The following is a 141584-nucleotide window of genomic DNA, read 5'->3' on the forward strand; positions in this document are numbered from 1 at the left end:
CATGGATTCCTGTGCCTGAAATAAACAATGCAATTATTTTGGGGGATTTAGGTTTTGAGTTTGAAAGCCTCTTTTTATGCAAAAAAAAAAAAAAATCTCATGGATGCTTTTATGAAGGCAAGCAATGGGAACAGAAGTTTCCCATCAGTAGGATGTCGGCATCTCCAGTAGGACTGTACAGTCTCACGCTGTCTTGGGGAAGAGGCTGTTTTGGAAGCCAGGACCACTGTCCGGTCCCCCGCAGCCAGGCTCTCCCGCAGCTCTCCTGAGAATCGACTCTACTGGCTCTGTTTCACATCCCCAGCCCAGAGACAATCACAGGCCACAGTCTTGCAGCTGCCATCTCTAGCCTCCTTGGAGCTTAATTTCCTGAGAATTAAGTCAGAACACACACAAGATAATTAAAAGAAGTTCTCTCATCCTTCTTTTCCCACCCCAAGGGACATTTTAGAGTATATACTATTTACCAGCTGCAAAACAGTCTGTTGTTCAATAGAGACACTTGCTTCCACTTTAAATAACTCAGCAGATGTTACTGCCTTTTTGCCGTAGTCTCTGTGATTTTCCTACAGCCAGCCTGCTATGGACAGTGCCAGGGGGATCCCTTTTTTGCATTCAAGCCTCTCAGGCTGCCTGCGAGCTCTCAGTACAGGATAAGCTTGGGCGAGCTCACGTCGTACTGTGCTAACAGCTGGTCTGACAGTGGCTGGTCTGGTTTTTGGACGGCTGAGAGATGTGTCACAGACTGGGAGAGAAGGGGCAGCTCTGATGCTGTGAAGGTTTGTGCCACTGCTTTGTCAGCTGAGAAATAATACTAAGAGGTTTCAGCAGAGTACCTGGCTAAATCAGAGGCGAGTTTTGTTGCAGGGAGAGCATGGTGGGCTTGCTTGTTTGATGCAGGTACCTGGAGATGTGCAGGACTCCAGTCAGACTGGGGCTGAATTTTTCTCCTCCTTCTGACTCAGAGGGATAGCTCTCCTGGAGGTGTGAAAGATTAACTTCTCTTGCATCCTGAAACTAGTCTGCTGCTCGGACCAGTGCTCGCCTCCTCAACCCCAGCTTTAATGAACAACAAGCATATTAAGGCTTTCACTTACAGAACTGCCATAACAAGCAGGGCAGCCTCTTCCACTTTTCTTTAGAAGTGGGTTATTCACCCCATCTCTCAGCTCACTCAAGCTCAGTGCAACCTCAGAGCTTCTCATTAGCTAAGGACGCCACCTGAAAAAATAGGAAGGGCACAGGCAGACAAGGGCTTTTCACTTCTCAACAAACACTACCGGCCACCATAAACCGCTGCCAAGGCATTTCTTGCCTGCTTCTGCGCAGTTTGCTTACACCTGGAAAGAGCATTAACTGCTTTAGTTAAGATAAGCAGAACTTCTGTGTGTCCATCCCCATATGTCCATGGCATAACAACAACTGGAAAATAACCATGGATGCGCTTAGTTGCGTAGGAGATGTTAGCAGTGTGGCCACAAGCACTTTTTGAGGCACAGATTACACATACTGGTCTATTGTCATAAATGGTGCAAACTGGTATTAAGATTCAGGGGAAAGCACAGGAAAATTATTCTTGGATGGTTCTTGTACTAGGGGCTTCTGTTCTCCTTTACCCTCCTATCTTCAGTGTCTCTTCTCAGACTCCCTCCATCTTGACCTTTCACAAAAGCATCACTTCTATCATCGCTTTCTTCTACAATACCTTTCTCCAGTCCCCACAGGTCTCTCTGGCTCACCTCTACCTTTCTCCTCTTTTCATTCCTCCATTTACAAGAGGAGGCAGAAAGGAGCTACAATTTGGACATACTTCAAAGGTATAATTTTCAGTTGTGCAAGTTTCGACACCGCGATCATCTCCCCAGCACAGACTGCCGGCAATCTGAGCTCCAGCCTTTGGTCAGACTTCAGCAAGCTTGGTTACTGAAAGGAAGATAGTCCAGTGACTTAGGAAGCCTAGGATCAGTTTTGGGACACAAAATCCCTTTGTGACTCCGGATAACTCATGCACCTCTACGTGATCTTGACTCATTCCTTTAAACCTTCAGCACTTCATATATAAAGCAAGGATAAGGATGATCTTTACTTCCGAGTGATGCACCTTCAGCACGGCAACAGCTCTGGCCCGGATGAAGTGTTTTCTGTGTGAACGACGTTAAATTCCCCCAGGATTGATTACAAATCCCTCCCTTTTTTTTTTCCTGCGGCAATGCCAAGATGGATTTCTCCAAGAGAAGTTCAACATAACGAGACACTGAGCTTTGCTTTCGGACACGGGTCATGCCTGGTCGGGTTATGCAAAATCGGCGCTTCAGCTTGACTGCTTCGCTAATAACTACAGCACTCGGATAAGAAAATATTTACACTGTCTCCACGTGCTTCACTGCCTGCAACTGAAGCATGAAAGAAGCCACCGACACGCCCCAGCACACGCATGAAATTGCTTCGTTCGCCTTTCTCCATTTTAATCTCTGTTTTCTCAGCGGTTGGGTCTTCCGTGGCCAAACAACCTCGAGCCCGCCCAGGCCCCGCGCTCCGCCTGACGAACTCCCCTCAGCGGCCGTTTGCCGCCAAACCGCCCGCGCCGCGCGCACGGACTCTGCCCCGTTGCCATGCTTGATGACGCCCCTCTCTCCATTTTTCTCATTGGCTGCTCCGCCCATGACGGCATTTCCAAGTGCGCCTCTCCGTGATTGGTTTGCGGGAGAGCGCGGCGCGGGGTTTGATTGGCGGCCGGGGAAAAGAGGGGAGCGGGATTGGTTGGGGGGGCGCGGTGCATTGTGGGGCGGCGGCGGGCGCGCGTGTAGCGGGAGGGGCTGATGGCGGCCATCGGTGTTCACCTGGGTGCTACCTGTGCCTGCGCCGCCGTCTACAAGGTGAGGGGCGGGGGGGCCGGGGCGGTCCGGAGGCGGCGCGGCCGCTCGGGAGTCCTTGCCGGGAGGAGGGGGCGGGCCGGCCGCCCACATCTCTGCTCCCTCAGGGCGCTGCGGGGTCACGGGGCGCGGGGTGTCCTGAGGGCGGCTCACGGGTGGTGCCTCTGTCCGCAGGATGGCCGCGCCGACGTGGTCGCCAACGACGCCGGGGACAGGGTCACGCCTGCGGTCGTCGCTTTCTCGGAAAGCGAGGAGGTGAGGCTTCCCTTCCCTGGTGGTGCTTTGGGGAGGAGGGGAGCTCTGCCTGCTGCTCACTTCTTTTTTTTCTTTATTTTTCATTCAGGTTGTTGGCTTAGCTGCAAAGCAAAGTAGAATAAGAAATATTTCAAACACCGTAGTGAAAGTAAAGCAGATCCTTGGGCGAAGGTAAGAGAACAGTGTACAAGGGAAGGCGAGAAGTTCAGTTCTCCCCGATAAAGCTGGTCAGCGAAACGTAGTCTCAGCACCAATGTTGAAGGCATTTTAATCTAGTGTGATAGTAGTCAGGTTAACCTGGCATTGACAGGAGGGTATGTCAGATCTTAAAAATTCATTATATTATGAATTTCTTATTCTATATTTCATTCCAGCAGTAAAGAGATGCATAGTATTTTATATCTGAATTTGTCTGTGAAATCGAATTGTGAAATTTATTAACAAGTTTGTTTATTAACAAGCATATATGCTTTTGAGATACACTTAAGTTTCTTAACTAAAACGTCTTGTTGTTACCTGGATGTTTTCCTGCGGCTAAAATCCACCGTGGTTTTAGTTGCATGAAACTCTGTATTGTCTTCTATTACAGTCGTGAAACACATTGATGTAATGCCTGTTGTGATTCTTCGGTCAGTGGAGCTGTGATGATTTGTGCCGGCAGTTACAGTGGTACTAGAACTAAACTTGCTGGTTTAGGTCTAACATCAGAGATGTGACAAAACTTTTCAGTGATAACCTCGCTGTGTGTTACAGCCCTTTCCTTGAAAGGAGTTGACAAGATCATGTCTGTTCTGATGTATTTCTCAGCACTTCTCAGATGCCTAACTTTACATAGTTAGTAGAGGATTAAGGATAATCAGCTGATTGCTGTCACGTTATTTCAGTCAATGCAACAAAAGTGCCACTAAAATCTTTTATAATGATTACTGGGGATAGCAGGTTAAAACAATGTGTTGGGTTTGTTTTCCCTTTTCACTAACTGGTAGGTTTTTTTTCTATCATTAGTTTGGGGAAAAGGGATTGAAAGATACCAGCAGTCAGAATTGTTGGTTTTTCTTCTCCTGATAAATGTATCCGTAGAATGGAAACAGAAATTTTGGTTGAAGTATGTTGTAGACCTTATATTGTAGGGAACATCAGCAAGATGAATTTGTGCAATTACCATTGAGCATACCATTTATTTTGTTACTTTGAATTTGTCTGGACAGCTCTGGTGATCCACAGGCAGAGAAATACATTGCAGAAAGCAAATGTTCAGTGAGTATGATCTAGTTTTGTTTTTCTCAGAATAACTTGTATCATTTTATACACTATATATATATACATTGTACACATATATACAAATTGTTTGTGCCACACCATGTTTGTGTTCTATACTGATCAACTCTCATTATATGAGGTCCATTTGCTGCTGTGTAGAATGTTTCTCTTTTTATAAAGTAGAGGACTTCACCGTGTTCTGAGGTCTGCCATCGTAATATAGTCCAACAGAAAAATTATATATATCTCTTGGCCATTCTCAAAAGGGATGATTTTTAATATATTTGGATAATAGCGTTGTGATGTTTCTTAGCACTGGTGGAAGATGCTCAGGTTACAGCATCTTGTGATAAAAATGCTTAACCACTTGATTTAATCTCAGTATTTAATTTGAATAATACTGTGCTTGTTACTAGAAAACTTTCTGCAAAACAAGAGCAAAATTATCCTGGAAAATACATTCCTAAAGAAGAAACGAGTTTTTTTCTGGTTTTTGACTGTTCTCATTGACAGGCTTATGTAGATAGCTGTTATTTTTTCTTATGGAATGTAAGCAGGCAAGTACTTTTGTTCTAAACGTTGCTTTTGTACTAGGGAAAACTTCTTAATAGAAAAGGAAAGTCTGGAGTCTTTAAGTCCATATGAATGTCACTGTCATGTCTGTTGGATAATAGAAGGTTTTCTGTGATCTTTGATAAGCATCTTGGAAGCATTTATTCTCTTGTAACTAACTCAGAAAGTATTTACACAGTCCAATGGTTTTTACTTTGAACAGAAACTAAATTAAACTTTACTTTTTCTTAATGACCAAATTACATATCTAACAAAGGTATGTTGGTTTTGCTTACAGATAATTGAGAAGAATGGAAAACTTCAATATGAAATAGATAATAAATTTATTAACCCAGAAGATGTGGCAAAACTAATCTTCAGTAAAATGAAAGGTATACATTATAACATATTTTAGTTTTTTAAGCTGTCCTCATATTTTTAAGGTGTGGTATATTGGTTTTTTTGCTTGTAATCAACATGTTCTCCCTATGTTTATAAACAGAAACTGCTCAGTCTGCATTGGGTTCAGATGTAAATGACGTTGTTATCACTGTACCATTTGATTTTGGAGAGAATCAGAAAAATGCCCTTGGGTAAGAGGATTAAGATTTTTCTGTTATTTAATATGCCTAAAGCAGACGGGCTGGCAGATCAGCAATGGGAATTCTCCTGCTGGACTTCAGCTTGCGACTGTCAGTCAAGACATTGGGATGCTATTTGAATTGGGAAAATGTGAAAGTAGGAGATAAAAATCCTGACTGTAGAAACCTTGCATGGAATTCACTGTTGTAACCAAAATGAAATTCTGAATCAACTGAAGTGAGAGGGAATTTTGATATCATCAAGGATAGAATGTCATTTCAGATGTGTTATTTCTAGCGGATCTTCAGTGTCCGCTTTGAAATGCAAATAGTTTCTCAGCCCTCTTCCATTTTCCCATTTCCCAACCCTTCATACAACAATACTCGCCAAACCAAATGGCATTACATGACTTCACTGAGGACTATTTATCAGAGAGCAGGCACGGAATACACACCAGTATTCTACTTGGAAGTTCTTCTTGGAAGTTAGCTGTAAAAGTTCTTCCATATGAAGACATAAATAGACTTAAAGCTGTGCATAACTAGCAACATCTATTTTTACTTTCTGGTATGTAGAAGCCCTTATGTTGAACTGTCATGAAATACTTAAAGCACACTAAGTTGCTCATAAGATATTAGTGAGCTGGGTATTTGCAGTATGTATAATGAAACATTCTATTGCTTTGGCATACAAGTTTCAAAATAACTTCAAAGTGGAGGAAATCACTTGTAGGGCAGTCCCAGGGTTACTGAAGTTTCAAGAAAACACGTAAAGAAAATGTTAGGAGTGAGGTGCGGTAACTTGATTTGGAAGTAAAAGCAATTTTCCTAGCATGGTATCTGTTGAAGTAATGTACCAAGAACTTTTAACACCACACCTGAAGATAAGTTAGCAAGTTTGATTGAGGGTGGGGTTTTTCGTCTTGTAGTTGAGTTGTAGTTTTGTAGTCTTGTAGTTTGCTGTTTTTTATGGGATATGTGGACTGATACATCAATGTTTTCTTGGACAATAAGCACACAGCAGATCCAGCTGCCTGAAGAACACAGTAGCAACTGAACTTCTTGATACCTTTCTTTTCGAGTCACTTTGCTTTGTTAATACCATGCTGTAACCAAGCTCTGAGTTGGTGACATATGTTGTTCAGATGAAACTTAATAGCGTGCGTGACTATAGTGAAATCATTAAAGTAAAATGAAATGCTGTTATGCCTTATCACAGGGAAGCAGCTGCAGCTGCTGGATTTAATGTTATGAGATTAATTCATGAGCCGTCTGCAGCTCTCCTGGCCTATGGAATTGGCCAAGATTCACCCACTGGGAAAAGGTAAAATCCTAATATTTTACTTCTTAAATTTAAGCTGCTGTACTTAAATCCTGAGAAATCTTAAATGAGGGAATGCTGTGTTGCCTTAGCAGTCAATACAAAATTAATGATTTGAGGCTTGTTCTTCTTTTTTCTCTCAATAAAGCCAATAACAATTTAGAAGTTGTAAATCCGTAGTGTTTTAAATCCCTTTGTTCTGGTTTTTATATTTTTAGAATTGTCTTTAAAGATTTGTCCCCAGATTCTGTCTTGCTCTTTAATGAGCTGATTGGCTTGAAGAAAAATGCATCCCTTCGTAAACAGATTTTGGCATAGCTGGTTTTTAATTGTGGGAGATGGAGTCATTTTACGTATGGTAGAAGAGCTAAGGCTGGTTCAGAAGGTGCAGTGGGTTTCCCTTATGAATATTCAAATAACTCACAAGATTTTCAAAATAGCAGAGACTGCTGTCAGTGCAAACAGGTGTCGTGTCTTTTTTCTTCTTGGTTGATATTTTTTACCCTTCTCATATAATTCTTGCGTATAATCTTGAATGTAATGTTCAGTTCTCAGTGGTGTTGTAGGAGAAACGTTGGCTACTCTCACTGTATAGACTAATTTTGTTCTTTAGGGAACATTGCCAAGTAGTCATTGGTACCAAGATGCATTAAATACAAACACCCCAAATCAAACGCTCTTGACAAAACTGATTAAAACCTGCAATACATTATACGGTGATCATCTTTTTAGAAAATGTGTCAAAGTAAATATAATTTTAGATAGCTTATTAATACTATCTTCTTTTTTTTTTCTTTTTTTTTTCTTTTTTTTTTTTTTTTTAAACCATGGCAGCAATGTGTTGGTTTATAAACTTGGTGGAACATCGCTTTCTATCACAGTCATAGAAGTGAACAGTGGAATATATCGTGTGCTTGCCACAAACACAGACGACAGCATTGGTGGAGTTTGCTTCACAGAAGCTCTAGCACAACACTTAGCTTCTGAATTTCAGAGGTAGGTTTTGAATTCCAAGCATGTTGCTGTTAGGACAGGAACTTCGTTATCTGATGCTTGCTTTCAAAAAAAAAAAATCATATTAGGTTGTCAGATCTAGCAGTCTGCGAGTGAAGTGGCTCAAATAAAGATATTAAAGGAACAGTCAGTTGTTGGGGGCCAAGGGGGAAGGCTGGGAAATACTTGGTTTTGGGTAGATGTTGCCTGAAGTCACCGTTGAACTCTAAGGGCTCAGCTATGAACTGTTCTGTGTTTTGAGTGATGTACGTGACTACACGCTGCTTACATCCTTTCAGTCACAAGGTTCTGGGGTGGCAGGGAATTCACCTGTGCGGGGTTTGTTTGGTTTTTTTTGTTGGCATGAAGGAGCGTGGCGGGCTTGGGTCATCAGCCTGAAGTCTGTATGGCATGTCACCCTGTGATGAGCAAAACCGAACAAATGCATTACCATCAGCTCTGGCGATCTTGAGGTGGTCAGTTGCGTACTGTCACAGGAGGAGACTTTTTGGATGAAACATACTTATTCTGTTGACATGTCTAATGTTCAGTGTTCTGTTTCTTCTTAATCTGTGGTTAAAGTTAGTTAACTTGCAGGCCTTTTCTTGCTGTTCCTTGCAGTCACTTACAGGATTTGTTCAGCTGAGAAACTGTTCAGAAGGACTTAAATCTCTATGATAAACACTAATGCCTGAGTTCAGGGTGCCTCTACACAGTGTTCCTCAGTTGAAATTGAAATAGACACTTCTATTGTTTACGAGCTTTCAATAGTGGCATTGTAGATAGTACTAAAATGTCTACAGGAAAAAAGTTCAGTAGCTTTAACCTATTTTTCCTTTCAGAAAGTTAGCGTTATCACTCAAGTGCCTGCCTTTCTAAACTGATATCTCTTCTTTGTTTTTTAAATGTAGGTCTTGTAAACATGATATTAGAGAAAATCCCAGAGCCATGATGAAGTTAATGAACAGCGCTGATATTGCAAAGCACTCATTATCAACCCTGGGAAGTGCAAACTGTTTTGTAGATTCATTGTATGATGGATTGGATTTTGATTGTAATGTGTCCAGGTAAAACAAATCTTGAAGCGATTGCTTTTATATAAAACTATGCTTGAAATATTTCTAGGTGGTATTTAGGATGTTCAATAAGCTTTGAGATTTTTTTTTTTTTTTGTGGCATTAATTTTAGAAATGGAAGTAAGACAGAAGACCAACTTGCTTGCTTTCAGCTTTGTTTCATATTGATGGTTCTGTTATGATGCGATCTGTAGTAGTTAGGGTAGTAACACTAACAATGTTGCCCTAATGGTTAGAAAATAAAGTGTGAAAAGGCACAAGGAGACCCCATCTTTGGAGTCTGGTTGTTGATGAAAGGGGAATAGATACTGTAATTACTCAAGGTGGGAGAGGGTTTCTCCCATTATTGTTTTTGTTGTTGGTTTTTCCTTAAAGAAAAGAAGACTTTTGGACTCTTTCATCTAAATGAGCTCCAGAATTATAGGAGTCATGGAAGTCTTGATGTTGCCTCTATTTAACAGCTGGAGTAGAAAGATATTTTCTGTCTTTTTGTTCATACTGCTGTGTCCTACTCTAAGTCTTTTCTCTCTTGGAATGATCTCTTATTGAGATCTTTAGCTAACTTTGATTGCTCTTCAGTCAGCAGCAGCTTTAGAAATGGACTTTTTAATTCCAGAACTGTGCATCCACTGCTGCAGCAGTTGGATCTGGTAAAATAAGGCACGGTATGTTTGCAAGTGTGAGAAGCAATGCTGTATAACTTGTTTGGCTCAATTTTGGATAAGGATGTTAGTCCTGTGGACCAGTGTTGCAGAATTTGACTTGCTGTATTTGTACAGAGGAAAACTTCTTCTTCAGGCTTGAAGGAGTCCGAAGCAAGCACAAGTTTGTTTTTCAATTTGCTTGAGTACCTACTCCCTGCGTGCAAATCGGGACACAGCTTGACTTGCCTCTGAAAATTCAAGAGGCACACTTCAGTCTTTGTGTCTCCATTTTAAAGATGATGAAGCAGTTCCAGGATTTTTGCTTCTTTTTTTCACATATGAGTCAAGACAACAATACTGTTTTTTCTCTAGAGTACACTGAAGAAGAGTGAATGTGCATTCCATGTAGGTGTTAATGATGGAATCAATAGCACAGATATTTTCACAACCAAACAAAAATAATTTCATTACGATTAATAATTGGGAAAGAAGATTTAAAAAAATAAAATCCCTTAGTAACGAGGTATAGCTAAAGAATCAAAGTATATTCTGAAAATGATTGTTCTTCCATTTCAGGTGTTTGTCTCTCATAGATGAGATGACACTTCTTGAATTTTTTTTTTCTTTTCCTTCTAGGGCCAGGTTTGAACTTATCTGTTCTTCACTTTTTAGTAAATGTGTAGAAGCAATTAAAAAGCTCTTGCAGCAAGTTGGATTTACAGCAGATGATATCAATAAGGTAATAATAGAAATCATTTGTCTGTAGTATGCTTTATACCACAAGAAGAATATTTATGGGGCCTATTTTCCTTGCAGGCTGAGATTGTTTCATGATGTGTTTAAGCATTTTTGGCTCGGATCCAACAAAGTATGTAGACTCAAGGTTTTTAGAACTCTTGTCTTTGCTTTGATTTCAGTTACTTGAAGTTAAGTGTAAGAATCAGAGTGTGTCAGAGCCAGAGTCACCGATGTGTTTTTACTGCTGCATATTGAGTAAATGCTAGAGGATTTGTCTCCATTTGGTGTGTTTGTGTGACTCTTGGTAGAGCTGAGGAGTCCCTTCTTTAAGTTTAGTGCATAGACTTTTTCTGCTTCACTGAGCTTTGGATAGAGTTTGCTGACACTTCTGAAGAAAGCCCGAGTTTCGACTTTTTTTGTCTTATGAGTTGAACAAATCACTTGGTGTCTACTTGATGCCTGTGTTCTTCCTTGTTAGCTTAAAAAACTTAGGAACATGTTAGATGCCAAACCATAGAGTGTTTTAATGCCAAAGATGGTGAATAAAGTAAGAAACATTACTAGTTTCATTCCAATGTCTTTTTTACTTTGATATCAGAGAGTAACTTTATCTCAACCCCTGTGCACCTGTGTGTGGCAAATAGTGCTGCATTTATTGCTGGTGGAACTGGCACATAACTTCTGCAGCAAAAGTTAGCTGGCACTTCTAATGATACTTGATGCTATTTCAGATTCTTCATTAGTGTTTGCTGTGTCACATCTGAGTTTCACTGGTGGGATAATGAAGTATCCTAGGCCATTGTTCAGGGAACGTCTTTTGTTTTTTGGTGGCAGTATTTTTTAAGTGGCCCAATGTACTGTCCTCTCAGGCCTTAAGGCATTTTTGGGGGATGGCAGGGGCACTTCAAATGTAAAAATAAATGAACCTAATTTACAACTCTTAAGTTATGTTTTACATGAAGAAAAGTCGTAATTATCTTTGTTTCCAGATGTGGTTGATCTCAACAAAGTTACTGTAGTAAGAGAAGGGTTTTAAGGGTTTTTTCTTGAGTAAGTGACAGCTGGTTGTCAATGACATCCCTCAGGATTTGATGCTGGGGCTAATACTATTTAATGTCCCTATTAATAACACGGATGATGGGGTAGCATGTGCTCTCAGCAAGTTTGCAGACAGTACCAAAATGAGGGGAGCAATCAATACCACTGTAGGTCAAGGCTGCTATTCAGAGGGGTTCAAAAAGGTGAGAGAAATTTATATAATACAATAGCATATTTCAGTTGGAAGGGACCTACAGTGATGATCTAGTCCAACGGAGAAGAACATCACGAAGATCAACAAAGGCAAATGTAAAGTCTGGGATGGAATAATCCTGTGCAGCAGGACAGGCTAGTGGTTGCTAGAAAGCAGCTTTGCAGGAAGAGACGTGGGGTTCTAATAGACAGTAAGTTTACTCGCAGTCAGCAGCGTGCCCCTGCAGCAAAGAAGGCCGATTGCATGCTGGGCTGTAATAGCAAGGGTGTAGCCGGGGGTGTAGGATAGCGTTTGTTTCCCTCCTTGGCACCTGGACAGAGTGCCCAGATACAATCTCATCATTTTTGGGCTTCACGGGGGATGAAAGGCACTGACCTACTGGAGCCACTCTGGGTTTGCTCACCTGTAAGAAGAGAAGGCTCAGGGGAGACTAGTGCTGCCTACAGTTACCTTATAGGAAGGCATACACGAGACAAAACCTGACTTACTCCTTCCTATAGGTGCATGATGGAAGGGTGAGCAGCACAAGTTACAACATGGGGAAATTTTAGATGCCAAGAAAAGAATTTGTAGTGTGAGGGTGATCAAACACTGAAACAAAGGCCCACAGAGTCTGTGGGATCTATCTCCATGGAGATAAGGTCCTGAGCAGCCTGTTAAAACTGGACCTGTTCTGGACAGGAGGTTGGACTAGGTGACCTCTGGAGGTTCCTTCCAACCTGACGTTATTTTGTGATGAATTCCTCAATTTTTGAAATGTTACTTCATCTAGCTGATGCTTACTGTAAGAAACGCTTATTCAGGATACCATTTCAAACTTGCAAGCTATTTCCTTGAATTTCAAATACAAAAGTAACAGAAGTCAAGCAAAGACGGCATCAATTTTTATTTCAACAACTACAGATGATAAAATATCCCAGAGCAATTTGCATTTCTGTATTGCAGGTTGTGACCTGTCTGTTTTATCTGTCAGAAGAAAGATTTGAAATCATTAAGACATGTTTTCCAGGTGGTTCTGTGTGGTGGGTCTGCTCGAATCCCAAAGCTACAGCAGCTGATCAAAGACATTTTCCCAACTGTGGAATTACTGAATTCAATTCCTCCAGATGAAGTTATTCCCATTGGTGCAGCCATAGAGGCAGGAATTCTGCTGGGGAAAGAGAATCCTTTGTTAGAAGAAGAAGCACTCTTTATTGAGTGTTCCGCCAAAGATATTCTTCTTAAGGTAGGGCTAAAATTATTTAACTTAGAAAATTTTACTGCAATGAATATACAGCACTACTTATGCATGATTGATGTTAGAGAAACAGTATTGTTTTATTACTAGTTCTACAGATTGGCTGAAGATCAGCAGTAAGTGGTAACAGGTTTATTGACAAAAAAATTGACAGGAAAAACTGCTTGATTTTAAGGGGCGATAGATTGTGTCTTTGCTATGTTGTAATAGCTGGACTTTTTCATTTATTTATAGGAATGTCTTTTTTTTTTTTTTTTTTTTAACTTGCTGTGATGGTAAATGTGGCAGAAAGAATGAATCTCAGATTTCTTTTCTCATGGAGCACTGTTGTAACACTTCCAGCTCACTAAAGTACTTGGAGAAAGGCATGAACTTTTTTTTTTCTTTTTCAAGGGAGTAGACGAGTCAGGGGCTGACAAATTCACAGTGCTATTTCCATCAGGGACACCATTACCAGCTCGAAGGCAGCACACTCTGCATGCTCCTGGAAACACTTCTTCTGTATGCCTTGAACTATATGAGTCATTGGGGAAAAGTGCCATGAATGAAGAAAATAAATTTGCACAGGTGAGCGTGTACACATTCATATGCACTTTTAATATCAACCACTTGGAAATCAAATGGATCTGAAAAAAAAAAAAATTAAAACCAAAACCAATCCCACCCCTACCAAAACTTCTTGTTACAAGATTAGAATTATGTGCATCTCTTTGGAAATGGTCTTTAAGCATTCTTCTGTAAATGTGTTACAAAGTGTTGAAGCACTTCTTAAAGAAATTGAAGTTTGCCTTTTGAATTTCTAAATGGCTGGCTGGGTTTGATATTTGGCACTACTGTAGTAACCTGACCTGGGATGAGAGATCATAACCAGTCATTCCAATAACACACAGATCCCCAACATTTTAGAAATAAAACTGCTGGAGGTAATGATGTAGCTAGTGTATGTACTGTTGATTACTTTTTGATCTTCCTAGATCAGACAAGATCTTGGTATTAAATACCACATTTGATTTTTCACAGTGGTAGGATGATGTGATTAAATCCTCACCTGATGTAAAGATATTACTTAGGAGTCAACCTACTGAGAGAACACAGCTTGTTTGAAACAGTGATGATGTGCTTACCTTGGCTTTGGTGCACTTAAAGCATCAGGGAGGGGGCAGATGTGGCCAAAATGGATGGAATACTTGAGAAAATTGTTATTCCACCTTGGTCCTGCTCAAAGATCTTTAAAGACATAGGGAAAGGATGTTACCTAATAGTTACAGAACTGATCCTAAGTAAAGGAACATGCTCAGCTCTTACTGTAGTCTGTGGGAGTTGTAGGTACTCCAGCGATCTTAGTGATAGACCCTGAAACAAAACCACTGTAACAGTGGTGCAAATAGCTAAAAATGCATAGATTTGCACTACAGGTGAATGAAGTCCACTAGGGCATGCTTTGGTGTTGAATTCTTAGTATGAGATGCTAAACAGAACGAATTGCACACCTTAGCTATTGTGTCACTTCCATTAAACTGCTGTGCAAGGATTTAGAGAACTTAAACATCTTTTTTTTTTTTAAATAGATTGTACTCCAGGATTTAGATAAAAAGGAGGATGGCCTACATGATATACTAACTGTACTCACTATGAAAAGGTACCCAAAGTATTTATTGTTCTGCTGTTTAACTTGCTATGTCATACATCTGACAAGCAGTCTTTTCTCCTGTTACACAATATTTAATTTTGTGTTGAGAAATTTCAGCATTTTATTTCTGACGGGGCTGTGTCCTAGCAGGGGTAAATTCGGTAGGAATGTGGTTTTTATGCAGTACCTTCTGTGTTTTCGTTGTTTGATTCCTAAAGAAATAAAACTTAGCGCAGTTGTATAGATGATTTTTAGCAACTTTTGAGCTGTTGATCAGTTTAAGCGTGCTTGAGAGCAGTCGGGATCTCAAATTTCCTGTAGAAGGGGTCAGGGAATTCTGCTGAATGCCCACACTCTTAGGAAAAACTCAAGTAGAATCTGTCTTTATTAGTTGCTAAGGAATCCATGAAGGACTTCTCACATGCAGCATTTGTGATGAAAACCTGTGGCTCTATCCTTTCAGAGACAGGCTTGTTAAGCATGAGAAACAATGCCACAGGAAATCAGGCTTTGTAAATACATTTTACAGAATTGCCTGTTTATTATGGTGAAAATATGAAGTATCTTATGGCGGGGTGGGGAATGGGATGACATGATATTGAAGAAATTTCTCTTTCTTAGGTCTTAATAGGAGTGCTTGGGCTCATTTAAAATAGTCTATAAAGATGTCGGAAGGTGGAATTCTAAGTAGTCAAAGTATGTTTGTCTTCTGAGGACTGTCCTGAAGTTCATGTTGCTTTTCTAAATAATATGAAAGTTGTCTAGATGTTGCTGAAAAACGAAATCCCTACTTGCTATTTGGGTTCACAATACTTCATTTTCTTATGTTAACTATCGGGTGTATTAATGCTCTATTAATAGACTTCACCTAAAATACCTTGTTAGTCATACAGAGATTTGCACTTAGAATTGATAAGAAAAACACCTTAGGGGTTATATATGCAACTGTGTAGTGCAGAAAATCTGCATTATTTTAAAGGGTAATCTTTAGATGAAAAAGAGTAGGGAAAGTTCACTAGAACACATCTATTTCTATCTAAATATTACGTGTGACTGTTATATGTCTAGATGAAGTAGAATTCAATACTGTGTCTTATTCTTGGATTTTGAAAATTAAGGTTTTCCTCCTTGAAGGAGATCCTTGGTATTTAAAGACGACTACTACTTTTTAAAAGTCAAGTTCTCGTGCTTTGAGAAGATGTGCTTATCTGTTGGTTGCTGTTACTCAGAATTCTCAAGATAAATATTTTGAATAATATTACTGCGTATTCTGTTTACAAACCTGTACTAAATAAACTTAGTTACAATATTTAATCATGTTCCTGAATCTCTTCCACCATATGTAGGGAAGATACATGCTTTAACAGAGAGCAAGAAGTACGTATCTAAATACTCAATGAACTAAAGTTAATTGCATAAATCAATTTCATCTATGTTGAAGCATGGTCTTGCCTGGATATTTTGATGCTAATCTTTCTTCATTCTGTCTGCATGAAGACTATTGTTTATCCTCTCTGGAACATGCATTAACATACCAAGTGTTGTGTTGAGATAGTCATAAACATACCTTTCTCTTTTATCTAGGGACGGGTCCTTGCATGTTACCTGCACAGATCAAGATACCGGGAAGTGTGAAATCATCACTGTTGAAGTGGCGTCATAGTCTCTTTTGAAAGGCAACATTTTTCTAAGTTGATTTTTGTCTCTTGTTGGCTTTTCTGCCAAAGGGGTGACTCTCTCTGAGATGTCTTTAATGATTCTTAGAGGACTGTAATAAACTGAAATAAAACATCAATTTGCCACCAAGTCTGTTTGGAGTGGAAAGTGTGGTGAAAACATTAATCAAGACATGCAGACAGCAGAGCATTGAATTACCAGCACCTGATTTAAAAAATGGAAAGGGCGAATCCTCATGCCTGTGGTTCAGCAACAAGAATATTACATAGTCTAAAGATTTTTCCTTGGACTAATCAGGTCGTGGACCCATTCAGCCGGTGTATCTGTGGCTTTGACGGCACAGCATTGAACCAGCAAGAGCTAGACTGGTGAAAATCCACTTTCTAGTAACTGTACCAAATTGTACTGAAACCCTGTGGTCCTGATGTTGCCTGAAAGCGTGGAGGTGATGCCCATTTGCGCTGGCCTCTTGAACGGGATTTTTTTTTTTCTGGTGTTACTGTAAGATGGTTTTGTGGTGTTACCTGAAAAATGTGTGTTAAGGGTTATATGTGCTTATTTATGTGTTAATAAAATACGTTTTTTATGCAGATCCTGGCATCCTCTGTTCTGTGTGGCACTGTTCTAATCTGTATGTCATCATATATTTGTTAGTATATAAGCTGGCAGCGTTTTTTATTTTAGGTAGGGCAGTAAAAAGAAGACAGAGCAGGCAAGTGTAGTTACAGGATTTAATGTGCAGCTGAGGGGCGACAGTTCAGCCCTGAAGGCCAGATGTTATCTTGTAAAACATTCAAAGTAACACAATAGCCTCAAAACCGGAGACGGAAAGTAGAGCAAGGGATGCTGTCTGGATTTGAAGAGACCTGTGTCAAATTACCTGTTTTTCTACAGGCTTCCCACATTGTCTTGTTTGCAGAACATGTATTTCTCTATTCTTCCTACCTCACAAAAGCAATGGATACTGCGCAGCATAGATATAAATATCACTGCATTCCAAGCAAGTCACCGTGTTGTGCGGTGGCTTACCAGCCTAGACGTGGGGTTTGAACTCGTGAGGCTTCCTTCAGCGGACGAGGTGCTGCGGGGCTTCTGCCCCCCCATCCCTGGGTCTTTGGTCTCTGGAAAATAAGGAAATAGTTGACCCGTTCCTGCGTGAAAACTTCTAAAAGGGGCCTTGGAAAACCCAAAGTCTGGGTCTGTGGGGGCGGCGGAGTCCCACAGCCCGTACAAATACCAGGCTGGAGCGCTAGCCAGCGGCCAGACATCCTTAGGGACGTTTTGTGCGCAAGTCCCAGCGGCTGGGTCATGGGGCCCGGGGCTACCCTGGACGCGGCGCTATCAGGCGACGCCTGCTCGGGGGAGCGCGCTGCGCTGAGAGCCTGACTGGCTTTTAGGAGCGTCCGAACCGCTTCTCGCTGCTGCTCGCGTTACGGCGCTGTAGCCGGCAGCGCTGCCCCGCCCCAGGCGCCTCGGCCGGTGCTGCGAAAGAACAAAGAGACGCCGCTCTGAGTTTCGCCTCGCGTCTCTCCGGCCCTTCTCACAGCTCCTCCGCGGCCCTGCTCCGGCTGGGGAGCCCCTGCTCCCCGAGCGGCCGAGGCGGCCCCTCCGCAGCCGCCGTTGCCGCCAAAACCCTTCGCGTGCGCGCGGGGGCGGAGCCGCGTGCGCGCGCCGGCGCCGCGCTCTCCCCTCCGCCCCCTTCCGGAGGGGGGCGGAGCCGCGCGGGCCTCGACCCGCGTCTGGCGCCTGCGGCCGCGAGCGCGGCCCCCCCCAAGATGGAGGGCTGGCGAGGAGGTGAGGTAGGGGCGGCGGCGGTGACTCGGGCCGTGGCAGGGGCGGGGGCCGCCCGGAGCGCCGCGCTCGGGCTCTCCCTCCCTTCTGCTTGCGCCGCGTAGGCCGAGAGGGAGGGCGCGGGGAGGCCTCCCGTCCGCGCTCGGCGGTAGGGGAGCCGCTGCCGGGCCCCCTCGCCCGACTCCGCTCGGACCGCTGCCGCCCCCCGCCGCCGATCTCCGCCCCCCCCCGGCCGCGGCGGGGGGCGCTGCCCGCTCCCTCGGGGGCGCTCTGCCGGCCGCCCGGGAGAGGCTGTGGGGAGGAGGCGCCTGAGGTGAACACGGAGGGGGGCAGGGAGAGGCGCTCGGGGCCCGGGGCGGCGGCGGGAAAGGCGTCCGCCGCCCCCTCCCCGCCTTCCCCGGCTTCTGGCGGTGCGCCCCGGAGGCGAGCTCCTCGGGGGCGGCCCTTCCCCGGCAGGGACCGGGAGCCGGGGCGGGGGGCCGAGGCAGGAGAGCCGCGGGAGGAGGGGCGCAGCCCTCGCCGCATCGCAGCGCGCGGCTCCCGCTCGGACTCGGTCCCACCCCCGTCCCCGCCGCGGCGGCGTGTCCCGGGCGCTGGCGGGAGCCGGCACTCTTGCCGTGCCGCTCCGCGGAGCGTCGCGTCCCTTTAACTCCGCCTGGCTGACGAGGCACCCGCGATCCTTCTGGAAGAGCGCCGTGGATCTTTCTTTCCTCGTCCAGTCACCATGGCTGCATCGCAAGTGCTCGATTCCGCTTGACTAACTACAGATACTTGGCGGTCTTACTAAAGAATGGAGGTTTCCTTGTCGCCGTAGGTCAGTTACGGGATGCTGTAATTGTAGGAAAATGATTCGGTTCTTAGTGCAGCTTTCACCTGTGGAAGTCCCTGCCCTCCAAAATGCTTGTTGGTGTTTATAAACGTACGTACTGTACAGAATAAAGGTGCAGGGAGGGAGTCATTGACGTGTTTCACGTTACCCGTTAGAGAAGGGTTGAGTCTGATTCCGTGAGACACTGTGGTTGTACAAGAGACTCGTGGACTGCTATCACAAATGATAATGTGGGGACTTTGGGATAAGGCGTAATGATTTCAATTTAGCCGAGACATTAAATAGGATTCTTTACCAATTTTCTTATTGTAGCTTGGTATGTGCCATGTCTAGCTTCACTTGAGACCCTCCAAGAATTATGTAGGAAGGAAAATCTCAGATGTAAATCCATTGGAATCACCAACAGGAATCTAAAGAGTTATGAGGTGGAATATTTGTGTGACTACAAGGTAGAAGAGGTAAGAGAAACACAGACCAATTTGATCACTCTTTCAGCTGAAATTTGGAAGCGAGCCAAAGGTAGTTTTGCTGATAATATAAAGTAGCAGGCTGTGAGGACAAAGCTCTTGCTGACGTTGAATGAAGTATCTTTTAAACTTCAAACTGTAAACAGAAAGCGGTATAACGACTGCTTTCGGTATGCTGAAGGAAGGTCTTTTTCTGAAATTACAGAGATGTTAGAATATGAAATGTTTCGCCTTTGCGTATCTAGAAGTTAAGCAAAATGCTGATGCTTTTAGGTTGTAGCTTGGTATGTATTATGCTTCTCCTTTATTTGCAGGTAACAGTCTATATTTCTCTCTTGACTGCTGTAGTGTGTTTGATGAAGAGTTAGGGCCACGTGCTGCAACTGGATTCCTACGGCTTGATCGTGCCAGTGAAATTCAGTCTCAGGATTTGGCCTTGTTACAGTTATTTGGCCTTTTTAAAATAAGTACAAAATGTATGCTTCTTGATAATAAATACAATGTTATGTGTTTTGAATGGATGACTCCTTTGGGAGGATAGTTGATATGACAAATAGTGGTTTTTAGAGATTTTTTCAGTAATTTAGAATTTTTTTTTTTGTTTCGTATGTGATACGACTACATTCTGCTTGTGCATATGAGTCTGCAGCTAGTTAGTATAACTTACTTAACGGCCTTAACAAACTAGCCTCCTCCAGGTATAACGTTAGCGATCAGAGTTCATCCCAGCTGTTTATTTCTTTGCCCCTAGAGATGATATGTAAAGTATCCAAAATTGTGCTATACATTAATTTGCAAACAGAAAACTTGATTTTTTCTCTTTCTCCCCAATTCTAATTGTTATGGGGACATCAAGACCTTCTGCACTGTATGCTGTTTCTTAACTCCAGAGCTCTTTTGTGTTTGTCTGTGTACTCTCTGATGCTGGATTTCAGCAAAATGAAATGTGGCTAAATCTGTATCTGTTTCTGTATTTCAAGGGCACAGAATACTATCTTGTGAAATGGAAAGGATGGCCAGAATCTTCAAATACTTGGGAACCTCAGAAAAATCTGAAATGCCCATTGCTTCTTCAAAACTTTCTTAGTGACAAGAATGAATACTTGTCTCGGGTGAGAGAAGGCAAAGCACTGAAAGTGAGAAACCATGTTAAAGCTTTGAAACCTGCGGTTGCAGATTACATTGTAAAGAAGGCTAAGCAAAGAATAGCTCTGCAGAGATGGAAAGAAGAACTCAACAGGAAAAAGAATCATAAAGCAATGATTCTGGTAGAAAACACTGTGGATCTTGAAGGCCCTCCTTTAGACTTCTACTACATTAATGAGTATAAACCTGCTCCGGGAATAAATGTAATAAATGGAATAACGACTGGCTGTGAATGCACTGACTGCCCCGCTGAGAAGTGCTGTCCAAAGGAGGCTGGATTTATTTTGGCTTACAATAAACGGAAGAAGTTGAAAATCCAGCCCGGCTTGCCCATCTATGAATGCAATTCGTTTTGTAGGTGTGGGCCTGACTGCCCCAATAGGATAGTACAGAAGGGTACTCCGTATTCTCTTTGCATCTTCAGAACTAACAATGGCCGTGGTTGGGGAGTAAAAACCCTCCAGAAAATTAAAACCAACAGTTTTGTGATGGAGTATGTTGGAGAGGTATGTATTTATCTCATATAGATGAATTATTTACACTAAGGGAAATGTTGGAGAAAATCTTGATGAGCTTTCTCTCAGTTTTAACATTTCTTGAGTTCTACTATATAATAGATAAGTCTGCTTTTGAGTAGAGGAATACGATAGGCATTCTAGATGACAGAAAAAATATATTGTCCAGAATGTCCTGTATTCCAGAGCAATTGTAAAAGGTTGAATGTAAAGAGAATACTTATCCTGTGTGTCGCTAAACAGTTATTTTAGATATATGCCCTAATAGTATTTCTAAAGACAAGTTGTCCTTTTCTTTCACGGCAGTCGTATTCTTCATTCTTTCCCGATCATCTTTATTATTGTAGTTTTTGCTGTCCCCAGGCACAGTTGTTACTGAACTCCCCACCCAGTCTGTCAGTCCCTTTTCTGTTTTGTCTGAACTTTTAAGGTAGTATTTCCAAACATATTTATTACTTTTGATTAACATCAAGAATAAGGCTTGCAGTGTGGACGTTATCTGTTTACTCAATCTCATACTATTTCAAACAGAACTCTCATGTTATAAAATACAGACCTTGAGTTACTCTTGAGATTTTGTGTTGCCTGGTGTTTATCTGGTTCAGCCTCTGCTCTGCTTCAGGGCTCTTCACATCAGTAGCTCCTGACGGCCTCTCTGATCCAGTCTGTTGTGTATTTCTGCCACAAATCTACCTTGCTACTAAGTTGGCTCAAAATAATTCCTTCTGTCCCTTTGTACAAATGTTTATGGTCTTGTCTTGTATTTCCTCCATCCTTCCTGCCCCAAATCTTCCAACTTCTCATGTTCATACCTTTCAATCTTCTAGCTACATACCTTTCTTGTAAGTGTACAAGAGGTCAGTCACTCAAAATATCTCTGTTGAGGGTTTGATGCAGAAAGATGATGATGTAATTTGTTGCTTAAAGGAAAGAGTGTGTATTTGCCCTTTCACCTGAATTTACTTATTCCCTACTGCTGAATAAGTTCTCAAACCTGATCTGTCAGAAAGATTTTGAGAGGGTTTTATTGTCCAATTCCACCACATTTCATATCTGTCTTGCTGCCAAATTGTGATTGCTGAGTCTGCACAACAGAATAGATTTAACAGGCTGCAGATGAAGTTGTTTAAGCTGTTGGTTCTGTCAAAAGTGACTGTAGTTCTTCTCTTCCTTTGGGGAGTTTCTGGATTTCTACCTTGTGCTGATACATGCTAACCTAATTGCATAGATTCAGCTTTGTGAAAAGCTGTCATGAGTAGGATCTCTCATTGCAGTCAAAGAAGAGATGCTTCTAGGGAGGGGAGGAGATGAGTACTGGACTGTAAGTGTGACTGGGTTGTAAAGACTGATACCTGTTGATCTGTGCAAAGGGAGAAGGTTGAAACTTTATTTTACGTGAAGTAAACAAGGCTTTCTGAGTCTAATGAAAAAATTGTGTGTATAGAAACTTCAAGTATAAACAATTGATTGTATCTGTTATCATCAAAACTCTTTAACACAAGGTGCTGGTATTTTTTTTCCTGAGACAAGATAGTGCTGTGCGTCAGCTCTAGACAAATTGCATCCAGAGAAGCCTCAGTCACTAACTAACTAGTTTAGCTGTATGTATGTATTCTTTATTCATTAGAGATGGAATGCTATTTCAACATCAAAAAGCGAATGTGGTGTTTTTTACTAAGTAAAGGTTTTTTTCTAATTTGATTGTGATTTTTGTTTTAATTTAGTAATAGTTAATAATATGATGCAGGTTTCTTTTTTTCTCTTTTTTTAGGTGATTACAAGTGAGGAAGCAGAGAGACGAGGCCAGCTCTATGACAACCAGGGAAATACATACTTGTTTGATTTGGACTATGACTCAGATGAGTTTACAGTAGATGCAGCTCGATATGGAAATGTGTCCCACTTTGTGAATCACAGTGTAAGACCTTGTTTTGTATACTAAGAATTTGGAGAATTATCCTAATTGTGCCAGAAATATCTTTTCCTGCTGTAAATATTTTCTTACCATATTCACAGTTTTTCTGGAGCAGTTTGTTTCATGCCAGCATAGTCCAGTCAGTTAGATGACATAGTACATAGAACGGAATATTTAGCCTTACTCGGAGTAGGACTGCCTACGAAAATCTAGGAATGAGATGCTGCCTGAAGTGGGCATCTGGTAGGACTGGGTTGTCACTGAATCTGCTGGTTCTAGACAACCAAAATACAGTTGGTTTGGGTGTGGCTTTTTCCAAGTAACTAAAAGACCTAACACATGAGAAGTACTTAATAAAGTTAGTGAAGAGTCAAAGACAATAGGAATTGATGCAGTATTTTGTAGCAGGGCAGGATGGGGGTTTGTGTCGAATGTCATTCTTCAAACATTGGTAGGGGAAAAAATGAAAACTCCTATGCTTTCTTTGGTATTTCTCCCCTGTAGATACCTTTTTCCCTCCTCATATAAAATCTAAACTTGCCAGAGAACTCAAAAGTAAATTTTAAACAGGAAATTTTTGTAGTGTTTTGTTTTCTGTTCAACTGAAGTACCTAAAGCAAGAAGGCTGAACTGCATCTGTAAAGGAATTATGTATCATTCCTGAACTAAAAATTATTATTTCTTACTGATGTAATGTTTGTGAGGTATGCAGTCAGTGTTCTACAAATACAGTAAATGCATGTCTTCAGATTTGTGAGCTGATGGCGTTTGTATTTCATGCAGGCTTGCGAGGGGGGATGAAGAAGAGTTTTAGATACAGCCAATTGCTCTTCACTTTCGGAAATGGGAGTGAAGTATTCTCACTCTTCCGTGTAAAGTTAAATGTCTAACTTCACTTCTGATTCTTTAACATGGGATATATTTTACTGTTAAAGAGCAAAAAAGTGTGCAGACTTTAACAAACTGCCTCAGTCACTACTGACTTCTGACGCTTAATCCAAAAAAAATGATAGAGTGGTTTCTAGTTCCTGCTTAGTGTCCTTGACCCTCCCCCTGCCAGCCAGCCCACAGCAGATAATTCAGAAGCCAAGCAGGTTAGCAATTGAAAATAGAAATTTATTCGTAATATGAAAATATTATTTCTAGCCTGGAAGCAGTGCTTAAACCTAAATACAGAATAGCGAGTGTGTGTGGCTTGAAACGCTAGGTTGTTTTTCTTATCTTTCCTTTCAATTTTAATTCTTTTTGTGGGTTTTGGAGGTAAATCTTAACCTCTGAAGGTAGTTTTGATTGCTTTGTCATCGTTTTTGTTGTCATCTTTTGAAGGTACCATTTTTTTTTAAATAGGCTGTTGCATATTAGTGTAGTCCACGTACTGTGTAAAGGTTACCTTCTTGAAAGGACTCAACTCTAAGCTAGGAGTGTTCTCCTTTAACGCTATTTCAAGAAGGTAATTTGTTGATTTCAGAAGATAACTTAATTTCGGACTTCTGTCACTGAGAGAAGAAGCAGTTCTTCCTTTCCTGTGACCTTTGTTTACTTAAACACTTCAGTGAAACTTACTGTGCATTTTTCTTGACAGAAACTATGTTAATTTTTGCCTTACAGTGTGATCCAAATCTTCAAGTCTTCAATGTGTTTATTGATAACCTCGACTTGCGTCTTCCTCGAATAGCGCTGTTTTCTACACGAACCATCAAGGCCGGAGAAGAGCTAACCTTTGACTATCAGATGAAAGGTCTGCGGATTTTACAGCTGTGCTTGCGGGAGGTTTGGGGCACTGGTGGGTTTTGTTGCAGCCTGACTGATGTTAGCACTTCAGGTCAGGCACTGCATCTCCCTAACGCAGCTCTGTGGATTCCAGAACAGACGTCGCTCATTGACGTGTAGCGCAGACAGAGCGCGCCCAGAAGCTTTTGTGTGCACCTCTAGTGCGTTACCTCCTTCAGCGCTCCTAGCTCACAGCAAGGGCTTGTGGTTGGAGCACTGGCAAGGCAAATTATTTTGAAGATTTGTCACAAGAACGCTCAAAAGAATGGTCAGGATACCATTTAGAAAAGCTTTCCTTTATTCAAAGGCATTTACATGGCATTTCAGGTAAACTACTCTCTACGTAATCTGCTAGTGATAAAGGCCGTTGTAACAGCTGAGTGGTCTAAAGCACCATAGGTTTGTCTTTGGATTCTGGTGTCTAGACCTCAGTTGTGGATGTAGGTCCTACGGTGCAGATGTTTAGGAAGGAGGAAGAAGGATGGACCAAAGTTTACTATTGTTCTGTTGGGTTGGATACATTGATCATTATGCAGAGACTTCAGGAAACAAAGTTCCTAGTGAGATGCTATCAGCTCTTTGAAAAGTAAGACAGACATTTTGTACAGTGAGAACAATCATTCACTGGAACAACCTCTCCAGGGACGTGGTAGAGTCCCCATCACTGGAGGTTTTCAAGATGCGGTGGGACAGGGTGCTAGATAATCTTGTCCAGGCTCCCTTTCCCACAAAAGGTTGTACCGGATGATCCTTTGAGGTCCCTTCCAACTTGGGCCGTTCGATGATTCTTTGATAATTGATCTTCCATTCAGTGTTCAAGGCCAGGTTGTGCGGGGCTTTGAGCAAGCTGATCTAGCGAAAGACGTCCCTGCCCACATTGGGGGTTGGACGAGGTGGTCTTTAAAGGTCCCTTCCAACCCAAACCATTCTGTGACTTCATTTTTTTTCCAGTACAATAAAAAAATTCTTATTTGCTGGCAGGGGTGTTGTGTGTGTCAAACTTTGCATGCAAACCTTTTATCCACAACAGCGATGTATTGTTGGCCCACTGTAGTTTTCAGAGAAGCATCCCTATCCTCCAGAGCTGTACCTCATTCTTGTAGAAGTTCTCTTTTAAGTGCTGACAAATTGATCGTATTTAAATCCTTAAACCGCCTCTTTTTGTGGTGTCCGTGACACTAACGTTCAAGGCAGGCTGCAGTCTCGGCTGACCAGTACGGATGCAGACCTGAGGGTACGAGGCTCAAGTGTGCTGAGCTTTGGATCCTGACACGTATGCTAGGTGTTGTATACGTAGTTGTAACCTGGGTGTCGGTGGAATTTGAGTGTAGCTTCACACACGGTTCTTTTAAGAACTGGGGTGTTAGAAGGCTTTTTGAAGCCATTTGAATACCTAGCACAGTTTCAGTCTGTCTTTTAAAACTTGCTTATTTGTGTTTATGTCACAGGTTCAATAGATCTGACTTCAGACTCTGCTGATGGTCTTAGCCCATCCAGAAAGAGGATCAGAACTGTCTGTAAATGCGGAGCTGTGTGTTGCAGAGGTTATCTCAACTGAGTTCGGGTATCCAAAGTCACAAATACTTTGTCCTCTTTTAAATGTGTTTTAAGAAGACTCTTCTTGCACACATCTATTCAAGTATTCTTGCATCTGATGTAAATAAAGAGTGAAAACAAGGCATTACATTGGTAATTGAAATGGCATTGGCCAAAGAGAGAGATGTAATGTTTCAGGCAAATACAAAACTGATAACGGGGATTAAAAATTGATTTTTCTAGAACTGTTATTTAGGAAGCGGTAAAATGTATGCTAAGAAAACTCTTTAAAATGTACCTTTGTTTGAATATTTGAGTGTGAGCTTACAGCCGTAGGCCTTTTAGGAACTGATTTCAAGTGGGATGAAGTGATGTTACGTATTTTCTATACCTTGAAAAGTCTGGAGGCATTTGATTTGAATCCTAAATCATAGCTGGCAGTTCTTTTGCTTTTTTGTTGTATAAAGAAAAACTTCAAGAGATTAGCAATAACGTTTATGGCACCGGGGTGAAGGATTAAGGACAGCCATCAGACTGTGTCTAAATGAAGGTCCACAGGAATGCAAATTGTAGAATGTCTATTGAACTCCACGCAAGTAAAGCAATTGGTTTTGGCAGATTCCAGATGTGAGATCAAGGTCTCTAACGTTTTTAGCTGATGTTATGTTATTTAGAAGTTTTACAAATAGATTTTTTTTTTCAATTGTTATGTTCTGATTTTTAGTTAGGATGCTATAGGAGGTCTGCAGTTCTACAGAGAATTTGTAAATACCGGATTATCGGTAGTAACGTACACTGTTTGTTTTCATTGCAGAAATTTGGCAGTCATTGCTGAAACAAACTACTGGCTACAGTTTGGAAATAGATAACAAAAGAATAGGGAGAGCAGCCCATTGTCTAACAAAGCTGATGCATTACAGAGATATGCTCAGTTATCTGTTAGGTGCAAAATACCCTGGGAATTGATTTGTATTCACAACTGGTTTTGATTAAGTTTTTACATACTGTGACTTTTTTTTAATCTAGTGACAGACTTTTAAGATACTAGGCCTGTTTTTTCTTGTTGCAAAAATGTTAACTTCAGTGAAATTAGACTAGGGGTGAGTTTACCCATTCGCTGTAGACATTTGTAAGATGTTCTCGAATGTAAAGGCTCAGAAACGTACTGTTCTTCAGCTGCTAGTCTTCTGTTTGTTTTTTTTTTCCTGATCACCTTAAAGTTGTCTCGATCTGTTCGTAATGTATGCTAAGTTTTGCTTGGCTTCAAAAACACTGAAGAGCAGTTGAGGTAGGTTATGAGTGGAGTTACAGCCAAGGTCCACCTCCAGGGATGATTTAAGTGCTTTATTCTCATGGATTAAAAGCTTGTAAAACTTGCATATTGCTTACAAATCATGTAAATGTTGATAGGGTCAGGCCGAATAATGTTGCTCCATAACTGGATGCTCCATAAATGGATGCTAGCTATGTATCATAGGTCAGCTAGTTACCTTTATAAGGTGCCCAGCTGTTGGCTCAGGTGAATGAAGTCGAGTACCCAGCATATAACCGTTTACTTAATTTGTTAGAAAATGCCTTAAATTTCATATTAATTACTAGCACTCCAAAAAGAGTCTTTCAAAGGATAATACAGGTTGTTTGTTCATTAAGAAGCACAGTTGCATTTGCACTGAAGATCCAGCTCTTCGGCAGAAAGTGAAATTTTATATGCTATTAGCCAAAATCGGTTTCACAGTTGGGGTGACGAGTGTGGGCCATTGAAAGTGCTGTGTAAGTTTTGTAATCTGCAATACAAAGAGATACACATCGAAATAGAGACTTTATATTGTTTAATGAATAGGAGAAAGTTTGCTTAGATATAAAAGTACATTACCAGGCACACCTGTATCCACACACTTGGATAAATGCTGAATCTAGTCAATTTTTATCATGCCACATCTCTAATGATTTTTTTTTTTTTAATCTATAAAGTTGAAGTGGAATGTGGAGCTTTAATGTTAGCGAACTCTAGATGATCTTGCATCATTTGGAGTCATTAGTGCTTTCTCTTGCATGTAGCCCGATCCAGCGATGCATTCCACGTGGATGGAATCTGCAACCTCCAGCTCCTTAATCCGCTGCAGCCTTGCCTGTCGGTACAGGACGGCGAGAGTGGCTGCGGCGAGAAACGGATTCCTTACCAAATCGGTTTCTCTGGCCTCTCCTGTACAGGAGGACACAGGGCTGGTTCGACACTCTTTTCGTCTTATCTAGGTCCATGCTCAGTTTGATTTACAAATTGCAAGTAAATGCATTTTCAAAGATAAAAGTCTTAGAAGTTGTACTTGAGTTCAGTGTCTGCCTCTCCCAAGGCAGTATATGTTACCACCAGCATTGGAATAACACTGCTGTTCTTTAAGGATATGTGTGTTACCTCTTGTGCGATAAATAAAGGACCGTTAATTTATGTTCTGGGAGGTAACAGTATTCTGTATTTATTTGAAGTAAACCCATGTATCCAGTTTCCAATTTAGAGCCTTGAACAGTATTTTATATTTACGTATTCACAGTGCATCTGGGTTGCAGTCAGTGAATTAGCTTAATGGGACACTGTGTCACTTTTAAAACTCCTTTTGCTGTTTTTATGAGTTCGGGGGAAAATTGCCGAATTGGAAAAGGAGAAAAAGCTATTTTCAATTTGTTAAGGAGCCTAAACCAGCCTAGCTTCTGCCTTTGTTTTGCTTTGTGGTCTGTTAGCATCATCATGGCCACCAGTTGGGTTTTTGCTGGGTTTAATTTTTTTTTTTTTTTTGGTAGCAAAACTAAAGCTGCAGGATCACCTGTAAGAAAAGCTATTGTCTATTTATTTAATCTCCAAGTCAAGTCAATCTTTTGGTTATTTCTAATGTATGTTTTAGGACTGTGTACATTAGAATATGCAGTTTGTAAGCTCAGGAACATTTTCTTTTCATAATGTGTGATCTCTAGTATTGCTATCTTCCTATAGTTTTTGATAAAATAAATTAAATTTAGTTTTTCTCTTGTTGTTGTCATTCTTAACAGAAAAAAAAAAATCTTAGCCTGTCAAAACCAGCTGTAGCTGTAGAATTTGCTTTTAAGACTGCAACCTTGTAACGCCTGTCCTGTACCCACATTTTCTGGCACTATAAGGACTGTAGTAGAGCGATCATGAGGAAGTCATGTGTTTCCTATTCAGTTTATGGCTAAGAACTGGCATAAATTTACACTGTCGACTTGTCTAAAGCAGACTGGGTTCCTGTATATTTAAGCACACTGTAACTTAGATGTATAGTGCAGTTAAGGAAACAAGCCAACAGCAGAAATTCTCTGTATGGTTTTATTCACAGAGGTAGTTACAACAGCAGTTTCACTCACTCAAGCTTCCTAAAAAAAAAAATTGATAGCCCATGTTTGGAACAGAGCGGGCAAGGTGACAGTGGCGAAATACATAGACTGCAATATCCTTAAAACCATACATAGACGATAGCAATTTTTCTTCTTTCCCCCCACCCCCACCGCCGCTGTCCCCAACAGCAGAACGCTGGCTGGTTTAACGTTCACATATCGCTAAAGGTGGCAGAAAGACTGAAGGCATACTCGGAGGGGAGAGCTGCCATACTAAAGGTCTGTTTAATTCTTGGGGGCTTAAGCCCACATGGATGGGAAACCTCATGGATTTTTCGATGACTTCTGCTGTTTAGGCATTTTTGTAGGCACTGCAGCTTAACAGAAACCTGAATTACATTTCCATTTTAGAAGGTTAAGAATTTTGGCAAAGAGTTATGATGGCAGACGTGCACGGAGAGTCTATTGTCTTGACTTAAAAAAGAAATCTAACCAGGTCTGAACTCAGTGAAGTCAACAGAACGTTGCAGGAGGTGAAATTTGGTAATACAAGAGCCTTGAGTAACATAACCACCTGTCCAGGATAACAGGATAGCTTCTGTTGCTGTGACTTAGCCTCCGGAGCAGGCTACTGCTGGTGGCTTTGGAACCAAATGCCAGAGGATTTTATGTTTAAGTAGTTCTGAAAAACAATTCAGAACAAGCCAAAACACAGAGCAACTGATGACAAGTTGTTTGCAGTGAGTTAGATTTAAACCATAGACAATGGCATATCGTACCTCATTCAGGAGTTAAGTCGGGTGACAACACTCGCTCAGTGTAAAGAGAGGCTGCTTGAAAAGAACAATTTGATTAAAAAAAAACAACTTTTCTCAGTAATTCTCTAATCTGTTCTGCAGTTGTTTTTAAAAATAACTGCAGTGAAAACTCAGGATTGAAGTCGAAATGCAACTATTGCATTGTTTGCATGGTCATTCCTAAAAGATGTCATGTTCCTCCCCACAGTTAAAAATGTGGTATTTTATTAAAACCTGAGATCACATATATATCAAAGGCAAACTCTTAGAGCTCATAATGAAGAGAAACACTAAATTTCATTTAGTGTTCTACCCTTAGTTTTGTCTGGTCCCTTTTTTGTCTACTTACAGTCCTGGAGAACCAAACTCGGGAGGCAGAAGGCTTTTACAGTCCCTCCTAAGAATACTTTTCAGTATTTCATGGAAGGAACAATAAAGTTACACAGGCTGCAAATTTCTAATTCTGACAGTAAGATATTTCTCAAAAAATTGCATGAATTAGCATAGCTGCAGATAGTAATCAGCACTAAAGAGAAAAATAATTTGGGGTTTAATAAACAGATTTTGGTATTTATTTTCATTATGTCAAGTAATACCTGTCTTCAGGAGACGTTTTTCTCATGAGTATGCTTTCACCTGCTGCGAGCTTCGTATATAAACAGTGCAGTTTATCTGGCCGAGGCGCTTCAGCATCAGGAGTCAAGGGGATTTCGAAGTCAGAGGAGCTCTGGGAGTCCCTCCTCAGTTCTTGATCAGGAGTCCTGGAGTTGTCCCTGACTTCCACCAGCACCTCCTGAACGTCAGCAGTGCCAGCTTCTGCATCTTTCTCACAGTCTTTGCTTCCCAAGTCACAGGCATCATCGGCACAAGATCTGTTCTGACCCACTGGCTTCCACCGACTGTTGTCAGGCTGACTGTCTCTGGCAGTCTCCTGCAATACGGAAACAACTGTTCTGCTCCCACCTTTGCCGAAGCAGCTGAAGTCCAAGGCGTTTCTCTCTTGGGAGGAAATGAGTACTGTGTCCGTCTGGCTATCCCAGCCCTGGCTCCCCTGCTCCGACACGTGTGTCGACTGGGAAGAATTCTGGGAGGAGATGTGTGTTGAGTCGCTTACTCCATCCGAATCACTGAAGAGCGACTGGGACCCGCCAGCATCTGCTGAAGATGGGAAGGTGTCCTCATTTCCAGGGCTTTCTTCTAGTTTGTTACACTTAAAAAATGCATCCCAGCGAGGGACATCGGCATTAGACTCCTGTTGGTCACTAGTTACTCCATTGAAATTTGATGTGGAAGTGGCATCTGGCTCAGGGGAAAGAACTTGAACAGCGTTTTTTTCAGATTCTTCTTCTTCATCATCGTCATCATCATCATTTGATTCCTCACAGTCCATGAAGTCTGCCGTGGGGGAGGTGTAAGTTGTGGTCGCTTTGTAACTTTCTGTGCTCTCAGTAATGTTTCCTTCGGCATTTTCAGATTGTCCTGTGCTGGACGGCCTGCTCTCTTCTCTCTGCTGTTTTGGAATCTTAGGTCTTGTGGAAGTTAATTCTGTATCAAAGAGATCATCTTCATCTGTCAAGAAAAGAACAGAAAAAAAAAAAACACACTAGGAAAAGTTCAGATCTCTGATAAAATTCTGTTGAGAGCAAAGTTTCAATAAAAATTCATTTAGTATGAGGAGAGGAAAAAGTTCTTTAACCCAGATGGAGAGTTAGCAGGACATTATTGGCAGCGTTTGCCTTGTCTAGCGCAGTGTCTTACGAGGAGAGCTGCTAGTTGTCATCCTCCATGTAAGGTACAGCAGAGCAGAGGTCGCCCTGGTAGACACGTCTGTTCAGCCCTCTGACAGGTTTGCTGGGACTGCATCGCCCTTGCATACTTGGCACTTCAGAAATAGCCAGAGGGAATGCCGCAGGCCCAAAGCTGTCTTCTAGTTCCCAAGTGGCTTTCCAGAGGCTCTGTACAGCATCCGTTTACCATCATAAATTAAAAAAGCTACTAGGTGCTAAAAAACCAGCCGTGTGAGATCATGAAGAGGAGCGATTCCACTGGTATAACACTCTGTCCCCAACAGCACAGGAGGTGATGCAAGCAAAGTTCTGTTAGAAACAGCTTTACTAGGGATGGTCTAGGACTGTGGCATGGAACTCTTCCTGAAACTTAAAGGGTTGTTAAGCATTAAGTACATTTTAAGATGGCAAACAAGTACGCTTTTACACAATTAGTGCTCTCTCACCCTCCTAAAACCTAAGTTCATTTATATTTCTCCTTTCTAACTTTGCTTTGAACACGGACAGACTATGGTGAACACCATGGCTTTTGGCACCTTTGCTTAGTCTCAGACTTTCATTTAAGGCACAGTAGCACCAGCAGAACCTTACCTGTATCAGATGAGTCTCTCTTGTGGACTCTCTTCAGTGTTCCTAAGGGCCTGTACCTGGGTTCCATGTTTCTCCTGTACGACCTGCACAATGGCTTTAATCTGAGGTGAATGAGAAAAGCGATTTAATATTTAGAACTCCGCAGATACTTTCAGGAGCACAAGTAAATCTTTTAACTAGATCTAAGTACACTGCTTCATGCCTTTCACAGGCACTGCAGTACAATTGTTAAAGGCAGCAATAGCTAGGGAAAAGTTCTTAAGCCATTGGTGAGCTTAGGCAGCTTAAAGCTAGACGTCTGTCATTTCTATGTATTTACCTTAAAAGGTACACCATTTGGAAACTTTTAGTCCCTTGCTTAGAGAAGACAAAATGACAGGGTTCAAAACTTGACTGCAGTTTTATTCAATAATTGTGAAGTATCTCCTTTCTTATTAAGGAGGAAAAGAAAAAGGAACAAAGAAACGAGTCCTCATTTTGTTCAGACTGAGTGACATCACTGCTGCTCCATCAGAGCGCGTTATAAGCTGCCAACATCTGTAACAGCACAAGAGTTCAGGCCTTTGTGATGCTGTGCAGAGGCTAGGAGTTCAAGGCCCCAGAGAGAGCCTCTTCAAAAGAAACTTCCGAGAAGCAGCAATGACAAATAGAAATAGGTCACAGAATGGAGTGAGATGAATGTGTATTCAGATTCCACCCAAATAGAGTTTAACAGCAGAAAAGCCTCTACACATAGTAGTGTGCGGAATACAAACTCTCAGACTTAGCACAACATAGAAGTGTTCTTCAGAAAGCTGAAGTTTGCAGGCCTGAATATAGAAAAAAAAATGTGAATTATCAGACAAGTAAAGCAAAAGGCAGTGGCCTGCTCGAGCGGCTGGGATTCAGGAGGGGAGCTGTCGTTACATGAACAGAGATCAGATCACCTCCATTCAGCAGCCGCTTGTCACTTACATTTCCGTAACTTTGTCTTCTGTCCCACCCACTGGCAGTACATTGGGATACACATTCACAGGACGGATATAGCTTAGGAAATCCTTAATCTAAATTGAAGAAAAGAAGCAGCAGGTTAACAAGTTACATCGACAGTTAATAATTTCATTTAGTGGCTGCACCGATCAAAGCATACGCACAATAAGTACTACCAGTTGTCTCATGTAAAGACCACTATGACCCATGAGCCAAGCTCTGTCGAAGCGGATAGCTCCGTAACAAGAAAACGGGTCTGAAGGGATGCTGAGAACTCAGCCTCACTAACCAGCTCACGGCAATTTCCAACTACTACGCAGGCCATCACTGTCCCTGAAAGAAAAGGCTAGACAAATCTGTTCCTAGGGAAAGTGATCCAGGGCTTCACTGTTCTTACTGCTGTAGATCTTTTCAGACCTGCATTTTTCTTATGAGACTTCAAGTCCCTAGTTGTGCACATCAGAGCATTCCCTTCCCCAAAGACTTTTCTTAAAGTCTCCCCTCAGTCCACTATAAAAGCACGTATGACAAAACACGTCACTTTTCCATGCTTTATTCTGTTATCTTCTAGACGCTCTCCAGACAGTAAATTTCTTGAAGAATTGTGTCCAGTTTGGGGCACTCCACTCCAGCTGAGGCTTTATCAGTGCTGAGCACTGAAAACACTTGCAAGTGTGCAGATTACACTCCTATCTCTACAGACCAGTAGGACCCATCTATTTTTGCATGTGGAGGTATGAGTCTGTACAGTACACTACCCCCCACATCCTGCCAGCAAAGGTGCCATGTTGTATGTACCACGCTAGTACCTCCATTTAAAATTCTGCATGGCAGAGCAAATTAAAACTTAATCAGGATCTTAAAAACAGGACTGTCTTCCTAGGGCTCTGAATAATCTCCATTTTGTATGTGCAAGGCTTTGTGACAGGTTAATTGTTAGCACTGATCCAGTTTCAGTTCAGTTTCTTAGGAGACAGAAGTATTTTAAGAACTGGATCGAGTCATATTACATGAAAGTGTGCGATTCTGGAGAAGATGCTGCCATGACCAATTTCCTTTTAGTCTTTAACACAGAAAGAGGAGTAACAGCGGCAGCTACGACGTAAGAAAACGCTGTTTAAATGTGTGGGCAGGGAAAAGAAAGCAAACCCACCCAAAACTGAGTCACAGCAGATAAACAATGTATTGAAAACCAAAATTCCAAGCTTCAAGTAATCTAATATAGAAAGGCAGTCAAAACAATTGTAGCAGTGACCAATACTCTGAGAAGAGAGAATAAAAAAATAAGCTTGTAATCCTGCCTTACCTTACATGTTCTTCTGCAGCTATATTAAAATAGACTTCTGTCTTCAGCATCCAGAACTTCCTATCCCCCTATGTCTTGCTACTGAAAAGATTTTTTTTATTGTGACAAGCCATGTCATCCACTCCAAAATAAACAAAACTTAGGGTTTTTTTGGTTTGTTTTTTTTGTTTGTTTTTTTTTTTTTTCAATCAATGTATACTCAGTACCAGAAGTATACAAACCTCGCTGTATGAAGAGTGGAAAGAGAAACAAGCTCTGTATGTACTCTCCCCAGTCCTAAAAAAAAGAGGAGGCACAAAAATTAGGTAACTGCTCTTCATCCTCAGTCAACAGGCAAGCATAACCTACTCTTAAAAAATCCATTTTGAGATTCAGTTATACAAGCGTCAGGCAAGATACGCACCTGAAACAACAGGTTTCTGCACGGCCCAGATGCTCACCTCACTATTACATTGGTTTTCTTGATCCTTTCTCCAAACCACATAGTGGAGGGTTTGATGCTGATTATGTGCAAGGGAGTTCCATTTTGGCAAGTCATCCCACAGGGCAGTCTGTTCCCTCGAAAGCAGTCATCATCCTGTCAAATGCAATATAAAATTAACTGTAATCCTGACCTTTTTCCCCCCAGAAATTGAGCAACATAGTATCTAGTCAGACCAAGTTTTCATCTCGCTTCCAACTCCTCTGAAACACTCTCTGCTGTTGCATCTTGCTTCCACCGTGCAGCTGACAAAGCAAATCAGTCACAGAGACCAATGCCCCAGCGTGCCATCTCCAGTTCTACCTGCAATCCTCCAAGTTGGAGCCTTCAGCTTGACAGACGTCCTGGAAAGGGAAGGCCATACACTACGAGCACACAGTGCGTGGCTGCAGGAGACACCATACAAGCTGTTTTTGATATATTTAAATGGATAATACCTGATTGATCTAATTTGCTGCTTGTCTTACTTCATTTAAAAATACAATTTTCAAATTTCAAATACCATTAAGCTATTTCTAGCATCAGCTAATAATTTTTTCCTGTTTTTTTTTTTTCTTTTTTTTTTAAAAAAACTTGAACCCACTAACTAAAGCTCTCACCCTCACTTGCATTAAGCCACCATTTGGCCCAAGTCTTCATTAGCACAATAGGACCAAAACATTAGCACCTATAACCAGTCTTTCACAGCAAAGTTAGCAGAAGCTTTGCAAAATGATACATACCCGAGGATGTCGACAGGCATGAATCTGAGTGCGTCGATCTGTAGTAACATGGTAGAGGATTTCTGGCATGTTTTTGAACATATCAAGTTTGTTCACGTGCACCTAGAGAAAGGCACTTTACTCTCAGTTAGCTCAAGGTGTTTACCAAACTGCAGCTGGAGCAACTATACAGATGTGGTTCTGCTCACAACAAATGCTGGTAGGCATTTAAACAATTACTACCCACTAATAATGTCCAAGCGGAGAAGTGTTAGCTAAAAGTAACCTGGACATCTAGAACAAGCAGCACATACCTACTATGCTGAAGAGGGATGAATATTCATCAAAGAAAGTCAGAATATCTCTGCTAACTATTAATGCCATATGTAAATGAGAAGGCTTTTATCATTCACAAGATAAAAGGGAGAGAGGTAAACACTGAGCTTGAAAACTCAGGATTAACTTCTCCCTGGAAAGCCCAGATGTTCCAGACTGAAATCAACTAATTAACTCATTTTGGGCATAACTGTAGCTTTTTAAGTGTAGTTAATAAAAGTATGCACATCTTTCACATACAGCAGTCCTCTGAACAGCCACTTCCAGCTCAGTGACTGGCCACATTCATTCCTGAGGATCCATTCTAAAGCAACAATTAGAGAAACGTTACCTTGATTCCAAGTTCCTCGCTGAGGTTTATGAATAAATATTCATATCCGTAAGCAGCTTTGCAATTCAGCCACACAACATGATAGCGAGTCAGTGAGGTCCAGCTTCGCACTAACTCTAAGATCCCATTTAAACACTCCTCCTGAAAAGTTTAGAAAATATTGTGAATCGTCTTTGAAGATACTTCCAAAGTGCTGTGATTTGGTAATGCAAAATGGCATTGCCTTGCAAGACTTGCCTAACAATGGCGTGGTTAATTAATTAGCAGCTTTAAGGACCTTTCCTCTCACAGCTTATTTAGACTTACCCGGCTTGGTATGTGATAAAATTTGGGATCGCAAAAAGTGGTGTCCAAATACACACTCTGGATGTCTTTTACTCTGAAAGAGAAATGTGGTATCAGAGCGAGCACTGCATCACAGTACTAAGACACACCACTTCCTCTCTCTTAAAGAGGAGGCAATTTTTCCTCTTTATTACAAAGAGCAAGTAAAAAAGGGGCTTGTAACTGCAGTATTGCCTGACTGCAAATATATTTAATCCAGAATAAAAAACGAGGAAAAAGAGTACGTTATTCCTGAATTGCCCATGCCTGTGTGATCTTTTATTCTTTCTAAATCCCATGAATAGCTGAAGCCTCACCTAGTCCCTGAATGCAAAAGCTCCATTCTGGCTGCTTCTCCTTTTGCAAGCCTGAAATCCCCTGTATACAGCACAGTGCCATTTTCACCTTCAAACAAAAACCTACAAACAAAAACACTTTGGTCAAACGCAACAATTTAAAGCATTAAATACCAGGTGTCAATTTGTTACCTTGCTTAGAGCAGTCTACGTGACTAATGTATGATGTAATAGAAATACCGGGCTCAATTTGGTCCTACAGTAATTTCAGATAAACCCAGTAATTCAGACTCAGTATGTCTGGAAAATAACCTGTGCCTAAGCTGGTCAGAGTTGAAGACAAAAGCCTCACAGATTCTGTGAGGGTAGCCCAGCTGTCTGTTGCAGCCAAAGGAAACTATTAGGCTTCCGTGCCAGGAAGCTGGGCACCTTCTTTTCAATGTCATACTTAAGAAATGGAGGATTTATTGTTAATCACAGTTTTGTATGTCATTTTTAAGTACAGTTGAAATCAAGAAAATTGTTACTCATAGGCACGGGGAAAAGTAATCTGCCCCACCAAGGTAACAACTTCTGCCTGGACAGATCCCAGACAGTACAGTGGTTTTCCAACCTTGACCACAGCTGGTAGGCCCTGCCACAACAGTATCACCTCCAAGAAATAATTTTAAATACACTAGCTTTTTCTAGTTAGAAAAAACCCAGTACTTAGTGAGAACTCTATAGGACAAATTTCTCAGCAGAGACATTTAGAGTATTGAAAGGACGTACATGACTGATCCTGGACAGTGACCAGCTGGTAGAAGTGTCACCTCTATATCTTCTTTCTGGAAGAGATGGTTAGCATTATTTTCACACTGTAATAAGTACTACCAGTACTTTCATTGACACAGCGAAAGCGACTCATTACTCCCCACAGCCTCTTGCAGCATTTAGCATTGCTTTGGAACAAAGAGAAAGTCTCTTCCCATTCCAACAAGCCCTGAAGCAATGACCATCCTGTCATGCCAGAAGAGATGACTGAATATTGTGTGGTGCTCATGAAAGCCACTCGGACAGAAGACGGTCCTACTTCCTTGGTTCCTGGTGAACAAGCATCACGGAAACATTTTGGAATACACTTTGCCTGGAGATGCTCTAGCTCTACAGGCTTGTACCTGACCTTTAAGTCCTGCACTTAAAACTTGTAAAAATAAGCCAGGAAATACGAGGTGAAAAAATCAAAAGAGAAAAAGGTAAGTTGGAGATTGCTAACACAGTGGAAAAACACTACCAAAAAAATGCTATGATTATAAGAACAAAGTGAGGAAGAAGAATTCATGTAGCTACACATCTTGGAAAGAGGAAGGGGAACATACATTTTAAAAATAGCTTGTCCGCTTCGGATGTTATAGGTAAGATCCATTTCCCATGCTCATTTAAACAGTATTACTGCCCATTACAAATATATGAATCTTTTTTTTGTGACTTACCTCACCAGATGTTTCATCCACTAAAGAAATCTGAGTTGGAGTTTCAACTTCCAATGCAACCTGTAACAAAATGAATAAATGCATTACAGGATTTACTGAACATTTTGTTTCATGCTTATGGCTGACTATTCATTATGTAGACATCTTTAGCACCGACTGCAGCTAATGCTAAACCTGTAAAATTAAGCCCATTTTCCCATAGTAAGTCATGAATTTCCATTTCCATTGGAAAAAAGAAGTTTTCTAAAAGTTGTCTAAAAATGAAATGGAGATACCCCTATCAAGGTGTGCTTGGCTAAAAAAGTTAGAACATGTTGGACTTCTAACAGCAAAAGCTCAGGTTTCACTAGCTGGATCATATGCCTTATTTTTGGTTGACTGCAAAGCCCAAGACATCCCAGTCCCAGAGCACACCAGTGGATCCTGCTCGGACAGGTCTCTGTGCTGCAGCATAACTTCTCCTCACTGTTCCCTATTACCAGAAGCAGAGCCCACAATCACATGCAGCAGGTATTTCTGTATTTGTGCAGGGGTGATCAATCCATAGACTGCAATTAATCCCCTATTTTGCCATATTCTCTACTAAAACAGAGTCCTGCAACATACATGCTCTGTGGTCGTCTGCAAGGTTAGCGCTCCTATGCAGGCTCCTCTCCCATCCTCCTGGTGTTTTTCCCTTTGTTTCAGACAATATTTTTATATAATTCCCCTGCCCCAAAAAGCCCAAGTGAAAGGAAAGTCTCCTGTCATTACCCTCCGTAGGTATAACCTCCAGCTTCTCAGCTGAGCAGTCTCCTCAGCACATTGGGTTTCACTGCACTAGATGGATTCACAACACACCGCATCGCAAATTTCTGGGCAGCTCCATGAGATCCATTCAGCTGGTACTCACAAAAAGGTGGTAACATTTGGCTTCTCCACCAGAAACCACAACACCAATCAAACTTGGAGTTTGCTCCAAAACAGAGATACATGTGTCAAAAAGTATTTTATACTAAGAACTCAAGCCACTAGCAAGAGTTGATTTTTTAAACATCAATACTAATTTTATCATCTACAGTTTCTGAAGCTGAATAAACTCAAGAGGCTGATCTAAATTCTGCATGCTCAATATTTCTCAGTAATTCTCAAATTTCCTACTGCAGTGAAACAATTGTCATGTTTTAGATCTAAACTGCCTGAAGAATTCTTCACTGACAGCCACAGTTTAGCTTCATAAGCATAAATGATAGTATCTCCAGCAGAGTTCTCCCCTCATCTTTGATAGTTTAAATGTTAAAGCCAGCAGCAGATTCAAAGAGCCTCTCGTACAAATAAAGGTCAGTGAAAATCTGGAAACATTTGTCTGGAAGCTGACATTGTGATTGCTTCTTTCAGTCTGGTGAATATCAGATCAGCTGTTAATTCACTTCCCAGTCACGCTACAAGTAGAAAGCTTATTTATGGTAAGACAAAGCTTGTGAACAAGACATCCAACAACTACTATCTGATTTAGGGCCTGTGCATCTCATGCCATTACCAGCAGTCACTCCTGGGAGCAGCAGCTGCAAACATCTATGTATTTTTTTAATTGTGTTGATTTGTGTTAATTGTGCTTCATCTTAGACTGTACCACGGGTACCTGTGGCATCACTTCCCAGATTAAGATTTTCTCAAACAGGGATGTCGGGACCAGCACTGCCTACTTTCCTTTTACTGCTCATACAAACTCCTAATAGCTTACAGATATCTCCCTGCAAGAGACCTCTTCTTCTAGGTTAAACTCAAGGGATACTGGAAGCAAATGGACACAAGCTTAAAAACAAATAAAAAATAAAAACCCCAACGAACACCAACAAAAAAGCCACCACAAACCCACTCCATTTTATTTTTGCTAGTCCAAGAAGATTACAGGCTTAGAAAAATTGTCACCTACGCACACTATGCTCCTTCACACAACAAACATGCCTAAGGGATGTTCAGAGTCTTTTTTACAGAGCCCTGAATCATGTTCATGCTCCAAATCATTAAATCTTTCTGTTTGTTGAGGCTTCATATAAAGCTGGTTATCTTCTCCCTCAGCTTCACAATTAAACTAAGACCTTGAACAGAAAAGTCCCCTACTTCTCCTTTTTCTCTTACCCAGACTTACCTCCTACGTCCCACTCATAGGAGTTTCTTTGGATATGGAGCTTAAGACCCACACTTACAACCTATTTAAGGAAACTCTGAGCGTAACTCCACCAAGGAAATAAGTTTCAGCTTGCCTGAAGTCCTTCTTGACCCTCCTCTTGACTAGAAAACTCTCCTGTCCTTGCTTGGGGGATACAGCAAAATCCTTACACTATGTCATGATGTATGTACATACAGTAAGATGTGAAAAGAAACACGTTCAATTTCAAAGCCCGCATCTACAAAGGGAAGGAAGTAAACAACTACAAGTCATACCCGTACATGACCACGGATCACTTCAGTTTTGGCTCCAAATAGTGGAAATCAAGTAAACTAATTAAGTTCTTCGGTGATTTTTACATCGCTAAAACATTTTCATGTTAGAGATAGTCCATTTTCCAAAAAGCAAAAGGAAAATAATATACCTAAAAGATCATACATACGCCACGCAATATGAGACTTTAAATGAAGCAAAAGGGAAATGAAATAAGGACAGGAGCAAAGAGACATGAGCAAGGTAAGGAAATGAAAGAGCGATACAAATAATCAAAACAGAGTCGCACAGATGGAGGACAATTTAAAGCTGAAGTTGAGAGAAAAGGATAAATTTTGTGGAGGGAAAATAAGATTAACCAGTAAAGAACAATAAAACAATCCCACAGCAAGCAGCAAGGAAAGGCATACTGATGTAGGTACTTAAGCCCTGAAACACAGTATCAACACCAACATTTAGACATTTCTGAGGAGGGGAAGCTTCCTCTTCCCTAGGATCACTGCTTGGAAAGCGTTAATTTAAAAATAAACAAAAACTCACAATGTGATTCTCCCAAAACTTGTATTTCCAACTAGTCAACAGCAATTCCTTAGTTACCGGTGAGCAGTATAATTTAACTTTCAAGCTGTGAGGAGACAAAAAACACAGGTGAGTGGTTTTTAAAGTAGAGGCAGGGAACAATCTAACGACGCAGCAGCACCTGGCACCTAGTACATCAAAACACGCGCTCAGACCCCTCTCTCATCTGAAGAGACCTGCAGAACAGTAAGCCTGCAGGAGCAGTTTTGCCCCAACATGAAGTGGGATCAAGGTGTAATTACTCCACCTTGTTGGCTAGGCTTTTCTCCAACAAAAAGACCCAAAGACTTACCTATGTGTGCCCATGCCTGTGTGTTTTCGTGCAGACATAAATAAAGTGTGTGGTACATAGACACATATGTCCTGCCTTGTCTCTATAACCACCAAGGTCTGTTTCCCTGGAACGGGCATTTGGGACAGTTAGCATTCAGCAGAACACAGAATGCTTCCTATAACGCTCTAGCTTTTGCACAGTGCACAAAGAGACCTGACCAGCAAAGAGAGATTCTCTGCTCACATTTCAGGAGAAGCAACATCTACTCTAATAAATTAAACAGTGCCTTGGTACTGGCTCACAACCTCTCTGGGCCCATTCCCACCATTTGACCATTCTCATGCTGAAAAAGAAAAGGTGTCCCTTGCCTTTTTGTTATGCACCTCCAAGAAGAGTCTGGCTCCATCTTCTCTACCCCTACCTGCAGTGATACACGGTTGTCTCCTACTCTTAAGGCTGAAGACATCCAGCTCTCAGCCTCTCCTCACACATCACGTGCTCCAGCCCCAGACCAGCTTGGCAGTCCTGCTCCGAAACACTGATGTTTTTGTTCGGCTGGGGAAGCCCAGGACTGGACTCAGTACTCCAGACAAAGTCTCACAAGTGCTGACCAGAGGGGAATAACCGTCTCCCTCAAACTGCTGGCTATCTGCTTGCTCATACACCTCTGAGCAGAGCTGGCCTCCTTCACAGCACAGGCACAGTGCTGCCTCCATGCACCAACACTCTCCCAGGGAATAACAGCAGCGAGGATCCTCATGAAGTTCATAAGCCTCATGAAGTTCAAGAAGGCAAAGTGCACTTGAGTCGGGGCAATCCTCAATATCAATACAGACCGTGGGATGAGTGGATTAAGATCAGGCCTGCCGAGAAGGACTTGGGATGAAAAGGATGAAGGACTGGTGGATGAAAAGCTGGACATGATCTGGCAATGTGCGCTTGCAGCCCAAAAGGCCAACCGTATCCTGGGCTGCATCACAAGAAGCGTGGCCAGCAGGTCGAGGGAGGTAATTCTGCCCCTCTGCTCTGCTCTGGTGAGACCCCACCTGCAGTCCTGTGTCCAGCTCTGGAGGCCTCAGCACAAGAAAGACATGGACCTGTTGGAGCGGGTCCAGAGGAGAGCCACAAAAATGACCAGAGGGCTGGAACACCTCTCCTATGAAGAAAGGCTGAGAGAGTTGGGGTTGTTCAGCCTGGAGAAGAGAAGGCTCCAGGGAGACCTTACTAGAGTCTATCAGTACTTAAAGGGGGCTTATAGGAAAGATGAGGACAGACTTTTTACCAGGGCCTGTAGAGACAAGACAAGGGGTAATAGTTTTAAACTGAAAGAGGGTAGGTTTACATTGGATAGAAGGAAGAAATTCTTTATGATGAAGGTGTTGAAACACTAGAGCAGGTTGCCCAGAGAAGCTGTGGGTGCCCCATCATTGGAAGTGTTCAAGGCCACCTTGGACGGGGCTCTGAGCAACCTGATCTAGTGGAAGATGTCCCTGCCCATGGCAGGGGGGTTGGACTAGATGACTTTTAAGGTCCCTTCCAGGCCAAACCCTTCTGATTCTGTGACTCCATGATCCATAGCCGTTTCCTTACCCTATTTCGCTCACGCTTTGCTTTGAACCAGCCGCCTCCTCCTCAGGGTTCCTGGCCCTGCACGCTGCGGCCCGAGCCGGGCCGGTGAAGCAGCCGCTGAGGCTGGGGGAGGCCCTCCAGCAAAGCAGGGCAGGACAGCCCCTCCCGTCCCCTCTCCCCCTCAGGCAGCCCCGCCGCCAGCCCGTACCTGCCCTCCAGCCTCCTCTTCAGGGCGGGCGCCCTCAGCCCCTTCATGTGATCTGGGGAGACAGGGCAGGGCGTCACTCGGGGGGGGGGAGGCGGTTGCCATGGGGACGGGCGGGGGGCGGGGCTCACCCTTGTGGCAGTGCGAGAGGAAGTAGGCGCGCGCGCGCAGGTTGTCGCGGTCGAAGCGGTCGATGGACACGGCGGGGTACTCGCGCACGCGACCGCCGAACCGGCTCATGGCGGCGAATGTCGCGCCGCTTCCGCCACGCTCCCCCCGAGGCCCCGCCTCCCCGTCCCTCAGCCAATCGTGAGGCGGCCCCGCCTCCTGCCGGCCTATCAGACGCGCGGGGGGAGAGGCGGGAACGGCTTCTTAAAGAGGCAATGGAGGGCGGTTGCCTAGCAACGCTGGTCGGCGGCGGCCGTTGGCGCTGAGGAGCGCTGTGAGGAGAGTCGCCATCGCGCTTCCGCGTTCGCTCCCCGCCGCCCGCCTTGGAAGAGGCACCCCTTTGCGGCCCTCGCACCCAGGTGGGTCGTCTGAGGGCTGGGCGGCTGGGTCGTGGCTATGGCGGTGGGAGCAGGGTGGGGTCACAGCGGTGACTCAGGCCAGGGCCTAGACGTCTGCCTGAACACCTTGGCAAATACAAGCAGCTCTCATGTAAAGCCTGTTGAAGTCATTGGAAGGCTCTTATTGACTCTTCTAGGATCCCAGACAGGTCCTGTGAATGCCGACTCGTGTTACGGGAGCTAAGAAGCGCGGCCATCTCCTCTAGCCGCTCTGGCCCAGCACCTCTCCTGCCCGGGGACCTGAGGCCTCTGCCCGGGCAGAGGGATGCAGCTGCTGCTTTCCCATTTGCAGGCTCAACCACTCACAAAGCTGAGCATGTGTTACAGACATAGCTAGTCACACAGCCTGCTATAGATGAGGAGTTGCCTTCTACAGCAGCTACATACAGGACTCTCATAAAACATAAACGCATACGAGTCCCTTTCTTCCTTTTTCGCTGGTAGTGATAAAAGTTCACTGCACTGTAGTGCAGGCACACACACACCGCTCTCTAGGTTCACAAGCACATACGCATTTGCAGATCCCTTGAGTATCAGCATGGCCCCTCTGTCTGCCCAGCAGCCCTACACAGATCCCAGGCCCCTTTACTTGCTTCATGGATCCCCTACTTTCCCACTAGTCCAGCTTGATGCTTGCTAGCAAACATGCATTCACACACCTGTCCGTCATGCACTCCACGTTCACATGTCCCTTTATGCATACCAGCATGGACCCCCTGTCTGATTGATACCTACAGTCCCCCTACTCACCAGCTAGTTCTGTAGCTGACACCACAGGCCAGGGATGCCCTGATGTGACTCCAGTAGCTGGCACCAAATCCACTCATGCCAGTCCTCCCAGTGGCTGACACTCTGGGCACAAAGTCTGTAGGACCCTCCCTAGATCCAGAGAGCTACGACCCCTCCAACTACTGATGCTGGGAATCCCACTCACTCCAGCAGCTGACACCACAGGCTGCAGGGCACCCATATTCCTGGTCTGACTCCAGGAGCTGGCACCGGTTTTCTTACGCACACAGGTGTCACCAGTAGCTGGCAATTAGTCCTTGCAGCATGCATACACACAGGTTAGAGAGTGAGATTACACGGAATTAAGATTTAATAAGTAGATATACGAAGGTAGGACAAACTGTGATGATCAGGTGTAGGGTTCAGCCAGGCAAGTGTACCAACTAGCCCTGTTCTACACACGACCGGCCTCTTTTATACTCCTTTCTGTCTATTCCTGTCTTTGTTCCTCCCCACTCCCCTTCCCCTGCACATCCCTCACGGGTTTGTACAGTTCTATCAATTCCCACACCCCTCTGAGTCTGGGGTCCCCCTGGTTTACAATCAGTTGCAAAGTCCAGGTTGATCTTCTGGAATTGGCGCCTGTAGTTTCTTGATAGCCCATCAATTAGTGTGAGTGGTGAGGTTTGTTTCTTGTCATGGTCTCTGTTTGTTTTGTCAGGTCTATGTTTGTGTATTTTGTTTCTGGTTTCCCCTTTTTCCCTTAGTTTCCCAACTGACAAGGTCCCAGATCAGATAACCTTGTTCGAATAAACATTCTCACACTCCCACATGCCCTCATTAATTAGTGTGACTGACCAGGTTTGGTTCTCATCACTGCCTCCCTTATCATTTGCTGGTCAGGTTTGTGTCCCCATATGCTCTTGTTTTATGGCTCCTTCCTTTTCTTATTATCCCTTGTTGCACTGAAAAGGTCCTTGACCAGATGCCCTTAAAGGAGCAGACACTCTCCTTCCACATACCTTTACAATTTGTATAAGCATTAAGGAAACTACCATATGCAAGCCCAGGCTATTTAGGATTGTAGAGAAATTGTGCTGTGATTGACATTAAAAACTGTTTTCCCAAAGCCAAAACAGAGGTATATGAAATCTCACCATTTCCCCTAAATTAAGAGTAGGCAAACATTGTCATCTTAGCAAAGTCCACTTCACTGTTCAACAATCCTCTTTAAATAAGAAGTGTTAGTATTATGCTGAATATTTTCTTACCATTCTCTTGCATTCTTTCATTTGCCTGTATCTGTCTGCTGTCTTTTGTCTTTTCCCTGAATTGTAGGCTGTCTGGAGTACAGCTCATCTCATGCTCTTGTACAATGAAACCAGCTCTATGCTTGGAACTCAGAGGCACTACGATAGACAGAGAGTGCAATTTTTAAAGGTCTTAAATAGCAGCCTAAAGATATCAGGATGGTGCTTTTATTATTTGTGCCACCAAGCTGGCACTTTAAATATGTGACCTTTATATATATTTTTTGAGCAGGAACGCCTGTGGACAGGCCATCTGAATTAATGGTGACTCAGGAAGCGCCATGCATATCTAGATGTCTTGAAGAAGCACATTCGTTAGATGAATTCAGTACATCCTATAAAGAAGTACTTAACCCTAGTAACATGTAAGTTATCATAAGACACTTAAATTATTATAGTTTAGCATTTATTAAGATCTAATGTTATTGCTAATAATACTGACTGTCTACGTCCCAGACTGACAACAGTTCTTATCAAACATAGATGAGCATACAGTGTGTGAAAAATTCTGTAACGGCTACAAAAGGGCCCTTTGCAGCAAAGGAGAAAAAAATTATGTTGGGATAGGTATCTCAAAGACTACACTAAAGATTTATAATAAGGATATATGCTCAGCATGTTAATTTGTATGTGACACCTCATAACTGGTGGGAAAATCACCTTTTTTTTTTAGCAAATGGATGTCTTCAATTACAAAATGTTGCAGAGCCTGGTAAAAGAATGTTTAGAGTGCTGAACTGTGCCAGAAGACAGCCCTTGTGCATATTTTTATTGATTTTTAATAACGTGTATGCAGTAAGAGATGAAAGGCCCTTTCTTTCTGTGCTAATGGCTCTCATACAGTTAGACGACAGAAATGCAGACTTCTGCTATTTCCACATTATGATAACAATAATTCTTGATATCATTTTCCCAAAGATTTTTATGCTGCGGTGCGATTTTTTTTTTTCTCCTTTTCTGCCTTTCTAACAGACTTAAGGGCATTTGTGCATTTGATAAGACATCAGCATTCAACTTTTCAAGCGCTCAGTTGATATAGGAACTTGCTAAGTAAGGAAGTTTAACTTCCTTTACTGCACAGGATTTGGAGACAGCATACTACCCACAGGGAGTGAGACTATGTTCATCCTCTCACTAAAAAATCCAGAAGCTTTTTCTCCTTCTTTGAAGATACCTTCCTAATTATGAAGCTGAAGCTTGGTGACATTACAAAACTAGGAAAGGACTCATTTCTGATCATATCTGCTAGGCATAATAGTTTTCTGTGTGTTTTGCTTGCAGAAGCAGCATAAAGTTCTATTTTAGTAGCAGAATAAGATACACTCAAGAAAGCAAATGCAGTGAAATTCAGATATAAGGTAGAAGTCAAATGATTCATATTTTTTTGAAATACAGTTCAAATCCGTCACTGGTGAGTTTCTATTGACTCCACAATTTTTTTTTTTTGATTGCTTATTTTATTCTTTTTTTTTTTCCAGTTTGAGTTTCATCTTGTCCCAGTTCTGCTCTGTTCAGGTTTAGCAGTTGATTACCCTATTTACTATTTCTCAGATTGAACAAATGGGTTTTGTGTGAGGAAGAAGTCAGTGGCAGTCAGTGCAGATTTTGAGGGGGCAAGGGTAGGATAGGATGAATTTTGGTAGGTTGTGCGCCTTGCCTCCTTATCCAATTTATTTCTTAAGACCTCATCTTTGTCATCTCCACTGTGGCCATGTGACTGGCAGTGCATTTCTCCTTTTCCCTCCTCTCCCATCCCGAGTGTTTGCTGTTCTTCAGTTGCCCAGCTCTTCACTTTGTGGTTCCCAGTTTGGTGTCCCTTCAGTAGGAAGAAAGAAAAACCTGAAAAACTGCCTGCCCCAAAGGGATAGCAACTGCGAAGATGTGAAACTAAAAAAATTACTGGATTTTTTTTTTTTTAAATGCATCAATATGCACAAATAAACTTCATGTAGGTTAAGTTGAGGTGTAGAAGTATAGATGAGTTGGGTTTTGTTTGAGATCAAGTAGTGCATTTAATTCGATTCCAACTCAGACTTTTTAACCTCAGACTTCGAAGGGAAGATAATATTGTACTGTCTGCAATTCCTTTATTTTTAAATTTTGTTCTACCTATTTCTATATGCCCCTAACAAAATCGCTTGCTTCTGTCTTCTCTGTTTAACTTTTAAAAATCTAATTTCAGGAAAAATTCTGAAGTTTCTGGAGTCATGGCTAAAGCTGACATCAAACCAAAATCTATATATCATGCCAAAAAATGGTCAGATGATGTAGAGAACTTATACAGATTTCAGCAAGCTGGATACAGAGATGAGGTTGAATATAAACAAGTAAAACAAGTTGATATGGTAAGATTTAAAACTCTGCAAAGGTTATTACTTTAAACTTCTGTCTCATATTAAACGATTAAATAAAAATGGAGGTGCCGCTTATTTCCTTTCATTTAGGCTAGTTTCTGATACAGTTTTTTCTCCCAGGTCTGACTTAAATTCTTGGGCTATTATAACTGTGCAGAATAATTTATTTCACAGAAGTGAAACAGAAACACTACCCAGCCTGTGTTTTTGTTCCCCCTCTCTCATGCATTTAGAAGCATTATAGATTTCTTTGAATAGATGTAGCTGCTATCTAAAAGAATAATTTGGTTTTGAGGAAAGGAATTTATCAAAGTTAGTTCTCTGTGAGGTTTCCCCATCACTCTGCCAATAGACCTGACAGGAAACTCACTCATTGCCCAGGGAGCCAGCCCTGTGTCATTGTTACCGACCTCAGTTTTACGGTTGAATTGCATGGTAGCATAATCAGACTTCGTGCACACTCAAAACTTGGCTTCTATTGAAACTGTCCACGATAGAAATATTTGATGCCAACTGTGGTAAAGGGAGTTGTGACACAGGCATTTATCAACTGAGAACATCAAGGACTTGGTCCTCTGCTCACTATAGTTGATGGCAATGCTCCCTAGCGCATCAAATCAGCTAATGAATAATGGCCGGATATTCAGTGGCGACTTGAGATTCAAAATAGCAACCAAGAGATTAATACAGCAAACAACATACTATCTTTAGTAATTTATCTTCCAAAGCAGCATATATAGTATTGAAAAATCCACTTTTAGAAGATTTTAACCTCCTGGGCACATAAGTCAGAATGTTCCTAAGAAAGTCACTCCTCACCCAGTCAACTCAAAATATAGCAAAATGTTGATGTGCATAATAAGATGCAGTTTATTCTTTTGTCATGGGCTCAGATAACATTGTAAAGGCTGTGGTGTAAATTCCTTTAACTGTGCAAAAGGAAATCCTGTAATTAGTGTGGTAGGATCAGTCTGTTTAAGATTTATGGCAGGGCATAACTGTAAACAATTAAACCCTGATAAAAGTTAAAGAACACCGCTTACTCAATGTAAAATGAGCATGCATTCTCTTCAAACTTGCCAGGATCTGGCAGTATTTCTCCTTCAATTTACACGTTTTGAAATGTCTTGTTTATTCCGTACCATATTATGTTACCATAATGCAGTTGTTATTAATGATGCAATTATAATATAGGTGGAATGAATATTAAGACTCTTATGTTTAGAGAGAGGATGCAAATAACTCAGCTGTATGTCCAAAGTAGTAAGGCAAGTGATGAAACTACCACTTCTGGGACTCTCCAATTAGAGAATGCTGTAGTTTGACATCCTGTTGTCAACCCTGCCTGGAAGAGAAATAGGATTCTTATTATCTGATTTTTAAGGTTCAATTTGATCAGAAGTAGTCATAGGTGTTCAAGCTGCAGATAGCCACTAAAGCCATAAAGCAGTTGAATGTACAAGTGCTCAAGCCTTTAGTTTAAAGCTTCACAATGTGGAACACTGAAGAGCACCAGGATGGTACTGGTTTCCTGCAGGACTGATCCTGCTGTATTTAAGACTATGATACATGTAGCTCCCTTTATTTTTATGAAATTGCTAATGAAAAGCACGATATACGCATGTTTCGTGGTCAGAAGGATCCCAAAGAAAGTGTGTGTCAGTCTTACAGAAGTGGAATCTTTTAGCCTCAGAGTACTGAATAACATCCATGTTTTTTTCCTAAACGATGTATTTTAAAAGCTTTAACTAGCCCACTTTTAAAATTATTCTAGTCTATCAAATATTCTTAGATCCTTATTTCTAGACTTCTCTGATCACAAAATTCTCTATACTAGACCAGAAAACTGGTTTCTGATATCTTGCTCTTAATCTTTTTTTAAAAGCTAAGCAAATTAATAGCAAAGTACTGTTCAGATGCAAATGAGGTTTTCCCATGGAAGTATACCTTATATTCTTTCCAATGTAATGCACAAACATCATTTAATGTGAGCATGTTTAGGTGAATGTATATCCTTTTTATTCTATTTATAGGTAGAGTGTTGGCCAGAAACTGGATTTGTTAAGAAACTTCAGAGGAGGGATAATACATTCTATTATTACGATAAACAAAGAGAATGTGAAGACAAAGAAGTCCATAAAGTGAAAGTTTATGTGTATTAGTTTTGTTTTTCTAATCTGTTTGTATTTTTTATAAATCTGTTTGTTTGTTAGAATCTGTCAGTAAATGAGATTTGTGTAATCTGACTTACCTTAAGTATCGATGTCATTCTTGGATGGAAGGGGGAGTAGAGGAAATGTGGAGAAGCCTGGAACTATAGACATAGGAATTCCAGGTTTTTCCTGCTATAACCAAAAACCTTATTATCCCTCATTTTCCTAGTTACAAATGTTTTGACATCAAAAAGTTAAAAAGCTGGCAAATAGGCATCATATATTTGGTTTAACTGTGTGCAAAGTCCATTATAAGTAGAGGCATCAATCTTTATTCAAAACAATACAATCTTGTTGACACTGGCTAATGTCAACCACAGTCTCTTGGTATAGCTAACGGTTATGAGACTACAAAGGGCCAAAGTAAGGCCAAAAGGCTGACGTTCCCTTGGAGAATAGCAAGAATGACAAACAGAGAATTCAGTGAAGGACACCGAACAATCAAGTAGCAAGGACCAGCGCTAAGCTGCAGATTTAAAAACTAGTTATTGTGATAGAAACAGTAACAACAAAAATGTCTTTCTGAGCAATAGGTAAGGTATCCCCAGAGTATTTTTGTCAGGTGCAAGTATTAATTACTTGAGGAGGAAGTATTAATTGACTTGGCAGCATATGCTGTTTTATGGAGGGGGAAAAAAAAGATTGAGGATTTACCTATGGTGGGATGAAGGAGTACAAAACTGTAGGGAGAACAAGAAATCCATACCATGTAACATTTAAGGTTAGGTAACATATGCAGATGATATGTGGGATTTCTGGGCAGAATTCATCTCATCTAACTTCAAATGTCACGCTGTCCACATCTACACCTGACTTTGTCATTTGAAGACCCTTTGTTCTGAATGGAAAGAAGTTGGCTCTTCTGGGCACAATTAATTTCTTCTAAATGTAGATATGTAACATTTGCTTTGAACACATCGCTGTGACATCAGCCCTGCAGAAGCTGTCCATACATGTGCTACTCTGAGACACACGGTAAACGTGAGGTGCCATACTTACCTTCAGCCATTAGGGAATTTAAGTAAAATACTTTAAGATGCCAAAACTCCAGATAATTGACCAGTAGAACAGATTATCATTATGTAAACCAGTAGCTGTGTTCATCATCGTTAACAATGTTATTAATATCTCCTGTCTCTAGACTGTAAACCCAAACTAAGTTTTAGGCATGGATTAGCAGTGTACATTTGATCATCTGTCTTTTGGATATTCCTCCTTCATTTGAACCTAAGGTGGTGGCCAACTCAAGATGTGAAATAGAGGACTTACAGCTCAAAGTCAAAATAAGTAGTATAGATGCAATATTCAGAAGATCTCATTGGCAATAGGTGATGATGATCTAGTCACCTTATTTAGACTACTGGAAATTTTTAGTTTAAATTTGTATGAGCTCTGTTGGAGAAACGACTGAAAGGTACTCAGAAGCAACTGTGAAGCTTTTTTATTCCAGGAAGGTTTTTAATGGTTTTAAATAAATAGAGAATTACTGCAATGACAGAAATAAAGCATTGCTACGGTAAATTTCACTTCAAATTTTCATTATGATTTCTTTTTTATTTGGATTGCTCTTGATATACTTTTTAAGAGAGGACTTTTGCATACTTTGCAATCAAATAGTGGGAACAGAACAATTATCAGGATAATCCATCTATTTTGTCCCTTTAAGATAGTGGATCTCACTTTGTTAACTTCATAGATTCCTAAAAAAGAAATTTTCCAGTGGATGTGAAGGGAGCCTTTAAAAATTCACAAAAATAGATGTGTTGTATAGCCAACTCAAATTTACTGGCAGAAATTATTGCTACCAGCACACAGAGAATAAGTGAGAATGTTTGGTACAGCCATTTTCTCAGTCTATAAAAAAGACATAGTTGGGTATTCAAGAACAGGAATTAAAACTGCAGGTAACTTTTCAGAGCTTAACTTTCTTTTAAAGAAAGACTTTAAAAAATAGAAACAAATGTGAAAGATGATTCCTTCCCTCATTTTACCTGACTGCACCTCAATGTTTTTGCAACATCGGATGCTTTCTCTCTTGTATTATGTTTTAAAACAATGAGTGTGCGTTTCATACAGCCCATGGAGATTTCTTTTCATTTCAAACAAGTAGCATGGGAACTCATGTTCCACTTCTGAAATTTTGTATGAGTTGGCCGACTCTTCTCACTTTGAGACAGTGGATTACCTAGATTTTATTACTTACATTTTGCAGCATTGTCAATGTGCTAAAAGGTTGAGTCTCACTGTAATATTTAAAAGATTAATGGGGTGAAAAGGAAAGAAAAGCCTTGCAATTAGTGCTGGAGACCAGTTTACAGATATAGCCTTTGTCAGCCCTAATGCTGTATTTGGGAGTTCACTCACCTCACTAGCAAAATAGCAGGTTTTGTATTGGCAGCGGCAGTTTCAGTTATAATTGTCCTTTGACATTCCATATTTCACTCCAGTTCATGCTAAACTTAAGGTTACTTAAAACCACTCTCTTTTTTTTAAAGACCTTAGGTGTGTAATGGCCTTAGCTATGAAACCAAAGGGGTTCCTCTCTTTAAAAAGAAACAGGTACAGGGGTTCTTGTCTCAGTTCAAGTTTGTCTATGATCACAGAATAACATTAATCTAGTATAAGGACGTTTGCTTGAGTTAATTCTTAGAATCATAAAATAGTTTGGGCTGGAAGGGACCTTAAAGATCATCTAGTTCCAACCCCCTGCCACGGGCAGGGACATCTTCCACTAGACCCGGTTGCTCAAAGCCCTATCCAACCTGACCTTGAACACTTCCAATGGTGGGGCATTCACAACTTCTCTGGGCAACCTGTCCCACTGTCTCATAACCCTCACCGTAAAGAATTTCTTCCCTATGTCCAATCTAACCCCACCTTCTTTCAGTTTAAAACCGTTGCCCCCTGTCCTGTCACTACAGGCCCTGGTAAAAACTCTCACTGTGTCTTTCTTATAAGCCCCCTTATAAAGGCTGCAATAAGGTCTCCTCAAAGCTTTCTCTTCTCCAGGCTGAACAACCCCAACTCTCTCAGCCTTTCCTCATAGCAGAGGCGTTCCATCCCCTGATCATTTTTGTGGCCCTCCTCTGGACCCGCTCCAACAGGTCCATGTCTGTCTTGTGCTGAGGGCTCCAGAGCTGGACGCAGGACTGCAGGTGGGGTCTCACCAGAGCAGAGCAGAGGGGCAGAATCACCTCCCTTGACCTGCTGGCTGTGATGCAGCCCAGGATACAGTTGGCTTTCTGGGCTGCAAGCGCAAAATTGCCGGATTATGTCGCATTATTTGTCCACCAGCACCCCCAAGTCCTTCTCCGTGGGGCTGCTCTCAATGCATTCATCCCCCGGTCTGCATTGACACTGGGGACTGCCCTAACCCAGGTGCAGGACCTTGCACCTGCCCTTGTTGAACTTCACGAGGCTCACATAGACCCACTCCTCCAGCCTGTCAAAGTTCTTCCTGAAGTGGCTTTGGTGTTCAACTGTGCTTGTTGAGCATAAAGCTGATACTCAAGTACTAACAAGTTTTCCTCTGCTACCGTTATGCTGGGTGTATGTTTTTCAGTCAAAAAAGCTGTCAAAAGAATTTGATGTGTCAGTATATTCTCTTATTTGAGAGATCTGTAACTGAAATGTCTTGTCTGTCGCCTCAGTTTTAAGCATGTTGAGAATGGTTAGCTTACTTGTGTCTTAGTTTAAGGTCGCAAAGTTGTGAAAAAGTATCAGAAGTAAGCAATCCGGGGAAGCTGTGCTTCATTTTAGGGGTGATACAACAGTTCATATCAAGATAAATAACTTATTTCTGAACACCATTACAAAAAATGTTTTTACTGAACTTTAGTACTTTAAAGAGATAGAGATGAAATCACATCTCTCCATTTTATTGCTTAGAGATGAAAACATGTGCTCTTTTGCTGATCTGAGTCTTAATAAAAAGTAATGCCGTGAGAATACTTTCCAAGGTACTTTTCCTATCTGTTGGTGTTCCTCTTATCAGGCAATACTGTAATGCTTTCGATGACCATTTGCAGCAGCTCAACCAACGGATGATGGCGAGGCTCCCTGTTAGCAAGTGCTTCCAGCTGCCCAAGTCTGATGCACTTGGGTCTAATTTTAATTCACTTCATGGCTTTGCACAAGACAAGAATAAACGCTTTCTGTGTCTGTTGAAGCTCATAAAAGGAGGTAAAAAAAAAAACTTTTCCAAGACCTACTTTTCAGGCTTTGTGTTTGACAGCTACAAGTGAAATGGCAAGGATGCAACCTCTCTGAACTCATCCAGTTACACTGGGGAAATAAAGGCTGCATTTTTGTGTTCTAGGCTGATTTTCTGTTTTCAGCCTTTACTTGAATTCATTATGGAACAGCATTGTCTGAAGGTGATACTATGGTTATTTGATTGCTTTACAGTCACAGCAGCTCAAAGCACCACACCAAAAAATGGTATAAGCGTTTTAATTTTCACTTTGGTACCTGGGTGGACAGTTGTCTTTCCAGCTCTGAAGACACTTGAACCTCAGCCTTTTGGTTTTCAAACATGGTTCACTTGTTTCAAGGTGTTGAAAATGATTGACTGGCTTCAAACTGTTTAAAGACAACTTTGTAACTCAATAGCTGTAGATGTCGCTGTTCCTCTGTGCTGGTTTTGGCTGGGATAGAGTTAATTTTCTTCACAGCAGCTGGTCTGGGGCTATGTTTTGCATTTGTGCTGGAAACGGTGCTGGTAACACGGGGATGTTTTCGTTCCTGCTGAGCAGTGCTTACACAGAGCCAAGGCCTTTTCTGCTCCTCACCCCACCCCACCAGCGAGGAGGCTGGAGGTGCACAAGAAGCTGGGAGGGGACACAGCCAGGACAGCTGACCCCAACTGACCAAAGGGGTATTCCGTACCATATGACATCATGCTCAGCACGTAAAGCTGGGGGAAGAAGAAGGAAGGGGGGGACGTTCGGAGTGATGGCGTTTGTCTTCCATCACCGCTACGCGTGATGGAGCCCTGCTTTCCTGGAGGTGGCTGAACACCTGCCTGCCGGTGGGAAGCAGGGAATGGATTCCTTGTTTCGCTTTGCTTGTGTGCGCGGCTTCTGCTTTACCTGTTAAACTGTCTTTATCTCAGCCCACGAGTTTTCTCACTTTTCCGATTCTCTCCCCCATCCCACCAAGCGAGCGGCCATGTGGGGCTGAGTTTGTCGGCTGGGGTTAAACCACGACCTCCTCACATTGTCCTCTTCATGCAAGTGAAGTCTGTCTGAAGGCAGCTTGAATGGACTTGCCTTATGGTCTTTGCAGGTTCTCTCCTATTACCCTAGTTCCACTGGATTTATATTTATTTGTAGGAGCTGCTTTCTTAGTAGCCTGCCTGTGCTGAGCACCTGTTGGCAAGTGGTAATTACTTAATAAAACACATTTTCTTTCTTATTGCAGTTGAGACTTTGCATTTACTTCAAGTCTGAAGCTCAGCACACTTGCAAGCAGCATTTGGGAGGGTGACTGGTAACTATGTGCCAGGGGCTGGACACAGGATAGACGTTGACACAGAAAAAGGTAATTAAGAATAGGATTTAATAAGAAGAGAGGCCAGACTGCAGGGATGAGAGGCAGGGCTCAGTCAGGTGAACGTCCTGCCCAACAGCCTGCTCACTCACGTCTGGCCCCTCCATCCTCCCTCCTCGCCGTCTTCTCATACTTGTTCCACCCTGATCCTTCCCTTTCTGTGGTCCTTCCCCATAACATTCTATAGTAAGTTTCGTGCAGTCCCCCAAACCCCCTCAAATATCCCTTAATATTCATGCTAACCGTGTTTCCTCCTTCTTATCAGTTACAAAATCGAGGCTGACCCTCTCCAAGGCTGGAGAAGTTCTTTTAATGGCCCTCCATCAGTGCCTGACAGGCTCTGGCCTCCGTTATTATCTCTCTCATCACCTGCTCATTAATGTTTGTGTGTCTGTCTGTTTAATTTAGCGTTTTCCTCGTTATTTGTTATTTATATGGTATGGAATAGTCCTTAACCAAATAACTTACTGAACCAGATGCTCTCCTATTTCACATGTCCTCATGCCAGCCTCCCCGAGGCAGGCGGCTTGGCTGCCATGTGAAGGATGATGCCGTGTAGAGGCACCTCCTCAGCAGGACCTCTGTCCTGCTGCTGCAGATGTCCAGGCAGGTGGCAGCTCTAAGGACGTGGAGACAAAGGGAAGGGAATGCTTAAAAACAGGAGGAGGAGGAGGAAGGGGGAGGGAGCGAAAAAGGGCACATGAGTTCAGGGAAGGATGAGCGTGTGTAGGGAGTCAATCACGCAGATGCATCAGCATTTTGCCAGCGATCCTCTACCCACAGAAACCTCCTCCCTTGCTGGCAGTAGCTCAGTTCTTGCTGGCTGGGGAAGCAGGACGCCGTCCCAGCATGTCACTGCAGATGTTCGTCCTGCCTTGGCAGGAGCGCCCGAGTGCCTCAGCCAAGAGGAAGGTGTCCTGCTTGGGTGGATAAGCTGCTGGCAGCTGCTTGGTTTTGCAAGGGGGATGGAGCAAAAAGCAGGTGGACTGGACGTGTGGCAGGTTCTTCATGTTTGCCCAGGGTGTCTAGAGGATGTCAGCTGCGCTGTGCTGCACTGGGGGACATGCTTGTGCCAAATACACGATGGTTTTGAGGAACAGCCAATGCTGGGATGCAAGTGGGGAAGAGCCAGCAGGTGGGCTGTGGGCGCTAGGAGATAGGTGCTAGGACGCTGTGCATGGAGGGATGGGCTGGAGCCAGGCACGCTCAATACAGGGACGTGTTGGGCAGTGTTTCTGGAGGAAAGAGCTCGGTGGCCCTGCAGATCTGCCTCTTTCCATGGCTCTGGTCTCCTGAAGCTACAGACAGCAGAGCTCTTGCTCTGCAGCCCTCTTCTGCGGCTGCGGTGGGTAGAGCCTGCTGACTCCTATCCTAACCTCCCCAACGGATCCATCTTCATCTTGTTCAGAAGGAACCTGAGTCGCAGCCCAGAGGGACCCTGCTTCTCTCCACTGACTCTTCAAAAAGGAGGAGGTCTATGTACCAAGGGCTGAAAGATCACTGTTTTGAGGGGACGCTCGTTAAAAACATGAAATATCTCTTTGATAGCCTATCACTTACAACTTCGGTCTCAACAAGTGAGAAAGATCACCACCCTTGCAACTACAAACACAAAGATTTATTTAAAATGTCACTGGATTAATATTTTGTCAGACCAGAGCAGTATTTCAACAGAGAAGAAAGCTTTATGTATCTGAAGGATGAGTTCAGAAGAGGTGTTTAGAAGAGAGAGTCATTGGCAGTATGTATCTTGCAAGCAGATTATTGAGAATGCAAGGCAAAAGAAACAGAAAAAATATAAAAGCTTAAGTATGCTACAGACAGTAAGAAGACATTAAAAGGTCACTGGGAATCTTAGCTCAGGAATAGCTTCTCTGCTATTCACAATTTTACCATTTGCATCCATCAGATGATAGAAAAAAACCTCACCAAATATTCAGAATTCCTGCTTTGCTATATCAGAGCAAAGCAGGAGGACCCATCCACACCAGATGAAATAATTTACCATCTGTAACCGAGGAGGATGTGGAGCATCACCTGCTAAATATAAACACCTTCAGCTGAGAAGTCTGTGGTCATGTACACTCCCAGTCTTCAGACCAGTAGCTCAGGACTCTCTAATTAACTAATTTTTAGATCTTAACAAAGATTGGAAAATTGGAGAGGTGCCAGAGGACTGATGGAGGGTCAGCATGATCTGCTACTTAAAAGGAAAAGGAATGATACCAGACTGGGTAAACAGATTCTAATCAGGGATAAATTAATGAAGTGGTTACACTAGGACACTGTCAATAAAGAAAAAGGGGTTAGAAAGTATTTTCCTCTGTGCTCAGCTATCAGATGCATCTTGTCTGATTTGAAGTATCAGCAACGAGCCACAGGAAAGGTGAAGAAATAGGCGCTTTGCAGGTTTTGTTTCTGGAACATCTTATTTTACCGCCTGAGGACTAACACTAACCACTATCATCAATCTCAGCCCGGAGTTACCTAAATGAAAGCGGTGGCTGGTGCTGTGCGAGACCCCGAGATGAGAGGTTCACACCTCTCGCGTGGGATGGATCCCTCCACCCTCAGACTCCGTGAAATCCATAAACTTCTAGTAAGATAACAGTTCCCCTGTGCAAATAGGATTTAAATGACTCACTTTTCAATTCAGAGGCTGTAGGTGCCGCAGGTTTTGAATTGCACAGCCCACGGAGAAGAAAAAGCCCATGGTCGCTGGCAGTGCCAGCTGGAAATATTTCAGCACAGGAGGCAGCAGGCTGGATTTGGGCAGGTGTTTTAGTCTTCCCGTGGCTAACCACTGTTTAATGGAGCGTGTGCCTCGGGGACACCGAGTTTTGGGAAGGAAACCTCCTTCTCCTGGATGCGCTTGGCTGCCAGGTACCTTGAGGTGACTTGGGAAGACCCTCACTGCTGGTGGGATGACCTCTCCCGGCACGGTGAAGCATGCTTGCTGCGGGCGAGGCAGGTCTTTCATCTCGCCTCTCTGCAGACAGCATCGCAAAGTTCCGTATCTCAAGGATGTGGCGGTGCCAAGGGGACCATATGCACATAGTGAGGAAGGACAAGGAGCGGGAGATTTTTCTTTTCTGTTCATCCTGCTGTGGAAAGCTTAAATGACAAGAGAGAAAACCTGCAAAATCAGGAGGTGATACTGTTGTTCTGTGTCCTTTTGTGATTTATTAAAAGTAGCATTTTTTTCCTCTTGAAAATACAGCAACAATCCAGATTTCCCTGTGATGTTACTGCCACCCTCGCTGGGCTGCAGTGATGTCTAAGCTGCGAACGCAGCAGAGGAGAGGGCGGTTTCGCCGTTCAGCTGGCGCAGGGGCTCCAAAGACGGAAAGGAGCGGTGTCCGTTGGAGCGCCTTTCCCTGCTCTTCCGAGGGATGTTTGGAAGCTGGCCCACAGCTCCTGCCCCACTCACAGTCTGCCACCAACCTGAACGAAGAGCTGGATGCTGGTAAATTGCTTATACGCGTCTCAGAGGCTCAGAAGGGACATTTTCATGATATATGCATACATATATATATTTAAATGAAACGTTTCTCTTTTTGAAGATATTTTTTCTGAAAAATAAAAAAATCTTGAAGATATTTTTTCTCTAAAGCTTCTTCTATCAAACACTGTGATTCTTTCAGTTGAGATTTTGGGGCGTGAAGGAGCAGATGGGGAAGCTTCTGTGATACATTAAATAAGATAAAGTAAAAGAGGGAGAATCCACAATCCTCACGAAACTCAAACTGCTGGAAAACCCAAAGGAAGATTATAAAGAATAATTCAGACAACACATCCCCGACAGTGAATGTTTCAGCTTCTTCATTTCTGATCTCCCAGGAGCTAAACATAAATGTGGAAAAAGGAAAATGAAATAGTTTTGCAGTACCATTTAAGGCCTGCTGCCCGTGTCTCCCAGCTCGGAGGGATGCCGCGGGCTGAGGCTCGCACTGAATCTGTGAGCTCGTGCCTCCCTCTGCTGACTGCCTCCCCCAAACCTCTCCTTGACCAAACGATAAAAGGCCGGGATTGTTTTTCCCTTCCTGTTGGGCCAATGTCCCTCCCCATGTCCCAGGCAATGACCGTAACGTCCCGGGAGCTGGTGGATACGAGCTGCTCACGTCAGCCCCAGCCCCGCGGTGCCGGTGCTGGTCACTCCAGCAGTGCCGTGTTCCCCCCGCGTGGCATCTGCCCTTTGGGTCCCACTGCCACCGGAGTTCTCCATCAACGCTAAAATAATGCGTGAATCCTTGTGTAGGAGAAAATCTCCGTAAGCTGTAAGGAAGCACTCCAAGAAAGGTGCTATAAGCCGAGAGAAGCGAGCAAGGAGCTTTGGCTGGATCACTAGATTACAGATAGAGAATGCCAGAAATATTTTTCTGAATTTTGGTTTTGGTTTTTTTTCAATTTGAATACGTCTGTAACACCGCTTGGTATCAGTTTAAAAACCTCTCGGTCCTTACTGGCAGCTACTAAGTAAAACCGGCATGGGAACTGCAAAACATAAAGGTTTTGGTTTCTCTTCTCTTTCCACACGCAGCCTTCAGAAACCCCGTGTCCTCGCAGCAGACGTGTCCCCCTGGCACACGCCAAGGCAAGAGATGGACCCTCTCAGCACTGCAGGATTAACTGGGAAAAATCACGTCCCTCGCTCTGGGCTGGAGGAGCAATGCTGGAAGTCCTCGAGCTGGTTTTCCCACTGATGACCTGCCGGGGTTGGGTGGCTCTTTCCATAGAGGGAGACAAACACAACTCTTCTGGGACGACAGAGAGGGATCTCAGTTTCGTAAACATCTTGCCCGTTTTTTCTTCTTCCAGAGCATTTCCTTGGGTTGGGAGCTGTTGGATGGTTTGTTAGGACAGAGATGAGTTTAAAGTCCATTGTAATGAAGCAAGTTTGTTAATCAGGTTCCCCTTGGTCTTAAAAACACGTGAAAACAGCTCCTGGGTCCGCCAGGAATTTGGGGTTGTGGAAGCTTTGTTAGAAACCTCCAAAGAAAATTGTATCCTTTCAAAATAAAGCATGCCAAATAAAATAGCCAAAGGACCATTGCGCTGGGAGTTGAAAGCTGATTTAATGGTGCAAAAACCAATTACCAGGCTGTAATCACTAACGGCTGTGTCGGGAAGCTGAAATCGCTACGGGGAAGGAGACATGAGAGCAGTGGCTGCTGTTGCTGGAGCTGCGACTAAGATAAATTGCAGCAGAAGGCCAGTGTTAACAAGGAGTTACGGAATAAATTGATGCATTAGAAAACCCAGCGCATTAGATCACTTGAAAGGACACGCAGGGCATCGGAGAGCCGGGTCGGCGAAGAGCTAAAGACAGCATTGCCTGCACAGATGCGTTACTGACCTCCACCTTGGGACTCAAACAGCCCGCTGATGAATTATGGAGGCAGCAGCATCAACGACAAGGATATATAATTAGCCTTGGGGTATATTAAAATTTTCATATATGTGCTGAATTAAATCTTTGCCCAGAGTACAGGAAAAACCACATGATGGCCTTTAGAATAAATAAAATATTAGACAAGGGAGAGCATATATTTTTTTATGAGTCTACAGTGCTGATGTTCTGAAGAGACTCCAAAGCTCTCTGCAATTTATGGGCCAAATCTATTTCTTGGAAGCAATGCCAGGACTATTTTTGAGAAAAGAGAGCTAAAGCTCAGCATGTAAACCTTGGAACTGCTTTAACACTTAGTCCCAGCCAGCTATGATAAATGTAAAGCGCACTAAACAAGAACAAAGGAAGGCAAGTTGTGTCCAACCTGAGCAGAACAAACCTTTGCAATGTTAAACCATCTGACATTTCCTTTTATATTATTTCCTCCTGTCCTGGTTTCAGCTGGGATAGTTAATTTTCTTCCTACTAGCTGAAAGTTTTGGATTTAGGATGAGAATAATGGGATGACACACTGATGTTTTAGTTGTTGCTGAGCAGTGTTTATACTAAGTCAAGGACTTTTCAGCTTCCCATGCTCTGCCAGCGAGGAGGTGCTGGGGCACAGCCTCAGAGGGGGCACAGCCAGGACAGATGACCCAAACCGGCCAAAGGGATATTCCATACCATATGACATCATGCTCAGTATATAAGCTGGGGGGAGTTGGCCGGAGAGCAGCGATCACTGCTCGGGGACTGGCTGGGCATCGGTCTGCAGGTGGTGAGCAGTTGTGTCACTTGTTTTTCCCTGGGTTATGTTGCTCTCTCTCTCTTGTTGTTTTACTTTTCATTATTATTATTATTATTATTATTATTATTATTATTATTATTATTATATTTCAAGTATTAAACTGTTCTTATCTCAACCCACAAATTTTCTCACTTTTGCTCTTCTGATTCTCTCCCCGTCCCACCAGGGTGGGGGGAGTGAGCGAGCGGCTGTGTGGTGCTTGTGGGGTTAAACCACGACACCTCCATTAAAAGGCAGGTTGTTTTTTATTTCAGACCTGAAAAGCGTATGTACGTTTCACTGAAGATACATTTACTTTAAATTGTAGAACGAAGCGAGTCAGTGTTATGGGGCATCAAAATTGTGGCAGTCGTGGATGCTGTTGTTATGAACTTGATGCCAGCAGCTTGTCTTTATTCTCAGACAATACAGCTTGATGCAGTTTTTGCAAAAAAAAAGTCCGTAGGGGAAAGAGAACAAATTGCTAGGCAAATGGGACAACTCATTTCATCATTTGTTCAATTCCACTGGGTAGTAAAGAGGGAACAGAGGATCCCCTAAGCTTGGAAATGTGGCAGAAAACTATATCAGCTCTGTTGTGCGATCTCTCCTGTGAGTAAGCATCAGCAGAAACGTGGTGTGGACACCCGGCACACCCACGCTGCATCACTGCCCAACCAAGTAAGACACGGAATATCCATGAAGACGACTGATAGCATTTTCACTGAGGACGAGACATGCATTTTGAGTACTAACATAAATGTTAAGGTAGAGAGGTCTTTAACCACGTGTGCCAGGACTAGAGGCTTGGTCTCATTTTCCAAGGAAGACTTCAGAAGTTTGATGAGCTCTGAAACACGAGCTTAGTGGATCCTGCATCCCGAGTCTGCCTCTTGATGGCAGCAGGGTCTGCTCCTGGAGCCCTGGCTGCAGGAGAGGGACCACACCAAATGCATGGACTAGGGTCCATGGATGGAGTAGGATATGCTGCCAAATTGAAAAAGAAATGGAAAAGAAGTGGAAAAAGGACTTCAGCTTGAAAAGGATGTCTGATTTCCAATGCCACCCCCCTTTCCCCACCTTACGCTATTTTTCACAAGTCAATCAAACCCCATCTTTAAAGCAATTCGGTTTTATGCTCCTCACACCTCTGCCTGGAAGGTTGTCCTAGAGCTGCTCTCCTTCGATTGACTGAAATCCCCCAGTCTGAACACGATACTACAGGTGCATCCTTCATAGCCATTTGTTCTTGTGCCAACATAACCCATTAGCTTAAACATTTTATCTTACTCCTTAGCATTTACTCCTTCCCATGCTGTGTATAAAAACCACAGTATCCCTTCCTGACCTCCCTTTTGCAGGGCTAACCAAGCCAAGCGATTCAGTCTTCTCTTGGAAGACAGGCCCTTGTGCCGGTCATCCCACTGTTGGGCTCCTCCCAATACCCGTTTCAGAACAAAACAGTCTCTCCTGAGCTTGAGTGGCCAAAACGGTGAACAGACTCCAGATGGGATCTCACTGGTACCTGGTACTGTGGCAGAAATTATTCCTTTTTCCTGTAGAAATTCCTCACCCGGGATCACATCAGCCTGTGCCGCTGTTAAACCACATTGGTTCATGGGTATCATACGACCGACACCAAAAGCTTTCTCCTCCTTTTCCATTTCTGACGGAGGAAACCCCAGCTTAGGGCAGAAATTCCTGTTTGTCCCTAAGCGACCCATGAGTCCTGATACATCTGCACCCCTCTCGCTGCCGTTAGTCCTGTAGAGTCTCCAACAAATGATCTCTCGGAGAAACTTTTCAATCTGAGCTTGTTCCTTCCCTTCCCTGAGGACTACTGCTACAAAGAGTTATTCATTCCCAGCCTCCGAAGGAATTCAGCTGCGTCGTGCACTGACAGAACGGAACTCGTGGACGGGACCACGTGCACAAGCAGCGGTCTCGCCGAGATACTCGCTGCCTGGGAGCATCATCTCTCGGAAGCAGCAGACTGGGTCCCACGGGACATTTCTCGCCTAATAATCCAAGTGAGTGTCCCAGTGAGGAAGACCACCCAGCTCCCCAAGACACACCGTGTGCTGAACAAGTGTTGTCATCCACCGGAGGAGACACAATTTATCAAACCATTTGTAGCACGAAAACAGACGCTTGGCCGAGTCAACTGCTAAATCCGCTATGTTACCTGTCGGGTCTGATACGTTAATGGCTCAATCAGATGCTCACTCATCAAATTAAAGTTGCTGCCTACTCACTGAACGTGTTACCCAGAGAAGCATTTGGATGCACAAGCAAGTGGTCCAGGCAGGAGATGCAGATCGGTTAAGTGGAGAAGACACGTAGCATTTATAAAACGAGATACTACAGCAAAGCATGGGCTGAGTAACTCCCCTCTTCTGATCGCAGCATGGACACCTGACCACTTTGTCCCTTTCAAGGTGTGTTGGCTGGTCCCAGGGCCACGAGACAGCCCGCCAGGGTTGTCCCACACCACCACCGAGGCCCAGCTGTGATTTCGGTCCTGCCATGGCACCAGCTCACTGGGGCTGTGAGCCATCTCTGAAGACCACAGACTGCTGCATCCTGGAGGTCAACCTAATGGCTATTACCTAATGGCATTCCATAATGGAAAATATTGTTCTAGAGATCTAAGGATGAAGTCTGGTCATCTTACTCCTGGCCAGTCCAAGAGATGCCTTTCATACCAAAATCTTAAGAGCTTCAAGTGTTGGAGGCACTGAGGACAGGTGCAATGGAAAAGGAGTTTTTGTTAGTTTATGTCCTAAAGAGGTTGAGACAAGAACAACCTACCCCCCTTGGCCAGAAACGTGAAAGGAGTCTTGAAATGAGCTACACAAGTGAAACCTCTGGTGAAACAACAGATGATAAACAGTTTTATTTGGCTTAAGAAACCCACCTACCATTGGCTGGCATCTTCATCTCGTCTATTAACTATTTATTGATGCTATTTATGTTCAAGTAATGGTTTGTGGTTTTCATCAGGTTTTGCCTGTGTTTTGCATCTGTTCTTAATTATTGGTAATTATTTGATAGTTGTCGAAGAAGGTTGTGTCCATTTGTCCCTTTCAGCCATAACTCCAAGCATAAATGCAGTATGCAACGCCGGGGGCTCCCACAATCGCTCCGCTCCAGCAACCCAGCACTTCCCTGCCCCAACTAGACCCTGCCCAACCCTCAGTATTTAGAATCATAGAATCACAGAATCATAGAATCATTAAGGTTGGAAAAGACCTCTAAGATCATCCAGTCCAACCATCAACCCAACACCACCATGCCCACTACACCATGTCCCTAAGCGCCACATCTACACATCTTTTAAATACTTCCAGGGATGGTGACTCAACCACTTCCCTGGGCAGCCTGTTCCAAGGCCTGACCACTCTTTCAGTAAAGAAATTTCTCCTAATGTCCAGTCTAAACCTCCCTTGGCGCAACTTGAGGCCATTTCCTCTCGTCCTATTTAATCTGGGCAGAGCCAGAGGCTGCTCAGGAATATAAGTGCTGAAAAACGAGGGTAAAACCAACCGTAAGGTTTCTGTAGGTCGAGAGCACTTGTGTGTCAGGAAGCCACATCCTTCACCCCATGGGATTTTTCTTCCCCGAGTGGCTCAAGATGACATGAAGAGTCTCTCCACTGAGTCCTGGAGACCCTTCTTCACCAAACAGCGAGCGTGGGAACAAATGCTGGAGGGTTCCAGGAGGTGTTTCTGACTTTCCACCCAGTACTTCAGCTCACGACAAAGTCAAGCTCGTCGAAAGCATGATTATTTTCTGGCCTTGCTTGAATTTAATACCTTTCATCTTTGAAATTGTGGTGCTTTGGTCTTCAAGTGCGTTGACCGCAGGAGGCTGAGTGGAGATCAAGTGCACCCGGAGCCCTGTGTACACAGCACGTGCCCCGAGGTCAAGCAGCCCCGGCACCGCTTTCCACCTAAACCAACTGAAATGTTTCGCAAGAAAAGTGACTGGTTTCACTGGACTCTTGTTCAAGAGTTGGGGAGCTCCTACGAGCCGTGACCAGTGGCCTAAAGGGGGGTTTGGATGGCTGGGGGTGAGCAGGAATTGACCCCCAACCGCACAACTGCACAGACAATTAATAGTTACAGCTGTTTTTCTTCTTTCTGGTCTTTTACCTACAGATCTGGCCTCTAAATCTTTTTTAACCAGGAAGAAGGAAATGCCCGTGTTATTTCTACTAAATTTCACTGATATTTACTGGAATTTGTCTTTCAGGGCAAGAAACCTCCTGGGAAGTTGTGGAGAGGCGCGTGGCAGGGAACAGGGTCAGGAGGAAACCACAGAGCCGGTTTGAATGAACGAGTGAAATCTGTTCTGGGAGACGTGACATTTAGTGCATCTTAATTGGTTTATTTTCATCCTAAGATGCACTTGAGAAATGTTGTAGCCATGATGGTCTGGGGATATCCAAGAGGAAATTGTGAGACCAAGTGATGTAGTTGGAAAAATTAAAAAGAAATTAAAATTAATAAAATGTAAAATTAATACAAATAAACTTAATAAAAATGAATTAAGTAAAAATAAAAGAAAGAAAAAATAAAATTACCATCCCCCTCCCAGGCTTTGTCGCATGCAAACCCGTCTTCAGCCCTGAAAGAGCAGCGGCAAGCGTTGGGCGAAGCGGGGGCAGGGCACTGGGTTCCACTGGCTGAATCTGAGTGAAAACTTTGGCTGTTTCACTGCCACCGATCCCGGCTCCGGGGATAATCCCTCCCTTTTATCTCGTTTATGTAGACAGCACATGTAGGTGACTGGGAAGACCGTGTAAGCTTATTTTTTCAGCTCTGCCAGCGTCGGATGTCTAAAAATGCAATGAAATAAAATAAATAAAATTTAAAAAAAGCTTAATTTCTCCACATCACAAAATCACCATCAATCATGAGATTTGCTTGAACAGCGCGACTTTGTTGAATAATAAACAGACACAATAAATAACAGACCGGTGACCGTAACTCCTCTCCGCCCCAGGGCGGGGGCGCGGCGACTCCGCAACTGCGGAGGTGCCGCGGACCCGCTCCGCGTCCGCGTAAGGCTCGACGTAATCATACGCACGTGCGCCTACAGCTACGCACGCCCGCGCGCGCACCTACCCCCACACCCGCAGGGTAACGCCCCCAGCGGGCCCCGCCGCAGCCCCTCCCCTCCCCGCGGCGGGGGCGTGGCCGGGGGCGCGGCCGGGGGCGTGGCGCGGCGGCGCGCAGCGGGGCGCGGAGCGGCGCGGAGCGGGGGCGCAGCATGAGGGGGCGCCCCCCGCCGGCCGCCCCAGCGCCCCCGCGCCATGGAGGGCTTCGCCGCCCGCAGCTACGGCACCGGCGGGCCGGACAACCGGCCGCTCTTCGGGGAGACCTCGGCCAGGGTAAGGGCTGCGGCGGGCGGGGCGGGGGGACCACCCGAAACCCGGGGGGGGGGGATCCTCAAAACACCCTCCAAAACACCCCCCTCCAAAGCACCCCCCCCTACAAAATAACCCCCAGCAAAGAAAACGCAGCAGCAAGCCCCCCGCAAAGGAAATGCCCCCCAATAATGAAGAGCTGCCCCCCCCCCCCCCCGCCCCCGGAGCAACGGCAGCCCTCCCCCGGGCTCAAGAAGAGCAACGGGTACGGCAGGCAGGCTAAGGACGGAGAGGAGCCTGCCCAAATCCTGCCAGCAAATTTAAAAAAAAAAACAAACATAAAATAAAGAAAGCGTATCCTCAGCCCCCCCCAAACAGCATCAGAAATCAGTAAAGCCACAACAGAGCTGCACCCCACAGGAAAAAAATATAGGAGCCCCCCAAATTCTAAAAGAAACGCCTCAAATCGCCAGAATTATAAAAAAAAAACAAAACAAAATAAAACAAAAAAACCCCCCTCCTGATCACTGCCCCAAAACAAAACAAAAATAATCCATTAAAAACACCCCAAACAAAAAACCTCCCAAATTTAAAAACCCCCACATCCCCAGAGCAATCCCCCAAAGCAAGAACCGCTCCCCAAATAAAAAAGAAACTCCCAAAACACTGCCCCCCCCCCCCCAAGTAATAAACTTCCAAATAATCCCCCCAAAGCAGCCCCCCCTTCCCCAAGCCCCCGGGGGGAGCAGGGGCTCAGGGTGCCGAGAGCCCCCGTGGTCAGGGGGACCCTCTGAAGGGGCTTGGGTGCAGGTTTGGGGGGTCACCCCAGCCAGGGTGCCCCATCTGGGTGCGTGTGGCCCTGCAGCCCCCCCAAAGCGGGGCCCGGGACTGCAGCACCCCAAGCTGCATCTCACCGATTTTTTTTGGGGGGGTCTTTGCTTTGCTGGGGATGGGGACGGGGGCTGCTTTTGGTGTCCTCCTGGTCATTGATTGTTTTTTCCTCGGTGGTGGCTGACGTGCGGCGGCGCCGACTCTTCAGGTGTCAATCCCCCGTTAAGCGGCTCGGCTTCGGCGCTGCTTCGGGGGGCTGCGCTGGGGAGGGGGCTCCCCGGGGCGCTGCCCGGCATCGGGATCCATCGGGAATCGCGGTAACTGGCGGTGTGCGCACCCGTTTCCAGCGGGGTGACGGCGGTTCGTGGCTTGGGGTTTGTCCCCTGTTGGGAGAGGTTCCCCATCGCCGCGCGTGGGGGTTTGGAGGGGCGCGGGCTGAAATTGCGCCGTTGTTCACAAAAGGGTGTAAAACGCATCATCCCTCCCCCCCGAATACATGGAAATGCTGCTAAAGTGGTAATGTTTAATAAAAATAGAAATCAAGTGATACCAGCCAAATTTTGGGGGAAAAACGGAATGATGTGGGATGGGAGGAGGACAGGCAGGACCTCCGGGAGGGTGAATTGAGGGGGGGCGGGTGTCCCCCGCCAGCAAGTGCCAGCCCCGATGGGGAGCGCTGGAGGCGAGGGGACCTTCACCACAGCGCCCTGCGCAGGGGTCGTGGCAGCTGATCCTTGGCCGGGGATTTTGGGAAGCTTCCGGGGATGGGGGCTTCTGCGGAGCGGGATGTGCTCTCGGGGCCGGGCAGTGATCCCGGCAGGCAAACCCCAAACTTCCCAGCCCAGGTCAAGCCTTCGATCCCTGACCTCCCGTCTCTTTCTGGTTGCGGCTCCGCTCGCAAAGGAGAGCGGTAAATAACAAACATGGGATGCTAATTCCAATTCCTGGGCTCAAACAGGGATCCAGGGTCCGGCACATCACCCCCTGCCTATCTCCTGTGGCCCCACCGGTGGGAAACCCGTCTTTATGGGACCGTCAGCGGCTGATGGCCTCTCGCTGCCGTACCCGCGTCCGACGGACACGGGATCGCTGTGCCGGCCTCCGAGATTCACTGGGATTGCTTAGAGACAGACGCTGGTGAGGTCCGGAGCTGGAAATGTTCCGTCTTGGAAATGGTGAAGCTAAACTTTGCCTTAAAATGGGAGCAGGTCTGCTGGGAGAGGCGCATCTGCCCGTGTCCTGACTCCGCTTTTGGGTCTCTGCAAGTGACGGCCGGTGCTGGTGAAGCGGGACCCTCTGCTCGGGCTGGGCACGAGGCCAGGGGCAGGGGCAGTGCCCCAGGAAGCCCTGCACCCAAATCAGGGGTCTTGCACCGTTACCAGCGGTTGGAGATGGATGTGGAGATGGGGATGCCCTCTTCTTGCCTTCTTACGCTCTCCTGGTCTCCAAGCTGGTGGCTTTGGGGCTAAAGCCAGGTTGTGGGGACAAGGGCAGCAGCATTGGTCTCCTTCCCCTGCCGTGGTCCAGCTGCTCCTGCCGAGCTCGCCCTCCCGTGCCGGCTGCTGAGCAGAGGTTGGGGGCAAGCTGGTACCAAAAAGGTCTCTGGTGGGAAGGGAGAATATGGCGAGATGATGCTGACGAATGCCGAGCGCTGTGGATTCAGCTGTGGTTACTAGGGATGCAGCACCGGCAGCGGGCGGCTACGAGACGATGCAAAGCAAAGGCAGGAGCGGTAAGGTGACAGAGGAGACCGAGCATCACAGATGCAGGGCTTCTTGGGAAAGAAGTTGAAAGTAGAAGCTGCTTGGGTTCCTCTGTGATAGGAACAGTTAAATATAAGCGGGTGGGTGTTAATTGCTGCGGGTTGGAAGCAGAAGGCAATAAAAAGAGAGACTGAGCCCCCAAGATGGGAATGAGGAGCCATTGAGGGCACAACAGCATTTCCCCATGCCTTGAAGCGGGAGGGTGGCCAGCGTGGTCCTGAGCACAGCTCTTCTCATGTATAGCACATATGTCTGCTATTCCACGGAGGTTAACGTGGCACTAGATTAAGGTGTCCCCTGGCTGCAGCGGGCTGGCGTCTCGCTGCGATTGCTGCTGACCATCTGGACTTGCTGATGTAAGGCATAAAAATGGCTTTTCCGTCATGCCTGCAGAGATGCCACCGGGTACCCACCCTCCAGGGGACCAGCCCGTTCCACCGCCCTGGCCAAGCCTCTGCCAGGAGCTTGTTCCCCGTGGGCTCAGCCCGCAAGCCGCTATCTTGAAGGATGCAAGGTGCCGAGCTGGAACGGGGTGAAGAGCAAAGCTGTCGCTCTGTCAAAGCCCGTGCTGCGGGCGCACTGGTGTGGATATACCCTCAGTCCTGCCTCAGTTTCCCTGTTACTCCGAGTAACCCTGACCTAGATCCCGAAGGATCCTGGATTGTGCCCTCCTGCTTTGCGAGGACTTGATGCTTCCTGACCTCGTCTCCCTTGCCCAGCTGGAGGGAGACCTCTGCACCGCAGCAGCTCCCTGGGGCCAGCCCGGTGCCTCCAGCCCCTGCAACACCCTCCCCGGAGCAGGGGGAAAGGGCAGAAACCCTCCTGTTTTGAAATGCAGCTTGTGCAACGCTGAAACGCAGAATTCGTCGCCTGTCTGGTGAACAGCTCGCTACGTCTCGGCCGCTGGCTGGCTGAACGCGGATCCCCAACAGCGGATCGCGCGCTGCCGGGCTGTATCAGAAGTTAGTGTCCGTGTGTGAGCACCCTGAGCCGGTGCAGGTGACCTCCAGCAGCCTGCGTTGCTCAGTTTTGGTATGCGCGCTGCTTTTCTTTTTTTTTTTTTTTTTTGTTTTTTTACTCTAGCAGCTATCATAATACATAGTGATGCTGGAGGAAAATCCTCCCTGAATCAGCTGTGCAGGTTGCAAGAGCTGGCTGTGCCAGCTGCGTGACATGGCTTGTAGGACACACGGCTCGTCACAGCCCGTTTCTGCGTGCCCGGTATCCACAAGTGTCTGCCCGGGCTGGGCTGCGTGCTCGGACACGGCGCAGAGGTGAAAGGCTCCGTCATCCCCAATCCCTTTAGCCGTCTCGGCCTCTGCTTGTGTATTTTTAACCTTTTTGCTGTGCTAAGCTGCCTGGGGCTGAAGTGTCAGCGGGCACCGGGGAATACAGCCTCTCGCCGCTTTGCCAAGCCTGGGATTTCAGGATCAGTGGCTCTAATCCCCGGATCCTGAAATACCTTCTTCTGCCGGCGGTGCATTTGGAAAATTTTAGCGACCGCGGGTTTAAGCATGGGGAAGGGGATGCCCTGACCCGCAGGGACTGGCTGCCACGCGGCAAAGCCGCTCCGCCGCCAGCATCCGTACCCGATCCGGCTGTCGCCGCGATGTCCATCGCTTGGCGGTGTGAGATGAGAGGTCCCCGTGCTGGGGGGACGCGCTCTCCCGCACCCCGTAAAACAGGCAGAGAGAAAAGCTCCGCGGTCACCGGGGAGTCCGAGCACCTTGTTTTCTCCCGGCAGAGCAGTCTCTCTCCTGGCAAAAAAGTCTCTCTCCTGGAATTCTCCTCATTTTAAAATTGCCACCCTCCAGGTCTCTAGTTCATTAGGAGAAACCTAATCGTGGCTGAGTTTCTGGGTGGTGTATTCTGTCTGTAGGTGTGTGACCGTGTGTCCGTCCCTCCAAGCCTGTCCGTGGGGAGCTGGCTGTGACTGTGCACTGTACGGGATGGTGACCCACTGCTGCTCCGCAGCCGGCTCCTCGGCTTTCCCTCCCCTTCCTCTGCTATCCAAAACCCATCTCCCCAGGGCACGAAGGGAGAAGGGATCCAGCTGCTCACCTCCTGCCATCCCTTTTGTCCCTGGGGAGCCGAGCCCAAGTGCAAACTCCGGCCTCCCTCCGTAAAATTGCCTTGGTGGGCTCAGCCGGGTCTCAGGCAAGGGCAGAGCAAAACCGACGTCCTCTCCTGATACCGGAGTTGCTTTTGGGGGTAAGGACCCCTCCGCATACTGTCTAAATTAAAGTTAGCTTTGAAGTCTTTAATTAATTTATTTTAGCTTGGTGGAGGAGCCCAGCTGAGCTGTCCCGGTATGCTCTCGTGGAGGTAGCGTGCTTGCATTTGGCCTTGTTGCTTCGGTTATTTGGCTGGAGTTATTTCTCTTAGCTCATTTTTTGGGGTCAGTGGTGGGTACCTCGTGGGCGGCTCCCAGAGGCTGCTGTTGTTATCTCCAACACTCGAATCCTGTGTTCAGTGTTGGGCCCCTCACTACAAGAAGGACATTGAGGTGCTGGAGCGTGTCCAGAGAAGGGCAACGAAGCTGGTGAAGGGCCTGGAGCACAAGTCTGATGAGGAGCGGCTGAGGGAACTGGGGGTGTTTAGCCTGGAGAAGAGGAGGCTGAGGGGAGACCTCATCGCGCTCTACAACTACCTGAAAGGAGGTTGTAGTGAGGTGGGTGTTGGTCTCTTCTGCCAAGTAACCAGCGATAGGACGAGAGGAAATGGCCTCAAGTTGCACCAGGGGAGGTTTAGGTTGGACATTAGGAGAAATTTCTTTCCTGAAAGAGTGGTCAGGCCTTGGAACAGGCTGCCCAGGGAAGTGGTTGAGTCCCCATCCCTGGAAGTATTTAAAAGACGTGTAGATGAGGTGCTTAGGGACGTGGTGTAGTGGGCATGGTGGTGTTGGGTTGATGGTTGGACTTGGTGATCTTAGAGGTCTTTTCCAACCTTAATGATTCTATGATTCTATGAACACCACGTGCAGAAATGCCGGTGAGGAGAAGGGGCTGGCGAGGACCTCGCGCAGGGGGTGTTGGTGACGATTCCCCATGGAGATGGGTCACTCCCCACTGCTGCAGCCACCGCCGTGCCCCCACGGCTTGGGGCCTCTGAGCTGTAGGAGCATAAATGGTCTGGTTTTACGTAGAGGAGCTGGGGACTAATAGAGGTTTTGAAGAGTCTGCTGTCTGTGATCCTCTCCTTTGGGGACGAACGCGACCAGCATCTGCCTGCTACTGAACCGTGAGCTCCACCGAGCCTTGGGTCAGGGCTGGTGCTCTCCTGCAAGAGCATGCTTTGCGCTCTGCCTCCTCTTCGCGTTCTCCTCCTGCCCCCCTGCTGCCATGCGTTACTTCCTCATGACCTGGGGCTTCTCCCTCTACAAATTGTCTTCCAAAATGTAATGCAAGACCAGGTGGAGCAAAACCTGGGTTGCCTGGCCTGCTGGCTGGGATGTCTTGGGCAAGATGCTTTTGCTGCTTCAACTTTTTTCATACTTTCCTTTAACCGTTATCTATTTAATGACTCTCAGTATAATTAATTGAAGTTCTGGGTTTTTTTCTCTTGGCACATCTTTTTTGCTGTAGCTATTCTAGCATTTTCTTTGGGGAGCCAGCTGTCTGGGGTGTCACACCTGACTGCGTGCAACCCCGTCTGCCTTTGGGAACAGATGTTTATGTTCAGAGCAGCACCGTGAAGAAAGGGAGGAGGCGGGTGTCCCGGCAGGGATGGGAACGTTCTGCTTTTGCATCAAGTCGTTTCTTACTCCGGCGAATGCGTCAGTACGGGGTCCTGCCCTGGGCGCTCCTCTGAGCCCGCGCTCGCGCAGCCCGGCGTCGCTGCCGGTCCCTGCCCTGGTGCCATCTGGGGTGGGATTGCGATGCTCACCCCGAGGGATACCTCTTCCCAGGTGCAAAAAGGTGGTCTCCTCCCAGCCAAGTGTTTTATACTGATGGGGAGCAGCAGAAAGAAGTTGGGGGGATATCTGTCCATCCAAGCAGGGCCACCCTGAGGTGTGTTCGGGTCTGCTGGTGTTAGGGGGGAACATTTGGGGTGCGGGGAACACTTCACCTCCTTGCCAGCAGCCCACAAATTCCCACCTAAGACACTATCAGCTTATTCATTCTCAGGCACTGAGGCTAAAATAAGCTTTTTCTGACAACGTCCGTCTCTGCATTCCCAGTTTTTAAGAATTTTAAAAAATTTTTAAAAAGGATTTGCACAACTGTCATCGATTTGTACGTAGAGAAGAAGCCAATTGCAAATGAGCAAACCTGTTGCACAAGGACTTGGCCGGTACAACCTCCCTGCGATCCATGGAGTCGGAGGAAGGGAAACCTTCCTGCATGGCAGGGCTGACCAGGGAGCCTCGATGGTGCTGCTGGGTGTGCTGGGGATAACACGGGTCCTGGCTGATGCGGTCCTCTCGGCATTGTTGGTTACTGGTCTGTTTTATGTGGTTTTTTGGTTGTTTTTTTTTTTTTTTTTTGGCAAGGCGTGCGCGTAACTGTCCTCTCTTCTCTTCAGGACAGAGTCATCAATCTAGTTGTTGGCGGCTTAACGTCCTTGCTGCTTGTAGTAAGTATCCCCCATCCCATCCCGTGTTCCGTGCCTCCCTTAGGTGACGGGGTGAAAACCAGAGTTCCTCCCCAAAATGGGTGGCGAAAATTCACTGACCGAACAGGCTGTAGTTTGGGGCCCAGGTAGTCACTTCGGGGCGCATCTGTCTTTTGAAACTCTTCAACAACAGAATACCTTTCTTCAAGCCATGTTTTAAGGCTGTGCAATAAAAACCCCAAGTTCATGGGCAGATTGTCCATCCCGGCTGAACGTGAGGCTGGGTGAGATGACAAAGTGCTTATGACCCAGGAGAACGTGTTTGCTTCTCTTTATTTCCTTCTATTTATGATTCTTTTCCCTCTATTTATGGCTTATAGGAGTTTTTCCAAAGTTTGTCACTTTGTCTCGAGCTCTGCTTTCCCCAAGCTTTAAAGACAAACCCAACGCCATCGCGACTGGAGGGCATCAGTCCTGCGGTCCACGGCGGCAGCATTGTTTGCGAGCCGAGGTGCAGGGAGGCGGTAGGGACAGCCAGGGTGCCAGCTGGGGACAGCTTGGCTGAAGGGATGCTCCGACACGGGCAGCGTGCACCCCCCTGCCTGCTGGCTTTTTGGGCACTTGGGAGGATGGTTGCCAGCAACAAGCCAGAGTAGCAAAGCTTTCTTCGTATTTTTTCACCCCTCTGAGTCTGCAGTTGCGTCAAAGTGATGTTTCCCTCCAGAATTTTACATTTCCCTCCAGCTCTTCACAGGGCGGGGGTTAAAAGAGCAGGGAGGGGCGTGCAGCTGGGGTACGCCAGCCGTCGGGGCGAGCGTCTTCTCATCGCGGCTCTGACGGCAGGCGAGAGCAAAGTCTTCATCTTTGTTTTCCTCCATACAGGTGACTCTAATCAGTGCTTTTGTCTTCCCGCAACTACCTCCAAAACCTGTGAATATATTTTTTGCTTTCTGCATCTCCTTGTGTTGCATTTCTGCTGGCATACTTGTAAGTACCGCCACGTTTGCCGTGCAAGCTTTTGAGTCTATGACTGAGGATGAAATCTGAATAAAATCTGCTTTGCGTGGTGCTGCCTTCTTTTTTACGCTCCCCTAGAAAAGCTTTCCTGCCTCCATAAAACAAGTTGACAATGCAAGAGTGGTAAGCAGTTTTGTATTTACTGCAGAATAAGCGTGTGAACTAAGCCAACTTCTGCAGCCCAGCTGCGACGCAAGACTTGTCACCTCTGTGGCAATGCCACCTGTAGCTGCCAGGGGAGACAGAGTAGGAAACTGGAGAGCAGAGCCGTGAGATGGGAACGCAGAGATGGATTGTGCTGCAGAAGACTAGGGGTGGAGCAGAACACTTGAACTCAAAGCGGTGGGGCCACCAGGCACTTGCAGAAGTCGGTGACCTTTCAGGCACAGGGGATGAGTTACAGTGGCAGGAAGGTACAGCAGGTGGCATTTCATCTGGGTTGTAGCAGAGGTTCCTCTACTCAACAGTTGCGGCATCCCAAGAGAGTTGGTCCCAAGCGCTGGCAAAGGGAACTGGCAGGTCAGAGTTTATAGAATGGTTTGGGTTGGAAGGGGCTTTCAAAGATCATCGAGTCTACCCCCCCGCCATGGGCAGGGACATCAGTGGCTCCTTCCTTTGCTGTAGCTTTTCATACTTGGAGCATTCTCCTTCCTCCAGCTGTGACCTGGAACAGTCATGGCCCTGAGCTCCTGCCCCTCACTGCTGGGTAAGCTGGGAAGGTGCTCTGCATTGCCCAGCTAGTACCAGTTTCTGGTTCTACGGCTGGTAGCCATGGCTCATGGTAGCCCAAGACAGATTGTGTAGTGCAAAACCTTGTTTGTCCTCATCGACCAGAGTGTAGCCAGTTTTGAGTGTTGGAAAAACCAAACCAACCAACCCACCACCCTCTTCAACAAAGCTGACAAGACAACCCATGTCTTCATAGCTAACCTGGCACCCTAGTTTCACAAACAGCCTTGTTTTGGGGAGAAACGCCTTGCCAAATTCTTGTTTGTGTATTCCACAAGCATGCTAAGAAAACATAGGTGGTATTTCTTAATTGTTAAGAAAATTAGCTAGACTCTACACCTAGTCTTCTCTGGTCAGATGAAGCTGGGTTGTTTTACAGAAAAACCAAGCAAAACCAAACCCAACTTCTAGAAGTTACCAGTTCAGTTACTACAGAAAGTTTCCTCAGAAGTACCTGGCATTTTTAAGTAATACAAGCTCCTTCTCTCTTCTAGATCTACTGGTATCGACAAGGAGACCTGGAACCTAAATTTAGGAACCTAATTTACTATATTTTATTTTCTATCGTCATGTTATGTATATGTGCCAACCTGTACTTCCATGAAGTGGGTAAATGATGGACACTGGGAATACCCACCAATGATGCTACTGTGTCAGACTGCTTTCAGCTCAGCTCTCGGCTCTACTCGAGACATTTAAGTGAGGACAATCAGCCTGAGAGAAAGAAGTGGGTTGTGCAAGGATAAATCAGTACATGATTTTCATGTAAATGTATATGTAATGTCCCTCTTGTTGGGGAGAATTATTGCCATAAACCGTGACATTCTGCTTTTTTTTGAAGAGCTACTGTTGCACTTAATGAACATTCCAGTTGTACTGATGTTTCAGAATGGCACAAGCTTTTTCATTTTGGAAAAAAATGCATTTTTTTATTACTGTACAAATAAACTGCAGCACTGCAAGGATCTGTAGCAGTATAAATAAATGGCATCTTACAGTTACGTAAGACAAATACTCTTTATTTCGTTTAAACTGAATATACAATTATTTCTGTTCCCTAGGCAACCATTTGAAACTACAACTTATTTTTCACATTAACAAAACCACAGACTGAAAAAGACCAACTCTTGATTATGAAGAGCTAATTACAGAAATAAATAAAATAATTTATACATGAGTCTTTAGTTTCTATAGCTTTTTCTCTTGATCCCTAGCTAACAGGCTGCTGCTCAGCCTAGTGTCTGTTTCAAACCCTTGAATGTAGGAATTGATTGGCTTCCTTTGCCTCGGGGCCCTGTGCCCAAATCCTCAGAGCTACTTCTCCAAGACTTTGCCACCTCCACACCACCTCCCATCTACTAACTTGCTGCATAAATCACCTCCGGAGAGGTGGCTGGTAGTGTCATGTAAACAGCAAGAGAGACGAATGTTCCAGCCTACTCACAACAATCTTCAAAGAAGTTACAAGCTTGTGGGGGGAGGCTGGTGGGTCCCAGTAGCTTCCCTTTCTCATAGCCCTTCCCTTTTTATTCAGCTTGCTGTAGTGATGAAGGAAAAGAAAAAAACAAAAAGATCTTCCACAAGTGATCTTTCTGAGCTCTGTCCGTTGCCAGCAACGGACTCCTCAGGAACAAGCAGACCAGGCAAGTCCCATAAGCATCTGTGTCTTCTTCCTATGCCGTCGACGTACTAACAAGCCAGATGAGATGGGAATACAGACCATTTCTTCATGATGCTGCCCATGCTCCCTGAAGTCTTTGATGGAATACATTTCTTCCTGAAATGTAACAGTCTGTTACTCCATGTATTACAAGAGTCAGTAAGTGCAGAAATCCTCACCCATTCTTCATGAAACATGTGCAAACTAATTCTTGCTGCGGCACTAAGAGGCTACAGTCCACAATCTTTGACTTCTGTCCAGTTTTCCAGATGTGCAGTTCAGCACACCAGTAACAAGTCAGATCAGAACTGACCACGTGGATCCTAGCAGTGAGCACTGCAAAAGAGTTTCTTTAAAACACTGAAACACCTCGGCTGAGACGCAGTAAATCAGGCTTCCCCTGGCTGCTCTGTAACCCTTTACAAATGAGGTAAATAGCCTGAGCAGAGAAAGTGCACTGTAGTCATTTCAAACTGGAAGTTTCTGTTTAAAGACATGGACTGACTGCTTTCTTTGGAAATGTGGCACGGGGTTGTAACTAATTTCACAATGCAAACATGGTCAATAGAAAATGGACACAATTACTGCTTCTCAGTGACAGCTCACTAAATCTTCAACATCCTTTGAATCTTCTGAGTCAGGACTGCCCAATGATGAGCCAATAATGTGTGACCCATCTCCGTGATGCTGTAGGATAGGATCTGTCAAGAGACATAGTACGTTAGGACTATTATTTACTGTGCCATTATAGCAAGATATAAAATACACACTTAGGAGACAGAAAATGCAGTATGGAATTTTAACCAATTTTAAGCAATGTTGCTCAAACTAGGCAGTTCTCAATTTCTAGTTTCAAGGTAAGCCTTGACTAATACGGATGCAACCGGTGTGACTCACATTTGGATTCATCAGGTGTTACTATATCAGGCCTAGTGCTGACCCTCTGATGGCTCTGCAAGGAGATCCTTCTTCTGGAAAGGAGTATGTGTTAGGTGCAGCAGTGGAAGAATGTATCTGTGCTGCTTCCAAGCCTGAGATGACTCTTGGCATTGGGAAGCGTGGCACAAGGCTAGCAAGCCCTTCCAGGTGAGTGCTGTGCAAACACACCCCCAAATAGCCCAGCCCCTCATCATGAGAGGCATCAAGTGCATTTCTGATGCCTCTGGTCTTCTCTCAAATAAGAAACAAATTTCATTCAAGCACCAGGCATGAAGAAATGCACGCTGAAGAAAGAGTTACTTATTAGCCGATGTGTACTAATTGAAGGCTCAAGGGTGATGGAAACAGCTCAGCAAGTGATGAAGCAGCTGCTGTTCCAATGCTTTTCCCACAAGGTTAAGCGGGACTTTCTTCCACTTCTACTGATACCACTTAGGTAACCAACTTGCTTAGTTTCATAGCAGTGACATGGCAAATTATTTAAAAGAAAGCAAGGATCTATAAAACATGGTTTACAGGAACTCAAAAGTGCCATACTGCTTTAATGAATCCTAGCTCCAGCATCAGCTATGCGAAAGGACTGTCGTACCTGTTAGAGTTGTCAGGGGCAAGACTGATTCGCTGTCTATATCGTCCGTTGTCTGGATAAAACCATGGGAAGAAGGAACAATAAGCACAGCCTCATCATCTATTGTAGGCTGATCAACTTGTTCTTCTATCGTTGGAGAACCCAGGTCCTGCACAACACAGAACAGGACATGAGAATGTACTCTTGGTAGCATAAACAGAAAAACCTGCTTTGCTCAGCCGTATTCCATAGTAAGCAATAGACTCCCTGGATGAATTTTATCTCATTAAATTGAAATGTCAGCATCTGAGCTAATTTACTTCAGCACTTATAGGGCATGTTTCATCCTTGTGCAGGCATCTAAAAACAAGATGAGAAGAATTCCACCCTGTGAGCAGTAGGAGGGCAGGGGGAGAGGAAAGGAGAAAGGTGGTGATAAAATGTTCTCTTGTTGTAAGTCAAATGTTTTGTCTATAAAGAGGAATAATTAAGCTTTTCCCCTACTTGCTGTCTAGATGTCCTGAGATACTGAAGCAATACCTTTATAATACTTACCAGCTCCACAAACGCAATAGCTTTACCAGAACTTAATATTACCTAGTTTCACAACTTCTATGTCAAGTTTTAACTACTGAACACAGAGCTCAAAAGACCCATTTTAATTGCTGTGCGTTGCTTGCCCTGTCACTTGCTGACTGTAAGTTGGCTCCAAACTTTTTTAGCTGAACCTCATTATATCAAAAAATTGGCAACACACTGATTCCTTCCAGGTACAAGTTGTCAATACCCCTGCTCTCTTCCAGTCCCGTAATAGCTGCTGCTGCCTCTTCCCTGGCTCTTGTAGTACTGGAATGGCAGTAATACATCTGGCTTACTCCGTGTCACGGCACACTCCGGCAGACTCCTGGTTCTGCAAACGCAGTGAAAAGATAGTACTGCCAGAATAAGCAGAGATATTTGGATTCCAGTTTTTGTGTGTAACATGCGTAAGGTTTGTTCAAGTTTCAGGAATCACTGATGCAGAACGCTAGCAAATGTTGCTGGCAGAATGGAAGGTACCTAGATTTATTACTGTTTTCAGAGGGAGCAGGAAATGTTTGGGAGAGGTCACAGCCCTCTCTGTTCAAGAAAATCCTGAAGTTCCTCCGTGTAGTTATAGCAAAACTTATTTTCCTACATAGTTTCACAATGTTTTTGCAAAGGCAACTGCCTGAAAACCCCTTCCCTGGTGCTGCTGAAGAGGAGTTGACTACCTGTGCGGCAGCTCAGTGAATTAGACTTGGTCCAAATGTATATCCATTAATGCAAGGCACAGTATGCCTGACCTGCAAAAGCAGCTTTCTGCAGAGAGCACAGCTGAACCTGCCCATGATAAGCAGTATGTTGCAAGGCTTGACACTGGGAAAAGGCGGCATGAAAAACTAAAGAAGCCATTGTGGCAAATGGGCACCTTTCTCAGCCAGGAATAATAAATCCCTGCAGGATGACTGCTTGCTTCCCACTACCCACACCCACAGTGACAATACAATACTGGTAAGTGCATAAAACCAGCACTGACTTAAAGAAAGCAAAATTTAGGCATGTCTTTCTAGAGTAACTTCACTTAGAATCACTCACAGACAGTTCACTATTTCCTAGAATTTAAATACATGTCAAACTTGTGGACTGGAAGGGTAAGGCAAATTAGAATTACAAACTCAGTTTGTTCTTCTGTATAGAAAAAAAGTTTACTACGTCTTTATATCCTGCTAGCCATAAGCGATTTCTATGAAGTTTAATTAGGAACTAGGTTTATAGCAAAAGTTTACTAATTCTACCTTGAGAAGCTGAAATTTTAAACTGAGAGTAGAAAGCTGATGGGCTGGCTGCCTCAGCTGTTGAGAATCTTATCACAACTATGTCAACCATGAGACAAGAGGAAAATGGAAGAATAATCCCCAGCTTCAGATGTATTCAGGATTCAAACGCTTCTGTAGTAGCAGACTGTTGAGACGTACAAAGATCCTCCTCTTTATAAGAGCATAACGGATATGCAGTGTCTATTATAAACTTTTTCAAAGACAAAGCCCAACAAAGTCAAAGCATATCAACAATGGATTTTCAACACTGATAAAGCAGAATTACAGCAACTGTAGAGCACAGTGTTTTAGAGAACAGGATGGGGTATTTGAATCTAACTCATCTCTTCCCACAGTCTAACCTAATCAAGCTTCTAAGAAAAGAGGTATTTTCTTCCCACTAAAGAGAGTTTATCTTCTTTCTAGCATCTCTATTTTCCTTATCATCCTTATCATAATTCCAGCAACTGAAAGATGGTGGAATTTAGTATAAACAAATGCCTGAAATAATTTGGATAAAACCCATTTCTGCATCTCAGGTGTTGGAGCTGAGTAAAACTGAGGCCAGAGAGATAAATAACTTAAATGCTTCAAATTCCAATTTAACAGATACTTAACTGGAGTACTATGTTTAATAGAGTCCTCAGAAATAGAAACTGTGGTGCACCTTGAAATATGTTATTAGATTCATAGAGCAAAAACTAAATACTCTACCTTACCTCCCTTGCTCAGCAGACTATCTACTGTCTATCTACACAGTATGTGTGTTGGCAATTAACAGCCTAGTTTAAAGCAACAGCATCAAATAGTAATCAGATGAAGGCAACTGTTCAGGGCCACTAATATTCCCGCTTTCCACAGTAATCATGCAAAAGTACCCTGAGAAGTGAAGCAACTCCACAGCTAGTGCAGTATTCAATGCTCCAGATGAAGTCAAATACAAGCCTTAGTACCAAATTAAATGCTATCACTTTCACACCCATAACATATAATGAAGCTCAAGGATAGAGGATCTGAACAAACTACTATGATATACATGAAATCACTGACATATTTCATATGAATAGCTTAACATAAAGGTCAAGAATGCAATGAAATCATTCTCTATGCAGAAATGGGGAAAATACGAAGTATCGTGCACTCCCTTACCTCAGTAACATAAGTGCTGGGTAAATCAGAGTGAGAATCCTCTTCCTGTTTCAGGCTGGCATCTGAAATCTCCTCCTCGGTTCTTACCATAACTCCATCCATGAGTTCACTACTATTCCTGCTGCTGAATTTGGAGGCATCATCTTCATTGTAGGCTGACTGTTCCTCATCACTCAACTTGGACTGATGGATATCATCTGGGAAAGTATTTGTTTCTAGGGTATCGGGAGGATCTGTCAGGTCAGCTGACTGAATATCTGAATCAACAGTAAGTTCTGCCTGAGTGACAGAGGAGGAGATGTCTTCAGCAGCAACGGTGCGGATTATGACACTTGGCGTGTGGCACTGCACTGTGACATTGTCACTTGTATTTAACAAATGCTCTGGCTGTAAGCAGTATTTGCAAAAAGAGACACAAACAAAACCAAAAAACATCAGAGACTTTCCTCCAAGTATCTTAAATCTTTCAGCAAATAAGCGCAAAAGGATTCAAGGAACTCATTACTAAGTGTAATTTAGAGTTTTACACATATAACATGTCAGCCCAGATAATCTGTTGCCCTTTCCTGGCCTTAAATGATGAATTTGTATACTGAATTTGGTGTCAACTGTTCTTTCAGTCACAAATAAAGTAAATATGTACTATGAAAGAGGCAACTGTTCAGGTGAGGATCACCGTAGATTCAAAAAATCAGAGTTTTTTCCCCTGAATTTTGCATCACTTTTGGTATTCAATCTCCAGTTTGCTTCCCCTTCCCTCCCTCTTAATAAAAAGTAATACTGTCACTACCATACAAGTCTTGTGAACACCAATATTCATTTGTGAGAGTAACTGGAAACATCAGTATTTTGTTTTTCTGGGGGGCAAGCCACTAGATGGAGACATCATGTGCAGCCACAGTAAGAACTAAGTTGCTTACAAAGCTAGGTTTTGAAGCAACTTGAAGCTGCTTTTTAAAAACAATACAAAAAAAGAAATTCTTACTCTTCAGTATTTTAAGCAAAGTAACACTGTTATGACTTAAAACTGCTCTACAAATTTAATATGCACATATAGGAGCCTGCATTATTATGTTCTCTTCCCCCCACTGCCCAAACTCCAGTCCTTTCGCTGCTCAAAATACATACCGATAAGGCATGAACTATGATCTGTTCTGGGGAGGCTGGAGCAGCAGCAGCCGTTAGGGTCATGGTAGGACTAGTCGTCAGTGTTAAAGGCAGGCCTTGGCTTGAGCTTGTCTGTAGTAAATATGTACCTGGTGTTCCAGTTGGCTGGAGATGGAAAGACTACAAAGGATAACACAAGTTTAATCCCCAAACACACTACCTTCCTGGGCCACACTGAGCACTCAGAGCATGCTTATTTACATGAACTAGCCTAACTGTAACTCCCCTGAAAAACAAACAAACAAATCCAATCCCTACTGCATTGATTGCTGTACTGCACTCAAGAAGTAGAAAGAAACTCATCTATAGCAGGACTGTATTATGCTGTACAACAGCAGGAAGAAAGGAACAAATTCAGCTTACTCTTAACATTGAGATGGAAGAGAAACTGTGCTATAAATTACAGGACAATGGAATTGAGAGAATCTTTACTTGCTGGGAGTTTCCTCTGGTTCCATTATGTCAGATTTCAACAACAACAAAAAAAAGCAAGCACAAAGGAAAACTTCATAGCACTAAGGCATTAAGATAGATTTAAAGCATTTAACTGTAACCCACATTTTACTCCACAGCTCTAATGCATTACGTATTTAGAAATACATTTTGCTTTGAACTTTTAAGTTTTAGATCTCTTAACTTCCTCTTACCACTTGAAAACTATTTTTTTGGGAAATGCACCACTCCATAGTCTAAGAAGTAGCTGTGCTTAAAAGAAAAAACACAATAACAAATATCAGTTCTCTGTTACTTACTGGAAGAATCTCAAAGGTCTGTAGCGTTCCACTGTTTAGTGTTATTGTCTCAGAGTCAACAGTAGCAGCAGGGGAATCAGATGAGGCTGCAAAAGGAAGGAAAAAAAGAAAAAGAAAGTATGTAAACCAAAATGTTTCAGCCCTGCAGAGAGCATAACATACTATAATTACTACATAGCAGGGTACTGTTAATTCCAGTAAGAGGAGAAAGAAAACTGGCTGCAATCCTAATGACAAGGTTCTCTAATTGGTACCCAGCATACAATACTATTTAAAGAGGGCACTCTACAATCCAAAAGAGCGAAAGAAAGAAAGTATGGTTTTAGTGCACAGAGATAAAAGCAGACAAATAACATGATCTGATGTAATTACTTTTTGTAATGAGATTTCTAAGAGGTTCTGGTGTAATGATATCCTTTGGATCATGTATTACTTGTTTTAAACTGGTGTTAGGTTTAATATTGCTATGTTTCCCATGGACCTCTTTTTTTTTTGTATTTTTAACCTTTTCTGCCCTCCACAGTATGTCCACCACCGATGAAACATCAGATGCTCCCCAAGATATATGCCTACCCTGTGTGTTATAATTGCAGTGTATAAAAGCTGTAAGTATTCATACTACAAGCGTGTAATTATTTATGCAATTATCTCCATTAATTCTAAAAGTAACGAAGAGAAGCATTGAAAACAGTTTACGTATCAGACATTTCAAGACCACCAGGTCCAAACAGCTCATACCCAAAGCTTTATAAGATATCAAAAAACCTATTCAGAACCATAATTATGATTTTTACTTACTCTTAAAAAATTCACAAGTTCCAGGAAGCTGGAGGCAAATTAATATTTTGCCTGGGATCATCCAGTAATTCCATAAATATCGAAAGGGCAAAAGACCTACATGATGACAGCAGTGCTCCAAGCACTGGAAACTTGGCCATCTCAGACTCCGTGGCTTCAAAGTAGAATAATTTTGGTCTCTTAAGAAGATACAAGCTCCGATTTTGAAGCTTTTATTGTTGTAATGGCATGTTCAAGGTTTCCTGCTGCAGATTTCCTGGCACCTACTAGCAGACAGCTGTAAAGTGTGGCCTGTCTGTTACCTAGCCAGTTACGTTCATAAAGCTTACAGGAATTACCCCTTTGAAACCTTGAGGCTTCTCTCAAATGCAGCTGAAACTGGCTAACAGGTTCAGCTCTCACCAGATTGGGAAACAGACAGAAAAGACACTATACAAAACTCACTCGGATTACGCAAACAGAAATTCTTCAGGAAAGCAGACTAAAATGGGGAAAAAGGCAAGTGACATCACAAAATAATCATTACAGAATTAAATTCAGAAAGGACTAAAGGTTACAGAATACCAGCACTTCTTGCCTGCTCATCAAAACCCAATAGCTTTGACCAAGCTTGGTTGAAATATGAGACCACTGCAGTATTACTACAGATAAAAAGTTCTTGGCTTGGTGTTGCGTGACTTTTTAATTAAGAAATAAACCAGATAAAATGAAGATGGCACTTAAGTAGATTAAGATAGGCTAATATAATGAAATTATAAGCAAGAAAAGGTCTACCATATGCCTATCTAGTCATAGTCTGAATAAGCAGTTCTTAGCCCGATTAATTAATTTTGTAACCAGCAAGACTAAAGCACTAGATTTTCCAAATAAAATTCACAAATGACAAACTGCAAAATACTAGACAATGGAGAATGACAGGCTGCATACGGGATGACTGGAGTTACTTAATAAGATTAGTTACAAAACCAAACAATAAGCACTACAATCAAAGTAGACCTGGTAATAAATGTTTGATAATGAGCAAAGTTCATCCTTAAGAGGATGGGAAGCACCAACTTAAAAAAAAAATACAGTGGCTAGAGCAGATCATCAGCTGAACGCCAGTGTGACTTGGAAGCTAACACTTTCCAGAGTGTTTGTGCCTAGAAATAACTGCATAATACAGAGCAGGACTAGAAAAAACATTATATACCTTCCCTTCAGTGTCCTTCATCAGAACTTAGGTACAGCAGTGTATACATTTTACAAAAGGAGATCTTGTACGTAATATTCATTGTTCTGGACAAGAGCTACCAGAAGAAACTTAAGGAATAAACATATATACTGCATCTTTATTAAGAGGCTTGCGTACTGAAGCCTTTTCAAAGAACACGTTGTATGGCAAGCTCTTGTGTGCGTGCACACAGACAGACACCTACAACACCTATGTCCAGGCCCGCCAATTGCAGCTTCTTGGTGCTATTGTCACAGTAATATCTACATTTGCCTAACAGAAGTTAGAAACGGGCAAATGGAATCCAGAAACCCTTAATCTGAAGTTATGGCAAGACCAAAGCAGAATTAATAAAATTCTTTAAGACATGCCCACTCCTCCCTTCACTATCTGAACATAACACGTTTAGGTTTTAGGTTTCATTAGGGGACAGCGAGTTGTTCGTTTCAGCTACTTACAGACATGCGTAATCTGGACTGGAATCTGCAAAGCTGCCATAGGGCTTGGTGCGTTGCCTGCGTTCTCCTCTAAGCGAGCCACTCGAATCTGCACGTGCTGAACCCCCGAACTGGAATTAGTGTTTGGTAATCCACTTCCAGATTTGTTCTCCGAAAGCTGATGCCCTGGGTTGTTTTTTTGGTTCTCATGGAGTTGTTTAAGACCCTTTATCAGCACTGAGAGAAAGAATACTCATGCTAAAGCATGTTGAAGAAGCACATTTGAAATGCTGCATGTGAGGTTTATCCAAGATGAAAAAAGTAACCCAAATCCTTCTGAATTTGGAACCTAAACAATTTATAGAGATATATCAACTAGAAATTTAGCACATACATAAAACACATTTATAGTCAACTACTGGAGTGAACTTGATTTTCTCAAGGAACCTCGACATTTTAGGATGCTTGGGGGAAAAAAAAGAAAAGCTCATAAAATTTTGGACCTCTCTAAAAACATGTATGATATATTCCCAAGTTACAGTCAAGTGCCAGCATCACTAATTGTGTAGTGCTGCTATCAGAAATAAACCCTCCAATCTTACAAAAGACGGAAGCGGATTTGTTCAAGAGGTTGACAGAAGTGTCACTGGAAATAGGGAGCAAGAGACAGAATTAATTTCTCAGTGCCTGCCAATTCTTCGTCTGTGCATGAAGTGGCCCACTGCTCCAATAAACCGCCCACCTTTCTTCCTTATCATCACTCTGGTCCCACTGAGGGAGTAGTTGACATATATAAGGTTACAAAAACTGAGGCCTTTGCTTTTCTACCACTCAAATACAGGGAACTGCTAAACGTCTCCCACTCTTGACAGCATGACATTTTGTCTGGGGAAAGAGAGTGGATGATGTTGATGCAGTGGTGTATTTAAACTATCAATTATTTGATGCAACAACTGTCTACCAACATATGGTTTATACCATAGTAAGCATTACAGGGCTACCCTCTCAACTGCAGCCTCCAGGCATGACTAATGTATAACTACACTGACGACCACAGAAAAAGTATCCATTAAATCACACCTTTCATTATGACGTGCCTAATCTCTCTGGTTTTTTTTCCTCTCCCCAAGACAGAGAAAAGGAGGACTGAAGGTCACGGAGACTGAAACACCCTTTGGCTCAGGCACTAGTTTCTCTGACCAAGAACGAGAGCTATGAGAGACATATTTGGAGAGCTTTATACTCCCGATTCCTCCCCTCCTCCTCACTGTGCAGCTAGTAGTAGCTCTATGTTCTGTCTGCAGCTAAGGTTCCGCACCTCACACAGATGACATTTTAACATTTTAAAGGTAACAGATCTAACCTGAGGTGACACTGTTAGGCTGCAGATACATATCCCCTTCCACCTGAAGAGGTCACATGCCCTCAGATGATGATGATGATCTGCCAGCTGAGCTGCTTATATACATGCTCTCACTTTAGCCCAAGTGAGGGGAGTTGGCAAAATTTACTGTTTAGTTGCATACATCAGCTTGGCTTGTTTCAACTGAAACACTTAAAGATTGCTTGCAGGAGCAATTCAGCCAGCAGATACGAGGGGCCAGCAACTTCCAGCAAAGGAGCAATGTGCTCTTTGGCCAGCAATGCTGTAACTAGACAACAAAATGCCTTATTCCTTTGACATTTGTGAAAGGAGCTTTCAGAAGAAAGGTGTGCAAGTAGTACATTACCAGGGAATGAAACATCTTTGTGGTTTGCAATCTGTCTTTTAATGGTCCACCATTTACTCCGAAGCCACTGTGGTGAGCGGACACTACTCCATCCTTCAGCTAGTAAATCCCAATTGATGTCATTTTCATCAGAAACTTCAAGTTCCGCTATCCTGGCAGGATACAGAAAATATTTACCTGTTAGAAACTACCCTCCAGACTGGAAGGGGTGTTGCACATCTCCGGTCTTGTCACATGTAACAGCAACAAAATGGCATGCTAGTGAATAGTCCACCAGAGCTCATGAATCGACACAGGCTTCCAAGGCTCCACGCTGCCAGAGGTCAAGCAGAATCATAAACAACAGAAGATGGACTAGACCTGTTAGATGATCCAGTCCATCTCCTTGCCATGCAGGATTATTCTCCTTATGTACATATACATTAGGGCTTTGATCAGATTATTGTGAAGCATTCCAAATGATGGTACTTGCATCTTTTCTCTTTGGAAAACCATTCCCCAAACACATCTCCAAGGCAGGAAATACCTCCTGAGATTCAGTCTGAACTTTCACTTAATTAATTTCATGTTACGATATTTGCTTCTGTTTTCTCCTAAATAACACTCATCCGTCCTTAACATAGATTTTTGCCTCCTCTCAGATGCTTCTTAGCCAAAGTAGATGAAGTTAACTACAGTATTAAACAGTTCCTCACAAATCAATCGCATTAGGCTCTCCAGGTAAGGGACAGTCTTCATATAATTTTGGCAGATGTTTTGCACATACTGCATTCTACCAGAATCTGTTGGAATACTACAGGTATCTCTGAATTGCCTCCAGCTCATCTGTACCTGGAGCATATGAAAAAGAGGTGAACAGTGAGAGGGAAAAGATTTTTGTGAAAGTTAAGAAAAGTTCTCTTCACAAAGCAAGAAATAGCACTGAATACTCTTGCTAGCTAAAAAAAACACAAAACAAAAAAACAAAAAGGGAAAAAAGAAAAAAGCTACCCAAAACAACAAAACAACCCTGTAGGATGAGTTAAGGATATCTGGACACACCAAAACAGATACCATTTGTACAGAAATATTAAGAATTATAACCAGCAGATAACCAGCACATTCTGAAATGTGGAATCAGGTTCCTCATTTTGAGTTCAAGTCAAACAGCTTCAGTAAATTAGTAAATATTGCTCTGTAAATAATTTTTAGATTCCCTGTATGTTTTGGCTTTTTATTCCCACCCAAAACTATCAACCCATAAAAATCCACTGGCTAAAAAGCCTGAGTTAAAGGCATTCAAAATGGGAGGAGGACTGGAGAGAGCAAAAGATTTCCAAAGTTACTACCAGGTTGCCAGTTCAAACGTAGTCAAAGATGCCGATATCCAATCAGTGTTGGTGGCCTACATGAAATTAATTTGCAGTCTCGGTTTAGTTCTTTGTAGACAAGATGTCCACATCACAGAAACCACCACCACACTTGACCCTTGTTGGTCATCTCAGCAGAGAGGCCAAGGACTGAACGGGCAGGGAGACTGAACTACCCTCCAGTTAAGGGTTAAAGCGCATTGGTGGGGCAACGTGTGGGAAGCTTGCACGGTCGCTGCCTGTGCTGTACCTTTTCTGTGGAATAAAGAAGACTTCAGTCTCCAGGGTTTTCAATCTGACACCTTTCACGAACACTAACATTCACTAAAAAAACAAAAAACAAAAAATATGTTCAATAATAAATCTCTGGGAACTGTAAACACAGCAGTGATTTTTGGAGGGTTCTAGAGCTTTTAGTGTCTAAGAAACCAGCAAAAGGGACCCCAATGGAATCCTGCTAGCATCATGTATTACGAACCTTTGAAAGTAACTAAAATAACAAACCTCAAGATCAGATTTATTTCGTCTTCCTTGGTCCACTCAGTGCCCCCACTTTGTTTCCAGTTGAGATAGTTGAGCCATTTAGAGCGGCATTGCTTTTCAGAGCGCGTCCCGACCCGTTCTGCTACGGCAGCCCACGATACACCTTGTGTGACAATGTCACCTGGTTCTGTGCTAGTTAGCTCATGCACTACTTCGGCTAGTCTTTTTTCTTCTTTCTCTGTCCACTTTCCTGAAAGAGAGAAAACCCCTCCAAACTTAACTAACAGCAGACACCCTCTGTTCTGATCCGTAACATGTCAACAGATATTTATCTTCAGTGCCTAACACCTCATTCCAGATGCAAATATTGACTTGCAAAGAAGATACAACGGTTCTTACTAACACTTTATATTATATCCATTCTTGACTAAAAAATGCATAATTCCATTGTTTTGCTGTGAAGTTTCTTTCTCTTCTCTTCCTCTTGCAGATGAATAAAGCCACACAGAACTTATCAAAATACTGACCAAACCAAACTGGTCCAAGCTACCTGCATTGTATTAGTTGAAGTAAATTAGCCATGCAATCATTTAGTATGCAGTAATTACATGAGGTCTGACTAAATTTTCCTTCCATTTGAACACATACATTACAAAATAAACAATACTTTACTCCTAACGTGCATCTGTCTCTTAATTGACACCAAATATACAGTGTATGTTTATAAACTTTAAACACAAGGGAAAGTACTTTTTAATCCACCTCAAGAAAATATGCTCCAGTGGCATAAACATATGATGGATAATGGACTGCAAAAATAAACTGAATGTTCTGATGTTTAAGAAGTGAAACTGGAGAAACCTATACCAAATAAGTTCTAAAAATGTCCCCAGATTTCACATTGTAAGTTCCTCATTGTAAGTTCAGAGTTACACGTCTCTGAAAACACCATTGACAAAGGCAAAGGTGACAGAGTTTTAACTAGAATATCCATTACTGACACCAGCATTTACCTCACCTGTATTGCAGGTATCTTTCATCAATCTACATCGATCTTTTACAGATGAAGCACTTCTCCCCAGTGCAGCTCCTATTGTGGCCCAATCATTACCATGCTTTATTCTCAGCCTAAACAGAAACATGCTTATTAGCACTACACTCAGTTAAAAAATTACCAAAATATCAAATGCACTCTAATAAAACCAGAATAAATGTGCACTTTACAGACTTAAAGACAGAATGGGGAGTCACTTAGATACTACAATATTAACATATTTTCTACCATCACTGCTATTTTTTCTATGTGTTTCTAGAAGCCCTTTGGGCCAGCTAAACCACAGGATACTCACTTATAAAATGTTTAATATCTAACTGTCTTGCAGGAATGCTGTGAGGTTTAAGTGCTGTGTTAAGTACAATATGAATGTTTAGATAAACAGCCAACATCCATTCTACACAAGTTCCTCAAGGATTTTCAGGCAGTATAGAGATCACTTGAGGAATCTAAATAATACCTGATGAAAACCCAGGCATCCTACAATTTCAATGAGGCAAAACACTGCATAATCATGTTCATAATTTTAACTGTTATTTTCCTCCCACACATGACAACAGGTTGCTTACATGTTGAGCCATGACTACTTTTGACATATCTGGAACCACAGGCACCTTGCGAATGACACAAACCAGCTAAATGGATCCAAACATATCCATCAACACAATGAAATATACTCCCTTCCTTCCTTCAGTCCAACATGGTTTCTTCAAATTGCTCAACCCTGGAAAGCTGCAAGAGGAGATAAAGTCTGCAGCCCCTCCTCCTTGATCTATCACGTTCATAGTCAAAATCAAAGAGCCTTCCTGACAATTTATATATCTCTCTAATACTTCATAGGGGAGATCCTACCCTTGATCTGCCACCTGCTTTAGAAATAACCTTTGCTCAGGTTTCCTAAAGAAAGGGAATTTCTGTTTTTCAGAAACATAACTGCAAATGTTGACTGTAACAATCCGTAACATTGCTAGTTTCAACAAAAGGCTTGCTTTGTTGCATATTGCTTACATCCTGAAAACACATTAGAAAATAGAAAAAAAAAATCCAAATGTAGTTTCATTTCTCTTCACATTAATTTAGTGACCACTATTTTCTGATAGAATTGGAGCAGTCAAATTTACTTGTAACTTTTCAGTGATTTCATGTAACAAAACCTGTAAAAACTACTCAAGCTACTAAATATAAACAAGGTAGTGTGACCTCGTTAATAAAAAGACTTACTCTTTAAGCTTTTCAATTTCCTCAGGAGTATACCTAAGAAACAGGTAAATAAAAAGACATTATTTTAAACAGAAAACATACAGCATAAATATTTTTACTTCACTAACCACACAGTACACATTTAGTTACAAGAGATTAAGGAATTTCAGCTATAAGAAACAATCTGACTGAAAGCTTCGAAAGAACGTGAAGAACAAGTGCCATTTTCCACATTAGTGCATTTCTAAGGTTATCTGGTCTAACATTCCTCTTATTTGCCAGCAAAATTCCTCATTCTCGGTGATCTTACTACTAAGAATAGAATTAGAATTTTGTGTATTAGTCTCTCAAATAAATAGCTGTTTTCTCCTTACTCTCTCTGTTCACAATCACCATAAGGCTGATTTTCCAGTAAAAAAAAAAAGAAAATCAGCATTGAGATGGTATTTTTAATTTTCAACTACATTTAAAACCTAAAATTTAACATCCTTTTCAGCACTTCTGGATGCCGCCATACCTACAGCTTTACAGATAGGCAAACTAAGGGCACAGGGATGAATTAGCTCAATGTCACAGAAAAAAACTACTTCTCAGCAGACCCGCGCTTGTGTCGAAGTCTTCTAATCATATCAGAATCCTCTCTGCACCTTTGTTTTGTTTTTTTTTTTTTTTTTTTTAAGTTGTGGATACCACCAATTTAACACAACTATTGTCAAGGTTGATATACCAGAATTCAGCAGAGGTGCCTTATGATTCGGAAGAGCTAGGTCTGTTTGGCTAGAATCTTCCATCTCACATATAACATGTCAAACATTAAATACATGACCCTACTCATACCAATCAAACCATGCAGCATTAGAGGTTTTCATACTTTCCAACATGGTTTCTGTCATCATACATGCGAAGAACTCTTCTATAGACAGCAAAGAGAGGCCGATTCAGACCCCAAGCTATTGTCCTGTAGAAATCTTTTCTTTCATCTTTTGACATTTCAAATATAATTTCAGTGGCATCTTTTATTCCACGGGCCTAGAAGAAAGCATTTAAAAAAACAAACAAAAAAAAAACCACAAACAAAACACCTTAGATAAAGCCTCCCAGAAACCAAGAAGAACACTTAAGAACTGAAGCCTAGCATACTATTATGCAACTTTTGATGTATCTCAAATACAACTTTCTATGTCACTCAAAAGTTCAACTGAGTATTTATGAATTAGCTACCTCAAATACAAACCCTTGAACACTAGGTTTTTTTACACTGGAGTCCAGGTAGACACAGAAGCTTTAACTTTCATCTACATTTAAAAAAACCTGTCCAATGTGTATTTTAAGATCAAAAATTGAAGCGTCATTTAGAACATCATGGAAAATAGACTCTGGTGGAATTATCCTGGGGTTATACACTGGAAGGCTGTCAAAAAGCACTATATGAATTTATTACATAATTTTAGATATTCTTTATCTGAAAGCAATTTTTTTCAGTTAAGCTACTCTTCTTGTTCTGATGGAAACTAAAAGCAAATTTGATACAAAAACACTGAAGTATAAAAGGAAAGCTTTAGTTCAACTTCAGCTTAAACTAAAAATCACTATATTTCAATATCTCAAGAAAGCTGATAAATGGGAAAATAATGAGTCAAATGAGTTATCGGTAACTCAAAAAAGTTATTTAGCTAGCTTAAAAAAGCTTCTCTAGATGTAAAAAATAGTATTACCTATGAATGATTTTGTGGCAGAAATTCTAATATACGTGTGGGCAGGCGCACTTTCTACAACTACAATACGGAGGATTTTTATACCAATGAAGGCTAAATTCAGGGCTTTTTTTGACTCACAAATGAAGAATGGTGAACCTGTTATATCCAGGCTATATATTCTCAGCTGTAAGTGCTCAGCTGAAATATTCTCAGCTGTAAGCTTACCACCAATATGACTTATGGGCAATTATCACTGTCAGCGTGTTAACTGCATGCCTATTTTTACACTGAACTCTGACAACAATATATTAAGGGGAAGAAAACCAATACAGGCATCCTGTTAGTGTAATAAAAAAATACAGATATGGCATCAAAGAAGTCTGGAAGTTGTATTCAATGCTTTGTAATTATCTCTATTCCTAGCGCACTTTTTTTTCCCCTGCCTTCACCAAATATTTCATGAGTGATGTGTATTCAGAAAAAGAGATTAAGCCACTTGAGTACCCTGATGTGAAATTTTAAAATGGGTTATATTCAGTACACGAATTAAAAGCAATGTTACATTCAGTAGTCTTAAATCCTGTGTATGGATACAATTATCTTATGTGTTTCAAATGGGTAATGACCATTTCTACTATTAACCAGTCAGAATCACTTATTGCACATTCTGGGAAGTACTAAAGAAAGTTGGTTTCTAGCAGGGGCTGCATCACCACGCCGACTAGCAGATAACATACTCTAACACATACCTTTAAATAACGCTCAATGTTACTCATCAAAATGTCAATTTCTTCCTTCGACCACATCCCTTGCTTCCACTTATGGCCTGAAAATAGAAATGACAAAGTAATTACTGAAGTGAAAGCCAGCAAAACAACAGCAACAAAAATATCAGAAAAATATGACTCTCAATATTGCAGTTAACGAAGAAAAGAAAGTAGTAATTTTAGCTACTTAAACTAACTAGAGTGGATTTTAAACAGATGTTATTTCAGAACTGATAAACAATCCTTAGTAACTGTCAACTAATGTTTAAATAATGGGAGTCAGACCCCTCTTCAAAAACATCCATTTTTTTAAAACAGACCATGGATTCCTCTATGTGCTGCCAAGTCACATTTTCAGGCTTTGTCTTCAGCCACAACTAGAAAATTTCTGTCTTTAAACTGACAGCTGAAATTTCCATGCACTCAAATGATTCCAGAAGCTGGGACTTAAAATGTGACTCAAAATATTACTTAAGGAATTGGCAACAATGTGGGGTTCTCTTATATGCCTTATCACTTCCTAACATGTGAGTAGTGCTATCTACTGTGAGTGCTTTTCATAGAGGCAAATGCTCTACCTAGTCTATTTTGACAAGCTGGTCCCTATCTCTCTTTTTTTTTTGCATTGGGAATAATGCCCAGTGGTCACAGTCAAGATAAAGACTCATGGCAAGTGTTTTATTTCCCAAATGAAAGTGGCAACCAATAGAAGCAAACATTACGTTTCGTCTCTGTCTATGCCCTTAGGAACTACAATGCCAGCTAAGCTTTAAAAGCCAAACCAATCAACTTTATTCAGAGAAAAAATTTCAAACCTGCGGTCTCTCCATAAAATATTCCTACCCTAAATTTGTATTGATTCCTCTTTTTTCCCCTCATGGTCATACCATACTTAATATTAACGATCACTTATAATTAAGATTATGCTGGTGACCCAGTTTACATACTAGTGTGTGCTGGCTTCCTGCCCATCTCTGCTCAGAAAAATCAGGGTACTTCCTTCTCAGCCTGCTAATTACCAGAGCTGAGAGGCAGAACACACCGAAGAGACTGTTTACTCAAATCCAATTATAATGAAAAGTACAGGCATTATTACTAATTCCGTTGGAACTGATGAGAGAAAACTCTTCCCTTGTGCCTGATGGCTTCAATCCCTTCTTCCAAAGCTACAGAGATACAACAATAATCTACCGCTGTAGCTGTGATTCACACCTCTATCTAAGCATCTGAACTGACTTAAAGGGACACTGCTATTCTTTACATAGAATAACCTTTAATACCCAACTATTTTAGGAAAAGAAGTATATTTTGCACTTCGCATGTTTGCATATGCAGTGCCAAGATTATTATAACCTGCCCACGGGTCTTCAAAGAAAGCATTATCAGGTGGAGACCTCTATAAAATGATGAGCTCAGGCAACACACGTCAAACTCCTAGCTACTGTAAAAGGAGACACATACTGGGATTTCTCCACAGCTGATCTCTGTGACAAAACATGGAGACTCCAAGAAAAGTTCAGTTAGTATGGATTCTCAAATATTTTTCTCGGCATATTTTATTGGAAATGTCTTCCTCAAATTATTAATCTCTTAATTAGAATCACCAGATTTAGTGCCCTCGTTCATTCACAACTGTAAATGCCACTTGTGATATATGGTCACTTGATACGCCTGTGAAACAGCCACAAATGCACTAAGTTTCTAACATATTTAAGACGACACACATCAAACAGGCTACAAAGTCGTATGAAAAGTCATTTCTCTGCCAAATCACCAATACATACTCCTCCAGTCACAGCTGACAATGTGCTGCTCCCAACCAAAGTCCTTTACCACTGGCTACTGAAAAGATCATAGTCTCTGTGCTGCTTCTCACCCTAGAGCACAGCAACTGCAGCAACATGATTTCTCACTACTTCTACCCAGCTGCCTCAGAGCTGTGATGCAAAGGGATCTCTTTGCTATCCCATCTCTGCCCCAGTCCTTGGACTGAACACTGAATAGCTTTGAAGCCCTATAAATCTAATAAATAAGGACAGAGAAAACGGGGAGAAATTATGTATTGGCTGTTAGAAGTAACTGTTAGTGCACACTTGGGATCAGTGAGTGAAATGGTCATTGACAGAGTTGCTCAGCTCCCTTGTTCTGAATTATCCATATGCAACACCCAGGTTCTGCGTGCCTCACCCAGATTTTTTCACTGACTCAGCAGTACACTCAGCTCTCTGAAGTAGAACTCACTGAGGAAGAGATCATTTGCTTCTGTGAGAGAAAACCATTATTTTTTTCCCCTAAAGTTTTCTAACAAAAAAGGGGGTTGGTTTGGACTGACTGGAAGAGATTTTGATTTTTTTTTTTCCCTACAAAGAGGTAAGATCAGGATAAGAAAAACAGTGGAGAGACTGAGGAAACTGGAGAGACAACATGTCTTCATTTCACATTAAGTTGTTTCTCTAGGTTTAGAAAGGAACTTCCCCTGAAAAAAAAACCAAAACCAAAACCCCCTCTAAAGTTCAGCGACTACTACATGATTGCGCAGGTGCATTTTGAAAGGGAGGAATGCCAGTGGGGTGGCAGTTTTAGGAGTAGCGGTGATTATTTCAGTAGATCCTCGTCTACAAAATCCCTGTTCTTCCTGAAGCAACTCCATTCCAGAAACCGTTTAAATCGAATCACAACACAGTAGCCAGACTAATAAGCTCTACTCGGAGGAAGATGTATTAGCCTGTGCATACATTCATTTTTTCCTGGTATACCTGCCTCTGACTGCAGCTTCCCATCTCCGACCAGGTAGAAGTGCAAACGGAGCAAATACAACCATCTGCTCCATCTGTGCCGACACACATTATCTACAGCAGTTCTCTACCACGGCCACTAGAATCACTGTCACTACTGCAGGCACGGCCCCTCTTCCTCCCCAAGTGTATCTGGAGTTCCAACTTTCTTCTTGCATACAAAGCGTAAGAGGGATGGTGAAGACTTAATGCATTAGATCTCTCAGCATTTTTAGAATCAGTCTTCTCAAGTATCTTCGCTAAAAAAGCCAGAGATTACTTTGCAACCTGCAAAATGTTCTAAGACATTTGGAAAAGCTTATCTTTTTACAGTGTGGGAGAACTGCATTTGAAATATCCTACCTTTATTTGTTAGAGAATCCTTATCCTCTTTGGTTGTGAACCAGGCTTGACTAACAGCTGACACTTCTTCATTGCCCATTGGGGAGATTTCATCCAGCTGTTCATTCTGAAGAATCTTGAAAAGACCAATATAAAATCATCCAGTAAGATCTTCAGTTCTTTCTATCACTTGCATTTAACATGGAGGCATAAATTGAAGGAAAATGAAACCAGCATACCTACTTACCTTGCTGACTGCTCAGAAAGTGCCACTTTTTAGATATGGCATTAAAAGTACATTCGCCTTTCTTAAAACATCTGAGTAAGATTTAACATCTTAACATATAGATGTTGTAAGAATTAAAATTAGGTAACATTCTTCATCCTGTTTAATGTACAGGAATAGGAAGAGTTTCACTGGCTTTGGTGGAAAGAGAACTATGTCCAGCATCTCCAATCTACAACTTTTAAACATGATACACCCACAACGAGAACCGTATGTAACTGTTAGGACTGGTGACAAGACAAAGCATATTTAGGCCTGTTATAAAGCTTAATTTATAATCAAAGAATGACAGAAATAACAGATAAACTTGCCTTCAAGATCACCACAGAGCAAGTAATTATCAGTGGAGGGTTACATCTATTACTGTTTACTGTATTGCTCTTTGGGCAGGAAGTTACACTACAAATAATCTCTTTCATATATAAAATGATTCAACTGCACTTTTATGGAACAACATTTTACAAACAAGTTTCATACTAAAAATAATCTTATTCATTTAATAAGCCCCTTCTTCTATTTGTTTCCCTTTTCATTTCAATTTAAATACAAATGTACATCAAATAGGTCAATTTTGAAGTTTTACTGTACCTGAATCTGAGTAACAGTTCCTTCATTAATCTCATCTTCAGCTACCTCAGTGGTAGCAGTCATGGTCACCTCAAAGCTCTGATCATTTTCTGAAACTTCAGAATTGATAAGTTAGTTGTATACCTTACTCCTGTAACATTTTTTATGCATGCTACAGGTTTTATAAATTGCTACCTTTGCACTGAAAATTTTAAAGAGGCTTTATTCGGTATTTATTTGTTGACACAGTAAAATCATCAAGATGATTATCAACTGTTCCTCTTCATATCAACTGTTCCTCTTCACCCTCTTAAATATGGGCTTTGAAACCTTCAGTTTTACACTTGACTATAACTAAGACCTAATGTGAAACATATAAATAAAAGGTGTTTGATTTGGTGCAAACATTTGGTACTGTATTAATGCTTCCTTTCCAGCCCTATCTTCAGTATTTTCCAATTACTAAAGGACAACGTTCAAACCTTTCGGCTGCATTCTTTTTCCTCAGTTTTCCTTCAAATTCAGCATGATAATGCCTTTACTTCTAAGGAGTTTCTACTAAGTTCCACCAAAGAAACAGTCACTCTAGGTATTGTAAATTGGTATCTTAATTTGCTAGATCTGGTTTTGCCTCCCTTTCGGAGATTATATTGAACTATCCAATATTCAATCAACTTTCTTAAGACTAGTTCAGTACTCAGCCTACCTTTTGTACAACAATCTCTTGTTGTACAAGAAGACCATACATCTCACTATTACAAAACACGGAAATACTAACTATACTGTTATTCATTAAAAAAACCTAATCGCTCTTTGCAGGAGGAGAGCATCTAGTTTGTTGTTCATTCACTTATCCTTCAACTTATTCAGTGCACCTGTGCCTGCAGTCCTCCATCTGTAAGGCAGGTTTATTTTTGCCAGTATTGTATACATAACAATTGCTGCAAAACCATCCAAGGCTCTGAGAAGTAAAGACGATACCTAAGTATATTAATGAAATTTGAAAATAAAACATGCAAAATATTCTCATGTGATCCAAAAAGTCCACTTTTAACCTTTACCAACAGAAACATTTGCTACAAGAGTACGTAAACTTAAAACAACTTACTTGGAACTGCAACAACAGAAATGCACGGAGTGGAATCATCAAGGCTTTGATCATCCTCTGATAAGCAAAGCCTCTTGTGTGGAGGTTCAGTGCTGTCTTCAGAGTCTACTTCATCAGTTTCTAACAACAAAAACATACGCAGGTTACTTTCTGTTAACAAAGTGGAGATTTGGTCCAAGTTCTGTTAACAAAGTGGACCAAAACAAAAGGTAGAAGCAAATGTGATAGGTTGGTTTGGTGCTTTTCTGCTGCCCAGGAACTTGGTATAAGTCATGGGCAACAACAGTTTACATGCTTTCTTCAACAAGCATTTTCTGTGAGATTTTCTTTGTAATTCCATCCACAGCCCATTACACACACCAACCCCTTAAGTCTACAGAAATTTGGGTACATGCTTGGTTCTAAGAACCCATTTCCACAGAAATAAATCAGAATATCCTTGTTAGGCACATATATAGATAATTTTGTGAATTACACCTAATTCGACACTTTATCCTTCTTTAAATTGAAACAGAACAAATTGCAGCACAGTAAGCTGAATCCAAGGAGCTCACAGAATTTTGGGGCAGCGAAGTATGATGGTTGGATCAATGAAAAAAGAAGAAAAAAATACTATGCAATACAATTCTATACCATTTTGAGGGCAATGAAGTATAAGGTTCCCTTCAGTGTCCTGAGTCAAAGTCACAGAGTTCACGGTTTCTACTGTCACTGTGTCAGACTCTTCTTCAACTGTGCTCATACTCAAACCTGAAAGAGCAATACACAGATTACTTTCCTTCAGTCAGACTGCCACTTTGATCATAGTGCTGCTCCCTTTATCTCAAACTACCAGCATAAACTCCGCAGAGAATGATGAATGTCTGTCTGTTCTTTCACATGAACAACTCCACAGTTTAAGACATCTACCTGCCTTTAGTTTTCCTGCATACTTATACATCGTAACATCAGAGTGCTTCAAAGCTACTTTTCCAGTTAAAAATAGTACCTAAACTCCCTATTAAGGAGCATTTGCAATCTACTACTATTTTTTTTTTAACACAAAGCTAGGCTATTGCTTTTTCACATCTGATTTTTTTTGTCTCACTAATATTTGTTCCATTGCTCATTTCATTATTTTACTATTATAAAACCTAAAGCGAGTCAGGACTGAGAAATATTTTTTGTAGTGTCATACTACTCATAGCTGCACTATTTATAGATTGCTAAGTTGCAAAGTTTTATTCACCTTCCATGCATATAACTAATTGTGAAACTAGTATTTTTTCTTTACCATTGAAACAACATGAGCAACAGAAAAATTGGGTGCAGGCAACCACCAGTATAAAAAATTACTCAGAAAATAAGATATCCAAGATAAGCAGTATACACTGAAGTCAGTGAACTAGGGCAATACAAAGTGCTTCTGATAGTCTCATTTCCATTATAAAAGTACTACGAGGAAACCCAAAGCTTATAAGAATTTCAATGTAAACTAGCACTATTACTAATTTTGAAATAAATCAAAACAAAACCCCACAAAAAAGTTCTAATCCACCAAACACAAAGAAATGTAACCTTTTCTGCTGCAGAAGCTAAAATGAAATCACATCTAAAATACCCAGAAGCTTTGCAATGATCTCATCAGTTTTGAGCACCTGGGTTTGGTGACTGTCTTTGGCAGAGCTTTGTAAAAAGAAAATATCATTTACTTCTTCTTGAAGTGCTCAGTTCTTTTTATGTGTTTTCTCATATGTCAACAGAAAAAAATTACTTGTAACTTTTATTTTAAAGCCAAAATACCGTTATCAACAATTTTAACTTATGTTGTTAAAAAATCATTGACTATAGCTTTAAAAAAAAAAAATCACAATTACATTACAAAGCTTCCATGTACCAGGCAGGGATACCCATATACCCATATGTAAGTGGAATTTACAACCTGGATTTTAAATCCCCTGTATAATGTTAACAATGTTGCTTCAGCAGGAAATGATTTAATTTTTAATCAGAAAATATGTTCTTTGGTATTGAAGATTCCCAAGAGCAGTGTTTTCTTGGAAGGATAAAACTACTGCCAGTCTTTCAATAAAATTACTTATCACCTCTCAAGCTTGATGAAGGTTTGGCACATCTTTAAGCACATGTAGTGACTGGTTCCTAGAATGAAGTGATATTACCCTTCTGAACATGTCAAAAATTTCAGATACCGTTGACATTTTAAATCAGAGGGTTCTCAAATTTACTTTCATATCTACCACCAGCAACAGCTCCTTGCCATATGCAAGTGTAGGAGGCAACAACTTCCTTGGGATTCATCTGCTTCTAAGTTTTACCACCTCTGCCCTATCCTTTACTAGAAGTGATGTTTGCTGCACAGCTATAGTACTGATTTTTAAGAACCAAGAGGGGCACCCTTAACTCTAAAACATGAAGAAAGTAATCCAAAGTGTTATAGCTAAATTAGCAGACTGTAACTTGTTCAACTCAGTTTTGAGTTACTCATTCAACTTTTGGGGAGTGAACAAATTGGATAATTCCGGAGGGCCAAACGAAACAGATAAATTCTCTTTTTCATGTTCATATGTACTTTCTGAATAACTTTTACTACAGGGAATGCTGTAGCAAAAATTCCCAAAGTTACTTGAAATGCCATGGGGGATTCTTCTTTAATTAGATGTGAACAGATAGTCAAAACATTTATTTTTCTATAATCAGCTGAAAGCACCTATTTTTTTTCTCACCACTATAAAGGCTTGAAAGACAGATTTATTTTTATAAAACATGTTATGTCAATCATGTACTTCACCAAAAGCTGATCTAGAAGCAGCGGAAACTATAGCACCATCCACAGCAGAAGACCATTCCTTCTTTTTATTGAAAGAATACTGAAAAGTGAAGAGGGAGCAAAGCTGGGCCATTCTTTCATCAGTTACTCAGGATTTGCTGAGAACCAAAGAATGCGTTTATAGGATTAGGCTCCCAAGTCAAAAACACGGAGTAATTAGGGTTGTCCATTTGCATTCTCCCCATCGCTGGTTTGCCATGTTAGAAAAGGATACAGCATGGAGGGGGTCCATACATCCAAACCTGGCATTTCCATCAAAGGTGGGGAGTAGCTGCTACCCTACGTTTCCATACAAAGAGCTGTAACAGGACTAAATAGACAATAGCTGAGGCACCACACCTAAGAGCAGCACTGATTCTTCTGATCAAGTTATATGTCTACACTTGTCTGCTTCAGCAGCCAGGTACTCCTTACAAAGCACCAAAAACCCCGCACAGCACATTGCTCAAGGAACTGTGATTTCCTAAGAAGCACTCCTCAATGTAATTCCTGGACTGAGCAGGGTTTTATAACTTTTTGCCAATCTCCCAAGAATGGGAGATTTATCCCAACAGTAAGTGCAGGCTCTCCAAAAAAAACCCAACAATAATGTTCGGTGTCAGATACTTGAGATTTAGCATATCTCAAGTTTTCTGAGTAAGGTACTAATCATAACCAAGCTTTGATAAAAACTTAGGAAGAGCCAAATCCTTGATTTGACTGGAAAAATTCCCATCAACTTTAATGGATATGGCCTTGGACCTCAACTGAAAACTGACTGCAAAGAACGTGAGGAGTCAAGTCAAAGTCAAATGCATATTTTTGACATTTTTTATTCATTAGACTACACAAATACAAGAAAACTGAAGGAAGGAAACAAACTTGTTCTTTCAAGATACATTTACACCAGGACAGGAGCGCTAACCCATAAAGACACGAATTAGTGATGGAAAGGTGAGGAAAAAAACTCTCGAGTAACTGCAGTGGTTCTTCTGTGTCAATAGAAAACAATCTCCAGATCTTATAAAAACCACTGCTTTACGCTTAAATAATGGCAGAACTACCACGTATACTGAAGATCCATCAAATATGACGTATGATGGGACCACTTGGAGTTTATGGTGAGCTCAGTGGAGAAAGCACAGTGCTTCTGCAGGAGACAACGCCCTCTGATGCAGGCTTCTTTGATAGTGGCTGCAGGGACACTGTACTCGCCTGATGTCCTTGATTTATCACGGGGTGACAGCCGAAGCCATGCTAAACAATGCTGTACCACCGCAGAGGTCTTTTAGGATATGCCATGCAAATTCCGTTTAATACAGACACCCGCAAATCCACTACACGTCCACTCTTGAGAAAGTTAAATACAAAGTTAATGAGAGCCAATGTTTCTTAATTAGTGAGAATTACGACGAGTAGTCTCGTCACCTTCAAAATATCACCTTCTTTTCATAACTTCACTAAGTATGCTTTTGAAAATGCATTCCTTTCTATTTAAAACAAAAAGCTTGCTTTAATTTTAAATGCATGACCCAAGACTTTTCTTTAATCCTTGATTCAAACACACTCTTTATAGAGATACTGATCTACCACTAATATTTTATGTTCTGAAGGAGGGTGTTAGCTTGTGGGGGAAGGGAACACTGTTGGATGCACATACACTAACAGGGTGGATGCCTATTACGAAATGCAGTGAAGATAGCATAATCTTAAATTTCTAAGATAGCACCCTCGAAACCAGTGTAAATTTAATAAGCATTTTTTCCCTTGTTAGATTTGTGGATGTATTTACCAAACCCAACATTTTTAAGAGTTCCATTACAATTTTAAACAGGTTTCAACATGCAACCAAACAGATAGGAAAATACTTTGCCTACAAGAATAATGTAATACAGAATTCCAATGTAAATTTTCCACTAAAGCCACATAATACAGCAGTTCTTATTTATTTGGGAAACATGCAGCAGATTTAGGCAGAAAAAAACCCCACAAAGCTGATTTTATACCAAGTTACAAAAAAATTGAACGTTTTTATGCAAAATTCCTGTAATTCTAAATCACCTTCAACAGGCATGAGCTCAATTATTCTATGGGCTGTAAAAATTAAGCGCTTCTAAGAAACAGTATTTTTACTCTTGCAGACAGAATTCTGTCATTACACCTAGTTATGAATTGAATGTTATGTCTAGCCTTCTGTGGACTGTTGTAAATCTTTTAAAATTTCTACATTGAATTGTGTTAAAGGCTGTGTTCTCTGCACTGGGCAAAAAGTAAAAGTATATTTCACTAAATCATGTAAGAAGCAAAAATTGATGTTTATGGAGGGAGGCTTCAGGCTATTGAGGCATTTAACTGGAACAATCACATGGGATGCACTGGGATTTCAATGCATTCATTCAAGAGTAACACAAAGGAATCAAAGTCACTACAGGACCCCATATACCTCATATTTAAGGAAGCCTGAATGTTCAGTGTATTCCATACCATGGCTCTTACGTAGTCAATACTTACAATACAGAATCAGGAGTTTTTGCTATTCAACTAGTGCCAATTTTCTGATGCTATTAAACAAAAAACCTTTTCTCCACACCAAATGGGTTCCACTCAAATCTAAAAATCCACCCCACAGAAATTGTCTTTAACAGCTGCAACAATGGACGTAAGAGGGGACCAAACCAGACAGACATCAAACAGAAGACCCAAAGACCTGAGTTTGAGACACACAAAGATTTATTAAACTGTATCAGCATGAGATTACAGTCCTTTAGAACAGTTACATTCTACTCATCAGTGGTATTTAGAAAAGTGTGCCATCGCAGAAATGGAATATATGGGAGACACAATGGGACAAACTGTTCTCATTTGCATCGATCCAAATTTGGCAGAATGCCATGAGTTCTGGCCTATCCATTGATATTTTAATAAAAAGCACTAAGCATGCTTTAAATGTCACACAGGGGGAGGGGGGCGCTAAGTCCTAGCTCCTTCAAAAGAAAAAACACAAAGTTTTAAGTTTTCTTTTCAGTAATAGAAAATGGCTCTCAGGCACAAGGTTATGACTATGGATAAAAATCTTGATAAGTATGATATGTACTAAAATAAATATTCTTTTTCTTTCATGTAAATCCAGTTTCATTCTAAGCATTCCAGTAACTTCTTCACCTTTATAAACAACAGGTAGAAATTTAGCATGCAATAAAATATGAAAAGTTGATTGTTATCCTAACTGTACAAGGTGCAAGATTGATAAGCGAAGCCACAGCTCTGCTGCTTTCTGATGGACAGATGAGCACAGAATTAACACTCATAAAAAAGGGTCTATTAGAATACGTAAAATACAGTACGGACACATGTCTCCTATATACCCACCTTTTATAATTTTGAGTGGTTAAGACAAAAATCAGTATTTTTAGGCATTCTATTTAAGGAGTTTTAATTAATGTTCAATCTTTTCGGTTAAATGATAAAACATCATCTAGAATGTTTCAGTATGTGTCCGGAAAACAAGCATGAGGTTGTTGCCATTATTATATTCACGTGGATTGATGGAAATGAGAATTTGAATGAGATGTGTCCATCTCATTGCAAAGCCTACATCTCCTGGTTTTGCAAAGGGATTTTAACTATGCTGTCAAGAAGCCAACTTACATCTATGGCCAGAGCAGCGCTGGCAAACAAAAAGCATTTTCTAGATTACTTTGACACGTAACTTACAATGGCCAGGTGGGGCTGAACAATGGTAACTCTTCGTGAATAAATACATACAAATACAACCTGTCAGCTAAAGAGGTAGCTAGTAGAAGTGTAATACGCTTCACTGTGCCCAAGTGCACAACCAACAATAAAGAGACCTCAAAAAGAAAAAAAAAAAAAAAAAGGAAGGAAAAACGGCTTGTCCGACCGGAATCCTTTATTTTGACAAAACAGAGAACGTAACTAGTGCAGAAAAGCCTGGTACGTTTTTGATGAAACCCCTGATCTTGTCAGAGTTATGCATTTCAGACTCCACTTAAAAATAAAGCCCCAAGCAACCTCAAATCACAACTCTCGCTGGAAAAAAAGATTATGAAACAAAACAGATAAAAGCCACAAACTTAGGATACCCCAACCGCAGACCCAGCGAGGGAGAAATCGGGAGATGTAAACGTGTTCGTGCAGCTGGCCTTTTATTACAGACACTGAGGTAAGGGGAAGGGAGTTTAAAACAGAAATACCAAAAAAAAAACAACAAAAAACCCGCACACCGCCCTCCCCTTCCCCTGCCCTCCCAAAGCAGCCGAGGTTTGGTAATCTCCAAGTTTTCCCCTATTTTGTCGCGCCTCCCCCCGCTTCCAAATTTCTTTCTGCCCAGCGCTCCCGACGCCCGGCAGCACCCCGGGAAGGCGGGGAACAACGGACCGCGGCCCGGGGCAGAAAGCCGGCGGGACGCGGCGGCGCTGCCAGCCCTGCCCCAGCCCCCGGCACTGCCCCGGGGGCGGGGGCAGCGCCCCGCAGGCGGCTCCGCGCCTCAGGGCCCGCCTCAGCCCCCCGCTGCCCCCCAGCCGCCAGCGCCGCCATTTGGTCCCGGGCCGCCGCCGCCGCCATTTTCCCGTCCTCTCGGCGGGCGGCGGCGCTGGCCGAGACCGCTGCCAGCTCCGCTGCCAGCCCGGCCCGGCCCGGCCCAGCCCAGTCCGGCCGCGGCTGAGGCGTGGGGCCGGACATGGCCGCCTCCCCCTCCCGATCCCCTCAGCCTGCCCCGCTCCGTCGCCGCCGCTGCCCGGCCGCTCCCGGCCCTGTCAGCCCGCAGGCCCCCGCGCACTTACTTCCTGTTTTGGGTCCGGGCACTTGAGAAACCAGGATGGAGACTCCCAAGTACCAGGATGGAGGCGCCGAGCGGCAGCGAGCGGCGAGTGGGGGAGGCGGAGGCAGCGGCGGGGCAAGGCGCAGGCAGCCCGCGAGCCCGCCGGAAGGGCCCGCCGCCCGACCGCCCGTCGCTTCCGCCCTGCCGCGGCGCCACAAAGCGCACGGCGCGGGGTCCGCCGCGGCGGTGGTGCCACAAAGCGCACGGCGCCTTTCTCCTCCTCGCTGCCGGGGAGGCGGGAAGGCCCCCCCCGCGTACCCGGTCCTGAGGAAAAGCCCCACTTCCCATTTACGCTTCCTTCATGGCTCGCTCTTCACTTCCCTCCTGCCTAACGACCTGAAAAAAATGGCGTATTATCAAAAAACGAGCCTTAAAAACGAGAATAAGCAAGCGTCTAGCAGTGTGCAGACTGTGGTGCTCGCCGCCTCACGGAGCGGGTGGGTGCAGGTGCCCTGACCCTTGGCAATAAAAAGTCACCCGCTGAGGCTTCTCACAGAGAAGCCGGGTAGAGCAAGGCAAGAGGTGAGCGGGATCCCCCGCCCGCGATTTTGTGTGTAAAAACCTCATTACGCTTCTACCATGAAGCCCCTTTTTGGCTGCTTCCCTTATGTGGTAGACCTCCATCTGCATCCACCTCCAAAACCTTGTGGGCTTTAAAATACATTCTTGTCCCCTGTACACAGCTTTTCTGCAGACCTTGCAGAATGGCTAGATGACGATGGTGAGGCAACTGCATCTTGTCCATAAGGTTTTGGGCTGCTCTGTTTGCCCTGAGCGTGCTACAGCTTAGGGATGCTGGGGCGAACAGGGTCCTCCCTGCATGGCTCTTCCCAGGGAGATTCTGTGGAAGGGAGAGTAGCAAAGCTCTGTTTCGCTGTCTCTTATTCTAGATTAAAACATAGTCATGAAGAAAGGGTGGGGATTTTCACCTGTAAAACACAGGCTTGTAGCTGGGACGTGGAAACAGAGGGGCTAAGGCTCAGAATTGTAATGGGGAGACAAGGCAGGGTAGGGAGGAGACATTGCAGATAAAATTATGGTGGTGAAAGAATGGAGATGAAATGCATGGCTGGGACAAGGAGGAGGTAGCTGGGATAAGAGCTGAAAGCAGGATTTATATAATCCATTTTGCTTGAAGCGCACTTAAATTAACTCTGGTGTCTGTGTACTTGGTCTTTCTGGACATCAAACCTCAGGGATCTCCAATTCCATGTCCAGTAGTTGACTTCCAGGGAAAAGTTTGGTTAAGTGCCCAGTACCCTTAGGCACTCCTTGGCCAAAGTAGAGGTACAATTCGCTTTTCTAGGCTTGCATACAGCTGTTGGATTCACCAGCCCATGATCTCTTGCAGCTCCCTGATTTTTTTTCCTCAATTTTTGCAGCAAATGAAGTGGGTACCCTACATTTGCCTTTTTTGAAGTACATCTCTGCTTTGCTTTTTTTTTCAAGGTGGCTGTGGTCTTGCTTTAAAAATAACAGGATATTTAGTTGAGCTGTACCAAAATACATAATCAGGAGGCTGAGTTCAGACTGTACAGAAAGCAATAATTTTGACATTTCATATGTCTTCACCATGTGAAAATTTCTAGAAAGACCTCATATAGTAAGCAGCAAACACAAAGAGGACTCCTTCCATACCATGCTTATTTTCTCCATATGTTATCCCCTCAATTATGAGCATTGTTCACGCTGGGTTTAAAGTCTGTCTCCTTATTTTGTTTTTATCTTATTTATCTGGATGTACCTTGTAGAAAACAATATTTTAACTGCAAAATCTGTACCTTCTTTTACATAGTGGTGGTGTTCTACAATGTATTGTAGTGAGATATGATGATGATAAACCACTGCTGCCAGATCATGCAGCAGCATGTTGTGGACTGGGGCACCGGGAACTGTATGTCACTGTCCTGTGTCTTAGTCACAGATCTGCAAGACTTTTTGCGTAGTTTTGGGATTATGACTCCTGTATGTGCCTCATTCCCTGTTTGTGCAATGCAAATAATATCACTTTCCTTGCAGATACATGATATAACCACATTTGGGAACGTTTACTTTAGATCAGGTTCAAGGTATATGTAGAAAAAGCAATGACTGGAGTTCTCTGGTGTCAGGATAAAATCTTACTCTGTAACGAACTCTTGTTCTGTGGAGCAAATGAGATTCAAGCATCCTGAGTTGTCTCGTGTTAAGGAACCATTACATGCATATATACCTACTTAAGCTAATGAAAGAATCAAACACAGACTTTGCTATGGACCTAACAATCCCTTTTTTAAAGTAGCGGTTATTTTTTTACCCATCCATGCAGTTTTCTTCCGGAGGATCTATGTTCCTGGTAGCCACCAGGTGTCTCTGCTGCAATGTACTCTGGACCCACCAGCTGCGTCCCAGAGATGGAACTTTTCTCTCTTCGCTGCGATGAAGTTAAAGTTAAATTAGCATTGCACTGTAGGTACAGTACGCTCACTTCTCATCAGGCATTAGGAGAAAAGTGAGACTGTGGCACTGCTTGATAAGAAGATGTGAGATGGAGGATCATCGACATGTTGACGACTCACCGTGGTGCTCAGTAAATCCTGAAGGCAAAGCATAAATTCTTAATAATTCTAAATCTGATTACATGGACGGTGACAGGAAGTATAGAAGACTGAAAGCTTGGTGTAGATCCTTTTTCTTAATAGGAAAAAAAAGTTTTAATCTGCAAGATTCGAGAGTAGAAAAGCAAAAAGTAGAAGTTAGAGAAGGCCTTGAATTATATGTATTAAATACTGGGAGGTGGGCAGGGTGGATGATGTACAAGATGACAAGCAGTGTGGCTGCCCTTAGTAGCTTGCCTTTGAACTGACCCATAAGAGTGTGTATGGTGTAAATATAAGGTACGTGACAGAGAGGAGTTGTAATCGATATTGGAAGCCCTGAAGCAGATTTTGATGTAGCTGTAAGAGAAAATCATAGCTCTTGGCGATATTATCAAATTCATGGGCTGGGGTATGAATACATGGCTTACTGCCTTCTGCCTCTCAGGTTAGGGAGACTGGCCTGCCAGCTGATGTGCAGCTGAGGGCCAGGGGCTAGGAAGGGCTGGTGGAGCAGTTGCAGGGATGGGTGGGTAGCACGGATGAACTGACACAGGGATCTCCCTGATGTCAAGTCAAAGCAATTAGCAGAGGTGCAGGAGATATTTTGTACAACTCTCTATTTCTGTCTTTCTCTTTCACGTTAACTGGCTGGGATCAGCGTGCCTAAAACCTATGTAAATTGCTTTAAACATTGAAGTCCTGCAGATCCCCGCAGGCAGTCCAAACTGCTAATGCTTCAGATCAGCCTAGCCACTTGGGGCACCCCTGTCTGGGAAGTCCTTTAGGCTCCTAATTTTAGTTTCCCAGGGATACGTGAAGTATTTTTGTTCTGAGACAGCCACCTCCCATCCTCAGCTCCACTGAGATGCACTTTCAGACAAACTTTTGGGGCGAAGCTGCTCCTTTCCTTTGGTGTAGAGAGCACCAACATCCCAATAGGTAAGCCCTCTCTTGCAGTAGACAGGTACAGGACAATTCCCTGGAGCTTCAGAGGACATGGTTGTTGTGGGAAAGGGAGTCTTGAATTTGGAGGAGTTTTACTTTATTTAATTTATTACCAGTTAGCACCAACTTCTGATTACTGATTCGGGTATCAAGAAAGAACACAAACAAACAAACACTAAAATAAACATATTTTCTCCCCCTTTTGCAGACTCGACCTTCCTTAGGTGCCAGGTGGGTTTATGCTTTGGCCATCCCAGTGCATTTGGTAAGCAGGCTCTTACTGGGTGTGTAACAGTTTATTTCTGCTGCCTTTTGCTTCTTAATGATTTTCCTCTGCTCTAGCCTGGGTCACAGATGGGCTGCAGTCCCTCAGGGGTGTCGCTGCCCTGGTGTGGATTGCCCATGACCCTAGTCCCTTGGGAGTGCACCCTTTTGGCATGGAACATCTCCTTCCAAGAGCACATCTCCAGCCACACATCTCCTCAGCTGTCTGTCCCTTCGCCTGTCTCTTTACACGTGTCTCCTTCTTTTATGGCTGCCTCTCTGCCTTGAATCTGCCTGAGCAGGGGCTGCACACACTCCCCTGACCGGCTGGTGTTTTGGCACACAATGGCTCATTTACAGCGGTTTCGGAGCCGGCCGGAGCACCTGCGAGTGGCCCAGTGCAGGCCATAGCCTCCTCCCATGCAGGGCACCTGCAGGCCCCAGCTGCTCAAACCCTGCCCCGTTGTGCCTCCTGCTTCTGAGGCAAGATGGCTTTCCACTCCCTATGCTGCAGAAAGGATGGGGATCTTAAGGGTTTTGACTTCTGGAAGTTCGTGTTAGACATTAAATGATTAAATGCAGAAGGAACTACTAATTTCAGTGGACTGGATCTCACCAGGGAGGTCTTCGGTTGTATGTCTCTGCACTGCCAGCAGAAGGAGCTTTGGTGCTCACAAGGGAATGGTTCTTCTGCTCTGCCTTGGTGTGTAAGATGTGCCTTGCTTAATGCAGTCTGGTGCACTGGTCCCAGTTCAGACCCTGGACTGATTTAGTATTCTTGTCTGCGGTTTCATGGAAAGATGCTGTCACAAATTGTGTCTTTTTCCCCAGTTCATTGCAATCCACAGCTCTGGAGGTTCTCCTCATTTGGCTGCATGTATTTATCTGTCGTGCCCGCTTAGCTTGAGATGCTCCCTCTGTTGCTTTGGGCTGGTAGAGCTGAACCACTGATTTGGCCCACCAAATGTCCGCTGCTGTAACTCCATCCATTCCTAGTCACATTGACAGGCATCGGGGTGCTGAGCAGCAGTTCGGGATTCACATTCCAGAAATGCAACTTCATGTCAGTCATAAAAATTTTGTTCCAAGCAAAAGGCAAGTCCACAGAGAAAAGCTGGACTCTCTCTTGCGGATTATCCCCTGAGTAAGCCTTTGTACGTGGGTTTTTCAGTCCTTTCCTGAGGAACTGTATCTTGCTGTCACAGACGCAGAGATGTTACTCTCTAGGACAGAGAATTTCTGAGTGGAGGTAGTAGTTGGCACAAGCTGGAGGGAATAAACCCAGAGGGAAAGACACCTCTCCTCACTGCACTATCCTGCAAACAGTCTGATTCCTGTTTGTTTATGAGATTATTCATATTTACATAGATTTCTATCTGTATAGATATGTATCTAATTACATATGGGTATAGCAAATATAGTCATTACTTATTTATAGAAAAAAATATTTTTATATATAAACAATCTAGTAATTATATAAGACTTGTTCATTTATATGCTCACAATTTGGTAGGTGCCAGCTATGGAGGATTGCTCAGGCTCTGAAGAGCTGCCATGAAAGAGAGAGATGCCGGAGAAAGAGTAACAGAGCATGGTGTGAGCTTGTGTGGCTTCTCCACTGCAGAGTGAATCTCCTGTAAGAAAAGTTATTACCTTTGGGCCTGGCCTAGGTAATATAGAGAGCAGTCACTCATTTTGAGACCTTGTCTTTGGTGACAATCTCATATATTTCCTCACACGCACCTGAGTGAGGCTGTAATGGAGTGACCCACCTTGAAAGCCTCTGGTGATATGTTTTGAATGCCTGCTGTGTCACTTACCCTCTGTCAGAATCCTGGAAAATAATAGAGAATGTCAATGTATTCAGTCTGTGGAGCTGGGAAGAAGGGCATTTTCCTTTCTTTTTTCCCTGAAACCTCTACTGAGACACTTAAATTGCGATCACAGTCAGCCTAGGCTGCACGGGCAAGCACACTTGCCACCTGGGTTGCCATCTAGAGGTGCCCAGCTCTCCCCACAGACTGGGGCCATAGCAGTAGTGATCCCACTGAACCTAACCCAAGACTAACAATGTTTGTGTTGATATAGCTAAATATGAAGAAGAAAAAGAACAGAGTCCCAGAGACAGTGAGAAGAGAGCAAGCTGCCATCAAGGTCTACATGGGTCTGAGCTGCCAGTGGCCTTGGGATGATGCATTCTTCCTACTGTTGAGTATAGCGGGAAGGGAGCTGTGTAATTCACAGTATCCATAAAGGATTTGGTGGCTGGAGGGGATATCCAGGAGAACAGGAAGGATGAACCCCTTGCTGTAAGATGGGTGTATGGACAGTAGAAGAGGAGAAAGAACGAGGCTTCACAGAATCACTGGCGGAAGAGAAGGGAGAGAAAAGGACAGAGCAGATGGGAGGAGCAGATGGATTCCGGCTGGGAAGTGACTTACTGTGTGCCACCGGCATCAAAGGTGCTGATGGCAGGGGGAGGCATGAAGAGAGGGTGGCAAAATTTAGTTCTTGCTGTAGGAGGGACAGACAAAAGTGGACAGGTGCTTTCTGCATGGCATCGTACACAGATTGTGTGCAGGGGCTATGGGCGGGCAGGGGAGCGGCAGCTGTGTAGGGGAGGGAGGGACAACATGAGGGACAAGAGCTGGTTCCTTGGCCTATGTCACCCATAAAATTCCAGTAATTGGAGCTGTATGGTCATGGTCTTGAACTTTCTGAGGAGCTGTGGGAGGAGAGCGATGTATTCCACACTGGAAAAACGCGCCCTGTTTTGGAGCTGCACGTTGATTTAGCTTTCATGTAAGTTCAGTTTTTTGGCAGTGTTTGCCAAATGCTGGTTACCATGAAAGCAATGACAAAACTCCCGTGTATTTGAAGGGGGACAAAGTGTTTTCTTCAGACAAAATGTACCATTTATCATGTAATTCTGCTCTCTGCTGGCAGATGGTGCTGTGATATATCCAGGAACTGGGAACCAGCTTCTTCAACTCAGAGGGGATGTCAGCAAGCAGCATATACTTTGTATTTTCATTCTGGTTTGTTCCTAAATTTGTTTTACTACGAAATGAAATTATTCTCCTCTTTGTTGTTCTGTTTCCAACTCCGACTATCTAAGCAGGTTAGCCAGTTTTATTTTTGTCTCTTTGGATTAGCACAGAGCTGGCAGGCAGAACTCAACTCCAAACCCAAATCTTTCTGTTGGAAGAAAAACATTATTCCCCTCAATGTAGGATTTTCTTGTGTTTACAAAACCTGTCTTTTGGGCCCATGCTGGTCTTGCAGCCTCCTTTTGATAGGAGTCTGGAGTTTCTGTCAGTAGATACACCAGAGACACAACCTAAGCAACTTTTCAGGGTCACTTCTGCCCAGTTTTTAATGTTTCTTTTTATCTTGCTTGCTTGATACTGTGGCCTATTGCTGATTGTTTTTCTTGCAGTGTAAGTAAAGGTTTCTCTCAGTGGTTTCTTTCTGGGAAACAACAAAAACCAACCCCAAACTGTTTTCTATTGAAAAAAAGAATATTTGGAGGAATTAGTGAAGGGTGGGATCAGCCTATTTAATCTCTAAATTTAAAGGTCTAAAAAGCTGCTGAAAAATCAGTGGTAGATCTCATCTGCTTTCTAGAACTGCTGTCCAAGAGGTGCTTAAACTCTTCACGTCTCCTTGCTTTGCTTGAGAAGTCCCTGGAGCCTTGCAGCCATATTCTTGGAGAGCGGCTGAAAATGCTAGAGCTGAAGACCAGAAGCACCAAGAAAAAGAAAGACTCTATTCCAGCAGCCAGCACACTTTGAGCCAAACAAGGAGGAGTACCACAGAAACCTCTTTAGATGGCTTCACTGTTGAGGAGAGCATGCCCATGGACCCATGCCCCATGTTGAAGAGGAGCCTGGACACAAGCCTGCCAACTCCTGGGACAGGAATTGTGCCAGCAGCTCTCATGCAAAAAGAAGTGAGCACTGGTGCTCCTGTCATGTTCTTCCCTTTTAATAAGAAACCGGTGCATTAGAGACCTGTTCTGAGGTGATGGCCAGGTGGACGGGTCCTCTTAGGATGTTGGTGCCTAACGCTTCCTGTGGATGCCTCACACTCAAGAAGAAGAGACAGAGGCTAATTTAGGCAGACAAGATCATCCTCCAGAAATGTCCAGAGGCACTTTTCTCTCTCCTCTGACATCTCGAGAAACGTTTGCATTTACATCAGAAGGACCAAGGAGAGACCTCTGAAGTATAAGCATATCTGGGCCTCAGCTAGTAGTTTTCAAAGTCAACGATTAATAAATAACATCAATAACATCAGTCCAATCCTGCATGACTGAGTTCTTGAAGTCACAAAGAATGGAGGATTCTGAGAGCAAGGTTGTACCCAGTGCCAGCGCCCAGTTTCAGTGGTGATTCGAAGTGCCCACGTCCCTCATCTTGGGTTCTCTCATATGTTCAGAGCAAGGCTCAGACATGCCAAGTGCTCTATGGAGTGGACTTCTGTGCCCATATGCCGATGCACTGGTGCCGGGGAGGTTGGGTACAAGTGCAAGAAGTTCGTCTCTTGGGAAATTCATTGCAGGGTAGGGCTTGAAAGCCGAGCCACATTCGATCTATTTTTTCCTATCAGAGATGTGCAAAAACTGGTGAGAATAATCTTCAGAAGCAATCAAAGCAGTAAATCAAATTTGGCAATTTACAGGGCAGTGGCCAGGATAACACTATCCATTTCCAAAAGTGACAGAGTGCTATGTTTCTGGACCTTAAACAGGCCTGTATTTCCATGCAATTTTAGCAGAAATATATTTCACATTCTAATCTGATTTCCTAGGCTAGAGAAAAAGTGACTAAATGAGCTGATAATACTACCTGGCAGCTGTCAAACGACTTTTTGCCATCTAGAGAGAAAATGAAAGAACATATGTTCTGAACTCCTGCTACTTAAGTTAGAGGATGAAAGAAATAGAAGGGGTTTAAGTTGGAAATGAGATCATGCATTATGCCCTTTGGACAGCATGTAATCTGGCTAATGGCATCAAGGAGCTATATAAATAACTTCATTAAAATGAACTTGTTTCAAATGAGCTAAATAAATCAGACTCATTTGTCAAAGAGCTGGGATGAAATAATCAGGTTAATTTGAAGCTGCTCGCTGGGGGCACGATTCCTGAATTTGTTCCACCGGTGAAACTGCTATCAGTAGCTTCAGTCACCAGTGGGAGCCCTGAGCCCAACATCTGCATTTTCAGGAGCCCCTCTCTTCTGTCTGTAGCACAGTCTGCAGAATCCCACAGCTGAAAATGTGTTCCAGGACATTTAAAGGATTGTTCAAGACCCACCAGATGTAAATCCTTCGCTGGTGGTTGTGAACTGTTCAGCCCCTTAGTCTGCACTCTGCTGTCCGCTCTCTGCCTCTGAATTAAAGGTGAAATGAATTTTGTGGAAAACTAATTGCTTTTGGTACCTATCGCTGCCTTGGTGGGAGGACTACATGATGCAGCAGGTCTTTTCCCCACACTTAATTCAATGCTTTGTGCCTAAATTTTCCCTTTCTTCATTAAGCCCTTTTCTTTAGCAGTTTCTGCAGAAGTCAGAAGCATAAATCCAGTTCTTCAGGCTACAGATGGACTTGCTCCTCCATGGTCCCAACAGCCCTTACCTTTCTAAGGATGAATAATTACCTGCTGTAAACCCACTCCACTGCAGTGGAGTCAGCCGACCTGTGCAGATTTAGACTAACTAAGGATGTGACTCTGTAGAGAGTGAATGAGTAGGAAGATTGTCCTGTCCAGATGCAGGCTATCTGTCTGTCTGTCTTTTCCAGTTTAATGCAAACCTCAGTTCCCAGTTGCTTGGATTGTCCTCCGATGGAGCAGGAACTGCCCATATACCATCATCGTGCATTGTACAGCCTACCTTTACCATATAACCAGTTTTCCTCTCTGTTGCATTTTGGATACTTTTCTTCTACATAGTGGAGGGAAAGGATGAGAACATGGGTGTGACAGAAAATGAGTTTAGAGTCAGCATTTACAGACAGCCACATTTCAAACAAAGGAGTGAGAAACTGATTCTTCACATTTATATCTGCCCAGATCAGAGCTGGGGGTACAGCACGTTGTGCTCTTATGCAACGAACCTGCCCTGAAGTGTCTGTAGCTGACAGCTATGGGTTTATCAAATGAGAAACTGGACCGTGAATTCAGCTTTCAGCAATAAAAAGCCTTTCAGCTTTTTAATACATCTCGGTCCTGCCCTTTGGTTGTGCTCCAGCAATGATCCCCCAGCTCAGGTAAAGCGTTGTGCAAATGACTTCAGGCTGCAAGAGAAATTCCTTGTTCCCGGGGTGCTGATTTATCCAGCTTGGTTACTGATAGCAACCTCTGGGCTACTCTAGCACAGATGAAAACAACTTTAGGGATCTGTTCACCAAAGGGATGGTGGATACTTCAACCTCACTCCCTCTTACTGTCTTGATCAGCGAGGTGACATACTGCCCGAGGACTGTCCTAATCACGGGTTATCCTCTAGTTCCCAGCCCAGTCTGTACCTGCAGATGGGTACATAGCTGTGCTTTCCTGTGGAGCGCTCTGACCCCATAGGGTTTGGTCTGTTGTTTTTTAAGCTCAGGGATGTATGTTTTTAGCAATTTGGGAACTCATATGGTTACGGTGAAGGGTGTGCAGTCACCACCTACCTCTGAGTGGGACCAGCTCAGGAGCAAGTACTGGGCAGAAGCAAAAATGCCTTCCCAGAGTCTGGGGTACAGGGGAGCATGGCAAAGAGATCCCCAGCTAAGAGCTGCAGGACTCAGCTCACAACCAGCTCAAAAAGGTATCGAACTAATAAATCCTAGACTTTATTATCAGGATTTTTCCATCGGCTGAGATTCCCTTCCCCCCCAAGTCGGAGTTACAGGGCAGCTTTCTCCTCTGGTAGGCATTAACAAACATGTCAGCTCACCTAGGGCTGACACAGCTGCAGCGTTCATGCAAGTCACATTGGTATCAAATAGCAACCATATGTGTGGGGCCAGAGGTTATACTGCTGCGGTATATTTGATGTGATGCAGAATGATGTGCTAATCCGTTAGTAAATGTCAGCATGCTGTCTGCAGTGGAGATCGAATCACATCCAAGCAGAAGATTTTGCTTCAAGTACAAAAATGATGTGTGTTATTATGAGTTTCTTCATTACGATAATTTTGATAGTGGTAGTTTCTCTCTATAGGGCTGAAACACATTATTCTCTCACTTTTATGAGCAGAAAGGAGTGATCCTCTTAGGGATTTGAATGCATCTGGAAGATATTTTTATTATGTGCTTTTTTTTTATTCATGCCAGGTGGATCATATCCTCCTGATTTATACTGCTCTAAACCTGGATTTATCCCACCTGGCTGACTCTTGTCAGAATCTGTACAGTGTTTTTTAACAGATTTTCAGTTTAAACTGGTGGAGATAGCCAGTAGGACCACTCTTACTAGTGAAGTGAGCAGGAATTACATTTCAGATATCAGACTCATTCCTTCAACTCATTTGTAAAAGCTTTCTAACTATTGAGCCAAACAGAATTAAAATAAAGCACAAAATATTACACTCACGAACATATGGCTGCTTTCCTCTATCGCAGCAGAGACTGCTATACTGCAACCTGCATCCTGGTTCCCCTTATAATTTCTCTTTTCATCTGCTCACTTGTTTTTGAGATGAATTTGTTCTCAAATTGAATCAGCACAAAGCTTTAACTGTGGTGTGTGGTTGCTGGCAGGGCACCTTTCAGTGCAGCTCATCATCTAGAAGGAGTAGGACACAGGAGAAGGAGATGCTAGTGATGGCAGAGGTCACTCGGTGACAACAAGAAATTTGGAAGGGACATTTCAGCTAGAAGCAGAATCTGTATTTCTATCTCCTTCTCTCACTAAATCCAAAATGTTTCTGAAACTCAGAAACACAGCCTTTTCAAACATAGATAACAAGGTAAGGCTACTCTCAGAAAATGAGGCATTATATCATTAAAAAAACAGTTTTAGCCATCAATCTAGCGAACAGTGAAAGGACACCTGGCCTGCCTCTAACAGGTGATTCTGAGTTACCTGTGTAGGAAATTCTTCTTTGTCTCCGCAGCTGATGAGGCGTGTCACTGGTGATCAGAAAAAATCTATGTTCAGGGGAAACAAATCTCTGCTTACAGGACTGACAAGAAGAAAAAGAAATTACAAAATCACTTTTTTTTCCCCCTCAAATGAACAATATGCCAGTTAAAATATTCTGTCATTAATCAGCTAGTTTGGAAAGAAAGCCTGAAGTCATCAGTGTTAAGATTGTAGTCTTGAGATTCACTTCTTGCATGTTCTTCCCTTTAAGACAATGTGAGCATCCGTATAAGCAGGAGGAAATGTGCATTCAACATCTGCAGGATCTTCACCTTTTTCAGCACAGTCCTCCCGAGAAATTAAAAATATCAGCCCTCAGGATTCCCAGCGTGTAAATACTTAATTATATTCTTAACTTCAATCATGACTGGTTCTATGAATGTACATCAGGAACATAGATGTTGGGAGCCAATGCTATACAACTTTTTAAATCGATATTTGGGTATTTAGGGCCTTTTTTAGAATGGCTGAAATCCAGAGAGTCGTAGAATTTAAAGAGCCTGAATTTGAGGTCCTTGCACAAGTATTGCAAATCCCTTTTAGACTTTTCTTTGCAAATCCCCTGCTGAGAAATATTGTCAGCTATGGCAAATGGAAGTATTTGCCATATATAATATCAGAAATATTGACAGCTATGGCAAACAGCCCTATGATTAGAAAGCCTAGCAACTCCTAATTCTTTTGAAAAAAAAATCAGCTCTGGTTACATATATGAAAAAGAATCTCAATAAGTACCCAAACCAAATGCATGGTTGAAAGAATGTCAATTGTAACATCAGCCCTTTCAGGTATTTCATAGCACCTCAGCCCTCTTGAAAAGACAGCTTTTAATAATTCACGTATCCCGGTAGTGTGTATTAGACGTCACACACAGTTGTGAAGAGTAAATGGGAAAATATGGAAACAAAGCCTGGAGAAGTACATTTCAATTGACAGTAAATATTGAAGTTTTTCATTCAATAAAAGAACAAATAAATACCGTTGATATATATGCAGTGATGTGGCTGAAATCAGTGATTTAATTGTTTTTGGTTTTTTTTTTATTTGCTTTCTTGCTTTTCTGTACTGTGCCTTTAATCTCAGAGCTGTTTGTTGCCTGCTGCGGCAGCAGCTGTGAATCAGGCCAGTTAGTCTTTCAGGTCTGATGCAGGATGTTGCACAGTGAGCTTTGGCTTTTTACTCTGTCTTTCCCTTTCTAATGATGATTTGGCCATAAAAGCCCTTCTAATTGACATTGGAGAGGATCTAGCCTTTTATATCCTGCTCTTTCAGGCTGAGGGAATTGCCTTAGCTCTAAGACACTGTTCATTGGTAGCAAGAAGGTCAGACTCCAGCATTAAAAAGTAGATTTCAGGTGCAGATTTCCAATGTGCTCCCAACTCGGCTCTGAATATTTCCTAAATCTGAAGCAGCTCATATCTGAAGTCAAAGCTGAGAGGCAGCAAAGACCACTTGTAGAGATTATATCTACATCCAGCCTTCTCCCAGATTTGGTAGCATCCAAATCAAGGGATTTCGATGTGGACCCCTGTCTAAATTTAGTGGGAGAAGATATTTTCCCTGAGTGCTGTGTGAAATTGTGTGAAGTCCCTTTCGCTCTGTGACCTGCATGGAGTCTGTCAGTCAAGTTCAGGTTTTTTTTCTATTTCTTAACCTCGCAGTGTGTAATAGCTCCATTATGTGCACAAAGAGCTGAGAGATATGTGAATATAGTACTGAAGAAGTGACAAAAGCATGATGCGTTTTCCCAGAAATTATTTCTGTGCAACTTCATTAAATTGGTTAATGTCAAAAAATTGTAAAGAGAACGAACTTCTTGGTAAATTAACAAAAAAATCTATTTTGTGCTTTGGCGATAGGGAAAAGGTCATTCAAGATCTAGCGTGTTTATCACAAGGAGAAAAAAACCCTGAAAAAACATTTCACCAACAGCCCAGCAGCATATATGAGAGACAGACAGATTTCTTTAGAAATTTCTCTGTTTTCTACTTGCTCATTGCAGCTAATCATTACCTTTTGATTTCAACAGCTCTGTGCAAATTTATTTCATCTGCATATAGGGAATCCCTGACTACTGTAAATATATGGAAAGAAGCGTGGTATAGTGGTACGGTCATACACACAGCAGGGAGCCAGGAGTTCTGTCTCCTCACTTTGCTCTGCGTTGCTGCTTAACCTTGCATGAAGTACTTATGCCTTGTCCTGGTCGAAAACTAGAAGTACACAATTTTCAGTTAACCCTTTTTCAAAAAATGAGGCTTTTCTCAAAAAATGTTCTGGATAAAACCATTATTGGTGACAATATTTGGATTTGATCACCAAAAAAACCAAGTTTTAAGCTTTATTTTCGGTATGAAAACCCTAAAAAAAAGTAGCCTTTTTAATAAAATATATTATTTTCTTTTCTCTGAGGAGGAGTCTGAGAAGTCTGAGCCGTCCTTTTAAAATACATTAGCCTCTGGGGCATCGTTTGTAACACAGCTGTTCTCATGGTGTGACATACCCGAGTTTGGACTCTGATACAGGTTTTCACAGTTTCATAACATGGTTACAGCAGAGTTTAGTTCCACTCAAAGGTGCAAGACCAATTTCAAATGCCAGTCCAAGCACTGTCATATTCTAGTGTGTTTTAGCACCTCTTTCCCTCTCATCGTTGTGAGCCTGGCAGATTTGCCATTTTTGAGATAAGGAGAACATTATTTACTGTCTCAAAATGCCATGAAGTTTTATTAACATTGATGCAATATCCCCAAACTACAGAATTAGCAAACATTTGTATTAATTTCTTTCTTGACTTTGAAATTGCCTCTTTAATTTTGCCTTCTAGCATGGCCACTTAGAGAGCCATTGCCAGTCTGAGATCATTTTCAGGGCTGAATGACACGTGGGTTACTGTGCGGAGGTTGTATGGCTGTTGAACACATCAGAACTTGGGAACCGCAACCCTCATTAGAGCACGGGAAGCTGGAGAAGAGCTTCTTCACCTCCAGCTGTCTTTGCCTCCGAGCTTCAAAAGTAAAATTTCCCTGTGGCAGAGACAGGACAAAAATGATAGACGGAGGAGTAGGTGTGCGAGTGCACCAGGCTCGAATCCTGAAGCAGGGCGGTGACCCGGACCTGAGCGTACCTCCCGATTACCCCAGGCACCACGGCTGTTGGCTCGCTGGCATGATTCTTAGTTTCTCCTGTGAGATCTTTTACACTTTGTCTAATCAATGAAATAATCCTTGGGTCAGTCAGAGATTTCTCTGCCTTGGAAGTAGCCGGTTTCGAGATGGTTTGGACTCAGAGGTACATTCCCCCAGCCCAAGTGAATACATTTAATATGAAGTTCTTGGCTATTCCAATGTTTTCTTTCCTCTACCTTTTCACAAATGAGCTTGCTCCACGGGGCAGAAAGCAAGCTGACAATAGACCCCAAATGTCACATGATGGAAAAAATATTTCCTGGCCATCTGTGTTCGGGTTACTGTGCTGGCGAACAAAGAAATGAAAAATGGGATAAATTGTTTATAGAGCTATTAGGACAATTATGGGATTTTTTTCTTGTGATAAGCATGGAATCTGATTATTGTTACTTACAGCTATCTGAGGGCTAATGCTTCTCATAGGAGCTGAGAGTCTGGATCAGTATCGACATCCGTGTGGCTCAGCATCCTGCTCCCGGCGTGTCTGCACAGCTGCATCCGAAATCTCACACCAGCAGATGGGGAAGAAACCAGCTCCAGCAATGACCTCACCAAGACCGACCTTCCCTGGGTTTTGACCTGCTATAAGTGAATATCCTTGGTATCTCTGTAACTACCGAATCTCTTCCCTAAACATCAATGCTTGGAGAGCAGTGCGAGTTCTGCTTATTTCCAGGGGTTCTGCCCACATTAGTGATAAAGGATGAAATGCAATCTATTACTGTTACAACTGCTTCCATAGATCCAAAGTGTCAAAGCCAAGACCAGAACCCCCTTGTGTGACCCACCACACAAAGAAAAAATAAAAAGATGGTTTTGCTCCAAACGGTTTACGATCTGTTTATCAGAGAAGAGATGGCAGGCAGATGCGAATCAACAGATTGAGGAATGCTATGAAACCGGGAGTTTGGTCAGCAGGATCGGCAGCAATTTAAGTCTCCCAGGTGCCTTTTTGTTGCCGGTTTGTTCGGAGGCACCACTCCTGTACATGCTAGGAACTGAGGGATGGCTGAGGTGGGGAAGAATTGTCTGCATTACTCACACAATCAAATGGGGTTTTATGTGGACCAAGCTTTCGTTTTATTTGTCATTTTGAACCAAACCATGTTGTTAAAAAGCAATATTTGACCTTTGCTCTCACTTTATTAGCATCCACAGTTCCAGCCTATTGTTTATGACCATTATCTGAAATTCATATTTGTTGAGTCAGCTGCTGTTTGCTTTGGCTCTTGTTTGATCTTTTTCTGTTATAGTTGCAATGGAGGTTTTATTGACTTCCCCTTTCCACAGTGCTCGGAGAGGGGGGGAGAGAGAAAGAATTTCCCGACTTATAAAGTGGATGTAGGCAAACAGTCATCATAACATACAGTATCCAGCGTGCTGAAAACAACCTTTGCTGGCAGGTTTCTTGTTCTCCCCGTCAAGCGTTTTTTCTCCTGGAGAGGTGAATGCTGTGCTGAGTATCACCTTCTGCTCAATGAGAGTTTATGAATTAGATTTTGAGGCCTCATGTGCCTGTTGTTAGCAGTATTGTTTTGCATTTGCACCTACTTTCAGCTGTGTCACAAAATCAGGTTTTAGCTACAAGGGTCCGTTGTTGCCTCTAACTCACTCACCTCTTGCATAGCACAAACCTCTGAATCCCACTTAGTAATTTCTGCATGGAGTGGGAAATTCTGTTTCAGCTGTAGCAGACCTTTCAGAATAATATCTGGCCATGATTTAAAGATTTCTAGTAATACACAACCCACACAACCCTACACATGTTGTTTCCATGACTCACCTTTCCTGTCACCTTTCTATGCCTTATCTTATTTTTAATGTGAAATTATTTAGCATCAGCTTCCAGCTGGAGCTGATTCTCATTATGTCTTTTTTTGGGGAAAGGAACCACCTAGAATCCAAAATGCCTTTCTCATACAGGCTGTGAACAAGGCACCTGTGAACAAAGCACCTTTTAACCTTCTTTGAACAAATGGAGGAAAAGGGGTATCTCTTCCCCCTTGCTGCAAGCCATGCTGTCCAGACTTATTTAGATTAATTACGTGTCTAATTTTTTTCAATTGCAGATAGGATTGGGGTCTTAGGTGCTTACCTGTTGGTTCCACCATTTTGCAACCTCAGAAAATAACTGTCTATGGCTGAGCTGACAGTCTCACCCTATAAATGTTCTGTGGAAAGGTACAAACCATTACACATACATCTTTTCTAGCCACGAAGAACCGGGGACACTCAGCACTGCAGCTCCCATGCATTGAGCGAAATGGTTATCATCTTGATTAAGGAAGTAATCGCCATGCTGAATCAGAATTAACTTGAAGAGCCGTGATTTCAGGAGCTGCAGAAAGCCGCTCCTTTTTTATTAGAGTTCTGTTAATCATATATGAAGAAATCAATCTCATCAGGAGTATCCTTGCTACAATGTAATTGCACACTTCCATTTTCTTCGACAGATCTAAAGACACCTGCAGGATCTCTTTTTGTTCCAAGCAGCCCATGGTTTGACTGACATGTTAAGTCAATACATTTGTCAAGTGAACAAATAGTTAATAGCTAAATAGTGCAATGTGCTGTCAATGTGGGCTTTCAGAAAAGTATTAAATAGTCAAGAAAAAGAAATGGGAAACAAGCAGTCACAAAGCCTCTTTACTGCTTTGTCTGTACCCTGCTAATTTCTGCCCTGACAATATTTCATACACAGTTGCCTGTTTCCTTTACCAGTCACAGGCAATCCTGACCCGACCCAGTCCTACCTGCTGCCTGAAGGACAGTGATTTGGTTTCGATTTCCAGGGCACATATCCAGCAAAGGATTTCTATCGAAAATATTAAGTCTTTTCTTGTAAATCTGGAGCAAAGATGGTCATGACCTCCTGCAAGCCGCCTTTGTGGAAATGCATCATCTTCCTTCAACTTTCAAACTTTTAGGCATTAAAAAACCCTTTCTTAGCCAACAGTACCTCTGCACGCTGATGAGAGTTAATGACATGATGCCCTCTCCTCTCCTCTCCTCTCCTCTCCTCTCCTCTCCTCTCCTCTCCTCTCCTCTCCTCTCCTCTCCTCTCCTCTCCTCTCCTCTCCTCTCCTCTCCTCTCTCATCGATACTTGCTGAATCAATGCGATGCGGCCTGGGCTTAATTTGGCTGACTGCGCTGTGGCTGCAGGCTGGTCGGGCAGGGCTGCGGGAGCAGCAGCGCTTGGTTCAGAGGGAGGAGACGGGGTCAGTCCGCAGCATGGGTACAAATTTTTGCAAAAAAGGCTGGATTGTCACTCTATTGCTAGGAGACAAAATAGCTTAATTCTCTGGCAAACCCTGGAGTGAACACTCACTTATAGTCCAGGCATTTATATCCTATTTAGAGTATTAGCGATTTAGAAGGAAATAAAGGGAGGAAGGAGGGGGAGGGAAAGAAGGGGAAAGAAAAAGGGAGAGTTCTGTTTGAACCTGACCTTTGAGTAGGAGCCATCTGCATCCTGCAAGAGCCCTGACATACCTAAAGGAACAATACTGGATAAATGGAAGAAAACTCACTCACTACTTGTGTTTAAGATTCATGGGTGTTTTAATGCCTTTGGGATGTTTTATGGGGTCAAAATATTAATAAAATCTCAGTATCTAGCCTTCAGAAAATCATGGAGAACCTGAGCTGACATGAAAAGCCCTGTGATACTTCAGCTCTGTAAAAGAGATCCGAGATGTAAAAATCAGCCCTGAATAAAAGCACATTTGCTTGTTTTACCATTGCATTATTTTAATTTTTAATGAGGAAGTTTCCAATATAATAAACGTAACTACACTTAAATAAGACTACATAAGAACAAGATGGGAACAGGTGAGGTTCTCCAGGACGGTTGCACCAGAGGGTCATTTTCAGTGTTGTACATCTCCACTAACTTCAATAAGATTGCAGCAGAGCTGGCCTCAAGGAAGCTGTAGGTGATTGATAGAGCCAGCACCCCCAGGAGACCTCATCTGCCAAGGGCTGAATCACCCAACTCACGTCGTCAGTACTCCAATGAGTAGAGATGGGCAGAATCGCTTTTTGAATAGATGCTGCCTCTACACAAATGAGCTTTCATACCAAAGAGAAATTTCATGCCTGGTGTGCAGCTATTTCAAGCCTGGTGTTCAGCTTTGTGCTTTTTTTCCCAGAGGAGAAAACAACTCAGGCTTTATTTTGCCAAATGGGGGAAATCTTGCACAGCCGGGAGTGCCAGAGTGACACACGAAAAGGCCAGAGATGACAATTCAGCTCTGTCTGCTCCCAAACTTTGTTTGCATGGATTTTTGTGGACATCCAAAAGGAAAGATAAAAAGAAATGAGTAAGTGAAGAGGGAGTTCGCCTCTGTCCTTTTCTCTCTCTTATCAAAGCTTTCACCCGCGTCTTTCTTAGCAACATGCTCTGCATACTTTGAGTTTCACTACTTGACGGTACTCTTCTGAATTCCTATAGGCAGTTTCAACAAGTGCCTTAACGATGTGTGGTAATTAAAATTAAAAAGGAACTGGTTATTTCTGTGCAAACTTTGCCAGAAATTTAGCATCCTACAAATTATAATTGCAAACCATCACCATGAATATTCATCTATTAAAAAAAAGAAAGGTGATGTGAATGATTTATTGGATTCTAGGCAGATTTGGAAGCAATTCTGCGGCCGGCACAAATGAAAAGAGTGAGTTTGTCTTCATAAGGCTACAGTCATTTACAGACTGAAATAACCTCAGCATTTTCTATTTGTTCCCTGAGGCTTTTGTAGGAAGACATTCAGTGTATCGGGAAACCCAAAGGTATATTTCACAGGAATTAAAGATGACATTCTTAAAAATTTCCTCATGATTACAGCTGATCAGCTTATTTGTCTTGGCAAGGGTACAGGCTTTTTCAATCCAGGCGCCTGGGTTCACTGATACGCACACCTTGGGTACAAACTAGCTGCAAAGCGGGCAATTCTGAGAGAGTGCCCAGTGTACAAATTAAATGGGTGTGCTGGTTTTGGCTGGGATAGAGTTAATGTTCTTCACAGTAGCTCGTATGGGGCTCTGTTTTGGATTTTTGCTGGAAACAGGGTTGATAACACAGGAATGTTTTTGCTATTGCTGAGCAGTGCTTACACAGGGTCAAGGCCTTTTCTGCTTCTCACCCCACCCCACCAGCGAGGAGGCTGGGGGTGCACAAGAAGTTGGGAGGGGACCCAGCTGGGACAGCTGACCCCAACTGGCCAATGGGATATCCCATACCATATGACGTCATGCTCAGCACGTAAAGCTGGGGGAAGAAGAAGGAAGGGGGGGGACATTCGGAGTGATGGCGTTTGTCTTCCCAAGTCACCGTTACGCGTGATGGAGCCCTGCTTTCCTGGCGATGGCTGAACACCTGCCTGCCGATGGGAAGCAGTGAATGAATTCCTTGTTTTGCTTTGCTTGCGTGCGCGGCTTTTGCTTTACCTGTTAAACTGTCTTTATCTCAACCCACGAGTTTTCTCACTTTTACTCTTCCGATTCTCTCCCCCATCCCACCGTGGGGGGAGCGAGCGAGCGGCTGGGTGGGGCTGAGCTGCCGGCTGGGGTTAAACCACGACAATGGGGAAGACAGAAAGAATTGGAATAAACCTAGTCTGGTCTGATCTGTGATATGTTGATATCTGAGTATTAAATGCTGTAGCAGCTGGATGGTTCAGAGATTTGGGTTTTTTGGGCTTTTGCTAGCTTGTGAGCATCATATTAACGACTATGACTGAAAATGTCTGTGTTTGGGGTGGAAATGGTACTGGAGATGAGATTTGAAGGTAAGAGCTGGACATCTCATTTCCATTGTAATCTAAAGAAGTGGCCATTTCTTCCTCATCATGCACATCATGCATAGGCGAAAGGGCAGGATTGCTAATATCTTCCAAGATTTAAAATGTACTCGTATCTGCATGTTTTTAAAATAACATAGCCTGAATAATCTAAAAGTCATCTGATTTCAATTATCACTTAATATAGGTTAACAAATCCTAGTGAAAACCATATGGGATTTGTTTTTCACTGTAACTCATCTAGAAAATGAATTTAATTTAGCTTTTCCTTAACCGGGTAAAGGGAATAAATTGTATTAACTGCTCTTTTCCTTTAAAAGGTTTATTTGTCCCAGAGTTGGGTAGGGCAGAAATGTTTGATTTTAACCCCTTATTTTCCAGACAACTACAGAAAAATGTATGAAATCTGAATATTAACATTTTGGGGACCTGGGATTTTAGTAATTTAGAATATGTTTTCTGAAGTATTTTTGAATTTCAGATACTAAAGACTGATATAGCCAGAATTTACATAGTTTATTGAAGGAAAAAACTGTTTTCAACAGTAATAGAGAGGAATTCATTGTTCTTACTGAAAAGTACAGGGATGTTGCCAGCTTCTACAGTTTTGGATTACACTACAGTTTTGGATATGTTTTTATGCATACAGGGAAACACATGAACACATACAAATCTTGCATTTTTTAGTGGGTATTTTTAAGGGCACATATGTATCATGCCAGTAGATTTGAGATAAACAAGGTTACAAGGAATGTGTGCCATGAGTTGTTCTGGAATACTTCTTGGTATTTTGCAATTTTGTTAGCTTTTTGGTCCATTGCTCTCTTCTTTTTGGGGTAGAAGTAATGGATTTTGTCACTGTTCTATCTCTCATTTCCTTATAAATCCTAGGGAACAGCAAACATTTCTGCCACAATGCAACCCTAAGTCAAATCCATCCATACTATCAGGAAAAAGTCCCAAATGCAGTGGCCTTTCCAGGATCCCCCATGCTCTCAGAGTTTCTGATGCTGTCTCCTGGATCCCTCACCATCCTTGCCCAGGTAAGAACAGTCATGGACCACTCTCATCTACCCAACCTAGCCCATGTTTCACAAGCTTTGGAAGCTTGCTGTGATCTCTGTGACCACCAGAGATGACCATGAAGAACTGACCATGGAATATTTAAATACAAGAAAAACTGTGTTTTTTCCTATGAAAAGGCTATTCCTCCCCACCAAAGAGGAGGAAACGCCCCCCTCTACTCCGCTCTCCTGAGACCCCACCTGCAGTACTGTGTTCAGCTCTGGGGCCCCCAGCATAAGGAAGACATGGACCCGCTGGAGAGGGTCCAGAGGAGGGCCATGATCAGGGGGCTGGAGCACCTCCCATATGAGGACAGGCTGAGAGAGTTGGGGTTGTTTAGCCTGGAGAAGAGAAGGCTCTGAGGAGACCTTATAGCAGCCTTCCAGTACTTAAAGGGGGCCTACAGGAAAGATGGGGAGGGACTCTTTATCAGGGAGTGTAGTGATAGGGCGAGGGGTAATGGTTTTAAACTGAAAGAGGGTAGATTTAGATTAGATATTAAGAAGAAATTCTTTACTGTGAGGGTGGTGAGGCACTGGGACAGGTTGCCCAGAGAAGTTGTGGATGGAAGTGTTCAAGGCCAGGCTGGATGGTCTAGTGGAAGGTGTCCCTGCCCATGGCAGGGGGGTTGGAACTAGATGATCTTTAAGGTCCCTTCCAACCCAAACCATTCTATGATTCTATCATTCTATATGCCTGCCCACACTGTATAGACACTTCCCATCTTGAAGATCTGTAGAAGCTCGGACACCTCCAATAAGAGCACAATCCCTTTACAGAAGGGCAAGGTTGGGCCACAACACCAGCCCAAGGGCGACAGCATGTGCTGGTGATGCTCAAGGAGAGCTTCACCCAAAACAAGGTCTTGCTGAGTCCTTGCCTAAGGACAAGGTCTTCTTAAGATGGTTCCTCTTCCCTGCCTTTGCCACAAACCAGTGTCAGCCCTGCCAGCGTGACCTTGCCTTGGCCCCTTGTTGCAGCTCTCTCAGCCTGTTGGTCTCTGAAGCTGCTTCACTCCTAATTCAGCTCCTTCATGGCGCCTGCCTCACCTTCCTGCCTCACAGGACTCTGATCGAGTCCTGTTTCAGCTTTCTGAGGTAATCCTGAGCGTGTTAGTGTCCTGACCCAGCCTAAAGCAGTATCAGATTTTGTTCTGCATTCCCCTGGCCATGTCCTACCACGGTTGAAGAAATCCCTGCAAGGTCACAGCGGTGCCTCTGCAGTCAGGCATAGCCATTTATTTTGAAATGCATGAAATTGTATCTGAGGTTCCTAATTTTTTTTTTTTTGGGTTAGAGAAGCATGTTTCTGCCATTTTAACTTTCTACTCAATCTTCGTTTTGTGGGGTATTCATTTTGCAGTCTTACTATGTTGGGATATTAAATTCCCATTTACAGTCTATAGGAAGAGACTCTTAAACGTTCCTGCAGTAGATGATTCAGAGTAAGAGCCATGTCATTTGGTCTGACCCAAATCTGGTGTTTATAACTGCGTGCACTCTGAGTACATGTCAGGGTTTTCTTCTGTGCTTATAACAAACTCATCAAATTTGGGGGGAAGTCTTTTTTTGTTGTTCTCAGAGAATAAAATATTGTTTTTTCTTTCTCGGTCGCCATGGGAAGGAACTGAGAAGCAATTTTGGAGCTGACAACTTTTTGCGAGGCTGATCTGGAATACTAATTCAAAACTCCTAAAGTCACATTAAACATCTGATCAGTGTTTTGGGTTCCATTATCGTGGATTTCTTAAATAGAAGCAGATGGTATTTTACTGTGTGAAAGCATTGAGATTTCTTTCCTTTCAGTTTTATCTAAGGGGAATACTATTCATATGAATTCTTATGTAATTCCTAAAAAAAAAAAACCCAAAAGAAATAAAAAACTAGCTTGATTCACAGAACTCTTCCTATTGAGGTAACTTGTCTATCTCTTTACCGCTCTTTATTGCACCTTCCAAAACAGAACTCGGAAGCCCCTGATTCCCCGTGATTAAAACACTAGCACATAAACAGGTTTCATGTGATCTATATCTGTTGGTTCATCAATATTCCCCTTACAATAAAATTTGAGCAGGAAATCATGACTGTCCTTAAGCATCCCTATAGACAGGGCGTAGCTAGGAAGCAAATCCCAGTTAGCAGGGTCACACTGAGGTCCTTTCTCTTATAATTTTAATAATAAATAATAATAACCTGAAATTATGTATAAGCTGAATTCTCCCATGAAAATGACGATGGGGCTCCAAAATTAAAGCTTTGCCCATGTAATCAGTTGGCTGTGAAGGGGCCTAAGATCAATGTTTCTGTATTTTTCTCCTGAAAAACACTCTCTTTTATCAAACTAACACAGGAGAAACATTGATCCCTCCTATCAGCTTTGCTTATGCTTTATTTATTCTTTGCCCCAGAATTATAACTCAGTAACTTTGTAAATCTGTGGGTTTGCCTCTACTTTCTTTTATGAAGAAATGTTTTTCTGATGCTCCAGAGTTACAATGAAGACTAAGAGAGCAGTTTATGCTATTTTCGTCCAAAGCTGCTCTCTGAGCCAATCCAGGGCAGTTCTGCATTACAGCAGATCTGAGAGGTGATTCTCCTAATGATATGATTAAAGGCAGAACTTCTTTGGGTGACAAAAGTGGATTCTTGGGATGATTTTATGAATTAAGCAGGCAGGACTGGTTCTGTAAGGCAGGATTTGTCCTGTCTGGTCTAAATCAAAATGAAAATGGAATATACATATTTTTCATTGCTGTATGGAATAATAAGGACTTCAGGAATGTCAGACTATTACCATGACTGATGCAAAGCAAATCCTGGCTCTCAGCACTCTCCATTTCTATGAATTTTGCATAGAGGTTAAGAAAGATAATGATCTTCATAAAAGCAGCTCCCAGAACCGCTCGCTGCACGAGGCCGGGAGTTTCAGTGTCTGGAATGTGGATGAGGTATCCACTGCCCTGGAGATTGCTTCCAGACCTGCGTTTCTAAGATTAGCAAGGGCTCTGCTTTCAGTTATCCTGCGTACTGGTATCATGTCAGTGGGGTATGTTAGTTTAATATAAATTGTACGTGATAGCTTCGCATTTCTGCTCAGAAAAATGGACCCTTTTTCCTGGCCAAAAATAAAAGCACTGTTAAAACTTGTAAAGCATTTAAAATTCAGTTTTATTGTGGGGAAAGCTGCAGGTTTTTACAGTTTTGGAGAATGAGGAATTCCACCCAGAGCGGGACGCGGGGCAGTTCAACTTCTCCGACGTTACCCTGGTGTGGCTTGTGGACACTGGCTTGGAGAAATAACCTCGTCTTTGGACACGATCTTGGTGAAAACAACAATCTTAGCAATTTGTCAGTGATTTTTAATTATCTTCTGAAACTAGCAGTAGTTTGGGATGCCCCTGAGCAAGTGTATATCTATGGCACAGACACCTGCATTTCAACGAGCTGCCCAGACCGTTCTAGCCAGTGGAGAGAAATAGGTATCTGTTGGACGTCATTCATCCTATTTTAGTGCAGATGTCTGAAATAAGCCATGTGAATCCAAATGTGCAGCAGATGGCTCTGAAATGTTTGATATTCTGGCTGCTCCACCTTAAAAATCAGAAAGAGCTTTAGTCTATTTTTAGCAAATCAGTGTAACGGGAATAAAATCCTTCGATAACTCAATGCATAACTATCATCCCGCAATCTTTTTCAATCAAAACTGCGGTTGGTACAAAACATTCATATTCTTAGCTCACTTACTAAATATGTGTTATAAACTCAATGCTACAATTGCATGGAGACCCGGCAATCTCTCCCATCACAGCCTTGTTGGATATTGCAGCAGCTTTGGTTAACACTTGCTGGTGAGAGCCCCTTCTCCATAAACTCAGTTGCCAGCTTCGCAGCAGCTCCGCGGTTGCCAGCTTCGGGGACTCCTGACACCACTTTGGGATGTTCGGCACAGCAAGCGGGCTTTGTTTTAATATTGCTCTTCGCTGGGTGACACTCTGCCGAGAATTTTACAAGTCTCTGAAACAATTAAGGAATCTTTAAGGTAAGAGTAAAATGAGCATCATTTACTAAAATGCCAAATAAGAAATCAGTTATTAGATTTAGAGTATTTATCAGAAGATAAATAATTATATACCTTATAGTTACCTCTGCACTGGCAATGGGACGTCTGAAAATTAGGTGGTGAAGGTATTACAGACGGAGAAGGTCCTGGTCAGCTGGCCTGATCCAGACTTACAGACCATGAGCACAAAATCCCAAGCGTGGCAAAAAGTGGACTCAGACTTCACAGCGGCTGTGCTACTTTTAAACCTTCAGGATTTGGGGGATTTTTGACCCCGTTGTACTTCCTCTGCCTCCAGATGACTCGCTTTTGCTTGATACTTCATTTGTGAAATCCCATTCACCTGTGTTTGCTGGAGACACGCAGAGGGGTGCCCACGGAGAGCAGCCTTTGGGAAGCTGGATCTTCTTTAGGTGCCCATGTAGAGACGACAACTGCAACTGGAGCAGGATGAAGCACCCAATTCATCCTACACAAGTGCCAACAAAATGTCTGTATTTTGCCTCACTGTCAGGGACACAAGCATGTGGTTGGTTCTCCTTGTGTTCTTCCAAATGGGGGTTGAATGTTTTGCTGTGATTTCCTGGGGAGAGGAAAAGGAAAGTACTTGGCAGTATAAGCCGGCTGCATTGACTAGGCAGGGAAATGTATTTGGAAAGAAATTATAGTTTACTCATTTGATATTTCTGACATAGGACTTCTTTGCGGTTTGGCTTCACGAGTTTTTGTCTTCTGTGTTTGTATTGTGCTCAGCAAATTAAAGACCTATTGTCGTCAGCCTCAGGCATTAATGGATTACCTATAGAAGAGCAGCCTGCACATTCAGCCGGCCAGCTCGCTGCCCGTGCCCATGCGTGCGGGGGTGACGTCTGCCTCTGTTCAGCTGCTTGTGACACACGGGAAGAGGCTGAGTCACCTCTGTTATCCCTGGTGCTTCAAGCATCTTTGCCTGCCGGGTCGTCTGGAGCATTTGGGGGTCAGCTGGGTTACCTCTGTTTGGCCACTTCAGTCACCAGAAATATATATAGGTGTATGTTGTATATTGCATATACATACGTTAATTAAATATGAATATAAAAGAAATATATGTATATTTAATTAACACTGAAGCTTAGCAGAAATATGCTGGGAAAGAATGATCAGTCTGCAGGATTTGTCTCCGCATGTGGGAAAGTGATAGAGACGCGAGTTGTCCAGCTCCGGCAAAAACACCTCGTCATTACGACGGGTGAGCCGAGTACTACCTCTCATCAGATTTTGAAAAGGACTGTAGTATTTTCATTACCTTGATAAATATCAAGGGTCACTTTGAGTCTTAAAACAGAGATTGCTTCGACAAAGCTTTTAACTTCAGGCTGACATTTTACCTTACCTCCACGGTAAAGCACGTTTTTTAGAGATTAATTCAAACACACATTCACTTTGCAAGGTTAATTTCAAATTCACTTGGTCTGATCTCTTGCAGGTCTGTGGGTTTCTAATGACGTTAATGTTTGTATTTTTTCAAGCCAGAGGTACTAAAGATTCACCTTGCCCTCACCTTCACTATTTCTCGGCAATATCTAGGGATGAGTTAATACAGAGCCTCACAAGGGGTTTAAAGAAATATTTCCAGCCCTCAGCGGGTAATGAAATGCAGGCCCAGCTCTGCCATCTTTTCGGTCTGGGATGACGATGTATTGGCTGTTTTCGTCCCATCCTGAGACGCCTGGTGCTCCTCTGGAGCCCTATGGGGCTTATGCCAGGACCCGGCTCCTCGTGGGTCATCCTGTATCTCTCCTTGGGCAGGTCTAGGCTGGAATGAGCATCCACGCACCAAGAACAAGCAGACAAGTGCTCCAGCATGAGCATCTGTGGTCTTATAGAAGCTTGGATCAAGGAGACTTGCACTCCAACTTCACTTGCTAGGTGCTGCACTTTTTTAGCCGTCATCAGCTGGCAGATAAACCCCTCCTGTCCTGCCCTAAGTCCTTCTCATCCAAGCATCTCAAAGGCTGAGTAAATACTATTTTACAGAGAAAGAAATTGAAATAAAGGAGTATGAAGTGGCTTCCCTGACAGAGCAGAAGCCACGGTTCAGTCTGGGGAGGAAGACCCATAAAAGCATCATTCATCCCTCGAGTCTATTGAAATCCCACCTTGAGCCTAAATAAGGTGGAAGTTTCGGGTTGATGTTCTGCAAAAGAATAAATTTTACCCAGAATGAGTCAGTGGCAATGATGCGAGTCGAAACATGTCCCTGGAGTGCTCGTTTTACCCACCAGACACATCTCTCTTGCAAGGGACTTGTTTTCACCGCGCTGCTCTACATCTTCATAACCAGTGGGGCTGGCACATGAGCTGAATCCCTATTCAGAAAGCAGGGTTTAAAATGAACCAAAGTGCCTTACAGACTTTTCATTCAAAATATTTTCTTTCAAGTAAGCTTGTAGGGAAAGGGGGCATTGGGAAAGACTTTGGGGAAAAATGCATCTTTGGGTAAGGTAATAGGTTAATCAGCAGTTTAAAGAGGGGGAAAAATCAGGCACCAAGAAAAGTGGTAAGGAGGAAAGCAACTCCGTGAGGGAGCAATTAATAAAGCATCAAAATTACATTTACAAGTATTCTACTTAGCTTAGTGCCACTTGAGCACTAGTATGTTAATGCGGTAGTCTATTTATAGTGCAATAAATCACTTCACCCCTTAAATTGCAAATTTACATTTGTGTATTTTGAAGGCTGTGGTGTGTTATCAAATTTAAAGGTGCCGACAGAGCAATTGGTATTTTGTGGAGCAAATCAAACTGAGACTTTGTGTCAAAACACCATCATCCTAAGGGAGCTGGAGAAGTAAACGTGCAGCCAGAGGTATATTCCCCGTTCAAGTACTGCCATATTCCTTGTGAGTGAACAGCTTATACTCCTAAAGACCCCGTAATACTCTTTAATCTATAGGACTCAGAGCATCTGCTTAAGAGACAATTCACCCCAAAACCACGTGTGGAGCAATCAAGGCTGAGTCTGAGGCATCTCCTGAAGGTGGGGACAGCGCTGCCGTGGTACGTACACGTCTGCTCTCTCCTCCTGCAGAAAACCACGCAAAGCCCAGCCATCCTCCAGATCTGTCCATCCTTTCCCCCAAGCGAGTGGTCCTCCCTCTTGGAAAGGGGTGAAAGCCCCCAAGCTGGGGGGCTGCTCCTCTGCTGGGTCTGGCCCCAAACCTCCCTCTTTCCCTGAAGATCAATAGAGCTGTGTTTAATGAATGAAAAAGCGTGGGAGTTTCAGGAGCGGAAGGCTGGAAACTCAGCAAGACAGGCAAATTGTTTATGCAATCTTTATTTTTGAGCAGGCAGGCATCTGCCTGCGGCACCTGAACGGCGGCAGAAATTGTTTGCAGAAATTAAACATAACCGAGCCCAATGCGCCGGGTAAATCCTCTGTGACTCATACAGAGCTGAACTACGGAAAACGAATGGCGACTGTCGCAGTGTTAAGACAAAATAACTTCTCAAATACGTGATGCATGTGACAGTTAGGCGTGCTCATCTAATTGCAATAACCGACAGAGAGAAGTCGTTACGAAGGTTTTGCATTAGCGCACACGTTTGATGGTATTTATTGCTTCCGGGACTGGTGACGATGGAGGCGAAAGCCTCCCAGATGCTGAGAGAGCTGCTAACAGCACTGTGCATTTTAAGCTTTCCCTGTCACAGCTGCAAAACCATCTAACACCGCGTGCTCTGCTTTAACTTGCGTAGACCCTTACCCACAGGAGCACACTTTCGCAGCATTAAGAGTCAGTGCACGGCTATAGCTTCCTTACAGCTGAAGCCCCACAAATATAGATGGGACTTTACATTGACTTGTAGGTCAGCCTGTCAGGGTCGATCAGGCTGCTTGGTCACAGCATCACCTTGGAGTCACCTTGAAAAGACCTATTTCAGCCGCGTGCTCGCGTAGGGTCAGTGCAATTTCACACCGTGTGATCAGAGTCAGTCTTCTCACATGATGAATTACATCTCTGCCTTCTACTAAAACGACTTTGTTACAATCTCTGACGTTTAGCTGGGTGCTTTTTATTTGGAAAAAATGGGTTTTGAAAGTTTACAAAGGCTCTCCTGGGAGCAGAAAATCAATACTGTTGTTAATACTGAGTTACAGTCGTTTGCTGCCATTGCGTGTGTCAACACCATCGGCAGTGTCAGCTCAATTAATTTTGCTGCCAACCGTAGCAACAATATGGTAATAAAATACATCATATCTACAAAAATTCCTGTTTATCAAACAGGTGGGACTTTCAAAGCATTTCAATATTGGCACAATATGGCTCCCAGCGATTTCCCTGGGAGAGCCCGGCATTGCTTTCTTTGAAGTTTTTGAAGAGTGAGAAGATGTTGTCATTGATTCAGGGGAAGCAGAAAGACCTTTGAGAAGACCCTTGAAAATGCAGCCTTTTAATCACAAAAGCCTTCATCAAGATCGAGCTGGTCAATAGAAAATATGAGCCCCTTTTCCTTCCAGGGGCCACTATCATAGAATGGTCTGGCTTGGAAGGGACCTTTAAGGATCATCTAGTCCAACTATGTGAAAGCCTTGTGACATTTTGATTTTTATTTTTCTGGAGAAGCAAGATGTTTCTGGTGGGGTGGATGGGAGAGGGAGTTCTCTCCACCACATCGTAGGATAGTGGCCCCTGACCCTTCGGTGATGGTGTGAGGGACAAATGGTGGCTGGAGAAGTTGGGTAATGTAGGGACCCTTTGGGCAAGGATACAGCACTGCGTGGAGGCCGCTCTGCCTTCTGCTCTTTCCCGGAGCCAAGGATGTGCATCTGCAGAGCCCTTGCTCTTCACCTACAGTGAAGGTGATCAGCCTCAATACGCCTGGCATGGCTATAGAAATGAATACAGGATTTGCCCAAATAACCTTTCTTTAATGCAGAAAGCTATTTATTCCATGTCATTCATCCTAACTTAGTTCACACACCAAATCCACACAGCCAGAGCGTATAGATTTGAGCTTTCTAATAGTTTGCACTTAGAGCATAAATAGAGCTACGTTACTTTTCAGATTGCTCACCCAACGGCGTGTCCTCTTCGGACATAACCATGTCACGATGGGTCCCTGAGAGTCACCTAACGAGGCTGGGTTTTGCATGCAGAGTCAAGAGAATCATCATTACTCAACACACTCCTGCTACTTGATAGCAGATAGATAGGTCTGCTGGGAAAAGGCGTCTGTGGATGAATGGCTGAGAAACTCTAATAGCAACAGTAAAAGGCTTCGGATGCTGATCCTGCTGCCTTTCATCGGTTATCTTGGAAATATTTACCATTGCTGTTCCTCCTTACTTAAAATAAACATGCTGATTTTAATGCAGTGATCGCCTCTTTTTATTCTGTATGCACTGGGGAAAAAAAATCAGCTTGCCTATACATTTTAAAACTGAAAATGAATATTTTCCCCTTAGTCTGGAAGGCAAAGAAGGAGCTGTCAAATCATGTGGCTATCTCAAAAGCAGAGAAATTCTTCTCTTACGGCTGAATGTCTTGTGATTCAGATTCAAGCAAGGCAGCTTAGCTCTCTAACCTCTCTTCTCCAGGTCTGTAGATTAAAATGGTGAAGGAGTGCTTTGGGTCTTTTATGTCTAACCTTTGCATAGCCAATATTAAATTGTATGTGTTCAAGGAGCTCTTCTACTGCCAAGCCATGAGCAAGATTTACAGGAAAATTCAACTAAAGTCACAACGAGAGAAAGGATGAACAAAGAGATCACAACTGGAAGGCTCCCAGAGGCTTAAAGGGGATCCGAAAGATGAAGTTTGCTAGAAAAGCAAAATACAGGCACTCTAAACATCTCCAGGGAGAAGAGGCGAAAATACAGCATTCAGAAACAAGGGTATTAAGGAAGGAGGGAAAGGGATAAATGCTGAGTGTTACATATAGGAGTGAGAATTATGAAAAGGCAGTACAAGCTGATCCTGACTTTTCTCTAGCCAGAAAGCCTTTTTCCAAGGTTTTTGCAGGTGTGAGTTTACATAAGGAGGCTACACTATGGGATGAAGCCTGCACAACCCAGATCACGTAGCCCAGCAACCGCTGTCCCAGGTCCATTTCACTGTGCTGTACTCAGGTTTGGATGCAAATGGGGCTGTAGAGTGTAGTGTATAGTCACATATGTATCACTTAATACACACCTGAAGCTGGAGGACATGAACCACATCTAAAAAGGGTGCTAGGCAGCAGAAAATTATCTAGGGTGGGCTTCATTTGACCATGTGTAGGTGTCCATATCCGAGCTAGCTATGCAGTTAATGGAGAGAAAAGACATTCAGCTCCTCCTAAAACAGGTGACTAAAACATGTCTGAGTGCTACCATCACTTTCAGCTCTGGACACTTTCGGGTACCCTTTAAAACAGGTATCTGACATGTTTATAACTTCTTTTTTAGGAGAGGGTGAATGGTACTCCCAAAGTACCGCAAGCTGTGGGTGGCAAAGTTAAGTGAGATGAATCCCAGCATCAGGCTCTTCCATGGGCTGCAGGAGAACCTTAAAGAGAGATCCCCCTGCAGATGTTACCCATTTTATAGTGACTGTGACTGCTTAGCCTCTGTCCTGACACATCAGCTTTCTCAGCATGGTTCTCCAGACTATCCTAGGATGGACTCACGACAGTCCTTGAATGACTTGAAAGTAAAAGTGATGTCTAAGTAGAGCGGAACCAGAGGTGCAGGTATAAAACATTCGTTTACTATTGCTACATGTCTTGAATTTCCAAAGAGCTTGAAGAGTTTGGGAATCTAAAAGTAAGAACGTGTACATGAGCAAGAGCGTATTAAGGCTATCTTGAACCACACTTAGCAAAGCACCAGGATGACACGATGTCTTGAAAGAATGTTAATTTATACCGTCATGGAGAGTGCACGGATGACCAGGTTATACGGGAAAATATATGGTCCGTAAGAAAAAGGAGATGTCTGAGCAAAACACATTGTGGTAGAGCCCAGAGATAGATGTGTTAGCAAATTAATAGAACA

General features: G+C 43.1%; 6 protein-coding genes across 18 annotated transcripts; 4 read left to right on the top strand and 2 right to left on the bottom strand.

Moving 5' to 3' along the window:
* Nucleotides 1–2752: 2752 nt before the first annotated feature.
* HSPA14 (heat shock protein family A (Hsp70) member 14) lies at nucleotides 2753–16679 on the top strand. 4 transcript variants are annotated; one of them, XR_012672725.1, is made up of 14 exons: nucleotides 2753–2876; nucleotides 3048–3128; nucleotides 3217–3299; nucleotides 4337–4385; nucleotides 5239–5332; nucleotides 5443–5533; nucleotides 6741–6845; nucleotides 7677–7838; nucleotides 8747–8902; nucleotides 10192–10294; nucleotides 12555–12770; nucleotides 13225–13349; nucleotides 14351–14421; nucleotides 15997–16130. XR_012672725.1 is itself a non-coding variant. In XM_075144026.1 (14 exons), exons 1-14 carry the CDS (start codon nucleotides 2820–2822, stop codon nucleotides 16073–16075), a joined length of 1521 nt encoding a protein of 506 aa, XP_075000127.1. In that variant the 5' UTR covers nucleotides 2753–2819; the 3' UTR covers nucleotides 16076–16679. The 4 variants fall into 4 exon arrangements, 3 of the variants coding, with proteins under 3 accessions (XP_075000127.1, XP_075000136.1, XP_075000150.1); XM_075144026.1 differs by having other exon boundaries at nucleotides 13176–13349; nucleotides 15997–16679; XM_075144035.1 differs by lacking the exon at nucleotides 14351–14421 and having other exon boundaries at nucleotides 13176–13349; nucleotides 15997–16679.
* Nucleotides 16680–17798: 1119 nt separating this feature from the next.
* On the top strand, nucleotides 17799–31790 carry SUV39H2 (SUV39H2 histone lysine methyltransferase). Of its 6 annotated transcripts, none has more exons than XM_075144115.1 (7): nucleotides 17917–18799; nucleotides 19022–19167; nucleotides 20157–20828; nucleotides 22609–22755; nucleotides 24361–24490; nucleotides 25971–26086; nucleotides 31674–31790. In XM_075144115.1, exons 1-6 carry the CDS (start codon nucleotides 18778–18780, stop codon nucleotides 26078–26080), a joined length of 1227 nt encoding a protein of 408 aa, XP_075000216.1. In that variant the 5' UTR covers nucleotides 17917–18777; the 3' UTR covers nucleotides 26081–26086; nucleotides 31674–31790. The 6 variants fall into 6 exon arrangements, with proteins under 6 accessions (XP_075000224.1, XP_075000235.1, XP_075000216.1 ...); XM_075144097.1 differs by lacking the exon at nucleotides 31674–31790 and adding an exon at nucleotides 26873–29074 and having other exon boundaries at nucleotides 17918–18799; XM_075144106.1 differs by lacking the exon at nucleotides 31674–31790 and adding an exon at nucleotides 28117–29074 and having other exon boundaries at nucleotides 17918–18799.
* Nucleotides 27249–44119, bottom strand: DCLRE1C (DNA cross-link repair 1C). 2 transcript variants are annotated; one of them, XM_075144064.1, is made up of 14 exons: nucleotides 43978–44119; nucleotides 43850–43901; nucleotides 41760–41844; nucleotides 38795–38854; nucleotides 38094–38149; nucleotides 37344–37445; nucleotides 37009–37081; nucleotides 36703–36843; nucleotides 36057–36158; nucleotides 35294–35430; nucleotides 35075–35129; nucleotides 33533–33621; nucleotides 32579–32679; nucleotides 27249–31769 (listed from the first exon to the last, which is right to left on the bottom strand). In XM_075144064.1, the coding sequence occupies exons 1-14, from the start codon at nucleotides 44084–44086 to the stop codon at nucleotides 30781–30783; spliced, it is 2151 nt and encodes a 716-aa protein (XP_075000165.1). In that variant the 5' UTR covers nucleotides 44087–44119; the 3' UTR covers nucleotides 27249–30780. The 2 variants fall into 2 exon arrangements, with proteins under 2 accessions (XP_075000165.1, XP_075000176.1); XM_075144075.1 differs by lacking the exon at nucleotides 36057–36158.
* Nucleotides 44120–44211: 92 nt separating this feature from the next.
* MEIG1 (meiosis/spermiogenesis associated 1) lies at nucleotides 44212–51051 on the top strand. Its single transcript, XM_075144148.1, has 4 exons — nucleotides 44212–44373; nucleotides 46684–46816; nucleotides 48634–48796; nucleotides 50839–51051. The coding sequence occupies exons 2-4, from the start codon at nucleotides 46713–46715 to the stop codon at nucleotides 50965–50967; spliced, it is 396 nt and encodes a 131-aa protein (XP_075000249.1). The 5' UTR covers nucleotides 44212–44373; nucleotides 46684–46712; the 3' UTR covers nucleotides 50968–51051.
* A 14301-nt stretch (nucleotides 51052–65352) lies between these two features.
* Nucleotides 65353–78580, top strand: TMEM243 (transmembrane protein 243). Its single transcript, XM_075144211.1, has 4 exons — nucleotides 65353–68139; nucleotides 75234–75284; nucleotides 76146–76250; nucleotides 77504–78580. Exons 1-4 carry the CDS (start codon nucleotides 68062–68064, stop codon nucleotides 77624–77626), a joined length of 357 nt encoding a protein of 118 aa, XP_075000312.1. The 5' UTR covers nucleotides 65353–68061; the 3' UTR covers nucleotides 77627–78580.
* Nucleotides 78013–108665, bottom strand: DMTF1 (cyclin D binding myb like transcription factor 1). 4 transcript variants are annotated; one of them, XM_075144184.1, is made up of 18 exons: nucleotides 108496–108665; nucleotides 101521–101637; nucleotides 100888–101007; nucleotides 99801–99895; nucleotides 98948–99062; nucleotides 95793–95869; nucleotides 94218–94375; nucleotides 93368–93400; nucleotides 92111–92220; nucleotides 91114–91342; nucleotides 89261–89412; nucleotides 87552–87767; nucleotides 85083–85168; nucleotides 84292–84450; nucleotides 83164–83550; nucleotides 80198–80345; nucleotides 79567–79640; nucleotides 78013–79370 (listed from the first exon to the last, which is right to left on the bottom strand). In XM_075144184.1, exons 2-17 carry the CDS (start codon nucleotides 101627–101629, stop codon nucleotides 79588–79590), a joined length of 2247 nt encoding a protein of 748 aa, XP_075000285.1. In that variant the 5' UTR covers nucleotides 101630–101637; nucleotides 108496–108665; the 3' UTR covers nucleotides 78013–79370; nucleotides 79567–79587. The 4 variants fall into 4 exon arrangements, with proteins under 4 accessions (XP_075000285.1, XP_075000264.1, XP_075000273.1 ...); XM_075144163.1 differs by lacking the exon at nucleotides 79567–79640; XM_075144172.1 differs by lacking the exon at nucleotides 79567–79640 and having other exon boundaries at nucleotides 101521–101660; nucleotides 108496–108648.
* Nucleotides 108666–141584: the final 32919 nt, after the last annotated feature.

This window comes from Calonectris borealis, chromosome 1 (assembly GCF_964195595.1).
Source record: "Calonectris borealis chromosome 1, bCalBor7.hap1.2, whole genome shotgun sequence".
NCBI lineage: Eukaryota > Metazoa > Chordata > Aves > Procellariiformes > Procellariidae > Calonectris > Calonectris borealis.

Bases quoted from the DNA above. Each gene is read 5' to 3' on its own strand.
- HSPA14 (XM_075144026.1), top strand. From the start codon at position 2,820: ATGGCGGCCATCGGTGTTCACCTGGGTGCTACCTGTGCCTGCGCCGCC. The intron at 2,877-3,047 runs GTGAGGGGCGGG...CTCTGTCCGCAG, and splicing joins CCTGCGCCGCCGTCTACAAG to GATGGCCGCGCCGACGTGGT. The intron at 13,350-14,350 runs GTGAGCGTGTAC...TTTTTTAAATAG, and splicing joins AAGAAAATAAATTTGCACAG to ATTGTACTCCAGGATTTAGA.
- SUV39H2 (XM_075144115.1), top strand. From the start codon at position 18,778: ATGCTTGTTGGTGTTTATAAAC. The intron at 22,756-24,360 runs GTAAGACCTTGT...TTTGCCTTACAG, and splicing joins CCCACTTTGTGAATCACAGT to TGTGATCCAAATCTTCAAGT. The intron at 24,491-25,970 runs GTCTGCGGATTT...TTTATGTCACAG, and splicing joins CTTTGACTATCAGATGAAAG to GTTCAATAGATCTGACTTCA.
- DCLRE1C (XM_075144064.1), bottom strand. From the start codon at position 44,086: ATGAGCCGGTTCGGCGGTCGCGTGCGCGAGTACCCCGCCGTGTCCATC. The intron at 41,845-43,849 runs GTACGGGCTGGC...GTCTCCTCACAG, and splicing joins AAGAGGAGGCTGGAGGGCAG to CTTGAAAGTTAAATTATACT. The intron at 31,770-32,578 runs GTAAGGTTCTGC...TTTTCTTGACAG, and splicing joins GAGAGACTCATCTGATACAG to ATGAAGATGATCTCTTTGAT.
- MEIG1 (XM_075144148.1), top strand. From the start codon at position 46,713: ATGGTGACTCAGGAAGCGCCATGCATATCTAGATGTCTTGAAGAAGCA. The intron at 46,817-48,633 runs GTAAGTTATCAT...ATCTAATTTCAG, and splicing joins GTACTTAACCCTAGTAACAT to GAAAAATTCTGAAGTTTCTG. The intron at 48,797-50,838 runs GTAAGATTTAAA...TTCTATTTATAG, and splicing joins AAGTAAAACAAGTTGATATG to GTAGAGTGTTGGCCAGAAAC.
- TMEM243 (XM_075144211.1), top strand. From the start codon at position 68,062: ATGGAGGGCTTCGCCGCCCGCAGCTACGGCACCGGCGGGCCGGACAAC. The intron at 68,140-75,233 runs GTAAGGGCTGCG...TCTTCTCTTCAG, and splicing joins TCGGGGAGACCTCGGCCAGG to GACAGAGTCATCAATCTAGT. The intron at 76,251-77,503 runs GTAAGTACCGCC...TCTCTCTTCTAG, and splicing joins GCATTTCTGCTGGCATACTT to ATCTACTGGTATCGACAAGG.
- DMTF1 (XM_075144163.1), bottom strand. From the start codon at position 101,629: ATGAGCACAGTTGAAGAAGAGTCTGACACAGTGACAGTAGAAACCGTG. The intron at 87,768-89,260 runs GTAATGTACTAC...TCTTTCTCTCAG, and splicing joins CAAAGATGTTTCATTCCCTG to TGCTGATAAAGGGTCTTAAA. The intron at 80,346-83,163 runs GTAAGGGAGTGC...TGTGTTGTGCAG, and splicing joins CCAGCACTTATGTTACTGAG to GACCTGGGTTCTCCAACGAT.